The 113,620-nt window shown below is 41.1% G+C and overlaps 2 protein-coding genes across 3 annotated transcripts; one reads left to right on the forward strand and one right to left on the reverse strand.

Annotated features, from left to right (window-relative positions):
• The first annotated feature begins 10,713 nt into the window (after positions 1–10,713).
• vopp1b (VOPP1 WW domain binding protein b) lies at positions 10,714–61,847 on the forward strand. Of its 2 annotated transcripts, XM_072679388.1 has the most exons (5): positions 10,714–10,979; positions 31,487–31,545; positions 51,883–51,960; positions 54,245–54,378; positions 59,368–61,847. In XM_072679388.1, the coding sequence occupies exons 1-5, from the start codon at positions 10,929–10,931 to the stop codon at positions 59,553–59,555; spliced, it is 510 nt and encodes a 169-aa protein (XP_072535489.1). In that variant the 5' UTR covers positions 10,714–10,928; the 3' UTR covers positions 59,556–61,847. The 2 variants fall into 2 exon arrangements, with proteins under 2 accessions (XP_072535489.1, XP_072535490.1); XM_072679389.1 differs by lacking the exons at positions 10,714–10,979; positions 31,487–31,545 and adding an exon at positions 49,521–49,566.
• Positions 61,848–67,038: 5,191 nt separating this feature from the next.
• lancl2 (LanC lantibiotic synthetase component C-like 2 (bacterial)) lies at positions 67,039–104,022 on the reverse strand. Its single transcript, XM_072679387.1, has 8 exons — positions 103,904–104,022; positions 102,300–102,507; positions 100,581–100,728; positions 92,122–92,268; positions 80,790–80,972; positions 76,059–76,235; positions 72,184–72,256; positions 67,039–68,134 (listed from the first exon to the last, which is right to left on the reverse strand). The coding sequence occupies exons 1-8, from the start codon at positions 103,962–103,964 to the stop codon at positions 68,058–68,060; spliced, it is 1,074 nt and encodes a 357-aa protein (XP_072535488.1). The 5' UTR covers positions 103,965–104,022; the 3' UTR covers positions 67,039–68,057.
• Between the last annotated feature and the right edge of the window lie 9,598 nt (positions 104,023–113,620).

The following is a 113,620-nucleotide window of genomic DNA, read 5'->3' on the forward strand; positions in this document are numbered from 1 at the left end:
GGGGGCTAACTGTAGGTATTGTTGCCCGTTTGGTCTATAACGAATAAGGGAATCTAAATGCAGACAGACTCAGAAGACCAACTGAGTGTCCCTCCCTGGATCTGACATTTGGAGAGATTGGAGATTATTGAAGCTAGTCTGGGAACACTGGAAACATTTACATAGCGTCAAACCAAATCTCCAAAATAGCAACTTTACAGGAGAAAAGATACAGCATATCTGCCTATTCAGCCCACAGTTTAACTAGCTTTCACTAGGTTTCAGTCTGGACTGCTTTTTGTATGAGGCACAAAACAGAAGCTAATCAGAACAGAGGTCATTTGCATATCTTAAAGCCTTAAAGCCACAGTAAAAAAAAAGAAGAAGGTTTGAAAAATGGGAATTACAATTGTTTTTGTGCATGAATTCATGTAAATGACAGAAGTAATCTCAAAAAATCAATTTAAGACATTGTAGAATGGGACCCTTTCAAATGAGGGGAAGCACAAAAAGTTAAAATATAAAAAGTCTGAAATGAGCATGAATTTCAGAAATGCATTAAATTACTGAACACTGAATACTGAGTAAACCGTCTTAAGACTTATTTAAAAGGTTCTTAAATCAATGCTGAGAATAGACTTTTTGACCAGAGGTTTCAGTGTTGATTGAATAGCGTCCGGAGCTGTTCGTGGTGCTGAAATACAAGCACTCTTTTAAAGCCAATTTGATGGTCCATTGACTCCCCAGTGTAAATCTCGCACACCTGACACTTAAACAACACCACCAATTCAAAGATGTTCCAGTTAAAGGAAAGCTTGAGCTATACATACACTGTCAGTCCTCAAGGATTCACTCAAATTCAGTTCAATGCAGCACACAATATCTGCTGTTTGTGGGCTTGTCCCTTTTCCGCGGAGGGAGAACTGAGATTGGATTTCCATTTCCACTAATAGGATATTTAGTCACAACTCAAGCAGCACAAGCAGCAGAGCTTCAGCTTCTGAGTAATGCACTGCAATATCCTGCCTTCGCTGCAGAGATTTGCACACTCAGCGTAAATACGAAACGAGTTCTGTATTGGCCATCACCTCACCTCTACAGGCAAAAGAGTTATGAGACTGAGATTTCAAATTCCAATTGATAATTGTGTTTGTAGTTATTGAGGAGATCATCTCGAACCGTGTATTGCATTGCTAAAATAAAGGTACCAAACCAGAGGGTTCTTTGGAGAAATGCCATGCAAGTGTGGTTCCAATCCCTGGTCCTGGAGCATCACCACCCCACTCTTTTGAGTTAAAGTGGATGTATTAGGACAGAGAAAACACTGAAATGTGCAGCCCAGGGAGTGGGGGGGTAGCTATCTCCCATACCGTGTATCTCCAGGAGAAGGAAAAACCTTCATTACTTTCAATGCAGGTCTTTTTATTTCTCTTGGTACATTCATCATTAAATGTTCACACAATGTGAGGAACAACTGTCAGTATGTCAAAAAAAGTGAAAAATAGCAAAAGATACAAAGTTAAATATAAGGTCCTATAGATAATCCACACTTCCCTTCTTTATTACTGTATTCATCATGTAAGTGTCTGTAATTCAGTATCATTTTGAAGCATGTGAACACCTCAAAGTGAGAACTAGCCAAGCTACAGCTTCCGCACAGTGTGGGTAGTTTTAACACTGTTATAACCCCCCCCCCCCCAAATAAACAATAAGACCAGTCACAATATCCCCAACTCCCCAACTCATCCTTCAAAGTATTGGATGGAGCACCATCCATCATTTCAAAGAACACAGATTCACTGCTCCACGGATCAATGCTGGGGGACTTTATACCCTTTTAGCCCACGCCTGGCATTAGGTTCATGTTTATCTGCTCCAGAGAGTCCTCTTCTATTCACAGTACTTTTCTACAGGGACTAGACAAACTGTCAGTAATGGGTGCAACTTAAAGTAGCTGAATGCATTCATTAGAAGGGGTGTCAATAAGTGTATGCATACTGTGTATTTCAGCACTTTTTATTAATTTACATGCCTTTGACTTAGACCTATGACTTTACCTTGAATGCAGCAGATACAAGCTAAAAGATGGGGACACACACAGCAGCTCACTGCAGCTGTCCTTCACTAGTTCAGCAGTATTGAGTTTTACATGGTCATTATCTGAATTTCCACATGTGGTCTGACTGCTGTTATGTAAGGCCTTTCTCTTTCTCATGTGCTTTCCAGGTCAGTGCTTCAATAGCCATTCGAATCACTGTCCAGAGCTCCATGGAAATGGTGCATTTTATTTGACATTTTACACCCCTGTTGTAACCAGATGAGCGTGTTCTCCTATTCAAACACTTCTGTGAATCCTTAAGAAGTGTCTGGGTGAAAGTGCCCTGAGCAAAAGAGATGAGGAGAAGAACTTGAGAAGCCCAGCTCAACAAAATATACTGTACTGAAATAACTGGGCTTAGCGATGCAGAGGTCCCTAGGTTGGTAAAATCATTCCAATTTTTTTCCATTCATTTTTTTCCAGAACCTGGGGTGAAAAACCTTTGAATTGTCATTCTATGGAGTCTGAATTATAGAGATGATGGGTTTCATTACACATTTTAATTAAAATACAGGTATGGCTTAAATCGTGATATTGATGGCTAGACCATTGTAATTCTGTAGCTCTAAGGGAATCCTATGGGTGTTCAGTAAAGTAAGATCATTGTTTTCCTTTCCAGTATTTTGGATCGTTTTTCATGATTTATTGACTATTTTATCAGTGTCATAGTTTTGATTGAGTCAAGCCATGACTCTTTAGTGAATCCACACAGTTTTACAGTGTGGATGTGTACTGTAGGCTTAATGCATGCATTTTAATGGACTTACATCATAGGCATCTGACTTTTCCTTACTTCTGCTTCAAATAAAAGATTGAAGCAATTTAATCAATTATTAAAGTTTCAAAATGTACCAACCATTCCTCAGCCCAGTCGGTCCATATATGGAAATTAAGCAAAAATCACCCATGGAATTGATTGTTTTTATGATATGGCAAAAACCAATGGATTTACTCAAATCAACAGCCTAAATACAGCCTATTGAAGTATAATGACTGTTTCACTGGGTTGTTCAAACTGTTCATTTCCCAGTACTTAACAAAAACCATCTGAATCAGCTTTCTGAGATGTCTGAATTATAAAGGACAGATCATGGCTTTCATTTTACCATTCATCAGTAACACCACTGCTGCTAAAATGGTGACACTGGTGGGTGGACCATTGTAATTCTAAAGTCTATGGAGTTTTAATGTGTCAATTCTACATAAACTGCTTTACTGAGATCTCCACAAACTGAACTGTGTAATTTACTGCACTGTCAGGTGAAACAAAAATGCATCATGAGATCTGACTCCAACAGAGCAGGATCTGTCTTGTCCAAAATAAAACCACTTCTCTGAAGGGCGACAGCTTGAAGCTGTTAATAATGCAGTAAACATTAAAGTTAATTGCGTTCTTCAAATGGATCTGTACCAGTTCAAGTGAAGGCCACAATTTTTTTACTGTACAAGAGCTAAGCTGACAGATGAATCTTTGAACTGATATATAAAGATGCCCCACCTCTGATGTGATTTCAACCCATCAAGAGTTCTTAATGTGCTGCATGTGTTTCAGTTTCTCAGTCTTTAAAAGAACAACATCCAGCCAGGAACCAAAAAACCCTCTCCTTGGTCCTCAATCTAGTACCGGTCTTAACCCTAACCTTGACCTTCACTCAAACCTAAGCCTATCCCTCACCCTGGTCCTAACCTTAGTATTAAGCTTCACCCAAAACTCAAACCTAACCCCTTACCCTGGTCCTAAACATAGCCATCATCCTATCCCTAACCTTCATTTCTGTCCAAAGTCTAAAGCAAACCCTCTCCTTGGTCCTCAACTTAGTACTGGTCTTAACCCTAATCTTAACCTTCAGTCAAAACCTAAACCTAATCCTTACCCTGGTCCTAAACATAGCCTTCATCCTATCCCTAACCTTAATTTCCATCCATAGTCTAAAGCAAACCCTCTCCTTGGTCCTCAACCTAGTACTGGTCTTAACCCTAACCTTGACCTTCACTCAAAACCTAAACCCATCCCTCACCCTGGTCCTAACCTTAATATTAACTTACTCCCAAACCTAACCCTTACCCTGATGCTAAACATAGCCTTCATCCTATACCTAACCTTAATTTCCATCCAAAGTCTAAAGCAAACCCTGTACATTGGTCCTAAACATAGTACTGGTGCTAACCATAGCCCTAGCCTTAATCTAGCCTCTATCAACTCTAAACTAAAGGTAACATCTTATCCTGGCCCTAACCCTAACATTAACCTTTACTTAAAACCTAAACCAAACACTAGCACTGGTCCTAACTCTACACCAGGCGAGTAGAGTTAACTAGAAAAACTAGACCTAACATTCACCATGGTCTTAAACCTACTACTGGTCCTAACCTTAACCCTAACATTCACCCAAAAACTAAACCTAACCCTCATCCTAGTTCTAAACTTAGTACTGGTCTTAATCCTAACCCTAAACATGACATTGTTAATAACTAACATGTTGAGTTAGATCATCTACAGGGAGCTAAAATGTACTGTTCAAATGAGGCCATATGTGCACACTCTCTCAGCATGAGTGAATGTTCTTCCTGCATGAGTGACTGTACTAAACAGACGCAGAGACCCAGCCTTACTTACCAGCCACAGTGTGTCCCTGTGGGCAATGTCACAGCATCCTTACCACACATGACATGTTTTCTACATAATGGAAGACTATCTGTCCAGTTAGACAGACCTTTGGCATCGGACAGTCCTCTGTATCTGTCCACCTCTGCATGTGTGTGTGTGTAGAATAAATATTACATCACATTGTGGCAATTATACTCATATTGACTGCCAGTGTTCCTTCCTGTACTGAAAAAAATGATGTTTCTTTACTGAGAATTAAACCAGTCTTAGTACTAATAAAGGTTCCTAAATAATTATTGGCTTGGATGTAGGGTTCTGTGATGAAGATTTAACTGATACAGAACAGTTACATATGTGGATCATCTTTACATAGCAATTGACACAAGGCCTTTTATCACTGTGACACGGCTAAAGAGATTACATACACTATACGTCCAAATGTTTGTGGACACCCCTTCTAATGAATGAATTCAGCCACTTTTAGTTGTACCTATTGCTGACATATGCACACACACCACCTGTGTAGTCCATGTAGAGATGTATTACCAATGGAATAGGACTTACTGAAGCAGATAAACCTATTTATGCCTAATGCCAGGCGGGAACTGGAGGGGTATAAAACCGCCCTAGCACTGATGTTGGGGATGAGGTGGGGTGGCGATCTTCCAACATCTTGACCTCACTAATACTCTTGTCTCTAAATACAATCAGATCCTCACAGCAATGCTCTAATATCTAGTAGAACGCCTTCTTGTCTGGACAGTAGAGACAGGATAAACTCTTTTTTCATGCCCTTGATTTCAGAAGAAACAATAAATGAGGAGGTGTCCCAATACTTTAAAGATAATGTATCCATCTAAATATGAGTTTAATAACTAGAAATAATACTAGAAATAGGTACAAACTCCAACCTTTTGTGGCACCTTTATTAAGAGTGTAATTACTGCTTTCAGAAGTCTTCAATTGGCTGAATGAGCTGTGCTAGATTTGGTCTGGAGTTGAAACTTGCAGGAAGGTAACATACTGGCCCCTTCACCTTAAAGGTTGCTTTTCTCTACCAGGTCCAGATTATACTGAATTTAGACCAGAGAGTCACCATTGAAGAGAAACAATGCAGTCCAAGGCTGGGCTTCACTCCTCCAGCAATTCAGCACTTAAGCCTTAATGGATCCATGAAGTGCTGCACTACAGCTCTAGAAGATTTGACAATGTGGATGAATCAACCTCGATCGCCCCCACATGCGTTCTCAGAATAATATTAGCACAATTGTATCACAGTATGACTACTGTACGTCAAATAGTATTCGATTCCACTAGTAAGCAGCTTGTGATTACCAGAAGGCCTCTATTGTACAGCCTATTTACTGGGACCATTTCCGCAATGAAAGTATAATTTTATGATCTCACCTTTACACCTTATATAATGTATTATGTATGTATTATGGTCCAATACAACCCCAGCATCTATCTATCTATCTATCTATCTATCTATCTATCTATCATGGTCAAAACATACTGTGTATTAAAGGCACTGAACATTTATATTTTTAAAATCAGGAAACAGTGGTTCTGGTAGAAGTGGCACAAAAAAGCAGTGATTTCACATCACTATGTTCTTTAAAGCATCTCTAAAGCTCTCCTCAGGGGAGTCTAGTATTAGTTATAGTGATCATCCAACATCCTGGTTTGGTAAATCAGTGCTTAATGATGGTAAATCAGGTGAGCTGGTGATAAAATTGAACAAATTTATTAGCTGGGCGTCCAGGAGAAATTTGGAACCAAGATTTAAACTCTGATTTTAACCTTTTGGAGGTTCTCGAAACTGTGGAAGAACGTACAATGATTTTTTTTTAGAAGAAAAAGGTTCCTTGAAGGTTCCTCAAAGCATCTTTAAAGAGATTCCTCCACAGTTTCAAATGAAAGAACCCCTAAACGTTCCTCAAGGAACAGTGTAGCTCACAAGATCTCAACTATGTTCTTTAAGATGAGAAATTCTTGTTTACCTGCATCTGTTCTAATGTGATCTGGAGTTTTAACAAGTATGAACATTGTTTTTGATGAGAAAAACGTTTGTAAATAATGTGATTCTTAGGTACCTAAAACCTTGACTGACTGAACTACTAAACTTGTCTTGTCTAACTTATTTTGGCTCTTCGTAATTTCTATGAACTGATGACGTTCTTCATTTGCTATTATATTTATGAATCTAATCTTTTGAACCATTCATTTCATGGGTTTACGAGCGTAATAAATTCTGCAGTTAAATTTATCGTAAGTAACAGATTAAGCACACTTATTTATTTCCTACCAAATCTCATTTATTATATTTCTCATATCACTCTGGAGGAGTGCATTCCATGTGGCAATATGCTGGAATTATTAAGCACTGTCCCAGGCTCTGCAGAGAGCAGAAATTTTTATGGAATCAAATTGAAGTTTATCAGCTCATAAACCACAAACATTCTTCATGTGACATTGCATCTGATATAATCAAGCTTCGCTACAGACTTCTGAAATGACTTGTCCTCTGTTTTCCAGTGGAAGTGCAGGCAGTGAGGGGAGGCGCAGTGTTATTTTGAGACTCTGACACTGTTGGAAGCCTCTTTTTTGGCTGCCAGTATGTTTTAGGGTGATATTCATAACTCAAGTAGAATTGCAGGTGATATTTACCCTAAATGACTTTAGACATTTGACAAATATCACCTGAAGAGAAGATACAAACTTAAAAATAAAGGTGTTACTAAGGGTTCCTTGGGGAATACCATAGGAGGAACACTTTTAGCCCCTTAAAGAGCTGTGTTTGTAAGAGATATGTGAGTAAAAGTGCAAGTATTTGTCTGACTGTACAGTGAAATGTGTCCTCTGCATTTGATCCATCCATGGCAGTGAACACACACACACTAGTGCACTAGGGGCAGCAGAGATGTATAGTAAAGTACTAAACTACTTCACTACTGTACTTAAGTACTAAAATACTGTATCTGTATCTACTGGAGTGTCATTGTTTTCTCCTACTTCCACTTTTACTTCACTACATATTTAGATGAGTTTAATATTTTTACTCCGTTACATTGTTTATGTGCTGCATCGTTACTCTCTACAATTATAAAAACGTCATTTCAAACCCACATGATCACCAGGCCAGAGTGCTAGATGGCTCTGATGTCATCGGGTTTGATGAAGCCGCCTCAACATTGTGCAAAACAGGCGATCGAGCCGTGAGCGAGCATGCTGCCGTTCTTCCTCTCACTCCGCTGCTGCAGTGAGGACACTAACGCTAGAGCTCTGTTAGTTTATTTTCAGATGGAAGAAGAAGAACCACCAGAAAAAAACACCTCCATCTTCACCTCCTGCAAATACTCAAATGTGTCTGAATAGCCTGAGATCTTTCAGCTGTAGCTGAGTTTACAGAGAGTGAAGCTCAGGGTTTAAGCTGCTCTCCTCACTGGTTTTACAGATGTAACTGTTGTATGCGGCGGGTTGAGTCAGTTCTGGGGGAGTTTGTTTAGAGAGTTAACTGAAGACTCATGTTCATGAACTCTGTCTCGTACAGTCCTGTCCTTCTACTACAGCCTAAGGAATTCTGACAGTCCTTAAGTCCCAGCGTTAACAATGATATTCAGACTTTTGACTGCTTTCCCTAATAACTACAGAACACAATACTTTCACTTTCACTTTAAATTTTAGAATAAACTACTTGCAATACTCAAGTAAATTTTTTTTTCATAATATTTTAGTACTTCCACTTAAGTATGGAGCTTAAAGAACACTTCTACTTCTACTCAAGTCACTTTTTAATTTACTCAAGTCTGGGTCTCTAGTCTTTTATACATGTCTGAGGGGCAGTGAGCACACACACACACACCTGGAGCAGTGGCCAGCCAACTCCAGTGCCTTGGAACTCTAGGTGCCTTGGACTGAGGGAGGAGACAGCTTTCACCCCCCTCCCACCCCCAATTCTTACCTGCCGGTAGGATTGAAAGAGGTGACCTTCCGATCTCAAGCCCACTTCTCTAACCATCAGGCCACGACTGCCCTCGAGTGAAGAACCTTATAAAGATTTAAAGAAACGTCTCTTTACTAAACATGGTTCTTCTGTGGCAAGTTTCTTCAATGGCATGGCTCAAAGAACCCTTTATAGCTGCTTTATTTTTAGGAGTGTATGCATATACAGTATGCAATTACTCTGGAGTTAAGTATACCCAGTGTTTTGTAGAGAAGCACAATCCGGAGGAAGACTTTAATTCAAATCTAAAGACACTTCAGCCAGTACCAGAGCAGCAGAGGGAGATTTAATGTGACAGGCCTCAGACCCTCCATCAGGTTGGATCACTTCATGCTCAGGAGGCAGATGCAGAAGCAGGTTTCACAGCCAGTCTGCCACACAGGGTGTGGACATTCAGCTGTAACCATGTAAAACAGGACTGATTGGATTTTCTCAGCCTGCCTTTATAAAAGATGATGGCAGCAAAAGCTGGTGCAGAGCAGAGAGGAGCTTCCAGGTTCACACTCAGCAAATGATCAACAAATTTACCAAATGATCCTCGCTTGTTTGGCCGTGTTGCTGAAGCATTATTATTATTATATTATTATTATTATTACATTTACATTTACATTTACGGCATTTAGCAGACGCTCTTATCCAGAGTGACTTACAAAGTGCTTTGCTATTTACTCAAGAAAAACTTTAGCTAGTTAGAATAGACTAATAATTCAAAGGATACCTCTAAGCTTTAGACATTTTTATTATTATTAATAAAAATTATTATTATTATTATTATTATTATTATATCAACAACATAGAATATATGTTTATCCTTCAGAAAAGTCATAAAATCCACCTGGCATAAAATCCTTATATGTGGTATCCTTTTTATTTAGATTATTATTATTATTAATAATAATAATAATAATAATAATTATTATTATTATTATTATTATTATTATTATTATTAGAGAGCCGGGTTATCGAACAGGGTTGTGGGTTCGATTCCCAGGCTTGGCAAAGCTGCCACTGTTGGGCCCTTGAGCAAGGCCCTTTACCCTTTCTGCTCCTCAGGCGCTGGAGTTGGCTGCCCACCGCTCTGGGTGTGTGTGTGTGTGTGTGTACTACAGTGACAAATACGTGCACCTTTACCTTTTAATAATAATAATAATTAAAAAACGTGGCAGGGTGGTATGTAACAGGGTGGTACATTCTTAAATTGATGCAAGTCTTTCTGTGGCCTAGGAACATTATCTATATGATCTATATCTATGTCTTTATCTATATAATGTACAAATTGATTTATTTTTCTCAACTATTTTGCATGATGTGATGGTTGGCTTAGTTTTTTTGGTACTTTATGCATCTTCATCAAACATTGGCAGGAGTGGCAGCCTTTAGGTAGAATGACTCACCAGATGCATCCATTAATGGCTTGAATATTAAAACACACACACTGTGCACACAATAGGAGCAAGTAGACCTAAAATACAGCAAGATGCCATTCATTTGTCCTCATATAAATACAGGCTTAGGAGCCCTTATTTGGGCATGACGCCGACCACAAAATGACGCAGAAGCTCAGAGGTTTATTCCAGCAGTCTCCTTCCAGCAGACCCTCATTTACTCTGATCAGAGGGGGCGGCGAGGCGACTTTCGCTCTCAGATATTCAGCACGGATTGCGTGGCTTATTATGTGTGGTGATTTCTACTAATATTCTTTAAGTAAAACAAATAATAGAAAGTAATGTACAGGGTTAACGTCCATTAAGCGCTGCCACTGTGTTTTTTCTTCTCCACGGCGCTGAGAACTACGGCGTACTTCTGATAAAAACGCCAGGGATATCCCGCATGCGTTATTTCATTTCCCACCCGTATTCCAGTCCAAATCCCGCCTTGTTACGCAGGGATTGGCTGGGAGGATTCCGCATTCTGCGCTATGATTGGTTAAAAGCTGCAACGGACACGCGCTCGATCCAATCCTCGAACTACTCGCGAGAAAACCCCTACTAGCCAATCTGAGCGCAGGAGGCGGGACCTGTATGAAAACGGGTGGGGGAAAAACACCCAACGCTATTAGCATTGACAGTACAGGCTAAGCTACGGATACGGGAATGCTACAGTAAGCGCTGCCGCTTTGTGTACAGCAAAGAGAGGGAGCATGTAGTGAAAGAATGGGCGTGAAATTTGCCATGAAACCGTCTTCGTGACAGAGATTTCACGACGTTGTGCCAAAAGCAGAAAAGAAGCGAGTTAAGATGAAGAGCCATCGAGTGGGTGTTATCCTAACGTTATGGGCGCTCGTAGAGGTGAGTCGCCTGTCAGCGGTTCTCAGTCATTTCAGGGATGTCTTGCGCTGCACAATTGCACAGTGTACTTTTTAAAATGTCATTAATTTTTTAAATGGTCTAAATACCGCATATGTCCGTAGCTATAACCTCTAGTGTTGTTTAAATGTACAGTGTGTCGCAATTAGGAATAAGCCTTTGTCTTTCTGCCCGCTCACTCTACCACCACAACAACAACAGCGTGCCACTACAACTAGAGTTACGACTACTGCTGCCGTTTACCTAGCTACAGGACTGGAGCTCATGTCTTCATGACATTGCAGTCGGTTACGTTTTGTTGTGTAGATTTCTGTCAGTTTCAGATGTGATCAGAACTTAAAGACTAACTTTATCACTGTTTGCTGAGAAGCCAGGTGACTGTACTGTAGGGGACGGGTGCTGTATTAGGGCTTGTAATAGGAGCAGTAGATGATGGGCATGCTGTTTTACCCTCATGTTTTATCAGATTTTCTATTTTAGATTTTTTTTTTTTACTTTAGTTGCAGTGATATTGAGCAAAAGAAAACAGCTGGAAAATCGAATCGAAAAAAGGCTCTAAATAAGGGATCACCAAACCTGCTTTCTTTTAGAGCTTGAACCCAAACTCAACACACGTCACTTAGCTAATCAAGGAGGTCTGGGAAAACATGTACGGATGCTCGAAGTACAATTCCTGAAGATCTGCCTTCCTGTAGGTGTTGTTTAAAGCCCAAACCCAACACACCTTATTCGTCTGAAGGCAGTAATTAGACGGATCAGGTGGGGTTGAGTCGGGTTGAGTCGGCAAGAAGGAGATCCAGGTCCAGGAGCAGGTCACTGATCAAAAGGATATTCAGGGAAAACGTACGGATGCTTGAAGTACAATTCCTGGAGATCTGCCTTCCTGTAGGTGTTGTTTAAAGCCCAAACCCAACACACCTTATTCGTCTGAAGGCAGTAATTAGACGGATCAGGTGGGGTTAATTCGGGTTGAGATCTCCAGGAGCAGGTCACTGATCAAAAGGATATTCAGGGAAAACATGGACGGATGCTCAAAATACAATTCCTGGAGATCTGCCTTCCTATAGGTTTCATTTAAAGCCTAAATCCAACACAGCTCATTCAGCTAATCAGGGACGGCTGAAGGCAGTAATTAGACGGATCAGGTGGGGTTGATTCGGGTTGAGTCAGCAAGGAGGAGATCTCCAGGAGCAGGTCATTGATCAAAGGGTTATTTAGGGAAATCATGGCTGAATGCTCGAAGTACACTTCCTGGAGATCTGCCTTCCTGTAGGTTTCATTTAAGCCCAAACTCAACACAGCTCATTCAGCTAATCAAGAGCGTCTGAAGGCAGTAATTAGACAGATCTGATGGGGTTGATTCGGGTTGAGATCTCCAGGAGCAGGTCACTGATCAAAAGGATATTCAAAGAAAAATAGACGGATGCTTGAAGTGTAATTCTTGGAAATCTGCTGTCCTGTAGGATTCATTTAGAGCCTAAATCCAACACAGCTCATTCAGCTAATGGGACTTTTAAAGGCAGTAATTAGAAGGATCTGATGGGGTTGATTGAGGTTAAGTTCCCAGGGAGGTAGGAGCAGGTCACTGATCAAAAGGATGACGTTTGGATATTGCGCCAGTTATGGTTCTTTTGTTCTCTTTTTCTTTTTTCATAACTTTTCTTTGTTTTATTTAATCACTTCTTCTGTACAGTCTTTCTAATATTCTAATACTATAAGATTACATATAAGATCCTAATGTACAGCAGTTAAACGGCATGTATCCTCTGCATCAAACCCATCCGTAACCGTGAACACACACACTCACACTAGTGAGTGGTGGGCAGCCACGTCAGCCAATTGAGGGTTTGATGCCTTGCTTGGCAAAATTCTGGTCCCAAGCCCGGTTCTCTAACGTTAAGGCTGCGGCTGCCTACCAGGTATACAGTAGACGATACAACAGAAAAGATTGCACGTAATTACAGACTGTACACAGAGAACATCAATTAATTAACTACACTTAATTATCATTTAATTTTTTAGTTTGGTAAAGAATGCTGGGGTATTCAACTGGTACATGAAATGGATGAACTTGCCCAGAAGATGAGTACCAACCAGTGCATGTAGAGAACATGGACAGCGCAAAGTCCCTCAAAAGTGAAGCATCTACAGGCCTAGCACCTCTGCTGGCTGGTTGCAGTATGATGTGTGGCTCCGCCCATCCTCGTATGTTTCAATGACAAAATAGCCCATTTCCCTTCTCATTTTCCTCCTCTAAACTGTCTTTCCATCATAATTCCAACAGTTGTTTTTTCCCTATCCTAGTATTAGCACATTTATTGACATTTATATTGGCAGTCATAAGGGACAAAACCTATGGGACTGTAAGCTCAATGAAGGTGGTCTGAGACAAGCTTGGTCTGGGAGAAGGGGCCGGGTCTACCAAACGAGTAGGCGAGTCTGTCTCCACCTCTGGTCTCTACTGCATAGACTCTGTTGCAAATTTGGCAATATGACGGACAATTTTGGCTTCATTTCTATAGAATGGAAGGGACTGGAACCACTGTGTCCATGTTTTCTACAGTGGTTGGTACCAATGCACCGGTTTGGCAGTATTTTGGTTTCTAACCCAACATAATTGAAGAACCACTGAATGTTAACAGTGTTACAGGCTGTCTGTGCAGAACATGGTCATTGTAATCAATTATTCAGTGGTATTAGAAGCTAGCCCAGCTGGTCATTATATGGTAATTATGTCACCATCTGAGAAATGTGTGGGATAGATAGACTGTGTAATGCTCATATTTTATACTTTGTTGCTAAATTTGGATTACAATGGCATTGTTTATTGTAATAATTCTGCAGATGACAATTGTTTATCTCAGTTTACATTATCATCCAAGCTCCAAAGCCCAGTCCAGTGCATCACTGTACTGGTGTTTTAGTTGAGCGTGTCTTTATTTCTTGAGGTCTCCTTCTCCTGCTAATGTAGTTCATTGAGCTCTGCGTTTCCTTTGCTGTGTTTCAGTCCGCCTGACTAAACATTCTCCAATGGGGAGAGAAGAAGCTCTGCACAACAGTGAAATGAAATATAGGTTATTGAATAAGGCTAGATGCTGGCTGGATGTCTCATCAGAGAAGTGGAGGCACAATGCAATAGCCTACATTAGGATACAATAAGAGGTGAAACACTGGGTAAATAGAAATAGCACCATAGCAAAGCAATGCATGTTACATTTTAGCTTACGGTCTACTATTTCATTGCTGTGTCATGCTGAGTTTTTTCTTAGCTTTTAGGCTCCTCCTACGTCTGTTATGTGTTTTTTTTATTTTATTAAAAAGAAATATAACGGATTTTTATAATCACTTGCATTAAGACTAAAATAAAAATCGGGTAATTGCTGTGACCACTCTCCATGGGATACGATTCTTACACTAGAGACTTGTGCTAGCTTAGCTCCAGGAGAACTGACATGCTCTCGAAGGTATGTGCTCTCTTTATCACCTCATTTGACTAAGCAGGTGTCATCACAGCCCTTATTAGCCCACCGGCCTGCCACTCCTGGAAGCCACTGTAGCCATGTGGGTTGAATATCTGCATTCCATTTGCTTGGATTCACTTCATGGTTTCATGATTTTTTCATAGCCTTCACACATGCCCTGGAGCAGCGAGCAGAAAGGCATAAGCTGGAAGCACAATGAGTAGGACAAAGAAACAAATATATTTAAGAAATCTTCATGAATAAAGAATGCAAGTGCATGAATAAGTAAATCAGTTCACCTGCAGAGGCCCAGCCTTCATTTACTTTCCCCGGCTTCACATCAGAGAAGCTCCCAGGCAGGCAAAAGCAAACACAAAGGCAGCATGCGCCTAGTTATTGTAGCTATTGGGCTGAATGTAAAAGCCCATTCAGAATGATTTCTGAGATTTTTTCGAAGAGGTGAGAATTACAAGTAAACTCAACTGATGATGTTCTACTCAATCTACATCAGTAAGTGCTGAAAAGGAAATCTTTGACACACAGCTTAGTTCTGATCATTTACTAAATAAATTTCATATCTGCTGTAAGAGCTGTGGAAACATCAAGCTTTATTGTTATAATAGAGATAACAGACAGAGATAACTGTGATTTATTGTGGTAGATGATCTGCTGCCAACCCGGAAAGTGTCTTTACAGTGATGTGTATATGTGAGTTGTATGTGTCTTGTTATGACATTATAGTAATCTAATGAAGAGGACTATGTCCCAATTGCCAGTGTAGCATCTTTCTCTATGACAGACTGGGGTTCGATTCCCCAGCTTGGCAAGTCCACCACACTACACCATTAAGGGCTCATTTATACTCCCTTTACATATAAAAATGAATACATCCATTTCAAGCAATGAAACCGTCACTGCACTGTATGATACATTTTCACACCTGACCAAATGGACCATACATGCGGATCAAGCAGACCTGGGGCCAGAAAAATGTCTACTGTGAAAATGCCCTAACAGTCCTGACGAGGACGCACAGCCTCTCTTCCAAAAGTTATACCTTAAATTTCTTAGGATACTATGCATCCTATTCGTTGTGCCCTTTACTTTGGCACACATTTTAAGTTGTACATCCACTAGAAGGCAGTTCATAACTTGTCCTGAATTCACAAGTCCGCTCCCAGGACCGATTTTGGGCTCATTTGGAGGAGTGGCTTATTAGCACTGGTTTGCTTTCATACAATTCCATATGAACCGTGGATTGATTGTGCATTTTCGAATGTCACACATTTTGCAGAATATAAGGACCAATGTGTATCTGTTTATTGATTTAAATGATTTCCCTTGGATACAATCTGTGCTTTTCTGCAGGCAGGGCATTTCACAGTGCAGGAACACCTGCAAATGAGCCATTCTTGTAGGAGAAGGCTTTTAGCCATGCAAGCCATATGTCAAAGCAGTCATGTGAAAAAATTAACCAATCTTGCAACCCCACATGTGGCGCCAGGAGCGGATAGCTTTCACACCTTCGATGAACTGCACCACAGTTTGATAGAAGCGAACCCCAGAGCTCCGATTTTAGGAGGACCAAAGATCGGTGCTCTGGACCCACTCCTGGCCTCGAGAACAGCTTTCACACGTCACCAAATGTACAATACTTGCAGAGCCAGCGGACCTGGGGCAGGAAAAATGGTCTAGTGTGAAAACGCCCTAACAATCCTGACAAGGTTACACAGCCCCTTCAAATAGTTACGCCTTTCTTCTTTGCATGTCCATATGTTTCAGTTGATCTACTGGCTGCAGTGCCCCCATGAGTTCCAGTGGTATTGCTCTGTTCAGAATCCGTAAGTGCTCAGGAAACACGCACCAAGAAGGACAAAATTAGCGCAGAGTACGGACAGAAGGCTCTGTCCATATCCATATTTAACGATGAGCTTAAATAAGCCTTAAGTGCTCTTGGGCAAGACTCCTAATACTACATTCTCGTGCCTGTGTAATGACCCAGATGTAAGTTGCTCTGAATAAGAGCATCAGCCAAATGCCATAAGTATAAATAAACGTCGGGGACGGACTGTTATTGAATTAAACAGAAATCAGTCGAGGTTTGTTAAAGTACAGGTACCAGGTGGCCAAGTTGACTCTGACTTTTCTTTCTGCTAGGTTGAGAAAACACACTTGCCATCGATTATGAAATCAGCCAGGAGCAGCCATAAAGCAGCCCTGAGGTTGATTTCTTATTGGGCATGTCTTGTAGCATTGATACAGGGATTTGCTCAGCCTGATCTGTGAATCTATATTTACCAAAGACAAAGGCATTAGCCTAATGCCTCAGGTTAATGCTCTGTTAACTCCATTTCTGCCTTCCCAGATTACCTCACTGCCACTCTCTGAACAGCAGCCAGCGTTTAACAAGGGCTCACATTCACTCTTAAAAAAGAAAGGTGCTACAAATGTTTTTTTTTAGCGATGCCATAAAAAAGCCACTTTTGGTACCATAAAGAGTCATGTTTGTAAAGAAAAATGTTACATTTATTATATAGTTAATATAGATTTATTATTATATATAGAACATTTATTAATCTTTTTTTTTCCACACATGGTTCCTTATGGACCCAATGGTATCACTCAAAGACCCAATGTTATCACCCTGTAACACCTTTATTAGAAGTGTTAAACAAAGGACACTATGCCTTGCAATGACACACACTCCAGGCTTTTGTTTGGATTAGCATGTTCCACTAATAGTGATAACAATAGATTCAGGAGACCAAATCGGACTGCTGTTATCTACACTCACATTGCCCTGCAGTTGGTCAATAAAGGGCCATGTCAGGCAAGTGTTTATGAGTAGTAGTAGTAGTGTAATAGCATTTGTAGTAGGGATACACAATGATTTTGGAATCATACAATTAATTGTTTAAAAATTGGACAGATGTTTAGATTTGGTCAGTATTTTAAATTGACATTCGTTGATGTATTAAACCCCAGACGACTAGTTTTCTACATTTCATCATTATTAGATATCCAGGTCTACATGAAAATTGATTGGATATAGTTTGTAGAGGCATAACAACATTTTCAGAATGTGATTTCCAATTCTGAAGTCACGATTAGAGTTTTTAGGGGGTTGAATATTAAAAATGTAATCTTATTATATTCAGCAGTCTGATGAGCTACCACTATGGCCTGAGGGGGGTTGTGAGTTTGAATCCAAACCCATGCCGCTTGGCCTTCAGCGTCCGGTATCCACGAGAGCACGGCAAATTGTGGGTGTGTAGATGGTCGCTTCACTCTTGAAGCAATGTTGGCCGGCTCAGGCGTTCCAGCAGAGCTGGGAACCCGGTGCTTCCCTCCGAGCCTGGTGGCTGCCTGCTGAGGCCGTATTGGCAGCAGTTTGAAAAGAGGTGGCTGTTGGCTTTGCATGTATCAGAGGAGACAAGTCCTTACCGTCCGAGTTGGGAGCATTGGTAGCGTTAGGGGACGCTATGGATGGGTGGGTTAATTGGCAGTACCAAAAAAGGGGAAAAATTCGACAAACAAAAATGAAAATTAAAAAAGAAAATCTAATTTCATGATATACTGTGTAGACAGATTTGCCTGAGATTATTTTATTTTTATTTATATGTTAGTAGTTTTTTATGCAAATGATGTTTATCTTTCATATCATCTATCATATTTGATGGAGGTAGAGCTGGGCAATATGACAATATTTTAGCGTATCGTAAGCACATGTAGGATACTGTTAGTGCTTAATAAGCACTGATCAGCTGCAGGTTTCATTACATAACGGTGTGTAACAGTGTAATTACACTGGTTTAATTAGATGAAGATCAGCAGATGTTGAGTATAAATCACTGTATTCATTACGGGAGAGGATCTGAACAGCAGTTTATAAGAATCTGTCACTGCTGATTTTTTTAGTCTGTGATTTACATGTATTGTCATAAATATTGTGTATCATGAAAAAAGTCATTAAATATCATGATTTATGACAGTATTTATACCATATCTCCCAGCCCTAGATGGAGGTGGAGTTTACAGTGGTGTAAAAGGAGTGTTTTGTGACTGGTGCTGTGAGACAGAATCAACCGTATTCATCGTTTGACCCCTCTGTGCTGCACCTCTGAATACGGCACCTGTCACACAGCAGTTGTTTGGTTCAGTCAGCCATTAAATGAGATGATAATCAGTAGACTTTAGAGGGTGCACCCCTCCACTCCAGTTGTGTAATAATCAGATTACCATGTGAGTTGTATTCCTCAATGCTTCTCTGCTTTGATGAATAATTAAAGTTCTCAAATTGAAACCTGCACCTCTGACTGATCTGATAAAATTCAATTTACTCCCAGCGTGATGAAGCAGACTGATTTAGACTGCCTGTGTCAGCTACTTCAGTCAAAATATGTGAAAATAATGCAACTCACAGAAAGAAAGGTCTGTCAAAGCCCACCAAATCCCCACTATAGCCTCTTATACATGAAGGTGCTACAAAGGGTGCTTTGAGGGATGCCCTAGAAGGACCATTTTTGGTTAGACAGGCCCAATGTGCAAATAGATGGTGCCATGAGCACCATGAGTATTACTAGTCAAGGTTATATATATCATAAGGGACACATAACTCAACTGAATAAATTCACACAGTTTGGCTTAATCCCATTAACTTTCTGTAGTATTTAAGGGAGGTTAACTTAATTAATTCAGTATGCAGTGCAGGTTTTACAGTGTACCAAACTGTCACAGTACGGGGGTCACAGCTCGAATACATGGTACATGCTGTTAGGGTAAATATGGTAATTTCTCTGTTATTTTGCATGGTTTTGTGGGAACTGTAGTCCTGTGTGAACACCCACCCCTCCCTTCCTCCTCCTTTTCGCTACCCTGTAGAGAGAGAGACTCAGATGCTGTTTATTCTTTTTCTTTATTCTTTATCTCTCAATGTTCTCATCTCTGGATTTGACACCACTGATAATTAATGGGTATTTCACAGAAATTCTGACTTTAACATCTTATTTCTCAAGAAATCATGGTGGATTGGATGAGGGCGAGGATGTAAAAACACATACTAATGTTTACACTTCACACTACAGGCTGCATTAACTACCTCAAGGCGGCGCTATAAAGTGCTAGATTTAACAAACTCTAACTTACATGACTCTCTTCAATTTAAATGAAAATAAGCCTGAGATAATCTTATATTTTTGGTATTTTCTCCCCTGTTGTACCATACTCCATGAGGTCCAAACCATGGAATCGTGAGGTTTGTGTACCCTTACACCCCTTGGAACCAAAAGTGGTTCTTTAATGTCATTGCTTTTTAGGGACCCCTTTAACACCTCTATTTTTAAGAGTGTAAACCCATTTGTCCACGCTAGCTTCACCTTAGTCGTGTGTGCACAAAATCCATCTCACTGAATTTCCTTGTGCTATGAAATATGGCCAGCCTTCATGTTAAATGCCACACTTTGACTGCTGTTTGTGCTAAGTAGGGTCTATGTTATGTGTCCAGCTCTTTGTCTTTGAGCTAAAGTACTCATGGCTTTGGGCAAAGCACAGTGACGCTGTGGACAAACGGTGCTAATCTGTGGAGAAATGTTTTTTGAAGGGTTAGCGACGACTCCTTCAGTCATCAGCTGCTGCTGCTGCTGCCGGGCAGGGTGAAATTGCCCTCTTTGGTCTGCTTGTGTTCACTAATGGAATCAACACTTGGACTGCTGGATAGATCGATTTCCTTGTTGTGCAGTGATGGGGGGGTTGTTGCGGACTAAAAAAAAAGAAACTGTGGTGAATAAATTCCCTGGATCGTATCTACTCATCTGCAGAAATCTCCTTGGAGTATTTGAATGAGGAGCGTTCCCTAATGCTGGATGATGCGTAACTTCAGTCAGCTCACTGCCTTCAGCTTCCACAACAGGAGAGTAGGAGAACATTCGAAGAGGTTCACAAAAACCTAGGGAATGCTGAATTTATAGCTTCGTTTTTTTCCGGACGCCTGACAGCTATCTGAGAGTAATATAGATCTTGGTTGGGGCCACTGCTCAGCTCTACAAGGATGAGAGATTGAGAAATGGCTGGGTATGTTTTATGAATGTGCCACTCTCCTTTCATTTATCTTTACCCATTGGAACCACAATTGAGGATTGCTGCAGCTGACGGGATGTGGGTATGATGGCTGTAAAATCAACCCTGCACCACAAGTCAAAATAATGTGCGGTAGTAGTGTCCCCCAGCTAGTATTCCCAGCTGATACTGTGGACAGATACAGGTTGGCCAGAGGTAGAGAGATATAAAATATTGCCCTGGCTTAGGCCACCAAACAAATGTATCTTGTGACCAAAATTCTTAATTTTGGTCAGAAGAGAAACATAATACAGTGAATAGTCTCTTTATGATAATTATAATTGATTATAGACTTAATTATTATATCTTTTTTATAATGTCTCTGCTTGGAAGAGAGCACTGGCTAGTTACATTGGCTAGCAGACGCCCGTTGGTTTGATGGTGTTGACGGTTTGGGTGGTTTGGGCGATGGCTTGTTCACATAGCAAGGTAATTTATGACATATGAGCTTGTTTAACTCATATGAGCTTGTTTAACTCACTACTTCCAAAAAGAGAAAATAACCTGCATGAAATAAGTGCTGTCACACGCTGGGATTACTCTTTTTGGTGGATTCTTGGAAGGATTTCCAAGCTAAAGGAATGCAGAATATTTTTCCAATGTTCAGACTTGGTCAGCCTTCCCTGAAATGAATTTCCATATTGAAGTCTGTTATCCAACCATCACTACAGCCTCTACAGATGCAAAGTAGCAGGCAAAGTGCACGAAGCATCAAAGACAGGATACAATTAGAACATTTGCAATTCCTTGCATGCATTAGGCTTTTCAGAGTCTCTTTGGTGTAGTGGAGCAAAGAGCTAGCCTATTAGTTTTCCTGGCATTCGTCCCTTTCGCTGGTTGTGATGTTGGTCTAGCGTTGTTTCTTTTCCAGATACATGGCAACCCAGTGAGTGGACTTGGCTCTGTCCTGCTGGTTTTCGCTGAACCTCCTCTGCCAGAAACTTTCTGCTGTCGTTGCCTGTTGTTGATCATTCTGCCTGTGACCAACATGGTGACAAAACACTCATTGTATGGGTGCCTTGTTCATTCAGCCTGTTTACCCCAGTGAGGAACGCCTGTACTCTGGATGAATGTTGGTGTTGAATCTGACACTATTGTGTCCTTATCAGTTAGTCAGAGTAGAAAGCTCTACAGTAGAAGAGTATTAAACAAGCAGCTTATTTGCCTTTGCAAAACAACACAACACAACTGTTTAAGACACGGCACATGGACAGGTAATCCAGAAGGGGATTCTGAGCATTTTTTTTTTAAATGTACTCTTTTACATTTACGTGTGAGACATGTAGTTGACAATCTTATTCAGATTTGCTGTTTTTAGAAAATGTCTCTAGCTAGTACTCAATTTCAGAATTCCCTTAGTATCTCTGACTCAAACAAAGCCTTATGTAAAATGTATAGATTCTTAATTAAACCAACAATTAAACAATCTCTGTACTAATGAAAAAGTGGGAATAAGGTCCCTTAGGTACTCCTACTGCTGACGTCTGGACACAAATTATGAAGAAAACATGACAACCAACACCAACACCAATAACCTCTATCTTATACAGTATAAGGTCATTCACAGAGGACACTACACAGGGCAGATGTTATGTGGGAAATGGGAATAGTAGACTCTCAAGTCTGTATTCAATGCTCATTAAATACTCATTATATATACAATTCTATACAAGCCTTATGGTATTGCACACCCATCAAACACCTCTGGCTGCTTGTTATAAATCAATGAACTCCACTGTTAAATCAACCCACCTCCCTATCCCCATCACACTGTCTGCTAGGTGACGACCGCAGTTCACCTTAACGTGGAAGAAAGTAGAACACTTTTAATAGCTATAACCAAAAAAGTTTTTCTACTGAACTGGAAACCTTGGGAAAGCTTACTTGTAGAAAACTGGAAATTGGAAGAATTTTCAGCATCTATTAAAACTAATCTCACAATTGCAAGAAAATATGGTCAACAACCTTTTTTTAGAACCACTTTGACCCCACCACTTTAAAAAGATCAACAGAATATCCAAACAACAGCAACACAAGCATACCTATCCCACATATCTGGTGCCTCTACACAAATATTCCTGGTCATACCTATTAACATGCCCGCACACACACACACACACACATATATATATATAAGGCAGGTATTACAATTCTTTTATTATATGAAATTCTAATAATTGATGTCTTCCCATTGCTCGGTGACTCCAGGTATGAAAAATGATTACTATTACTAATAATAAATATTAATTGGTCCTCTGGCGGTGGCACTGATGGGTAAAAAGATCATGTTACTCTTAAATTTACCTTCACAATTCTGGCATTTAACAGATACTCTTATCATAGAGGGACCGAGAAAGGTCTTTGCTGTTCTCAGAAAATATCCCTAGCTAGCGTGAATGGGCTAGAATCCAAAAGATGCCTCAAGCTTAGATACTGCCAAATACGAAAGTCAGTATGGATACTTTCAATCCATAATTTATCTGTATATCTATCTATTATCAACGTATACTACACTTTGTCTGATTGTCATAAAAATCTAAGAACATGTGTAAAGAACATCTTAAGCCTTTAATAAGTGCAGGAATAGTGCTGAGTTTGATCATCTTAAAAGAGATTGACTCTTCAGCCGGCATTTGAAGACAGCAAGCAACTCTGCCGTTCGAACACCCAGGGGGATGTTTGTTCCACTACCTCAGTGCCAGGACAGATACGAGTCTAAATGCTTGTTTTTTCATACATCTTGGTGTATGATGGGTCAAGCCAAGCTGTACTTGCAGCTCAAAAGGCTCTTGGTACAGATCAGGTTTTGACCATTGCCGTCAGCTACAGGAGGCTGGTCCATTTTTGTCTTTGTATATCAGCGCCAGGGTTTTGAATCTGATGCAGGCCACACTATGTAGTTGCTGATTTACAAGAGTTAAGAGTGACTGTGAACTTTTCCTAACCCCATTCCTGTTGTAGTCTCATTAGACGGCAGTAATAACCTTTTACGCTGTTGACAGAGTATCTGTATTATAGGAGGGAGTATCAGGTTGCTTCTGGCACTGTGGCGAAGCTGCAAACCGCATTGCACAAAGGTCCCCATAACCTTTAACTTATTCACACCTTTTCTTTCTGTTCTTCTTAAAACCCCAGTTACAAATGACAGAATCCACACCAGTTCCTTCTTGTGCTAACAGGTGTGTTTTTTCTAGACCCTCTATTGTTTTGAAATTTTGCATATTCTCAAGAGTGATCCTGCTGATCCATCACCAAGTCTCTCTTCGTTCCTCATGAAAAGCTCACCACAACATTCCCAGAACATATCTCCAAATAACCGGATCTGAAATTGATCCTGTTGTTGATATACAGTGAAAGCCAGACGGACACGTAGGGTTGCTATGGGGTGGAACATTTCCGATAAATATCCAGTAAATTACGGCAACGCTATCTTTCCATGGTAACTTTAGCTCTGGAACTTCAGAAATACTCCAAAATGTTAACGTTCCATGGAAATTATGGGAATTTGGGGAAATTAGGGGAATGTATTCCAATTAGTAGGAAATATTAGACAATTTAAATGAAATATATCATACTATTGAGACTTATTGTGATGGTGGAATGAACAGTGCATGCAGGAGGTGTGGTCTCAATAGCCCTGCAGTGTGTAATGCGCCATTTGCCTGGGATTGAGGAGCAGCTTTGCTATTCAGCTGTTTTGGTATCATATCTAATTATTTTAGCCAAGATTATGCTTCAGTACATTTTTACCAACTATATGTAAGTTTCTCACATTTAGCTTAGAATATTCCCATTTTGTTCCCATTAATTCCCATAATTTCCCATTAATTCCCATAATTTCCCATTAATTCCCATGGTAAACTTTGGAAATTCACAAAATATTGCAACCCTACTGACAAGCCATTCTTTGATTCTAACAAGTGAGAACAACAGACTCAATCAAACAAACATTCCAGTCCTCAGTTGCACATTGGTACATCATCTTCATCCATAAATTATTTCTGGCAATGAAGCAGAAGGCACGATTCCCTCCTACTCCTTGATAACAGAGAAAAGAGCTGCTTTTCTACGGTAAGCTTTTCACTGTGCTGTTTCACTGCAGTGAGGAGATATCGTCAGAGGCATGCAGAGTAATCTAAATGCGCTGACTTTTAACTCAAGGACATCAGCAGACCTTTAAAGTTCCCAGCATGGAAAATGATAGCATCTTTGCAGACTGCTTAGAGTGGCTTTCTAAATTTTGCATAGAATACAGCTTGCTTGCTTTCAGTAGTCTCTGATGGATCCGTATGCGAGTGTTTCCACCTTGCTTTACTAGGAACATAGGTTAGTTAATATTAGAAGATAAAAAGATGCCTTTTTTAAGTTTATTCTCCTCTTTCAGCTGATTGCAGCTGATTGTACACTGTTAAAAGTATAAGATCCTTGAGGAACATTTGGGGTTTCTTCAGTATTAAACTGTGGAGGAACCTTTTAATGTGCTTTGAGGAATCTTCAAGGAACCTTTTTCTTCTAAAAACCTTTTCTTAAAGCTTCACTAAAGCACGTTAAGCACATTCTTCTACAGTTTCAAATTGAAGAACCTCCCAACATTCATCAAGGATCTTATACCTTTAACAGTGTATGGTTAACACTTTAGTCAAAGCTAAAATTACAGAGCATTTTTACCTCAAATCTGACTTTGAAGAAACCTTTCTGTAGAAACCACTGGACAATTTCTGCAGCAAACAGCCTCTGGTTTGCTGTAGTTCGTCAGCAGTCATCTTGCTGGTCTTCTACTTAACCTTCCACAAAGCATTAGAAATACCCACAGGCAGGATGCAGAAATGACACCATGGTCAACATTTCTGGCCCTGTAGTTGTGTTTAATGGGGCATAAATGTTGCCATTTGTGCATGAAAACAGTAAAGCACTATGTATTAATAAGGGGTGTAAGGGTATGCGCAATTCTACTGAACTGTCAACTGGGATTGGCTTGTAGATGAAGCGTCCATGTGGTGGATCAGGATTGCTGAACATAATGCAGAACCAAACTCTCATGGCCTCAGTAAATCTATTGGCAGAGCTGACTAGCTGATGGATCCACATGAGTAGAATCTAGGGAACCCAGACAGGAAAGGGCATTTTATTACATTCAGCTGGGAGCCTCTCTTCTCTTTTCCAAAATGAATGTGTTTTTTTATTTGTTAAATTTTTGGGGAGCAATCAGCCATAACATTAAAATCAACACTGATGATCTGGGTCCAGTGGCTCCTGTCTGTCGAGGGGTGGATCTACATATTAGGCAGTAAGTGAACAGTCAGTTCTTGACGGTGATGAAGGTGCTGAAGCAGGAAAAATGGACAAGCGTAAGAATCTGAGACACTTTGACCAGAACCAAACTGTGATGTTCTAGATAGACGACTGGGTCAGAACATCTCCAGAACAACAACTAACAAGTGTGAGTTCCACCCAGAATCCCTAAGCTTTAAGGCGGTTAGCAAGATGTTACATGGTATTTGCATGGTATTGTGGGAATTGTAGTGGATTTAGAAGTATTGTTATGGTAATGGTAGTGTAGTTGTCTCTCTCTAAGCTTATCTAGCTTGGCTACAGCTCCACCGAGTATCAGACAACCCAGTGCAGATGCTGATTACTAACGATTGGTGTTGGGAGTAATGAAATGGCGAAATGAGCCCAGTTCTGCTATGTTTAGACCCTTATCTGGCTGTCTAGACTTAGATAAGTTAGCTAGCAGACTAAACATCATAGCACTGTGTTCCAATTAACTGAGCTCGAATCCCACACATTTAGAGGATAATGCCTCATATCTAGGAGCACAAAGTTGATTGAATGGTCTTAGAAGTGTTTGGGACTGTCATTTAGTAGACTGGTTCATTCAGGTTGGCTTGCTCTGCATTTACTCAGCATGTAACCACAGCACCCCCAACCTGTGGCTGTCTTGAATTGGGGAATGAGCTTTTTTGGTCATGCACTGGATAGACACAGAACGGAAATATTACAGATCAGATGCGTTGTGATTTAGAAAAACATTTAATTACTTTATTTAAATAAATACAAAAGAACATGGTATGACTGTGAATCATGGTGCACGGTACGTCTGTGTACCATTACACCCCTAGTATTAATATACTTTAATCTCAACACAATAATGAAGTCCTATTCATAAAGTCCCTAATGGCAGCGACACTCTCTCCTTACCACTTTGATAACTGAATTTAATCTACAAGTTAATAAGATATTGCATATTAATAGACAGCACTTAGAAATGAGCTGAACATCTTAAAATCAGACCCAGTAAAAGAAAAAAAGCATCCAGACATATAGGGCGTTATAACCACTGACAAAACCTTTTTAATTGACTTTTTCATTTTTCTTTAAAATCATGACAGAGCAGCAAAATAATCTCTCCTTTAATGCAATGCAGCTTATGCATCTGTCGTGTGAAACAAAGCTAGTGATGGCTACACAAAGCCGAACCCACCTTTACAAGCTTATAAGGTTGCATTCTTGCTGCGGTTACATTTTGGCTGTCGAGTGTGGGTGCTCCAGTACTGCAGGGGGCGCTATGACATTTTATGATCATTTTCATGACTATTAAAAAAGGGCTGCATGCTGTAACACACTACCTCCTTAGCCCCAGCCAGTCACAGGGATGCATTGTCATTTGATGTGGGGAGTTCGCAACGCTGCCATGTTTGTGACATCTGCCTTGTTCGTTTGCTTCACAATTACGGCATTTTATTTGCCGAAGCCAGACGAACCTCGTCTCTGCAACAAATGTATAAGGGCTTCACTCACTCACACTCACTCACTCAAGGGCTCTGTATACTTCTTGCGGAGACTCGAAGCCCTCTCTTATTAGTATTTAAATAGCTTTCAGTGTTTCACATCAGTGACACTGTTTGTCCTTGGTGATCTGACTGGCTGTGCCTCGTTTCAATACATTTTGTGGTCTGAAATCCTCAAGAAAGTAAAATTCTTCTTAGCTGCAGTTGCAGTGTTGGCCATGATGATCTGTCCAGGCAGATAAAAATGTGCCTGATGTTTGTAGACACCCCTTCCTATGAATGTGTTTAGTTGCATGCATTGCTGAAACATCTACAGATGCAGCTTGTTGTCTAGTACCTGTACAGAAGAATCGCCTGTAGACTAGGACTCTCTGGAGCAGATAAACATGAACTTTTGGCACCATGCCTAATGCCAGGTGTGGGATAGAGGGCTGTATGGGCCCCCCAGCATTGAGCTGTGGAGAAGTGGAGCTGTGTTCTCTGGAATGATGGTCTATTCAGTACTTTTGGGATGAGTTGGGGAGTTGGGAATGAGGTGGGTTAGTAATCATCCAACATCCTGACCTCCGGTTGATGAATGCCATCATACCATGTAACAGTAGTCCAGTGGTTTAGTATCCTTGATTATAGAAGAAGCAATGTTCAGGCATCCCAATACATTTGTCCATATAGTGTATTGTGTATTAGGGAAAGTGTGTGCGTTCATTATTTGTTGATGACCTGATCTTAACCTCACAGCAGACCTGGTGATGTGGTTTTTATTAATTGAGCCCGCTGTCTTACTCCAAGAGCATTCCCGGTTTAAAATTGCTGATGGTAAAGCAAATCAATTTGTCTAACATTGAGAAATTGACATTAATATGACGTTAATCTCCAAGATTATTGCTTGTTATCACTCAGTCTTCTCCTTTGACCTCTGACCCTGTACAATAGACAGTAGTAATGTTTACGTGTGCTGAAGCTACAGGATGCACTGTGAACTACTAGAGCTTTAACACTTAAGCCATTATCCAGTCAAAGCAGCTGACACTGCCGCTTTGCCCAGGTGGTTGTGATAAACATCAGAACGATGGATCTGTTTAGGACTGTCAGCTTCAGTTTTTATCCTCACTGAGCCAGAGGGTCACTGACCTGGCCTGGTCGCTGATCTTGAGGGATTGGCTCACTGATCCACACAAACATGTTTTCCCTCAGTTGGTCTCTGCTTTTGCAGTTTGAACTTTGTTATTTTATCTGATGAAATTGCAGATTAACATGGCTTTGCAACAGATAAGGCAGAAAAAATCTGCTTCATCAGTGAATCCTAAAATATTCTATTTTATAAACGATTCTGCAAGTAACCTCGGTTATTCTACATCTTATAGGATACAGCAGAGGATGCTGGAATTGAACGTGACAGGACTTCAACTGAAATCATCTTTATGAGGAAATTCTTTCAGGACCAGGGTTGGGGACTTCTGATCTAGAAGTTACACAAATCATTGGCTGGCTCTTAATTCCCATTTCTTCAGCCTCATCTAATAGCTTTATCTTGGCTATTTTGAGAAGAAACACATTTTTTTTGGACACTGTTATATTGGCTTCAGGGGCTTTTCTTTTTTCTACCTACGTCACTTTCCCCACCTTTATTATTAGATTTGTTCGTTTTATTTTTTTTTTATGATATTTAGAAACATTTTAGAAACCACAGAAACGCCTACCTATTGTTGTGTAGGCCCCCTTCATTTTGCTAAAACAGCACTGACCAGTCTAGGCATTAGCATTAACTTTTTAGCATTTTTGTGCTACAGTAGCTCTTCTGTAGGCTCAAATGGGCTATTTGCCTTTGCTCCCCACATGCATCAGTGAGCCTTAGGCACCCATGATTCTGTCACTGGTTCTCTGGTTGTCTTCTGGTCATATTTCTTTCTGTTTTATAAAAATAAAGCCAAAACTGTCCACCATGTTCTGCACTGTCCAAATTTGTAATCAGAGTCTGCACAGTAGAGAGCAGAGGGGGAGCCAGAGTCACCTACGCCTGCCCTCTTCTCCCAGACCAAGCTTGTCTCAGACCGCCTTCACTGAGCTTACAGTGCAGAAGCAGAGTGATTTTTTGCCCTTGATTCCCAGTTTGTCCAGTTAGTGTGATGTTTCAGTAAGTTCCACTACAACTCAGCTACTGCATGTAATGAACAGAAAGGATGCGATGCAGGTCCTGCAGACGGTCCCTTCTAGCCAAGGCTGTCAGTCACAAGTGTAACTGTAACATATGGGGAAGGACCTGTGGTTGCTTCACTTTTGAGAGATGATGCGCTGTCCATGTTTTCTCCAGTCATTGGTAGGTACTGACCACTGCATACTAGGAACACCCCACAAGACCCTCCTAATTTGTTGTGGAGATGTTCTGACCCACTAGTCTAGCCAGCACAATTTGACCCTTGTCAACGTGGCTCAGATTCTTACGCTTGCCCATTTTCCCTTTTTTATATACCACCTTCAAGACCTGTCTGTTCACTTGCTCCACCTCTTGATCCACCTCTTGACAGATGCCAGTGTAACCAGAGAATCTTATGACTTTACATCAGTGTTGGAAGGTTGTCTTATTGTTGTGTATGTATATATATGTAACAGTATATCAAGCCATTGCATTGGCTAAAAGAACGACCCTTCTGGCTATCATCTGGCAGTCCCTGTTTTGTTTTCTTTCTCTAAGTCTGTCTCTGTTTCTGTGCTGCTAGTTTCCATAAAAAGAAGGTGGCGAATGAAAATGTATCCAAACACTAGCCCACACTTTCAGCCTACCATTTCAGACTCTGATTGCGGTGAACAAGTCTCTGAACGGATGCTCGATCGCTCTTTGTGGGAGTTTGTCTTGCTGTCATGCTGTCTGTGAAGTGCTTGCTTGTGGCCCATTAAGGATTTCCTCTCGGCACCATGAGCTCAGAGGCTAGACTAGATTCTCACGAGTGTCTCCCAAAGTGATGGACTCTGACAGATGGTTGGACTCCACAGACATGGACATTACTGTACATGCCCAATTCCACTGCTGTCAGAATTAAAGCGCAGGATCCTTCATTGAGAGCCGGTCACGCAGTGACTTTATTTGTGTGTAGGCGTTGAGTTCGGATATGTCAAACTTTTGAGTTGCTTGGTTGGTAGTCTGGCCAGTGTCCAAGCTGCTATTTTTGATCATCATTCTTTATTTAAGCTCAGGTTTACACTGAGGGGGGCTGCAGTGTAATAAAATCACTTGAAAAGGGTTTGGTGGAGCCTGTTATTCACAGTTGAATTTTTTATTAGCATGAAGTCTGAAAAGGACAGTACAAAATGATGTATTTCTTGGCTTAGGGAAACAAAGCACATGCAGCTTGAATTTTAGCTTAAATATTAGCTGTAAAATTCACTGCTAAGGTTCTGTCTTAAAGTGAATCATTTGAAATGTGGGATTGTACAGCGACAGACTTTCAGACATTCTCTTGCCAAAAAAATAATTTTGGGATTTGCTGTTTATTTCATGTTGACATTTGCTTTTTACAGACTGCACTGTTCCACCCTCATGTCCCCTGCTCTCATTTTTTAAGGCCAAAAGGTCACCCTAATGTAAACATTGTTAAAATGTCAAGTACAATTTGTTCCTTACAGTTTAAACAGTGCTGCTAGTAAATGTGCAAACCTATTACAGCTTTCTGTATTTCTGCTTAAATATTGTGAATTGTGAATCACATTTGCATGCCCTAAACCTAGATAAAGAGACACAAAAATATAGTTTTTACATTTATTAATTAAGCAAAATGATTCAGCATTGTATATCTTTGTTGAATCTGTAAAACTTTGAATCTTGTAAGACTTTTTTGGTAGTGTGTACAGTGGCCAAGCTGCTGTTTTCATCATCGTTAATTTACGTAGCTTGGGTTTGCATTGAGGAGTTGAGAAAATCACTTGAGAGAGTTTGGTAGAGTCTGTTAATCACAGTTTAATCTTTGGTTAGCAAAAAGCCCAGAATAGAATCCTATAGGATAGGTCTTATTTCTTGTTTAATAAGCCTTGATTTTCAGCCTGAGGTTTATCTTGTTAAAACACTAAACATTGCTAAATTCACTGAATGATGCTCTGTTTAGGCTAAATCCTTTTTTTCTCATTCCAGTGTATAGAGGCTAAGAAGTACTGCTGGTATTTTCAAGAAGGATACCCCACGTACTTCATGTAAGTACATTCTGGTTTTGCATCTTATAGACACGGTTCTCTGGATCACGTAAAGATAATGCGTTTATTCTTTTACTCATTTCAGCTTCCACATGTGCTTTAGCCCAACTAGCCCCTGTAAGTGCTGTACAGTCACTTACAGTATTGGTTTAGTGTTTCCTAGAATTGGCAGAACATACAACACTGGCTTCACAGAGACAGCCCACATCCCCTTGATTTAATCCTGCATATCTGTCCTCACTGGCTGCTACCTCGGGTGTCTTGAGTTTGGTCATTAACACAGGAGCATATCCACAAATAAGAGGAGCTCGTCTAGGTAATGAGATAATACCAGATCTCCCTGGCAACAAGTGGCAGACCTGGCCCTGCTCCAGCTTAGGCTCGAGCTGCCCTGGAAGCATAAAGCTTAGGCTGACATCTGATATTAGTAATCAAAAAAGTGTGGTTATGCACTGTAAAGCCCAAAAATCCAATAATAATTTCTGGGGTCTGAAAGTGTGAAAGCTCTTGTGAAAATGCTCCTATTTTGGATTCCTTTTTAATTTAATATGAAGTGTTTTATTAAAAACATATTTTACCATCTTAACAATTGGAGTGAGAAGTAGAAAGTCTTTGAAAATGTAGATTTTTTTTAATTGTATATATATTTTTTAATTTTAACATGAATATTTTCGTAGTATTTGGTGCAAAACTTTGGTTCTACAACATTGTTAATTTCCAAAATTAAGTGCAAAAATCATATTTTAATGTGCCCTCAGACTTTTGGACCTCACTGTACATTACTAAACACTTGACCAGTTTGGTTTTACATTGTACATTGTTTTTAAATCCTATAATGTTCAGTTAGTTTCTATTAAAACACAACAAAAACAAAGAATAGAGGTTAATGATGGGACCTACCCCTTTTAGCAAGCCATTTGAGCCTGTGAGCAACACTAGTCAATTTTAATAGCCCTCCTTCATTACTCAATCACTCATTTCCAGAAGAAGCACTTTATAAACAAACCCAGAAGGTTTCTGTAATTAAATTGAATAATATAGATACAGAGATACATAACATTAGCACCACCTGCCTAATATTGAGTAGGCTCCCATTGTGCCACCACGATAGGTCTGACCACTGGATCCGTGGATGCCACAAAATCACAAGCCTACTTGAGTTTTAGTGTTTTAGACATAGAAACCACTTTTAGAGCACATGCCATGACAAAAATAAAGAAATACCTGCTTTTTAAATGATTTTGATGTAGTGTGTAAACTAGGGTGACCAAATATCCTTATTTTTGGGGACCTAAAAATGTGGAATTTCAAAAAAGCTGGAATTACTTGCATGAACCACTTTTCTGCTGCATACAGTTACCACACCAGTTTGCGCATTGACAACATCCAGTCCTGCAGTAACCACCAAGACGTAGCCTAGGTTACTGGCTGTTTCTATGGACTACTAGGAAACATATGGCAGGAGTTTAAATCTGGCAGGCAGTGAGAAAAGCGCACTAAGCAGAGCTCTTTATTTTTGATGATTCAACACTCTGCTCATGTCTCTCTCACAGTCCATTTCCAGCCCTCCCCCTCTGAAAGATTAAACATTTGCATTACGGGGACGAAAAACACTGCTTAAAACCTTTCTGAGATGATGAGAGGTGACCCTGGCCATGTCTGGCATCAGACCATAAATGATTTTACTGTGCAGCTCTACATGCCTGTATTCAAATCTGATATAGACCCAGCGCTGCAGTGGGGGGATGAAAGGGATTACTGATTTTACTCTCATGGACAGGTGCGTGTGTCGAATCATTGCCGCTGGGTTCAAGTCACAGCACCAATTCACAGCCCTATTTATCAACTCCCCGGGTGTGTCTTCTCAGAGCATCAGCTCATCACTTTTTGCTGTGCATTAGCGGAGTGTTGTATGCTGCACAATGGAAGTCCCCTGCCCCAATCACATGCGGCAGGTGGACTGTTTTCAGCTCACTGTTTACATTACGTCTATATTGACTTTACTCATTTTATGAGGTCAATGGCTGTAATGCACATTACAGTTACAATAATGGACATAGAACATTACAATTATGGACAGGCGTAGTTCTTCGATTGCATTTCATCACCAAATTGAAGTCTCAATTTTTACTAGTTTTCACTTTTTGATATAATTTGAATCTGGTAGTTTTTACGTCATGTTTAACGGTCATGATGTAAAGACCAATAGAAATTCTACAAAATTACTTGGAATAAAATCTTTGACTTCCATTTAGGGCTGAGCGATATGATAAAACACTATACCACCATGTTTTAAGACTTTTTAACAATACACAATGAAGAAACACACAATTCATGTAATTACAGACAAAAGACCTCACAAATCAAAGACTAAACACATCAGTAGTGACAAATTCTTAAAAACTACTATTCAGATCCTCCCCCATACTGAATAGAGTGGTTTTTATTTAAAATGTGCTGCAGTTCATCTAATTAAACCAGTCTAATTACTCTGTTATAATAATGAAACCTGCAGCTGATCAGTGTTTATTAAGCACTAATAGTATCCTCAATATGCTTAGAAAAGCATGTATCACTCTAACAATTATTACAATACAATAAAATATTGTAATATTGCCCAGCTCAAAGTGTTTTTAAGTCTAAAAAAACAAGGTTTTTGCGAGACAGTGGCGATATACTTTTGCCTAAGTTGATATTGTTATCCAGATGATTTGGGTAAAATTTGGATTTGCATTTTTTTTTATCTTAAAATATCAAAAATATATTAAGTTAAAATTCAAAACCTCTATATTCAGAACTCCACATCTATACACTCCACATCTATACACAAATTGTTATATTATTATTATATATTGTACTTGTCACTTTCTGGATGAATTTTCAGATGAGAAATGTGGATATTGTCTGTTTTATTATTCTCAATTCTAGGTTTGGAGAGACAGTTACAGATCTACATAACTGTATCCCTACTGTTAATTAAGTATAGTAATTAGTTGAGGCTTAAACACATAGGCGTCCAGCCAATATCAGCAGAATACACAATACCTCAGTATCACATCATATTTAAGTTTGTGTCAGTGAAGTTAATCAATACTAATACTTTGTCTTAAAATTATACCAAAATGTTTAAAATGTTAAAATTATAACCTTACACTAAACACAGGATTGTAACTGTTAACCAGGTATATTATATATTCAGTTTTTAATCTAAAGCACTCAGCAAATGACATTTTCTGCAGTTTCAACCTAACATTATTGATCAATTCACAGCAGAGAGGTGTTGTAAAGCAAACAAGTCTAACAAACTAACATTACATATAACTTTACAAATAAAAAGACACTGGCAGATTCAGAGCACAGGATCACTGGCCATGGATTGTAAATAGAAGTACATTTGCATAGTTAAGAGTTTGACTCCTGACTGTACATGAAACTTGAGTTAGTAAGCTGTTCGACTCAGTACTTATCTGTCAGCTTTGTTGAAATTTGTAAATCAACATTTCTGTATGTATGAGTGACTTTATGTTTACGAAGTTCACATTCTGTACAGAGAGCACTGTAATTACTTTAAATGCATAGTGTAAAATGTATTCATGTATGTGTTATGTTTAATTTTGTAATATCAGCAAACAAATATAAAGTGTGCTTTAGCACATTTAGCAAATTAGCAAAGAAATTAGCAAAGAAAAGTCATATTTAAGTGATTTTCTGTGGATAATTTGTTTGGTTATTATTATTATTATTATTATTATTATTATTATTGTTGCACCTTGATAACCTGATTTTGCTTCTTCTTTTTTTTCTTATATTTCTGCCGTTTCTTTGCCGCCTTACTAGTCCCGTAGTTTTCGAGATAAAGGCCTCTTTAACACCTTTAAGGTGGAACTTACATTAACATAGCACTGATATTAAGGTGGCACAGAATTTAAGGTAAATAACACACAACACACAAACTTACCACATCCCACACCATAAACACACCTCATCCCACACACAAAAGCCCTAATTGTTTAAAATTCTGTTTGATTTCTCACCAGAACCAGTTCAGAAAAAGTATGTCCACATAATTTGCTGTTTTTATTCTAGTAGTTGTATTTTACAATAGCATCCACCATCAGCAACACTAGAGAAACCACCACAGAAACTAGCAACAACCCAGCAGGCAGTGGGAACCTTCAGGAAATTCACTTTTCTATGATGATGATGATGATGATGATTATTATCATTATTATTATTATTATTATTATTATTATTATTACCATGAATTCAACAGGGGTTTCCAAACCATTGCATACACATACACATTTATTTCCAACTTTATACACACCCAGCACTAAAATACTATTGAAGTTAGTGCATATAGGCCTTGCATTTTCAGGGCCGCTTTCTTGTTCAGTTCAGTTACTCTCTCAGCCCCATGCAAAACTGCTCTTCTGACATCAGTGAGAGCACACTGTCCTTTGCCTTATCTTAACTGTCAAGGCAGGCAGGCTGTCCGCGTGGTGATGCAAGCCTGTCCCAGCATGAGTTATTAGAGGCTGAGGGAAATGAAGTGCCATTCTAGGCACTCGATCTGGTCCACAGAGTCTGTTTCTGCAGGCATATGTTAGTGCGGGAGTCTTTCTTCTGCTACTCCTCCTCAACTATGAGCTCTCACCTTCAGCTCATACAGAGATCGACTCTCTGTTTAGACAGAAAACAAAGCAAAAAAGTCTAATCTGCACTGAAGATTTGCACTCTACACAACAGACTGCAGGGCTTTGTGGCTTTAGATGGATATATAAGGCGAGCGCAGTCTTAAAGCAAGCAGAGGAGGAAAGTCAAGTGATGTGAGACCCCTAACACTTGCTGCATTGAATGAGTGTGAAGCAGTGCTGCCAAGGACATTTAATTATTCTTCATTATACCATCAAAGTCCTACTGAAAATATCCTAAAATCTCCAATATTTGAGAACTGATTCAGTCTTCTAAGTGCTTGCGTCCGCTAATAGAAGGAATTCTTCTACTACCGTCTATTCACTGCAGTTCAGAACCTGGTAGTGGGTGTTTTTGGACAAAGTCCTAGGCTTAACTGTAGGAGTGTGTTTCTTCAGGCAGAGATCCTTTACACCTGACTGAGCCAACACGTGCCGTAAATATCAGAATCTCCAGTTCCTGTGCTCTTTAAACAAAAAGGCAGCTATTTTCCTTAAAAGCATGGCAGTAAATGGAGTCTTCAATTAGACACGTTCTACGGAAAGGTTATCATCAATGGATAATTATCCACTTCAGTCTCCTCAATGAAAGCGCTGATCCTCCAGAAAAGTGCTGCTGTAGCGCTTACATAGGAAGACATTAAGATATTTTTGATCCTTATAAGAATTCATCGTTTTACATGGAAAAGTGGGTTGAAGGAGGCTTTAAATCACTTATCTGAGAAGTAAATGCAGACATTCAGATCTGTTTCAACACTCTTATAATCACAGATTAAACAGTCCACTGTTAGCTTTATGGAAGTCTGTCAGGCAGCTTCTCCAGTAGTTTTTGTGTTCTGGTATATGCAGTACCAGGGTAGTCACGGTACCATCATTTTGATTTCTACACCAAGTGTAGTGTCACAATTCTCAATACCGGACCACACTACAGCAAAATGTTGAACCCTCATCATTGTCTGGACACCAAATGAGAATTAGACAAATATTAGAAAAATATACATTTGTACGGGTTAATGACTGTTCCAATACAAACAAAATACAGACGAGTCAGACGAGCACTTGCTTAATTAATTAATCAGAAGCAATGATAGTCTGCATTGATAGGCCAAACTGCAGTATTAAAACGTAATGAACGTTCAATACTTTGTCAAACTTATACTTTCTTTTGTCTGTGAATAATATATAACAGACTAAATGAAATATTTCATTTCTGAAAAACCATTTGACAATGAATACAAAAAGGTTTCAAAAAGAATATTGTCTGATGTATAAATCAAAATAGTTGTATTCCTCTTATAGTGGAGGTATAAATCATTATATCTTTGACATTTCTTGTAGTGTAAAGCCCACTCCCAACATTGTATTAAAAGGAATATTCCTAAAATAGGTAAATGAATGTCTTCAAATATAAATAAATATAAGTACAGAAATCAGAGTGTGTTTTTCTGTCAGTGAAGTTGTTCATATGTTGGTTAAAAGAATAAAGAAAAAAAGTTTTATCAATGATTATTACACTAAGGCAGTGGTTCTACACTATATGTCCACATGTTTGTGAACACCTCTTCTAGTTACACCCATTGCTGACACAGATGTGCAAATGCACACACACAGCTTGTCTGGTTCTTGTATAGAAGTATTGACAATAGATTAGGACTCTTACCACACACATCATGCCTAATGCCAGAGGGGTTTAAAGCCCCTCAGCATTTAGCTGTGGAGCAGTGGAAGAACTGTGTTCTCTGGAATGATGGATCATGCTCCGTTCAATACTTTTGGGATGAGCTGGGGATGAGGTGGGGTGGTGAACATCCAACATCCTGACCTCACTAATGCTCTTGTCATTGAATGCAATCAAATCCTCACAGCAATGCTCCTCCAAGTAGTAGAAAGGCTTCTTCTTTGGACAGTAGAGACAGTTACTCCAACAAAATCAGGATAAACTCCTTATTAATTATTAACCCTTTATTTTGGAAGAAACAATGAATGAGCAGGAATGAGCAGGTGTCCCTATATTTTTGTCCATATAGTGTATTATTTGGTCGATTTTTCAATATAGCACCACAAAGGGATCTACTCAGAGAATCCTTTTCAAGACTATACTGGACCCTTTTCCCTTTGTCCGTGTTTGGTTCCTGACTTCTCTGCGAACTCCAACAACTGTATGGATGTGTTCAGTTCCACCAGCAGACCACCTGATTTACTTTAATGAGGGACTGATTAGACAAACGAGGTGTTGAATAGGATCTGTGAATATTGGCATTTCTCCAGGAGAGTTAGGCTACCACACTCACACATAGAATCACCTACTATTGCTTAGTTCTTTATTTGTGTTCACTCTTTTTAAATGAATGCTTCCTCTCCAGATAAGTAGCAGCACACTTGCTTTTCTCAGACTGGTTTACAGTGCTGCATATGCCTCTAACAGCAGGAGCACACTCTGAGTTGAGTGAGATAGTTGGAGGGCTGAGATAACAGAATATCCATCTCATTCTCTGCCACACCACTCCAGGGAGCAAATGCCAGAGAGAGCTGCATATGCTTCACACTAACATGAGTGACATCCTATCTGCTGCAGACCAAGCAGCCAACTGAGAACCATCATCAGATCATTGTCTCTGCAATAAAGGCTTAAACAAGCATCTCCGGTGATCGTTCCTTCATTTTCTTAATGGATTATCTCAGTGGCCTTCCTAGTCCTAAAGACACAATCAGTGTTAATGGGAAAACACAATTATGCAAATTATTCTTCACTTGCTGCTGTAACTTTTACTTGTGGGTGTTTTGTGTTCAGCGTTGGATCATTTGTATGATCATTTGCATTTTAGAAAGAATGGATTGTGTAGCTGGATAGTGTCAGTGAAAGCACCTAGCTAAAAGCTGAGGATAATTTGTAGATGAAAACCGAGAATAAAATAAAGGCATTTGATTAAAGCTTTGGTTGTTGCCATGATTTTAATTGGAGATTATTTTGCACAAATGATCATATGGCCGGTTGTACTGCATTTGGATTCAGTAAAGCTTTTAAAGTCTTAAAGTCTTAAAGTCTAATCACACTGTATATTGCATGTGACATTGCATATCACTTTATATAGGTACATTTAAGTACTGTATATAAAGTGTACGCATTAGAGGCATACAGCCTGCGCACAGTTTTTATTGGGTGCAGCGGCCACAGTCTAGTAAAGGTGTTTTTCCATAAGTTAGACTCCACAGGATCTCACAGTTCTGACATCTTGACACTTCCTGAAGGCCCAGTAGCGTTTCACGGGAATGTTCCTGCAGAGCAAGAATTTCCACCAACAGCTCTGACAAGTGCATTTGGTCAATGCTGCCTACTGTGAACTGTGAACTGAGTTAAATACAAGGGGCAGAATGCTTTGACTTCCGTGTGCAGTGTCCTATGTACTGTTTTTATTTTCCTCCATATTTAAAAGTGTAGAATTTGTGCACAACTATTTTGTTCAGTGTGGTTAAAGTTCACAATCCTAGAGAAATTTCATACATTTTCGTTTTACCATGTAAAAATCACAGGCCTTTTATACATAGTTTCTAAATTCAGTCATGTCACTCCACTGCAGCGTTCTCTTCACTGGCTTCCTGAAGCTGCTTCCCGCATCAGATTTAAAACCCTGATGCTGGCCTACAAAGCCCAGAAAGGACCGGCCCCTCCGTACTTGATGGCAATGGTCAAAAGCCGATCCGCACCAAAAGCCCTTCGAGCTTCAAGTATGGCTCAGCTCGACCCGCCATCCCTCAAAATCCACAGAAGACAAGTGTCCAGGCTTTTTTCTGTCCTAGCACCAAAGTGGTGGAACGAGCTTCCCCTGGGTGTCAAGAACGGCAGAGTCGCTCGCTGTCTTCAAACGCAGACCCACCTCTTTCGAGTACGAAATTTTCATACATTTTCGTTTTACCATGTAAAAATCACAGGCCTTTTATACATAGCTCCAACATTTCGAGGCACCAGAATGTTTGGAAGATAGGGCTTCATGGCATTGGTGAGTACTGAGGTAGTGTGTTCACATGCTTTATTAGTGGAGGTATAAAAGAGCGTTCAGTCGCTAGTCTTGATTCTAGGCTAAATTTACTGTATTTTAACATGAGGATCAGAGTTGTGCCAGTCAAGAAAATCTATATAAAGCTATAAAGCTGTGAAATAATAATAATAAATAAGAGAGAAAACAGTAAGATGCATTAGTTACACTGTTGCATATTGTCACTGTTATGCAAAAACCTTGTATTTTCATTTGTTCGTTTTCAGTTTTTTACATTGTGTCAAACGTTTGGGATGAATGGACCAATAGAAACGCTGCAGAATGAACTGGAATTAAAATATTTAAGAAGGCTTTTATTATCCTTCTCCTGTGAAGTCGCTATTTTTTTGGAGTTTACCGTTTTAATTTGACAGCAGCTACACAGTTCAGGTTTTTTTACACAGGCTTATATTTGTATGTGCTGGCATACGTTTGAATAATAAACCAGAGAAATATGTACATATACAGTAATGCTAATGAAATGTGCTCAGTGATGTATCAGCCTTGCCTGTGGAGAGAGGCAAGAAGGATGGAGGAGCTGAAAATGTGTCAGAATTACGTTTCTCAGCTACGAAGGTGTGACCCAAAACAGACAGGCAGCCGTTACAGTGCTGCGCTGTCACTCAGGCTCTTTCCTCCCATGAGAGTTCCCCATAATCAGACTCCAGTCCATTCGACTTGTTTCCAGGTGCTTCCAGATATTATTGCTGATGACCTGAGCTGAGTGTTTTTCCCCCTTTGTTTTTAAGGAAAAGACAATAGCAAAGTTATACAATAGTAAATAAAATGGATGAATCTGTAGTTTAGTGTCACTCTCTGAAAACAGGGAGGCTGCCTGTCTTTGCCTGTTTTGGGTCACATCTTCGTAGTTGAGGAACAAAATTCTGACACATTTTGAGCTCCTTCGTCTTCTTGCCTCTCTCCACAGACAAGGGTGATGCATCACTGAGCACATGCCATTAGCATTACTGTATATGTACATTTTCTGATCATTAAAAAGAAAATTTAAATTCCATCTTACTTGTGGGTTTAGCGGCGTGCTGAGTTTTATTAAAAGGAAGTGCAAGACAACCTGGATGAACCTGTCTACCTGAAACAGCCTGAAACCAGCCAAAAACACTCCTGAGAACATTTACTCCATTTGGTGCTCTCAGATATGAGGCTTTTGAGTCTCAGTTAACATGGTCTATGCGGTGGTGTTTAGCCTGCTAGCTAACTTGACTAAGGGTCGACAGTCCAAACACGGCAGTTTCATTTTGTTATTCTGTAACTCCCAAATCCTACTGCATGTGCTCAGACAGCTTACTCTGCTCGACTGGGATCTATGTGTGATATTTCTTTGTGTGTCTGCTAGGGAACCATGTGCATACTCACTCGTTTACCCAGAGCGTAGTATAGTTTCAATCATTTTCTTGCCAAATTTGAAACTAAATTTCTATTAATTTGCTGACTTTAACGAATTGGACAGACAAACAGCTGTCGACGCCTCATTTTAGGTTAAAATGTTTTTTACACTGCATTGACGGGACCTAACTTATCAGGCCCCTGCAACTTATTCAGAATGCAGCGGCACATGTCGTCTTCAACGTTCCTAAATTCAGCCATGTCTCTCCACTGCTGCGTTCTCTTCACTGGCTTCCTGTAGCTGCTGCCCACAACAGATTCAAAACCCTGATGCTGGCCTACAAAGCCCAGAAAGGACCAGCCAGCCCCTCCGTACTTGATGGCAATGGTCAAAAGCTGATCCACACCAAAAGTCCTTCGAGCTTCAAGTACGCCTCGGCTCGACCCGCCATCCCTCAAAATCCACGGAAGACAAGCGTCCAGGCTTTTTTCTTTCCTGCACCAAAGTGGTGGAGCAAGCTTTCCCTGGGTGTCCGAACAGCAGAGTCGCTTGCTGTCTTCAAACGCAGACTGAAGACCCACCTCTTCTAAAAGTACTTTGGTGAATAGCTGAGTACTATGGTCACCTTATTGACTTATGTTTAGTAATGTCTAAATTTAGAGGTATCTTTGAATTATTAGTCTATTCTAACTAGCTGGGGTTTTTCTTCGGTAAATAGCAAAGCACTTTTGTAAGTCGCTCTGGATAACAGCGTCTGCTAAATGCCTTAAATGTAAATGTGACATAATGCCACTTCCATCTCAGCCAGTTTTTAGACCTCACTACCTGTCTGTGTGTATGTGTGTATTGCTTGAGACATATTTTACTTAAATGTCTTTTTTGAATGCTAGCAGAGAAGAAGTCTCTCCAGAATGCAGACAACATCCAGACGCATGATACATTTTAATGTCAGCAGTGGGTTGAGATTTATACCTCATAATTATAGTAGCTAGTAATTTATAACAAATTATGAGATTAAATTTAGAGATGAAGCCGTGACATGATTAGTATTGTGACCTGACATGAGATCAGCTACATGATCAACTACAATAAATTGAGGTCTGATGGTCATGAGATGTTGACGGAGATGTTGCACCTCTGCTGTCTGGACAGACTGAGCATTTGGATACAAGGCAGATATAAAGTCTGAAGGTCTGGAGGTTTTAAGGAGGCTGTGTAAAAAGGCATGTTGCATTGAGGTTGATTGAGCTTTGTGATGTTCTGTTTGTAGCCTATTTTGGGTTTTGTTGCTATGATGGAGTTCCACTTGGACAAAGTGGCACTCCAGTGTTTGCATGCTGTTTGCTCTCCTAATGGCAATAATAATGCCCCCCCCCCTCTACCCACCCTCAGGCTTTGCCTCTTAAATGGCCCATTAAGTATGCTAATATTGTCAAGTATTACTAATGGATCTGTGTTTTTGTTCCTGGAGATCTCTATTTTTATAAGAAACTGTTTCTGCGCAGGCTGTTCGACGTTCAGCGTGTTCTGAGATGACCATTACATTACACTAAAGTGTGACCATTACAGATGCAGATTTCACATATTAAGACCTGCGCTCTGCGCTTGTTTTGGGGGGAGATAAATCGTTGTTCTTGCGATGCTGCTGTCTGGGCTGAAATTAGGATTTCTTTCCCTCGTTTTTCTCCCTTCGTGTCCCACTTTGATTACTGTGTCACAGTCATTAGCAAGCTGCTGTTGAGGTAAAGCTTCTTTGCAGAATGGCCTTTGATATTGCTTCCCTGTCGTTTTGTCAGACTGAAGAGCCGCCTGAGCAGCAATGACTTGCTGTTGCTTAATCCTGGCTTTATCCTTGAGCTTCCGCTCGCCCGCTCAACGCTGTCACTACGCTGAATACAGAATCACGAAATGTTCATTAATTAAATATGAAATCACGGCACAGCCGAGACTGTGAAAGCAGCAGATGCATGTTTTGTTTTTCGGGTCTCATCCCTTCATGCAGTCTGTCAGCTTAATGTGGAACTATTAACCATCTAAACAGTCGCAGACATGTTCAGCATAGATTTGAGTGTTTATAATGTTCTTTATAGCATTTTTTTATTATTATAATTTCTTTATTATAATTTACCGTTGCGGCATTTAGCCGATGCTCTTATCCAGAGCAGCTTACATTTAAATCATGATACACAGGTAGGCAACAGTCTTGTCCAAGGACTCATATTAGTGTAGGGTGATGTGTTTGCCTGACATGGGTATCGAACCATAGTCTGTCAAGAAGGGTACAATACCATACTCCAGGGAAGGCGGTGTTGTTTGTTATCCACTAGGCTACACCAACCTCGATCACCAATCTCCACCCCCAACAAACCCACAGCGACTCATGTCCATGCGTTATTTCATGCATGTCAAAAATGCCACGTGAACATTACCTTGAAGGGCATGGATGTGACAGCTGTGACATCAACAGGGACCGAACTGTAACCTCCTGATGAAAAGCTTAGACAGCTGCACCACTCAGGACCACCCCTATAATTCAATGTGCTCTATTTGTTGTGATTCTAAATTATTTACTTAATTATTTATACAAACTTGAATGAGACAGGGCTCCAAGTGGCTCAGCGGTCTAATGCGCTACCACTATGGCCCGGGGGTTGTGAGTTCAAATCCTGAGCCATGCTGCTTTGCCATCAGCGGCCGGAGTCAGAGAGAGCAAAGTTGCCTGTTGCTCTTTCCGAGGGGGTAGATGGTGCTTTCTTCCCTCAGCACTATGTACTACGTAAGAGTGGGTTAATTGTCAGTACCATATTGGGGAAAAGGGGAAAAATAATCAAACAAATAAATATTATATTATATTATGTATAATATATATAATATATATTATATTATAAAATGTTATAATTAATAAAAAAAAATAGCCATTATATCACCACCATTATCCATTTTTTCACCCCTATTAGAATATATTTAGGCCTCTGCTGGAAACTCTGTAGTGTTCCAGCATAGAGAGGTAGGGGAGGAGGAGGAGGAGGATAAGAGATGAGGAGGTGAAGGTGATGTATGTTCTTCAGGGCTGCAGTCAGTCAGCTGTAGCTGGCCTTTTAAAGCCGAGCTGTTTTATCATGTGCGAGTGAAGTGAGCTGGGACCCTGTGCTAAAGTTCATCCCAACCAGCACAATAGATCTGTACTGTCTCTTGCTTTCATCATGAGCAGTGGCGGTGTATCAGATTCAAGGGTAATATATCTGTACTGTAATCTGTAAGAAGAGACAAGAGCACTCGGTGCAGGAAGACAGATGCTCAAACATACAGGTGACTTTGGTGTTGTGTGAAGGAAATTGTAGATGATTCAAAGTAATGTGTAAATAATTCAAATGAATCCAAGTAAATCTGTTCAAAAGGTAAGTGCATCAGACAGGCCTTTATTCTGTCCATCTATCCAGATAGCTATTGAAACTGGCAGGTGAAAATACTGCATGTACGGCCTTCTGACCATGTGAAACAGACGATGAGATCAGAGAGTAAAAGACTGTGGTGAGTTTGGCTGTTTATGATGGACAACAAATGTAACTAAAGGTCTTTATGATGCTGGACCTTCATCTGTTGCCTATAGATGTTAATGGTGGTGTACACCAAATTGATCTCTCTCTGGAATCAATTTTAAATATCTGATATTCTTTCTAATTTGTAGATTATTAAAAAAATATATATAGCATTATTTCACATATTTTAAATGTATTTTTACTTGTTTATCTACTGAAAGTGTCTTATTGCAGTGGCAGATAATTTTGCTAGTTTGAAGCTGCAATAAGTTGCATTATCTGTTATTTATTAAATTATGCAAATTATCTGCCAAAGGAATAAGACATTATAGGCGATAAAATAAATTAGAAAAAATGAATTAATCTTATATTATTTCTATAATTGTCTTAAAATAAGCCATCATTGATTTCAACTACATTTAAAAGGATTACGTTTGCTGACATTCCTTTTTGCAGTGCACTCATTATATACTAAATCAAACAGGGGATACACTATATGTCCAAATGTTTGTGGACACCCTTTCTAACGAATGCATGGAATTGGGTGGGGTGGTGATCATCCAACATCCTGACCTCGCTAACATTCTTGTTGCTGAATGCAATCAAATCCTAACAGCAGTGCTCCTAAATCTAGTAGAAAGTGTTCCCTGAACAGCAGAGATAGAGCAGAGACAGTTATTTCAAATTAAGACTTTAAATTAAAAACTCTTTTTAATACCCTTGATTTTGGAAGAATCAGTGAATAAGCAGATGTCCCAATACTTTTGTCCCTATATTGTAGCATGCATACAAGAAGCCTGGCCTGGTGAACAATGCAGTACTGTAGAGGCAAAATATGGCCTGGCCATTCTGTCTTACTGAGGATTCTAGATGTTGTTCTCCTATTGCAGCATTTGGGGACTCTTATTATTGATACAGCTCAGCATTAATGATATTTAATAATCCTGACCTGATATTCAACCAATCACTTAAGTTATGTCTTAAAAAAGAAGCTGAAGTGTTTTACAGTCTAAGCTTTGCAACCAAGCTCCTACAGTGGAGTATTATTTAAACGCATTGTGCAGTCTGGCAAGCTGGTCATGCGTATCTGACTGATTCCTGAATAGAAAGCTGCTGCACGGTGAGCTGAATGTGGACCTGAAGGGTGTCTATTTGTCTCCCTGACCTGTGGCAACTGCTTGACCTTTACGTCACAGATGGACGCTCACTGCTCTAGCTGTCACGGACCAGGTGACCGGTCACCAGCATTCATGCCAAGAGGCCTTGACAAGGCCAGAGTGTCTCTGTCACTCCTGAATGCCAGTAGAATTACAGGGTGTTATTTGCGAGCTTTGTGGGCAGCTCTGAAGCTAATCTGGCCAGCTATCTGGGCAGGCTGCAGAATTGGATATTTTTTACACATGTAGTACTGCAGGTGCAGGAAGGCTTACTGTTCCTGTGATGTTGCCACAAGTCAGAGTCTGCCTTCCTTCCTTTCATTAGGGCTGAGGAATCTTTCAATGCAATGCATTTTTAGTTCCATCTCTTTTTAATACTTAATCTGATTAAAGATTCAGGAAAGTCAATCACGCATGTCAGCAGTTGTTTTCCCCAGAGCTGTGGTGCTTATTGGACACCTTGTCCCTTACCTTGAACCATGTATCTCCCTTTACTGTGGCCCATAACTCTATTATTTAAGACCACCTATAGATAATCTGTGTCTGTGTGTAATCTATATATGTATCACTGTACAGATATCAGGATCGCTGTGTAATAGGTTGTATCTTCAAACCTACAGTGGCATCTGTGAAGGTTTGGGACAAATGGGCAAGCAAAAGAATATGAGCCACTCTGACTAGGGCCAAACTGTGGTGGTTAGACCTTAGAACTGGGTCAGAACATCTCCAAAACTTCAGGCAGGTAGGATGTTTCTGGTATGCAGTGATCAGTACCTACCAAAAATAGACCAAGAAAGGGCAACTGGTGAAGCCTCATTGATGCTTATGGAGGCCACACCTTACAACTTTTACAGGGCTTAAAGGATCTGCTGCTAACGTCTTGGTGCCAGATACCCCAGGACGCCTTCAGAGGTCTTGTGGAGTCCTTGCCTTGAATGGTCAGATCTGTTGTGGTGGCACAAGGGGGACCTACTCAGCATTAGGCAGGTGGCACTAATGTTAAGGCTGATCGCTGAAGTATTCATTTATTTAATTTCCAGTAAAAACGAGTGTTACATTATTTGTTTTTCAGGAGATTTAGGACTAGATGTAAAACTGTCCGCTTGCATAAAGGAATGGTCAAATGAAAATATCTGAAAAATGAAAAATACTCCAAAATAATGTTTACCACACAGGTTCACCTGTTGTCCTTTCTTGCACCACTTCTGGTAGGTTCTGATGCTCTGCCCTAGTCGTCTAGCCATCACAAATGGCTCTTGTCAAAGTGTCTCCAATCCTAATGCTCACCCATTTTTCCTGCTTTAAACACATCATCAGGCACTGTGATGGCTAATCCAGAACCTTCCAATACCACTTCTGAAATCGTCTGTTAAACACACACTAGATGCAAAATGACAGCATATGTAGAAATAATAACTATAGTATATCACTCACACATCACCCACATTCTGTGTACTTTTCTGTTTAATATATTATTTAATATATTTATGTTTTGTTTCCGATTGAGTAAATAAATGTACACTGTACTGTATGTCTGTGAACTTTGTGATCTGGTATTTCAGCTACATACATATTTTTAAAGATAATTTAAAGATAAACTTTAGAATAAATCACAGTTGTGTAAAATTGGTTTCTTGCAGCTACAGCCAGCTACAGATAACATTTATCAGAGGATTAGTGTAAAATGAGCACCATATCTGCACATTGTACACATGCTGTTTTGTAACAGAGCAGGTCCACATGCATTTGAATCCTATGGGCTTTTTTTCTGTTGTCCTGGTAACCATCAGCTGGCCTTTCCTCTCTACTGGCCTGGAAAGAATCCTGTCCCTTTCACTTGGTCAGGGTCACTGGTGTGCTGTCCAGGCTGTGAAGCCTCAATCGCTCAGACAGGCCTCTCTCCATAAGGGGAGTGAAGTGTCCCCATGCTCTTTAAACGTGATCAAAAGAACCTGCTCGTTCCTGGGTCTGGGGCACTTGCTGAGTCAGTGGCGGCCTTGTTATCCTTCCTGATCAGACGCACAAACCAGCTGGGCACACTCCGAAATGAGAAACACTGAATTATTTATCTTGCGTGGCATCCTTTATCAGGTCCTTTATGCCAGGTAGTGCCGGCATGCAAGAGAAGCTCCTGTGTTTATAATTGATGGCTCAGCGACAGAGGAAACTGTAGCCCCTCCATTCGCACCTCAGCTCGCCTGGAGCAGGCTGTAGATGAGCGATTTTACACGCAGGCCATGGCAAGACTCCAGATGCCATGTCACTGCTGAAATATGAGATTGTGAACGGTTGGGATTCGCATTAGAGACTCTGATCAAACTTCATTCAATACCCATTCCATCTGACTGATAGGTCAGTCAACATGCTGTAAATAAATCCCACAATACACTCGTAATTTCTAGTAAACACAGTAGACCACTACATCAGCTGTGTATAAAATTGTGGTACGCTGTATCAATCTGAAATCCACACAGTTCAAAAATATACATACAGGGTCAAAAATATATAAACACCCACTTAGATTATTAATCCAGTGCTTCTGAAAGTTAAAAAATGTCTTTTAACTTTCCAAGTACAAGGCCTCTTAACTTCCTGTAGGGGCAGTGGTGGCTCAGCGGTTAGAGCTCCGGGCTATTGAAGACAGTGTTGTGGGTTTGATATCCGGGCTCAGCAAGCTGCCACTGTTGGGCCCTTGAGCAAGGCCCTTCACCCTCTCTGCCCCCCGGGTGCTGCAGCAATGGCTGCCCACTGCTCCGGGCATGTATGTTCACTGTCCACTGTGTGTGTTTCACTGGTGTGTATGTGTGTGTTCACTGCACGAATGGGATAAATGCGGAAGCCAAATTCCATCTGTGCCCGTCACAAATGGTCAATGTGGTTGTTTAATGTTTATTGTGATCATGATTGACTACAGCTGGTAGCTGTTCTGTGCTCACATAAAGAGGGTTTGTTGGACAGCACTCACTGGATTGACCAACACACAAAACAGTAGGAAGGTCCACAGAGCTCATCAGCATGCTGGTCTCCATTTCTGTCCAGTGTGTAGGACTAGCGTGGTGGAACAAACTTCTTTGTGTGTCTAAACAGCAGTCATTTGCTGTCTTCAAACACTGACTGAAGACCCGTCTCTTTCAAGAGCATTTACTGATTTTTTTTTTTTTTTTTTTATGTTCAGGTGCAGGATAATCAAAAACTCTGTCGCTCTAAATTAGCAATTTTACAGCAGATGGAAAATTCTTCTTCATTTGAAATGTAAGTCTGTATAAATGTTATTTTGGAGCATTTCTATTGGTCCATTCATCATGGAATTTTGACCCAATTCTAAAGAACACCTGTCAAATTCTCATTATTTGAAAAAGTGAAAAGCAGCAAAGATGGAGATACACAGTCTTAGCATAATTGCAATGATATGTACGTAGCTGTTGAGTATTGTGCATATAGGTGTGTGTGGCTGTTGAGTATTGTGCATATAGGTGTGTGTGGCTGTTGAGTATTGTGCATATAGGTGTGTGTGGCTGTTGAGTATTGTGCATATAGGTGTGTGTGGCTGTTGAGTATTGTGCATATAGGTGTGTGTGGCTGTTGAGTATTGTGCATATAGGTGTGTGTGGCTGTTGAGTATTGTGCATATAGGTGTGTGTGGCTGTTGAGTATTGTGCATATAGGTGTGTGTGGCTGTTGAGTATTGTGCATATAGGTGTGTGTGGCTGTTGAGTATTGTGTTGGTATCCATACTGACCTTTGTATTTGACGATATCTAAGACTGACATGGACAGTGAAGGGCGTTTGCTAAATGCCATTAATTTAACTACATGTCAGGTCAGTGCATCACTTGTTTACATCTGGCTATTTAGTTTCAGTGCAGAAAAGTAGTAACTACTGACCAGCATTGATCACAGCCACCCTACTTTAACAAGGAAAAACTGCATCGACTTTAGAAGTAATAGCAATAATAGCTTCCCTGGATCATTTTTTTGGATATTTACTAAGAATTAACCAGGCAAACCTGCAAAAAGTAATGAATGGCAGCAGGAAGAACATGTGGTGTGCATGTGTCTCATTAAGAGGGCAACAGTAGGCCCATGGCTAGAAGATTAAACTTATAACGTGGGCACTGGTGTTCCACTCGAAGTGCACCTGAGTACCAGAAAGTATCTCTTCTCATATTCATAACCCTCTGCCTGGGTTGCTCTCAGTTTTAGGGCATTGCCATGGATACCCATGGCAAAGCACTTTGTCATTCTGTGCCTCAGGGGATAGCAAAGAGCACTGGCCTCTCACGACAGGTCCTAATTGGATAGCCTTTGGGTTTGGGAAGGATAACTGAGCTGTGTATGCTATGCCTCCAAAAATATATGTTCTAACAAGCCAGTACATCGTTAGACCCAACATAAAGCATCCCTAGACCTTGCATAAAGATGTCCTGTTTGGAGCAGTCATTATTAAGGTTCTGCTGTTTCTAATTTCTTCTCCTGTGCTCGTGCACATGATGTATTTTCAACCTAAGGATAGAACCCACACTTTGGGCACACCTTCTCCACTGCTTTTAATGAGCTATAAGTGGGAAAATAATTGCCATCAATAGCTGGGATTTATAAGGGTGAAGAACTGCTTGTGTTCATTTCCCATAGGATGTTGAATATTGGCATTAGTATTAGTGATATTAGGATTGCTTACATTCACTCTCAATCAGAGATTTATAGTAATAAAGTAGAACTACTAAAATACTGTATCTGTATCTACTGGAGTGTTATTGTTTTCGGTACGCTGTTTATGTGCTGCATCGTTACTCTCTACAATTATAAAAACGGTATGAATCATTTCAAACCCACATGATCACCAAGCCAGAGTGCTAGATGGCTCTGTCACTGGGTTTGATGAAGCCGCCTCAACATTAGGCAGAATAAGCAATCGAGCCGTGAGCGAGTATGCTGTCATTCTACCTCTCACTCCGCTGCTGCAGTGAGGACACTAACGCTAGAGCTCTGTTAGTTTATCTCCAGATGAAGAAGAACCACCAGAACCTCCAGCTTCACCTCCTTCAAATACTTGTATGTGTCTGAATGGCTTGAGATCTTTCAGCTGTAGTTTACAGAGAGTGAAGCTCAGGGTTTAAGCTGCTCTCCTCACTGGTTTTACAGATGTAACTCTTGTATGTGGCGGGTTGAGTCCGTTCTGTTCAGCCATTCTCTCTTTTGGGCGAGTTTGTTTAGAGAGTTAACTGAAGACTCATGTTCATGAACTCTGTCTTCTACAGTCCTGTCCTTCTACTACAGCCAGAGGAACTGTGACAGTCTGAAATAATATAAACACTGATATTCAGACTTTTGACTGCTTTCTGTAATAACTACAGAACGCAATACTTTTACTTTTACTTTCAGTACTTAAGTAGCACAGTTTAGAATGAACTACCTGCAATACTTTAGTACTTCCACTTAAGTATGGAGCTTAAAGAACACTTCTGCTTCTACTTAAGGCACTTTTTTGTTCGAGCATTTGTCCTTTTACTCAAGACTGTGTCTCTAGTACTTTATACATGTCTGCTCTCAATCTCCTTTGTGTGGACAGATGCCGTTCATACGAGGACTGCTGTGGGACTCGCTGCTGTGTCCGAGCCCTCTCCATTCAGAGGCTCTGGTATTTCTGGTAAGGACTCTCGATTACCTTCCAATCTCACACATTCCAGGTATTTGTTCCAAACCCATGTGCCAACATCTAATTTAGTTAAATAGCCTAAGCTACTTGGCTCTGGGTAACAGGCCAGAAGCTTAACACAGAGCTTGGAATTGATGTATCTACACTCTACCTGCAGAAAAACCTCTTTTTCATGTTCCAGTAGATCAATACTCTTGCATTATTGTCCAACAGTGTGTGTGTGGATCAGATGAGAGATGAGATTCAAAGCTATTAAATCCCCTTCCTCTGAATTCCCCATTGTTGAACAGTCTGTCCACTTCATAAAAGGTTAAACACACCAAAGGACATGGGCTAGTATGGCTGCCTTTATTAAGGAGTCAGAATGATGAGAGGAGAGTCATTCTGACTCCTTACTGGTAGATATTGGATTCTATTTTTTCCTTGTACGATCTGGACATTTAAGCTTCTTTAAGAAAATATCAGACAACACAACAGCAATGAAAGGTTAAACGCTTCTTATATCCAACTGCATCATAAGGCTGCCGGATAAAACTTTAATATTACAATAAATACACATAACATTAATATAAAAAAAAATGTTTTCCATCAGTGTTTTCCATCACATCTCCAAATATCTCCTCATGGGAGTCTATTTGTTATTTATAGTTCTCATCCAACACCTGGTTTGGTAAATCAGTGCCTAATGATGGTAAATCAGGTGAGCTGCTGGTGATGGAATTGAACACGTCCACGCTGTGCTGGCCAGGAGAAACCTGTTCTTCAGACTAGCTCACAAGATCTCCACTGCTTTCTTGTTCATAAGAAATGCTTGTTCCTTTTTCTGTATTTATTTTCACCTGCATCTGGTGTTCTGTAATATCGTACACCCAATCATCCATATATACCCATGTAAAATGTCCAAATATTTCTGGACACCCTTTGTAATGGACGCATTCAGCTATTTTAAGTCTTGTCTAGTTCCCGTAGAGAAGTACTGCCAGTAGAATGGGACACTCTGGTGCTCAAAAACATGAACCTATTGGCATCATGCCTAATGCCAGGCGTGGGCTAGAGGGGTATAAAGCCCCCCAGCACTGAGCTGTGGAGCAGTGGAACTGTGCTTTCAGGAGAGATGGTGCTGGAATGTTGGTGGTAATCATCCAACATACTGACCTCAACGCTCTTGTTGCTAGATCTAGTAAAAAGCATTCCCTGCAGAGACAGTAGAGACAGTTACTCCAACAAAAGCAGGATTTGTAATACCCTGATTGATTTCAGAAGAAAGAGTAAATGAGCAGGTGTCCCAATACTTTTGTCTATATAGTATTACATAGACCAAAAGTAACGAATATAAAGAAGTGCTACAGCAGAGATGGCACCACTAAACATAATGCATAAGACTACTGCTGCTAAAAGCTGAAATATATATCTCTGCTATATTGATTATGAGCCTTGGGTATAAATAGGCAGTTTTGCTGCAGTAACACCCTCCAGTCCTCCGGGAACACTACATCATGGAACATTGCTGTGAGCATCTGACTGCATTTAGCTGCAGGAGCATTAGTAAGGTCAGGTACTGAGGTTAGATGATTAGTTCTGGTTCACAAACACCACTCCAACACATCCCAGATGTATTGGCTGGAGCTCCATAAATCCAGAGAGCCCCTTTTCACTGCTTTACAGCCTTGGGAGTTTTATACCCCTCTATAGAGATCTTAGGCTAATATGCAGCTTTTCCAGAGCACTGCTCTCTATTGGCAGTGCTTTACCTATGGAGATTATACAGGCTTTGTGTGTTTCCTATAGGAACACCTGTGTCATTGATGTGTTCGATTTAAATGATCTGAATTCACTGATTATAAGAGGTGTCTTGATACATTTGGACATGTAGTCTAGCAGCATAAATGTGGAACAGCTATGTTGTGTCAGCTAGAGGGCTCCATCTGTTTGATTAAAGCTCTGGTAGTACTTATTTTTAATGCACAAAAAAACCCACTAAACTGACTCAAGATTTGAGTACTCTCACTGGATGGCCTTGAACAAGGCCGGCTTCTTTAACAATGACTTCAAATTGAAGTCTGGAAAAAAAAAAAGAAAGAAAAAGTCACATGGGGAGCAGTGCGCTTCTGGGTTATTGCAGAAGCTTCAGATTTAATTACACCCTCACAGCGAATGGGAGCTTTGGCAAGGATAGTAGATAATGCAAAACGATAACCGTAATAAAAGATGCCCTCACTTTCCATTTTTTTTTTTTTGCCTTTACTTCCTTAAACATCTGCCCTCTCTTCAACAGGCTGCTGCTGATGATGGGTGTGCTCTTTTGCTGCGGAGCCGGCTTTTTCATTCGCCGACGCATGTATCCGTCTCCTCTCAGTGAAGAGCCTGCCTTTAATGTGTCTTTCACCAGACAGCCTGTGAGCACACCAGGTGAGATGTTCGTCTTGGTTGCACCCTCATATGCTACTAATATTGATTTCGCCTTTTAGGTTTTGGCTTGATCATATATACTCATAAGGGACTCACATAGGTGGAACGTGGGCTTTGAGTAGGTTTGTACATGCGTTGAAACTGGGACCCAGTTGGGATTCCCAAATGGGCTAATTATTACTGTCCACCTTAATCTCACATGGGTCCCATCTAGGTCCCCATGTGCAGTGTACAACCCAGATGGGGCCCATGTTTAACCCCTCCTGGCCGCATCACTGACCCTGGTGAGGATACCCATGCAGGCCCCACAAGGGCATGTTATCTGGGATGCTTTCTGAGCATCTTATGGAGTTAAACTGTGTTTTAGGAACACTGACCGACTGCACAGAGCACAATCACACTGTTTCTTTGGTGAACTGATACTGTAATTTAGTACTGTATTGTAGCTTAGTTTTACACTGCACTGCGTTGTCTGTACACCAATTAGCCATAACATTAGTACCACTGACAGGTGAAGTTAAAAACATGAATTATCTTCATCTACAGTGGGATTCGTCAAGGGATGGATATATTAGGCAGCGAGTAAACTGTCAGTTCTTGAAGGCAATGTGGTAAAAGCAGGGAAAATAGGCAAGCATTAGATTCTGAGGACCACATTTTGATGACTAGACTACTGGGTCAGAGTATCTCCAAAATCAGGCAGGTCTTGTGGGGATTTCTCTGATATGCAGTAGTCAGTGTCTATAAAAGTGTTTTAAGAAAGGACAACCAGTGAACCGGCAAAAGGGTGATGGGCACCTAAGGCTTATTGATGCTCGAGGAGACTCCACCTCACAACGTACAGGACCTAAAGGATCTGCTGCGAAAGTCTTGGTGTCAGATTCCCTGAGAAGTCTTGTGGAGTCCATACCTTAAACTGTGGCTGCCTTTGACTTGCTATAGTCAGTCTGTATACCAACAAAGTCCACCTATATAGTAGTTTTTTTTTTAAATGCTCCATAACAGAATCTTTTTACATTGACAAGTTAAGGCTTCTTTTTCTTTTACTGTAATATGGCCATTTGGGTAATGCACATTTTTTGCACAGCAGCAACAACATAGTGGCCTGTACCTCTCAACACAAGATCACTGATTTCCTCGGTCAGCTAAGCTCCTTACTATTATCATCTTGTTATTTTCCAGCCCAGCTCGAGGTAGAGTTGGACAAGGTTAAACATCTCAGACATTGCGGCAGAGATTAATTATTAGTTTTGTACCCTGAGGTCCAGAAAGCTACAGGCTAGCTAGAGGCTTGAGATGTTTCCATCCTTACCTCAGCCACATCCTGCTACCATTATCCTTCCTCTTTCCGTTCTCCATCTCTCCCTCTTTTTATTCATGCAGGGAAAAAGCAGATAAAGAATCTCAGATAAAGCTTATGTAACTGTAAACAGATATGGCACCAGCATGTGGCCACCACCAGCTTCCTACAGCCCTGAATGGATAAAGCAGGTAATCTGAGCAGGGGTGGAAAAAGTACAGGGTACAGTTTGTACTTGTGGAAATATGAGTTGTCAAACTCATACTCAATTAAAAGAGACTAAATGGAAACAGTGCCAAACATACAGTATACTCATATAATATAATATAATATTAAAGTTCATGCTCACTGTGTATATAATAGAAAAAAGATTTGTGTGGACCCAAACTATTAAAGTACTTTGTAATTAGAAGGTCTAAATGAAAATGTTTCTCTTAGAAATGATAACTAATGATTACTACACTTACAGTAATACTTCACTAAAGTAAAAATGATCTCTAAATAATAGTTTAGTCTTAAAATAATGTGATTGCTTAAGTATTGAGTGATTTTACTGAGCAGACTGGCTGCACACTGCTATATGTTAGCTTTGGCTTTTTCACTTCTGTACCTGTTTATTAGGAGAGCTCTATAATGACCTTATTTTAGTGGGCCAGACTCTCTGGTGTTCATTACTGGAAAAATATCTCCAAGTGAAAGTGCTAAATTTATACTGTGCAGTGACATTTCCACAGGCTTGTCAGGTTTAAAAATAGATCCTTTTGTTTTCACACAAATTCAGGCACAAACCTTTAAGATTTATCTCTCATTATCATTTTTAACTGATTAAATGCATCAGGAAATCGTTTTTTAATCAAATTTGATAATTATGAATTTTTAGAAACATAAAATAAAAGAAAATATAATAAGTGATATAAACAAAAACGCTAGACTTTTTAAAAATTATTTTATTGTATATTATTGTTTTTGTAAGAAGAATGTTTTGTGTCAAAAAATTAGTTCAATGTATTTTATGATGCAAAAAAGTATGCAGTTGAATTGCCCCTTTAAATTAATGCATCTGATTGATGCACTGATGCATTTATACCCCTGTAATTTTAATATAATCATCAGTTTTGTTAAAGTAAAGTGAAAAAATTTGGCATCACACATTTATTTTAATGCAGTGTTGTAACTTATATTTATATAATATAACAATAATAATATATAGTATTCGTAGATTTACCAACTAAATACAAACCTGAAATTCTGTATCACGTAATGCTTAGGAAAGTAGCTGTACTGTACAGTAAGTCATGTACTGAACATACAGAAGCAGAGGGATCAGAACAGGCTCCAGTCTGACATACTTTTATTATTCTAGCCATTTTCCATATAGTTCACATAGTCCATATAGAGACAAAAGTAGGTCACCGTCTTTTCATGGCTTTTAAAATGTCACTGTCAGAACAGAGGAGAATTAAATGGACTCTGCCATTATCTCAGTCACTCATGTGGAAAATTGAATTGAAGGTTTTAATAATGTAGCGAGATGCCTAATTTCAGTCCTTGGGTCGGACTGTGGAAGCTTTGTTCTGCGGGGAACGTGAAACATGAAAAGACCTCAGTGCTTCTTTTTCACTAATCATGAAGTACGTTTACATTCATTCAGGACAGATCAGCCAATTACCAGACGCAGACCTCTTTTAGGGTGCATTCAGGGTCAGTGTTTAGCGTTTCTATGGAGCAAACAGCTGCAATTACATGCACTCATTCAGCGAGTACTCTTCAGCTAACAGAGGAGCAGTCAGAAATAAACAGAACAACATGAAATACTTTACACACTGTTTATTTGTAATGACACTATTAGCAGACTTAAACCACATAATCCTGCTTTTCGTTCCTGGCCTACGTGGTTCGTTTGGCAGTGGAGCACTGATGAGATTTGTGCTTAGTGACACCCTGTGGCTGTTCCCCAGCACCCTGCTTTCCACCAATCAGTGCGAGTGCTCTGTTAGCTGTGCCTTACCTGATGGAGAGCTAATAATACAGATGAAAACTGCCAAATGAAAATATGTGGCCCACTTGAAATGCAATAAACTAGGCACTAAGGCATAAGAGTACAGTCATACAAAAACAAGTGATTTCATTCACAGGCAATGTTCAAGTGTTTGGATCACACAGTCTGTTCAGGCTTTTGTTCTTTGTTTGTTTGAGGGCAGGTTTTCCTGTATGTTTGTAAACAGGATGAGCAAACTAGATATTGCATTTATTCTCTTATATGAAGCGCTATGTCTATGTCCTGATAGCCTCTGTACTTGACATTTAACAGAAGATCTTGCAAAAAATCTGGGATTAAAACAACCAATTTTGGGTTATTTTTAAAACCCATATAAACAGAACCAATTGCTGGGTTATATGGTTAACAAAGGTTATGGTTATATGGTTAACAAACTGGGTTACCAATAGTTACCAAAATATATGGGATGATGGCACTCTAGCATCCTCAATGGCCCTGAAGCAGTGGATTCTGACAGGCATATCAGCTTGCTTCTTGCTTCAGCATTTTGAACCCCATTCATTGTTTAATCATTCATTCACTGTTGCACAAAAATGAGGTCATTTCCACAACCCATATAAACAGAACACATTGCTGGGTTATAGTAGTTACCCAACTGCATGGCTAATTGGACCCAGCACTTGCTATTATATTTTTATATCTCTTTTGCGTTGTATTTTAACATGTGTATATATATATATATATATATATATATATATATATATATATATATATATATATATATAAATGTTCCTTTATTTAAATTGACAAACTGTTCAGTTAACATTATATATTTATCTTTATGAACAGTTTGCTCCTTTTCAGCTGCCACTGATATTCTGTCATAATTTTTATATCCCGAAGAGATAAGAAAGCCAATAAGACCAAGTCAGAAAATATCCATTGACAGCCATACAACACACGAAACCTATTTCAACACTTGATCCAGAATAATGTCCAGAATAATGCAATAAACATTAAGAAATAAGTAGTGATATAAAGTCTAGCATAAACAGGTTTCCTTAACTAGCTAGATTGGATAACTACAATCCAGAAAAGCAAATACAGTTTCTAAAACTTTTATTAAGCAGTAAAATGTCTTTTTGTTTTTATTCTAGAGTTTTTTTCCCCCAATTCCTGTTAGTGGTGACTCTTCAGTGCTGCTGCCTGAATAAAAAAAAGTTTAGTGATCCAGTTATTAATCCCAAAGTAGACATAATTGGATAGTGATTTACCAGATTTTGTGGGGTGCCACAGGGTTCTATTTTAGGGAGCCTATTACAATGATGTAACTTTTAACAGTAATAAAATATGGGCTTAAATACATGGTTTAATAGGTTAACCGAATCTGTTCTGACCAGTTTTTTCAGATGCTGTTAGGTACTTCTTGACCTCTTCAGGTACGTTAAGCTAATGCCAAACTAATTAACCCATTGGCTGGGTTGTTAATACCCAGCAAAATGACCCAACCGGCTCAATTGAGAAGAAAACATTTTTAGAGTGTAAGAATGCTTAATAGGTTATTTTTATGTAATAGCATTTTACTGTACTTCATTAGCCTAATGACTTGTGCATAATTCCACCCTAAAGTCATGTTCTAGTGCTTTTCACACTACAAAACTTCTAAACCTCTTTCCTTTCTCTCCGACAGTCTCTCAGCAGCCTGGTATTCAAGGCTATGGGGACCCTGGCGGTGCCATGACGATGCCCTTAGCCCCTGCTTACCCTGGCCAGCCCAGTACAGCCCACATGATGAGCTCCTACCCACCACCACCGTCCTACTGCAACCATCCTCCACCCTCCTACGACCAGGTCTTCAATACCACAGAGAAAAAGTAGGGCCAGGCCTGCACAATGGCAAGGTGCGCCACACCAGATCACTGGTCTGAGCCGGGACGATACCACTCCGCCCAACAGCTCCAGCGCCCCTGATGGCCCTCAAGTAGTGGATTCTGAGATTTTTTTTTCCCCCACAATTTGTATGCTTCTTTTAGGATACCAGCATTTCCCCTTTCATTGTTTAGCCTTATACAGGTGAATTATGGTCATGGCCCTATATATATATATATTGTAAAGAATTTGAACATTTTTAAAAGGAAGGACTTGGCATGTGATCAAGTCAAAGTAAGATTTAGTATTTTCACTGGAGGATGGGGTATAGTGTAGAAAACCTGATAGAACCTGATAGAAGCCAACTGATCGTTTGCACCAAACAAAACCGTAACGGCAGCACATTTATTCTCGTCACATCTGCAATTATGTAATTCGACAGAAGAAAGAAATGACCGAGTTGACTTTAAAGCACACATCCCTGTCCCTAAATTCCACTTCAGTGACCAGACAACTTGGTGGCCTGGAAACAGACTTGTCTTTGAATAGAGAAATCAGACTCTTTACTTGGATCACTCTCAGTATGCCACCATCGCTTCACTGAGAGTGTGTTCTCAAACTCCATCAGCAGCATAAGGAGGACCCATGTGCTAAAACCAAGCACCGGCTTTCCTATAGAACAACACATGCTCCCAAGGCAACCGAGCAGGTGCTATGGAAACCAAGCTGTGGGTCTTTTTAATGAAATCAACGACAAATTACATCTCCACTCTCAGCCCACCCACCCACCTTCCAGCTCTCTGAAGCCATGCGATTAAACATCTCTGTTACCAACCAGGGTGTCCGGGTTTTGAAAGCACAGTTTTGTAAGCACAATCAAGTTCTGCTCTGAACATTGGAGATGTTGAAGTTGTAGGAGGATAAGGAGGATGAGGATGCCATTGCCTAGAGCACAGGTCCAGCGTGAACCCATGTAAACCTGCAACCACCCTGCATGCATTCATATCGTTGCAACAGTCAACTAGTCTGGACTAAAGCCACCATACTAAGTTTTTTCGGGTTTAGTTATTGAACGATTTCCACAAGACAAGCTTATTAAAACAAAAACAAACAAAACGAGCACAATGAGGCAGACTGGTGGTGCTTTGTTCATTGTTCCCATCACAACAACAAGCAGTGGAATTAATCCCAGTATGTTCAGGTCTTAACACACCCAGCAGCTTTGAGTTTTGAGACTTCCCTGTGAGAGAAAGTGGTCGTTCATTTAAAAGCACACTCCTTTTAATGGTTTTGGAGGAGAATTAGAAGAAGCTTGGTTTACTGAAACACCTGAATAAAATAAAAACGCTTTACCAACTTTGGACAAGTTGGAAGAAAAGTAGAAGCAGAAGCCCTGGCTAGAACCACAGTTAAAATTGCATTCAATTACTGGGCTCTTGTCACAATAACATGTCATCTTTCTTTGACAGAAAGATAGGATAAGGAGGCATGCCGGGCAAGAGGACGCTTGGAGTTTGGCAGATACTGCAAGCAGGTTTAATATTAACATTTCAGTCTAATGACGCCGGGCCCTAGACTCCCAATTTCACACTTCTATTTAAGTAAAGTAAATGGAACCCTAAATTAACCCTTAGCAGCACATATGAAGTGTTTCTTCACTGTTTTGGAGGGGTTTTAAGGGGAAGGGGGTGTTTAAAGTGTTAGTGTAGGTGGTTTCTAGTTGTTTATTGATGAGTAGCACATCTTTTAACATTAAAACGTTTCAGACAGTACATCGCGTGCTGGTTATTGCCTGTATTGCTTATGTAAATGTGCATTTTATTGCTTTTCTATGCAAACGAAAGACAGGGTTACATTTTGCTATCAAGTACAATTTGTTAAGGAGTGATGAGTTGGTTGGTTTGTTGTAATTTCAGTATCAGTGGATCGGACTTGGCTGGGCAGACGTGCGAGTAACATGAGGAAGTGCTACCATGGAAAATCAAGTGAGGCTGAGGCTTGTCATTGAAAATGACAGCGAGGTTGACTCGGTTCTCCTTCTTATGTCTAAAATGACTGGCAAGATGTGACAGTTTTAATGTATCCATTAAAACTATGTTAGTAACTATGACAATGTAACACACTGTCAAAGAGGACACCGGTTCATCTTGAATATAGTAATAAAACTCCCCCACTTTCTCTTATTAAGACGACACCATGTTTGTTTTATGACCTCTGTTTTTATCTGCTGTGATACAGAAGAAGAAAGACATGGATTTCCACTAAAGCATTTAAAAAGTTCATATCCAACATTTTTATTATTATTTATATTTTATTTACGACCTCCTGAAGTCCACTTTTTACATTCAAGCAAATTTATTTTACAAAATATCTGATATAATTGAAATAATGTTTTACCACAACCACTTTCCAACCTGTTTGTTACTGTGCCTGTCATTCTGATTGGCTGTCCTGTATTGTGCCTCATTCGGAAAAAAAAACACTCCTAAGCACTATGCAGTATGAATGGGCAGAGCTAAACTGTGGTTGGCTAAATAGGCATTTAACATTTATGGCATTTAGCGGACACTCTTATCCAGAGCGACTTACAAGGTTACTCGTATTACAGAGGTGGGCCAATGTAGGGTAAGGGTCCTGCCCAAGGACTCTTATTGGTGTAGCACACCCAGACTGGGAATCGAACCCTGGCCTCCCACATGGTGTAATAGCTTCTAGTGGTTTTATCTGTTGCGCCACACCAACCACAGAGCTATGTTAATGAATTGGTTTTTGTAACATCAGAGAAACACTGACTTTAAGCAAAGCTCTTTTCACAGCTTAGTTTCCACCTATGGACTTGCATGTCTGTACACCAATCAGCTATAATATTGCCTAATATTAGTAGTAGGTCCCCCTCGTGCCTACACAACGGATCATTCGACACATGGACACCACAAGACCTCTGAAGGTGTCCTGTGGTATCTGGCACAGTCCTGTAAGTCAAGCTGACAATGAGCCCTAGGGTCCCATAAACCTGTCGCTGGTTTACCGGTTGTGCTTTCTTGGAACAGTTTTGGTAAGTACCAACCCCTGCATAGCACGCAGGATCACCTCGAGACCTGCTGGCTGTTTTGGAGACCCAGTCGTCTATCCCAGTGTTTTTTCAACCCTGGATCTGGAGGCACCCTGCCCTGCACATTTTAGTGGACACACTGCTTTTACACACCACCTGCAATTCTGCAAAGGCTTGTTAATGAGCTGATCACTTGAATCAGCCCTAAAATGTGCAGGGCAGGGATCCTCCAGGACCAGGGTTAAGAAACACTGGTCTTTCATCCACAATCCAGCTCTTGTCAAAGAGCTGCCTTATATACCCACCCCTTGACAGATGCCACTGTAAATAAAGACAGTCAATGTTTTTCACTTCGTCTGTCAGTGGTGCTGAGACTTCTCACTTTAGTTACCGTACATTAAACATTTGGGCACCAACTGAGTCACAGTCACCTTTACTCGTGTAGTTGATCATAATTTACCCCACAGTATTAACATGGCAATAGGGCTAATTAAATGTACTGCATGGCCATTAGGCTAATTGGATCCATCTGCTGTACCCATCTTCCGAATTATGCGGCAGAGGATAACGCTAGGTCAGCTCTGGATGTTTGTGAATATCCTTGGAAACTTCACTTGGATCTGGGCTACGTTTGACAAACTTCATCAGAGGAATACTGAAAATTACTAACAGTACAAACAGGGCTTTTACAAGGATTCGTTTCTATGGTCATGCTGGTCTGAGTCCATATACGATCTATAGAGGAGCTTTACCCAATAGAGGAGCTTTAAATGGTTCTTTGCAATGCAATAGAAGACCATGACCATGCAGCATCATTCACCAATAACTAAGAATTTTATAACATTTGCTCATGAAAGAAAGTCCCGACAAAAAGTCTGTGTCAGATTCATGATGTTCTCACCTCTGCTCTTATAGTAATAATTCCCACTGTCCTCACAAACTGAACAAATCCCCAATAAGAAGCACTGGAGAACATCAGAAGGTTTGTGAAAATCTTTTTCTTAAGAACTGTTGGTAAATGGTGCTGTGGGCAGTGGTGGTTCAGCGGTTAGAGCGCCGGGCTATTGATAACAGGGTTGTGGGTTCAATTCCCGGGCTCGGCAAGCTGCCACTGTTGGGCCCTTGAGCAAGGCCCTTTACCCTCTGTGCTCCCCGGGCGCTGGAGTTGGCTGCCCACCGCTCTGGGTGTGTGTGTGTACTCACTGCCCCTAACACATGTGTGTGTGTGAGTGTCTGTTCACTACCAGATGGGTTAAATGCGGAGGACACATTTCGCTGTACACTGTACAGTGACAAATACATGCACCTTTACCTTTACCTTTTTTTTTTAAATAAAACCCCAGGTTTGTAAAAAGAGATGCAAGTTTGAAAACCCTTCACTTACAGCAAGGGTTCTTCTCGCTGACCCATGGAGTTTATGGAACCAGAAGTGGTTCTTCTTTCAGACTGCCAGACCAAATCCAAGTATTGGCATATCTACATGTATCCAGATTGATTTCTGATTGGGGAAAATGGATTTCCAGATTGTCAGATCTATCAAAAATTGTCTCAACTTTGAGTGGAAGTCAATGTTACAATCAGATTAGCATCAGTCTGGACGCTCAAATCGGATTTCAAAGTTTCTCTTGCATCACCCATAACTAGTGACAGTGTATTACGCTGCTGCCCAATGAAAACAATGTATCTCTCCATGTATCTCTCCTGCTCTGTAGCCTGGGTAGATCATTCTGGATAAATGGACCAATAGAAATGTTCTAAATTACTCAGAACAAACTCTTATTTCACATGGACTTCCATTCAAAGTTAAGACCATTTTTGCCTTTTCCTGTAAAGTCACCATTTTTGGAGATACATGTTTTTCATTGGACAGCGACGAAGCAATGAAACAATAAAGGCCACATTATTCTTCACACAGAAGCGTCCTCATCCCTTTCAATCAATGAGAATATTTCACATCTTAAAATATACAAATCCAAAACATACAAAACACCTTTATGAAAGTTGTAAATGGAAAAATAAGGACTGTAATAATGAAACTGTTTATTTCTACATCACTATATCTGTTCTGCAGAGCTGGACTTAAGGAGCCTCTGAAAAACAAATCCAGTATTTGCCTCCTGCATTAAAACAGGAATGGTTTGTGGAATGGTTTCCCTGTTGTAAAGCTTTTGCTGGTTTCCTGCAGTTATGTTGCACTCCAGGCTTCAGTTAGTTATCTTGTGCTTTCCTCGTGTTTCACCCAGGCTAACAATCTCAGATGAGTCATTTTACTGAGCACATAACTCAAAGCCTCTTCGTCTCCAGAACTCCCCACATAACTCAAGGCAGTGGCAGGTTTAATGCTTTAGCGATAGGTGGGCGTAATTAAGACTTTACATAACTGCCACACCATCCAGAGGCACACTGACCTCCATCCCAGTAAATAACATAAATGATGTCCTATTATCCCCGACTGCACTTTCAGAAGGGGAGTTACATAAGCCAGTCCATACGATGGCTATTTCTTGTAAGACAATTCAGGAGACGAGATACATTCAGACTGCCCGAGAGTGCACATACACCATTGGCTGTGCTCTACAGTGAGCTTTTGATTTGGACCACAGTATGAAGTCAGGCTCTAGGCAGTACTTCTTGTACAACTGTGGAATAAAGGCATGAATGGCTCATTAACACATGGATACGGTGAGCAAATTCCTGTCTATTTTAGTTCAGAAAAAGTCTCATACACCAGAACTTTCCACAGAACTTCAACAGACATGGGGATTTTTGACTGCTGTCACAGAACATCTGGCAAGAAGGTTTCCTACAGTTCCTGCAGAGCAAGCATGTTCTGCAGAGCACGTTCTTCCTAAAAATAAATCAGTAGATATGACATAAATAAAGATGAGCTTCTAAGACCAACAAATACATATTTTCCACCCTCAGGTTATGTTTGCTGTCTTATAGAAGTTAGATAATAAAAGAATAATAATAAATAAATAAATAAATAACATACCTGATCTTCCTAAACTCTATTAGCTTGACGCTGAAAGAGGTTTCCTCGTTTCGATGCTGAGAAACATGATCGCGACTGGGTGACATGATTCAGAAGGCCTCTATAGAAAATGACCCACTTCTTCAGCTATAATACATCACTAAATGTCAGCCTGTATCTCCAGTTTTTTACTTTCACATTTTACTTTTCCACATCATTGAAACACAGCCGCTGTCTTTAACACTGAGAGAACGGTGTAAGACGACCGCATCAGTAAATATCCTCCAGATTTACTCCAATCTTTGCATTAATTGACATGAAAAGGACATCTCTGTCCTCTCCTGTAATCGTGGACCCAAACAATATGCTTTAAATGGTGCTGAGGGCCCTAGATTACTCCGCGTCACAAAATAAACACAATGTCATTTGTCTCTTGACCCATAAACAAATAAAAAACAAAAATAAATAAACATCTGCAAAAAGGTTTCTATTTAGAGGTTTTCTTGATTTTTATTTGTTAAATTTCCAAAAGGAAACCCCTTAAACCCATAAATCATATTATTATTATTATTATTATAGTTATTCATCTCAGATTTATTATTCACTCTTTAAAAAAAGTGCTACAAAGGTTCTTCGAGTTTTGCCACAAATAAAACAAACACACCTTTGGTTCCATTAAGACCTATGCTTCTTTACCAATTTACAGGTTCTTTACACTCTAACTACACACACACACACACACACACACACACACACACACACACACACACACACAGTTCTTCATGGAACCCAAAGTGGATCTTCTGTGGCATGAAGCACCTTCATGTTTAAGAATAATTACCTCCTTAATAACGGACTGTTAAGAGTGTTCAGTAAAAACCGTACTGGCTGAACAGTCTAAGAGCTTAAACATGACCATCAAGTGCATTAAAGAGAGATGGTTCTGCTTCTGTTGAAGTAACTGTCTCTAGGCTTTCTACTCGATTCTGGAGCTTTGCTGCGAGAACTAGAGTATTAGTGAGGTCAGGATGTTGGATGATGATCATCCCACCTCATCCCCATCTCATCCCAAAAGTACTGAATGGAGCACCACCCATATTCCAGGGAACACAGCAGTTCCACAGCTCCACAGCCCAATACTGGGGAGATTTATAACCCTCTAGCCCATACCTGGCATTAGTCATGATGCCAATAGGGTCATGTTTATCTGCTCCCGAGAGTCCTAATCTATCTGCAACACTTTCTTTACAGGGACTAGACAAGCTGTAAAAAGGGTATATGAATGCATTCATTTAAAGGGGTGTCCACAAACATTTGCACATACAGTGCATGTAAATACAGCCCGCTGTGTGATGTTAATAGTTTATAGGCATTTTACTGTTTTTCAAATGCACACACCTGTTTAAGGTAGAATGAGGAGGAAGGGGGGGGGTAGTAATGCTTAAAATCACTTTTTGTCTACAGGGTTTTAATTAGATCAAAAGATCAATTATTTTATTAATTTCACATAATTTCTGCTTGCACTGCATTGGAGTCTACGGGACCCCAAACAAGAAGACCAATCTCAACATGAAAGAGCTAAAGAAATGAGCTTATTCGGTCATTTGACAGCTATTATTCAGATGTGCCAGCGGTGTTATTGTATTTGTTGGAATTTCCAAGTGATGGATTTTAATTCCAGTCAAATTAGGTCCAGTTCAAAGAAGCCCAATTTATTGCAACATTCATAACAACGTCGTCCGCCTGAGGGAACAATGTTTACTGGAAAAGCTGTGTTCAGTTTTCTCATAGTCTCTCATAAAGACACGTCCAGACATCAAACGCACCAGCACACACACACACACACACACACACACACACACACACACACACACACACACACACACACACACACACACACACACACACACACACACACACACACACACACACACCACTTTGGGTGCTAAAGTGATGTTACACATGTTAATAGTAGAGCCACAGGCGTACACTGGCACGTTTCAGCCATCCCCATGCAAAGACACCAACAAAGACAGGGGCTTGAACACTTGAAAAAGCCCTTCCACACTGACGGCACGGACAAAGACGAACACAGGGGCGATCGAGGCACTGCTATAGTAACACAAGCATGCAGAGGCAAGAAAACATCATCATCCCTTCTGAGAATAAAAAATATATACATAAAGAACGAGAACCAATGAATATCTGTACACAAATGATCCACTGAAATAAGAGCATCCTTACGTCCTTTCATACGTTAAAAAAAAGGAGCACAGCAAGGGCGAAGACTTCAGAGATACAGAGACTTGAACTAAAGGCGGCGTGTTTTAAGTTATAGGCTGAAGGTCGGGAGAGTTTCACTCTTTTCTTTTTTTGTTTTTTTGCGTCTGTGTCCGTGTTCTGGGGCGGTGGAGCTTTCACCATTCACCATCTCAGGACTCTTCAAATAAAGGGGAGTAAAAGTCAGTGCTGCCAGAGGCCCAGGTCAAAGTTCAAAAGCAGGAAAGCAGGAGGCTTGAGGCTGGGCCAGGTCTGAGAGGAAGTGTATCGCTCCAGCCATACCTGAGAGAAAGGAGAGAGAGAGAGAGAGAGAGAGAGAGAGAGAGAGAGAGAGAGAGAGAGAGAGAGAGAGAGAGAGACACCCTTTGGTTTTAGCCGGATTACTGTAGAAAAATGGACAACGCAACTTCTCACAAAAGTGAAGCAACCACAGGTCTAGCGCCTCTGCTGGCTGGTTACTGTATGATGTGTAGCTCCACCCATCACCATATGCTTCAATAACAGAACAGCTCATTTTTCATCTCATTTATCTCCTATAAAAGGTCTTTCCATCTCCAGTGTCTAATTTTAGCTGTTAATATTGGCAATAATCTGCTCTATTGTACGAAGTTGCACTCAGGAATGAAGTGATTGACAGCCTTGGCTAGAGGCCATCTGCAGGACCTGCATCATACCCTTTCTGTTCATTACATGAAGTAGCTGAGTGGGAGTGGAACTTGAGCTGCACTTTTACTGCTGAAACATCACACTTACTGAACAAACTGGGAATCCATTGGGGAAAAAATTGTGCTGTAAGCTCAATGAAGGCGGTCTGAGATACACTTGGTAGAAGGGGGCAGGTCTACCAAATAAGTAGGCGAGTCTGACCCCGCCTCTCGTCTTTCTTGCTCAGACTCTGGTTACAAATTTGACAACATGGCGGACCACGGTGTCCATGTTTTCACACTATGATCCTGAGGAGCCCCCGCCTTGCGCAAGTCAGTTGTTGCCAGCTCTAGCAGACCCATTTCAATTCAGGAAGAACCTGTTAACTGATCGATCCATGTTCTGCTCCTATAGGCATTATTTCTGCACTGCTGAATCAGCATTCACATCACAGTAACGTACAACTTAAAGCAAAGGCAAATTCTGCTGCTGAAGTCAATTGTGTTCACTCTGAGGGCTCATTTAACTAACCTCACTTCAGCTAGACAGTTTGTTAAACTATCTGGTGATTCTCAAAAAAGTTAGGATCAGGGTTAGGACCAGGTTTAGGTTTAGGGCAAATAAGTAAAGTAGGTTCTCATAAAGTATGAAAAAGTAAATGCAATATATTTACAGTGGCATGCAAAACTTTCTGAAAAAACTGCTTGTAGGACTAACAGATGTGACATTCAGGGAGATTTAGCAGGCTCTGGAGTGGTGGTGCACTGTTCTACTGTGCAGAAACACTGGCACAAATATGACCTCAATTAAAAAAAGAACTGTGAACTAAAGGAGATAGAAGGAAACATCATTATAAAATGTTGTCCACAATAAGCAAAAAGTATGTTTGGAGAAAAAGGGTGCAAATTTTACAAAAATGACCTCTGCACCTGTTAAGCGCAAGAGTGGATTGATCATGCTTTGGGTTTGGCTGCAACCTGTGGCAAGGGGGATATTTCACTGGTTGAGGGACAAATGAATTCAATAAAATATGAGCAAATATTAGCAAATATGACCCAAGAATCTCACAGAAAGACTTGATATGGCAACTAAAAGTTTTAACAAGCTGTAATCCTTAGGCTTCACGTTCAATGTTTAACTAAGGAACCTGCTGTAATACTGACTGTGTAGAAGTAGTAAATGTCAAGTCATTTTTCAGAGCTTTGAGCATTTGGGTTTTGTAATGTATGGTATACAGTAGTATTGAATACTGTCACTTTAAGAGAACGTCGACCCACAAGGTGTTTTGGGTACTGCTGTACTAACTGCATATACACACACATGGAGTTCGGAGTAAAAGAGACTTGCACGGTGAATTTACTATACGTAGTCATGTCCTTATTTTATGGTCACATAAGACAAGGTACGGACATTACATGGCGTCAGGTTTAGGCTGGACTTACCGGTTAAACCCTGTAAGCGGTTCCTCACTGAGCTAATGTGATCGGCACCACCTTGGACACAGTGCCATTTTCCCCATCAGTAAATTATACTACTGACGAACAACTCTCTCTAAAAATATGGGTTTAAACTTACGGTTGAGAAGAGCACATTTGCAGGTGGAGAAGGGATAGGCCAATTAGCTATTTAGCTGGATCTCTCCAGAACCAAGAATGGGAAGCATGGCCCAAACACATATTCCACAAGTATACTCATACAAGAGTTTAGCTCTACAGCTGTTAGACATACACACAGCTGGAAATTAGATTGAAGAAGCTGTCATACTGAATGGTCAGGTAGCTGTGAATGAGCACAGAGAGAGTGTTCTTTCTGGGTCTGTGCAAGTGTGTGCATGCGAGTGTGTGTGCGCGCGAGTGTGTGCACAAGTATGTGTATGTGTGGACTAAGGCTCAGTCCTACCACTAGCCTCTCTGAATCTGGTGAAAGGAACGCATCCACCAATCGGGGGGCCATTGCCACTCTGATTCTTGTGCAGGAAAGAATGTTACTATGGCAACAATAAGGTAAGGCAGCAGATGAATGGCTTCGGATGCCAACTCCTTGATCATGGCAGCAAGTTTGGGGCCAGGCTGGCAGCCGGCCCAGAGCACACACACAGTACTCTGGGCCAGCTGCAGGTGTAATGCTACTTTATGGAAGACTAGATTATTAACATCATCCTGCAATCACAATGGACTTTTAGACCCTGGTCTTTCTAAGCAAGATTCTGTACATCATTTAAACTAGCAATATGTGAGAACTGGTATTTTTGGAGAATTGATATCCCCCACACTTTTACACAACTGCAGTAAATGCAAATCGCTCTTTGTAACTCCCCCTCAAGAAAAGCTGTACACAAGCTAAGAGATACAGAATAGCATCTAAAGTAAAAGAAGCATGTGGACTGAGGCGGTAGTGTAGTAGTAAGAGGATTTTACACAAATATGACTTGTGTGATGCAGCTTATGTGAGAGTTCTCACCAAGTTTGCCTGGCTTGGCAATGACAGAGACGCCATTCTCCCCATTACAGTCAGTGGAGCATCAGAATGCCTTAAGGCTCAAGCTGCATTTTGAGCTTTGCCGCAAGGGGCACCACAGCAACACCCAAGTTCTCTTGTACCACTGGTGTCTTTTTTTCCAGTCAACTGTCACTGCGGACTTACTGATACTGATTTTGATTTGTCCTCTAACGCCCCCCAGAGCATGTGTGGAGTTCGTACAGCAGCAACATTCGTTTGCCATTTGATTTGCATACTTGCTTCAAATAGGTTTCTGACCTTATGGGGAGAATGACATCTCAGTATGCATCATTTCGGGCCGGATTGCTGCTACTGCACTGCTGTACTTACCAGAACAGTATAACACTGATTAACCGAGTGATTTTTGTGTAAAATCCTGTAATATTACTGTGTCACCTCTATAGTCAGTATGCTTCTTTACCTTCAGAGGCTGGTTCTGTATCTCAGCTTCATGTCCAGAAAGTTTTCCCACATTTATAGCTGTCCATATGGGGGTCAGTGTAAAAGTGAATTCCACTTCTGTTGGGGGAGCCCAAAAGCAGAAATACCAATTCTCACATAATGCTGCTTTAAGAAGGGGGACAACGACATTCAGCAACCTGGTAAAGTGAGTCAGGAGTAGGAATAACGACTGAATTCTATGCCATTTAAGAATAAAGGAAATAATAAAAACTGCACACGCTCCTTCTGTACTGACCAACACTCTGGGTATTTAATGACTCTATAAAGGCTGATTAACTTTGCTTCCCCCACCTCTATTCTTAATCACTCTGCCTTCACTGCTCGGTATACAAACATTCTTCACTACTTCACTCCACTCTGGCCTTCAATACACAAAGCAAGGCTTTTGTTACCACTGAAAGCTCAACATGCAAACGGACAACAATCAGACAACGGAAGGCAAAGGACATCTTTGCATGTCATTATTTTCTCCCAGGTAACGAGAGAGTCAGATACAGAAAGGAGGTCAGGGTCCTTTACGGATAAAATATGGGTGCGATGTTCACCGCTCATCTTATTGTTTGGATGCAATGTTGAAGACAATTGACCGGTGAAAGACTTGCTAGTTTCGGTAATTATGGTAATGTTTACACTGACTCACTTTTCTGAAGAAGGAAGGTCAGAAGATAATTTGAGCGCTGTGTGTGTGGTGTGTGTGTGTGTGTGTGTGTGTGTGTGTGTGTTACCTTCAAAGAGCGAGTACGGTCGGTCTGGAATTCGGCAGCCGTGTGTTCCGTAGTCGAGACACCACTCAGCAAACTACAACACACACACAGCAAGTGATCAGAACAACATGCACGTGAAGGTTCACCAAAAGTGCTAGATGACGGTGGGTGGTGTGAAACTGTAATGAAGTCCTATTCCTGAGGTCACCTAGGGGTGTAGGAGAGGTCTGATGCCTGACCCAAGCCTGACAGGGCACAACAAAATATCAGCTGGGTTGGTTTAGGAAATGAACATTCCATGTCCAACATCAGACCGTAATAATATCATCATTAGAATCAGTCATTATGTGTGAGGGTCTCATGTTTTAACATCAACCTGTAAAGACTACAACAGGCCTGAATTCCTGCCTAACGAATGAAAGTGTTTCCACAACATTTTCTATGAACTACTTTCTTTTACCATGGTGTTTAATCTGCCGGTATGTTTTATGAATCCGGCCCAGAAAATGATACATATAATCATAAATACCCTTTTGGAACATTTGCACACACACACACACACACACACACACACACACACACACACACACACACACACACAATTTATTACACTGTAATTTATTAAACCCCTTCATACAGAATCAATCAAAGCTAAACAGACTCTTACACAGTTTAATACACATGCCCTGAAAACACAATCACAGGCTGTGGTAAACTGATGGTGTGCAGGGTGAGATCCAGAAGTAAAATGATTGGTTGTGGATGATGCCTGTTTACAAGTGGACAAATGTATCTTTGTGGTTTATAGCAAAATAAAAAAGGGGACATTTGAAGTCATGCACTCTAGATGCAGTAACCTTTAAAGCTTTTCTCCCACAGGGGACAAAGACACTTAGCTCTGGTCCCTTGGGCAACAATCTGCCCCTTTTTTTTTTTTTTTTTTTAAAGTTACACACTAATGGCTTGGCTTGTTGGGCTCAGGTATGGCCAAATGTGTTTTGCTAACACAAACACACACACAAACAAACACACACACACAAACACAAACACACATCATGCAATTCAATCTGACTCCCAAAGAGTATATCAGAGTATAGCAGTCTCACAAACAACAGTGGGTTGACCTCTCTACCTCTCTGTATGAACTGTGAAACACCACCTTACTGCCAAACATAAAACCCTAGATGACCCACAAGGTCTTCTCACCTCACGGTTAAATTTTTTTTAAAAAATGAAGCTAATTGTTTTTACAGCACAATTCTTCACAAACACACAACCAGCTTTTCATTCAGCATTCACTGCATCCGTCACGGCCCAGGTGAGAGCTGAGTCTGGGGTATCATTCGGGCTGGAAAATAACTCCAGCTGTAAAAGGTTACTGCAATGATGCAGGAGCAGCGGAGCCCATTATGCTTTCATTACTTGGCAGTTTGGGCAGACTGCAGTAATTATCGCAGCTCTAATAGAGAAGGGTCCCGCGCTAGTGGCGAACACAGAGCAACAGTCTACCCCATGTGCCTAGCTGTCCCTCGGCAGGAAAAGAAGGTCAGTCTGAAGGCTGGATCTGCCCTTTACTTCAGAAAACTTTGGGTTACAGTTAAAGCTATAATAGCAGTAAAATGTTATGGCGAGGTTGTTATAGAACAAGCTCCAAGTGCTGTTTAGCAGAGAGGAAAATACCAAAAATAATCACCCTGCATAACATGGTTACCTGTGCTGAGAAAACCTAAAATATTAAGGTGAAATACAACAGAAGGGTATAACAGCATTATACTGGCAGTATACTTATATAACATTGAGGTAATATTAATCAATTTTTAACATAAGTTAAACGGAAAGCTAACCTTCACACTGTGTTGACATTATGCTCCGAAGTGAAATTCTTATTTCATATACTTCATAGACACAATTTGTTTACAGATAGACACAAAACTGTAAAATAGACACAATCTAATTTACAGTTGGCATTTTGGAGATTTTGATCAGAAAGCATATATTGCCTGGGGGTGTAACAAAACAGGTTTCAGGTTCAACTGGATTGAAAACCAGGGATTTGGGTTGCCTTTCAATATTTTGTGAGTTATGAAGTATTTGAGTACATATAACCCCGCCCTCTTTGCTCTAATTAAGATATATAAATAAGATATATCAGTAATATCAGTATCGGATATATATATTTTGCTCAATACTGTATGAAAATCGTCACAGCCGTGGTCATCAAAACTTGCATTATAAAGTTGCAGAGTGGTCAATTCCATGATTTTAAATATCTAAAATATATAATAATATAAGAGGTTTAAATAAAATTCTTCACAAATGCACAACACCTACAAACCAATAAAAACAGAGATGTGTAAAACTGAGGTCTATTACAGCAGTAGAGTAGAATAGTGTAGCAATAGAAATGTGAAAAGCAATGAAAAAAGCCTAGCTGTTGGTGCTTGGCTCTTAGGGGAAAGGCATTAGCTCGAAGGGCTGAATGGAAAGCAGCGCTGTGTGAAGCTGTGCAGCATTGCTGAGAGGCTGGGGAGGGCATGACTGATCCTACAGTAGCGTTTCCTGCCAGCATGCTGAGTGGCTGAAGAGCCAGTCAACATGAAGCCATGGTGCTTAGCGCTCTGCTGCAGCCCCCTGCAGGGGAGGGGCTTTAGTAACATGCCACACCCCCTGACCTCAGTGGTGAGTGGGGCAATATGATGCAATGAATATTGCACAATAACAGGTTTTATTTGGACTTAATTTCAACAAGCAGTTAGAGGATGTGCATGCATTAGCCTCCTCCTCGGTTCTGAATGTGCCGTTTAGAGCTGGTTTAGAGCCAGAGAAAGGAGGGTGGTAGAACAGAGCGTTTGATGGGATGGGAGGAATGTTAAATCTTCCCATATTCCAGATACAATGCAATACAATATCTTTGTCATGTGAATAACTACAACCAGACAGGGTGGTTTTGGTGGCGTGGACAACAACTTCTGACATATTAACTAAAAACACCTTAAATAGTGACGCAGTTCTGCTATTCTGTTGAAATCTACACAATGTAACTGCGGCACTATTTAAGGTGGAACGGGAAGTTTGAGGAAGAGGAAAGCTTGGAGCCTCGCTGTAAACGTGACACAGCAACCACAAACCGCAAACTTCCCATTCCACCTTAAATAGTGACGCAGTTCTGCTATTCTGTTGAAATCTACACAATGTAACGGCTGCACTATTTAAGGTGGAATTGGTAGTCTGTTTTGGCTGCTAACTGGTAACGTCACTGCACTTGTCAGTTCAAATAAAGCTGTGCTCTGTTTTGCTCACTGAAATAATGCCACAAACTAACTCTGTCTGGGGTAGTTTTGAAAAAAATTTAAGTTTGTCTGCATCAGGTGAAGATCAGGTCTGTTAACAGCACTTAGAGGAAGCCTGGAGGAAGCGGATTAGAAGCCACTAAAAACGCCTATCTGGGTCCAAAATCCTAAATCTCTGGATTGAAACGGGACAGCCCTACTTAAATAAATGACTTGTAAGGAAGTTTAGGTGGAGATGCAAACAACTCAATCACCTAATTTAAAGACCATTAGGAACTTGGGGGACTGTGTTGAAAATGTGTAAAGAATAAAAAAAAGGCAAAAGGAAGTATATGGACAGCAGGTGAGAATGTTAATAAAACTAAATAAAAACAAAAAAGTTACTATCCACTAAATAGTGACCGGCACTCTTAAGCTTTGTTCAGAGTGTAGGTAAACCAATCTACTGCCAAAATCCAAGTGCATGTAGTGTAGATCAGATAGAGATATATATATATATATATGCAACTTAATTCCTGTTACTGTGGAGTTCTTCCTTTATCTGCAATCAGATTCATTTTATACTGTTAAAAGCAGCATTAGTTAAGTGCTGCTGCAGTTACATACCTTGCAGGCTCTGTACAGGTATTTCTGCTCCTGCGTGAGTTTGTAGAGGGACAGGAAGGCGTAGCCGTTGCCAGCCGTCCCGTGACAGATTCCGTAGCCCTTCCTCAGTAATCCTCTCTGCCAAATCACCTCCCCACACTCCACTGCGTCCCTCAGGTACTTCTCATCCTTAAACACCTGACAACACACACACGAAAACACAAGGTTACAATTCAAACCACTGACTGTAGAAAACATGAACACTGTGGTTCCACTCACTTCCTGTCTGCCATGTTGTCAAATTTGTAACCAGAGTCTGCACAGTACAGAGCAGAGGCAGAGCCAGACTAGCCTACTTATTTGGTAGACCCGCCCCCTTCTCCCAGATCAAGAGCGTCTCAGACCACCTTCACTGAGCTTACAGCGCAGAAGCAGAGGTCTATTTCTCCCCTGGATTCCCAGTGTGTCTAGTAAGTGTGACCTTTAAACAGTAAAAGTGCAGCTAATGGAAGTTCCACTACAACTCCGCTACTGGATGCAATGAACAGAAAGGGCGAGATGCAGACCCTGCAGATGGTCTTTTTCAGGTCAGCTTCTGTGGATTGGAATTGGAGTGAGGTGCTTTTGGTAAATTCAGCAAACTTGCTGGCTGCGTGGAAGCATTTTAACATTGTCTGCAAATGGCCATTCTTGGGTCATTCTGACTGTGTTCTGCTGAACTGTCAAGAGAGAGTAAATCTGCAATTTCAGTTTAAATTCATCACTTGAACTCAAAACACCTCAAACAGTCCGCAGAGTACGAGAAAGACGGTGGTGGCAGCATCAGCATCAGCAAAAAGGAAGACGTTCCTCCTCCCAGTTCCAGCACACCCCCTCCATTTGTGGCTGTTATTGGTGTATAATGACTGTGTGTATAGGCCTAATAGACATATACATATAAAATAGTATTTTTATTTGGAGCAGATCAAAATATAGTTTCACCAATGTATTATTTTCAGTCATTTTGACATACTGTATTTTTACTTTTACTTGGGGGCAAATCATTTTAAGCTATCTTTTGCTTTGTTGGTTTGTCTGCTGGAAATTTATGAACAACTGGGTTCTGTTATATATACATACACACACACACACACACACACACTTTAACTGGGTTATTGTAAAGGTTGATTAAAGAGGTTAAAGAAGTCTAAAGAGGCTAGAAGAAGCTGCCACCATATTGAGGGACTGTAATGTCTCATTTTAATGAGACATCACACACTAGCCTCAGAAGCTGCATCTATCCCTGTTTATATCAGAACAGTTATAGTTTGACTTATTTATTTATTAGCTTATTTATTTATTTATTTATTTAGTTACATACTTATTTATTTATTAGCAGTTTTTTTTGGGAGCGGTTTTGTTTGTTTGTTTTGAAGCACGACCATTCCCAAGGTTTCTTCCTTCCAATGAAAAACATCACAGTCTTTCACTTGGTTTGACAGGGAGGGGAGGCTGGGGAAGCTGGGGAGGCATTTCTTAGATGAACTGGAACAGTATAGTTAGAGTATACAGAGATCAGTGCTTACCTGAGAAATCTCTCTGCACTGTGCATTGCTAGTGGTTTAATATTGCTAACAGCAGCACAGCACTCGGTAGGCAGATTTGCCTGCAGTGCTTGTGAGTGGCAGCTCTTTTAAAAAAAATAAATTATATATATATACATATAAAAAAAGAGCTCTGACTCAATGTGCAAATCAAAGGCTGGTAGGTATTTTCAGTAGCTTGTGATTGCAGAGGCTGCAAAACTAATGCTACAAGTTGGAGGCACAGAAGAAAGTGCTCCAACAGGAATCCACCCGAGGGCAGACTCTGAAGCTTAAACGCATATTAGCCACTTCTCATGCTCCTTCGGAAGGAAGGGACGTGAATGCAAGAGTGACGGCTGAAAGGCACCCTGTCATTTATCGTAGTGGCAGAGTTAAACACGTAAGAGAGGAAATGCAGTTTCCAAATATAACACATGCTCAATTTCTCCCACCAGCCCTCAGGCACAGTCTTCTTCAGAGAGAGAGCGCGAGAGAGAGTGCGTGAGAGAGAGAGAGAGAGAGAGAGCGGGCAAATGAACCATCTGTCCATATCCAAGTGCGAAGGAGTGATGACAAGAAAAGCGAAGAAGGCTTTTCACTGGAGCAGAGAAACGTTAACCGCAATAAAAACGCCATTACAATCCAAACTGTTTAACGCAGCAGAAAAGGGAGGTGGAAGCGGTCAGTGACAAACCACCAACTGCTGGACTAATGTGTACATTCTCTAGGAGACAGCAGAAGCAGTAACGCATGGCTCTCCTTACAGCTCGTAAGATGACTGCAATTTTCAGGTTCTGACTGCGTAGGGTCATTTTTTTGGCTGAGGGGTCGCCTCTTTCCCCCCATTCTGTCAATATCACACCGATATTCAGACTGGAGATCCCTTATCCTATACAGGAGGTTGTAGGTCCATCCACTAGATGTCAGTGTGGGCTGCTTAGTTGAGAGGGAGTGAGAATGCGAGAGAGACAGACCTACATAAAGGGAGTGAGACAGTGAGACAGAGACAGAGATGGAGAGAGAAGGAAAAGAAAGAGAGAGAGAGAGAGAGAGAGAGAGAGAGAGAGAGAGAAAGGGAAAAGAAAGAGAGAGAGAGAGAGAGAGAGAAAAGGAAAAGAAAGAGAGAGAGAGCGAGAGAGAGAGAGAAAAGGAAAAGAAAGAGAGAGAGAGCGAGAGAGAGAGAGAAAAGGAAAAGAAAGAGAGAGAGAGCGAGAGAGAGAGAAAAGGAAAAGAAAGAAAGAGAGAGCGAGAGAGAGAGAAAAGGAAAAGAAAGAAAGAGAGAGAGAGAGAGAGAGAGAAAAGGAAAAGAAAGAGAGAGAGAGAGAGAAAAGGAAAAGAAAGAGAGAGAGAGAGAGAGAGAGAGAAAAGGAAAAGAAAGAGAGAGAGAGAGAAAAGGAAAAGAAAGAGAGAGAGAGAAAAGGAAAAGAAAGAAAGAGAGAGAGAGAGAGAAAGAGAGAGAGAGAGAGAGAGACCGAAAAAGTATGAGAAAGACAGACTATAGACAGACATAGAGGCATAACTACATAGTGAGACCAAGAAGGAGTGAGACAGACAGACAGACAGAGAGAGAGAGACAGAGAGACAGACAGAAACCGATAAAAGCTGAACTACAGACAGAAGGAGAGGAAAAGACAAAAAGAAAGAGTGTGACACACGGCCAGATTCAGAACTAAATACAGAGACTGATGGGGAGAGAGAGACAGAAAGAGAAATAGACAAAGACACAGGGCGGGACAGAGAAAGAAACACTGAGAAAGAGTACGGCAGAAAGACAGACTACAGACAGAAGCAGGACTACACAGAGACACAGTGAGAGACGGCATAAGAGACAGAGAACGAGTGTGAGACGGAGACACCGAGGCAATAGAGAGGCAGTGAGGGTGAGGGAGAGATGGTATGACCTTGTTGTATGCAGTGCAGGTCTAATAGTCCAGCTGTGGACTTTATTACATTACAGTCCGAATCCGCTCGGCTCTCGGGCCGCTAATCAATCTTCATAATCAGATCTCAGTGTTCATCAATCATTCTGATTAGCTTCCTGCGCTCGCCGCTCATATTCATCATGGAGATGTATTGCAGAACCAGAGCTGCCACGTTCTCTTACAGACGCAGCTCCAGTCAGAGATCACTAGAAACTGAAACACACACATTTACATTTAAAGCATTTGGCAGACGCTCTTTTCCAGAGCGACTAACTAAAGTGCTTCACTGTTTACTCAGATTTAACTTAAGGATTTAACGAGAGGTACAGGCTAGGATCCAAAAGATACCCAAAGCTGGATGCTGCCAAATACACAAGTCAAGACAAGGCAAGACAACTATATTCACCATTAGTGCTGCACACATATGGAATTAGGCCGCCGCCTTTAACCCATTCGTGCACACATACAAACACACATACACACCAGGGATCAAAAAACACACAGTGGACAGTGAGCACCTGCCTGGAGTGGGGGGCAGCCATTGCTGTGGCCCACGGGGAGCCTTGCTCAAGGGCCCAACAGTGGCAGCTTCCCGAGCCCAGGTATCGAACCCACAACCTGGTCATCAATAGCCCGGAGCTCTAACCACCGATTCACCACTGCGTGGGTACCTAGATACACAATACTCAACATACACTACACTTCACCCAAGCCCTCTAGGAAGAGGTGGGTCTTAAGTTGCCGTCTGAAGACAGCAGGGGGAAGTTCGTTCCACCACTCAGGTGCCAGGACAGAAACAAGCCAGAATGATTGTCTTCCGTGGATCTTAAAGGATGGTGGGTCAAGCCGTGCCGTACACGAAGCTTAAAAGGGCTCTAGCTGATGGTCAAAACTTGATCTGTACAATCAACTACGGAGGGGCTAGTCCATTCTGGGCTTTGGGTTGGCTTCAGGGTTTTGAATCTGATGCCGGCAGGGAATGCAGCAGAGGCGTTACATGGCTGAACTTGGGGATATTGAAGACAACCTGTGCCATGATGCTCTGGATCAACTGCAAGGGCCTGATTGTCATTTCAGGACTTGACTACTGCAACTCCTCTCTGGCTGGTTTTCCTAGAAGTACAAACAGACTGAACAAGCACCTTGATGGTGCCTCTGGAGAGGAAAGGGTTGTGTCATTCACAACTACATCAAAGCTTTGTGCTTCCGCAGATGTAGTGACCACTGGAGTTCAGGACTATACAGGGTCTCTGCTTGCCACTTACCTTATTGGCCATGATGAGCATGTGCACCACGCCTGGCGCTCCGTGACACCAGTGCACCAGCCTGTCCGTCTCGTTGCTGAGAGATGATGGGTAGTTGCCTGAGCGGAACTTTTTGTGCCGTACATAATCTACACAGGGTCGAACCAATTCAGCCAGAATCTCAGGATTCACCTTAGCGGAGGACTGCAGAGAGACACAGAAACAGAATAAAAAAATACTCAGATGAGCCATAACATTAGCATCACACCCTGGTGGTCCTGACCACTGCAGAACAGGATGACAGGAGGCTAAAAAGTATGCAGAGAATCAGACAGACTACATCTGTAATGATAGAACTACAGAGTGCTCATATGTGGTAAGTGGATAAAGCTGATCAAATGAAAAGTCTAGAGTATAGAAACAAGGAGGTGGTGTTAATGTTCTGGCTGATCAGTGTATAACTTGCGAAGGAGGGAAAACAAACAAACAAAAAAAAAGCTCTGCGCCACGTTGAACATAAAACCTTCCAGAAGTAAGCAAATGACCAACTGGAAAATGTTGGCAAGCTAAGCTTCTAATCAGCTACATTCATTCATATCCTCTGCAGATTAACATAAAAGGTGTTAGTAAGTTGTTGGGCCAACACAAATCGCCAGAACAGCTGCAATGCTGTAAATGCACTATACAGACAGAAGTATTGGGACACTTGCTCATTCATAGTTTCTTCGAAAATCAAGGGTATAAAGAGTTTATCCTGCTTTTTTTGGAGTAACTGTCTCTACTGTCCAGCAAAGGTTTTCTACTAGATTTTGGAGTACTGCTGGGAGGATTCCACTGCATTCAGTGACTAGAGCGTTAGTCAGGTCAGGATGTTGGATGATCACCACCCTACCTCATCCCCAACTCCCCCACTCATCCCAAAAATATAGAATGGAGCCCCAGCCATTATTCCAGAGAACACAGTTCCATTGCTCCACAGCTCAATGCTGAGGGGGAGGTTTAATACCCCACTACCCCACGCCTGGCATTAGGCATAGTGCCAATAGGTTTATGTTTATCTGCTCCTAGAGTCCTGTTCTACTAGCAAGATGTCTCTACTGGGAACAGGCAAGCTGTGTGTGTATATATTTGCACATCTGTGTCAGCAATAGGTGTAAATTAAAGTAGCTGAATGCATCATTAGAAGCGGTGTCCACAAACATCTTGACAGTGCATATTCTATAAGTGTCTGTAACTGTGCTGCTGAGGTCATTCAATATTCTTCTATAAAATATTCTCTCAGCTGGAGTTGATGATGGAGAGCGCTATCCAACACATCAGTCACATCACATTCAGTCAGGAGACCTGTTGACTCTGAAGGTCATAGCATATGACATTTTCATTCTCAAGCTCTTGTGAAGGTCTCCCATTAAAAAGTTTCATCATTTAAAGATAAAGATTTAAGAGGATCAGTGGGAGTAACCCTGCAGTCAATTTCCCCTCTAAGTGAACCCAAACCATGCCAGAAAATGTCCCCAAAACCATAAACACAGCCAATGGACACCTTTGCTGTGAGCCATCAGACCTGCACCATTCCTATAGGTGGTTTTACACCACTGGACTCTCCAAAGGTCATTCAATCATGATCAACCACATAATCTTCTGGTGGGTTCTCAGTACTGGAATTTCTGCCTCTGCATTAAAATGGTTTACATGCACTTAGCAGGTAACATGGAGGGGTCCACATCAGCCCCATGCAGAATCTTTAGTGGTATCCCACAAGGCTTAGTACGAGGCTTTCTTCTATTTTTACTTACATTTAGTACATTACATTACTTGCATTTGTTTTCTTGATGCAGTAAGATCCTTATGCTTATTATTTCTTTCTCACCCTCTGATTTTGGCATGTCATCATGGATAGGCACTTTTAGAAGTGGCTCTGGACTAGAGCATCTGCTAAAGGCCATAAATGTACTATTATATTCTTATTTGAGCAGTTTTGGACAAACAAAACTTTGGAGTTGTTCATACAAATACAGTCTAATAACTGGGCTGCCATCCGTGCCCCTATTACCATCTTTAAGATAAGATTCAACTTTCAACTTTTTAAAAAAGCCAATGAAATGCATTTAGCATCCAACCAGAAGAGCAAAATCTTTGATGTGTCTTTAATGATTTTAGGTAAAGATCAGACATTGGCATCACATTTAAGGTCAACATTATAACTGCACTTGGTGAAAAATGCATTCTGACTTGATTAAGATGCACAGTTTGGACTTGGAGAGACTTACAGGGGGTACTTTTAACTTGATTATTTCTTCCTACCTCTGCAATCCATCCCTTGGGCCAGCTTGTATACCTTTAAACAACCCATCCAATGGGCCAGCATCACTAATAGCTCAAAAGCAACTACGTATACAAGTAGGCATGTTCATTTAAACAAGAAGAAAACTCACAGTTTAATCTCTCAGATATGTAACAGATATCCTGACATTGATTTCCCCCCCCCCCCTTTCCTCTCAATCCAGTTCCATCCAGCTTCCATCAGCACCTCCGGTCTGAGAGAAGAAAGACTAGAACAAGATGAGAATGCATTCAACAGTCTCCTGAGTCACAAACACCACCACAGCTGCCACAGTTTTCATATGTAGCTTTCCACTGCTGCTGCTGCTTTCCAGGTAGAAAGAATCACAGAACATATTAAAAAAATAACAAAAAAATTAAAATAGCATCCAGGTTTGGTTCTGGTATCTTGCTGAAAGCTCCCACTGAGCTAGATGTGGCACTGCTGTTAGCAGCCGGAGGTGTGAGGAGAGCGGGGAGTGTTTCTTGCAGAGTTGATTCTCACTGGGCTGCCAGGACTTTCTCAGCACCGAAAACTTGTCAATTTGCATGGAAATTGCTAGAACTGCCACATGTCCCTCTGCAAATCCACTGGTCTGATGTGGCCATGTTTCACAGCACAGAAAAAAAGCCAGCCAATCAGAACTACGGTCAATTACATACAGAACCACTGAAACATTTGTGAAGCTTTTAAAATGATATCCTGCATTTCTGCACAAATTTGACCTGTGATTAAATATTCTTCACTAATCCTGCTTTCAGCAACTGGTGTGACCGCACTGCACATCATACAGACCACACAGCAGAAAAAACCCCGGACCTGCCTGATGTTTTGGAGATGCTCTGACCCAGTCGTTGGTCCATCACTAGATCCTTATCAAAGTGGCCCAGATCCGTACACTTGCCCATTTGTCCTGCTTTTAACACATCATTACTTTCATTTATATGGCCATACATTTAAGGCATTTACCAGACGCTCTCATCCAGAGCGACTTACAAAAGTGCTTTGCTATTTACCCAAGAATAACCTCAGCTAGAAGGAGTGACCAGCGAGTTCTCAAAGGAGATCTCAAAGGCAAGATCGTTTTTTAAGTCCAGCAGTTCCCGGGATGTACAGCAGCTCCGTCTTGCTGGGGTTAAGTTTGAGGTGGTGAGCCGCCATCCAAGAAGAGACGTCAGCGAGGCACTTTCAAGACCTGACCGTTCACTTGCTGCCTAACATATCCCACCCCTTGATTGATTGATATTGTAGATGAAGATAATCAATGCTTTTTACTTCACCAGTCAGTGGTGCTAATGTTATGGCCAGCATATACCTTCCAAATATTTATCAGTACCCACAGCACTAGGTTTCAGAGTAGGTAATGCTACTGCTGCAGCTGTAGAACTCTTAGTCCCTGAACAGCTGCTTTTAATGCTGCTACAGTACTGTTCAGTGCTGCATCTGCTGCAGCTACGGCCGTTCGCCCTGGCTTCACTACTGCTGGTTTAGACAGTATGGTCAGCTTCTCTGTCACTTTCCTGGTGCGGGAGCTTCTCTCAAAACGTGGCCATTTGGGTTTCAGCTGAATAATGAAGAGGCTAAATCCAGCAAAAGTGTAATACCAGCACAAGTATACACACACACACACACACACACACACACACACACACACACACACACACACACACAGTCCCATTATAAAGACAGCACAGCGCATTATTATGATCAGTGGTCCATGTCCTTCTGCGTCACCATGACGCACAGCTCCATCGCCTTAGCAACCGCAAGTGAGCCACACCCAATCAGTTTGCATGGTCTCTTTGAGGTGTGTGTACGAGTCCATTCTGCCGCCTTCCGCCACTTCAGAAGCCGTTTTATGGGCAGCGGGACCTACTCCAGGCATAACAGTTTAGACCCTTATCAATAATTCAGCTCCAGGTTTGGATGCAATCCAGTTCGTTGTTGAGGGTGTTGTTCCCGAATAACTGGCGTGGTCAGGGAAGCTAAATGTAGGCTGCTGAGTATTGATACCGGCCAACATTTCACCAGTGTTAGAAAAAGCTAAAGCAGCTGAAATTGTGGGCGAGGGAAGCTTATTGATTAGTAGATGCTGGGCTGTGGAAGCTGAGGGGGAGGGGGAGAGAAAAGGGAAATATTGGAATGGGAATATTTCACACACACACACACACACACACACACACACACACACACACACACACACACACACACACACAGTGGCCAAGCTACACTACATGTCCAAATGTTTGTGGACACCCCTTTTAATAAAACGCATTTGCAAACCAGTGTCAAGGGGTGCAACTTGTAGCTCAATGCACACACACAGCACAATGATGATGATTGATGCTCCATCCAACACATTTGGGATGAGTTGGGAAGTTCAGGTTGAGGTGGGGTGGTCACTCAGTGCTCTTGTTGCTGAATACAATCAGATCCTTACAGCAATGCTCCAAAATCTAGTAGAAAACCTTATATTCTGGACAGTAGAGACAGTTACTCTTTTTTAATACCATTGATTTTAGAAGAATTATTGAATGAACAGGTGTCTAAATACTTGTCCATAGTTATATATTAGAGCTGTCAAGAAATCTTCACATTGTTCACACACACGCACACACGCACACGCATACCCCCTCCCTCCACTACAAAAGCACACCTCTTTCACACACTGCGTAATCACCTTATTAGGTTTTCACCTTCTCCCACAACACACACACACACAAACACCAACACACAATCATTAGATCATCTTCCTGCCAATTAAGGGCCCCAGCCAGCCTGCTGTCACGCTCCCTCTGCTTACAAATGAGGTAGATAATAAACCCTCTCCCCCAAATACAGAGATCGATCTTGACATTTTGATTTTCAGCTGACACCAATCCTTTCGCTTCATCACATGCAGAGTTTGAGCTCCTCTTCTGTACGGCACTGATTTTCAGCACCGCCTGCGCTGTGTTTCAGCACTGTAACAAGAACACTGCAATTTTCCCCAGAGTCTTACCAGATAGTGTTGCGGTTTCTAGCTGAAGAGATAGTAGCCTGATTAGCTAGCTTATAGCCTAGCAGCCACTCACTTTCCTGGATTTGGCTTCTTCAGACAATGGCACAGGAAAAGGGTGGTCATGAGGCCTGGTTTGCATAGCAAATACGTATCATGATACCGGGGGTTACGATATAATTTATTGTGATATATGGAAACACTGTAAGCAAGTCAAATTTTTAGGAAAACCTAGTTTAAAATCATGAGCATAAATCAGAGTAAAGTTTATTTTCTATGCATTCAGAACAGCAGGACTCTGAAGGCATGTCGATAGTGTACAACACCGCTGTCTAAAGGTCAGGGTATAAGCACAACACCAAATGAAAAACTGTCTGCCAACAATCTCTGACTCAAACATCAATACTGTGTTCCTGAGAATCGATACAATATTACACAACTTAATACTGCGATACTTTGATGTATTTATATTTTCTTACAATCCAGTAGGTAAAGGTGCACGTATTTGTCACTGTATAGTGTACACTGCACAGCAAAATGTGTCCTCCGCATTTAACCCATCTGTGGTAGTGAACACACTCTCACACACACACTCACACACACACTCACACACACACTCACACACACACTCACACACACACTCACACACACACTCACACACTCACACACTCACACACTCACACACTCACACAGCGGTGGGAGCCAACTCCAGCACCCAGGGAGCAGAGAGGGTAAAGGGCCTTGCTCAAGGGCCCAACAGTGGCAGCTTGCCAAGCCCGGGAATTGAACCCATAACTATTAACGATGGCCCGGCGCTCTAACCGCTGAGCCACCACTGCCCATGCCCATACTGAACGTGCATTCCCAAAACTAGACTAGCAGACACTAGCGGTCTTATGTTCCAGCACATTTTCCCGAGGAGGCTGATGCATTTGACGGAGTCGCAAAAGCCGTTTACTGGTTAAATGACGGTCACTAGTGGGCTGGGATTATGTAAATTCTGGGGGTGTAAGTAAAATCAGTCAAGATGGTTACGTAACAGTCTTGGAGTTTAGCATCTGGCACATTTTACAGCTCTGCTTTAGTTATGCTGGATTTCCTTTTAAAAGAAGACTCTGAATTTGAGGTTCATGGATTGTCACTTCCAATTTTCATTATTCAACCAGCCCAAGCGACCTACAGTTTTCACCATGATTAATATAATATATTATGATTATGATCAGAGGGGTTAAACAGTTTAGATGGTTTGGTAACTTTTATCAATCATTTATAAATAGTTCTGATCAGAGGAGGATGGGTCAGGTCCCCCTTGTCTTGGTTCCTCCCAAGGTTTCTTCCTCCAGCTCTGAGGGAGTTTTTCCTTGCCACTGTCGCCGTTGGGGCTCACTGGGGGTCTTGGATCCTTCATGTCTTTTTATGTAATTTCGTAATTTCTAAAACGTGTGTATTTCTTAGGCTAGATTTGTTCCAGGATTGGATCAGATTTTTCCTCCGATCTCCAATCTGCCATTTTCTGCTGATCTAGGCCCAATACCGATACTCACTCGCACTGAATTGACACCTCTTTTCCTCTTGAGTCTCAGTCAGCCCAAATGTGGCCATACATTACACAGCAGGAGCCCCACTGTGAAAAGCTCCATTAAGCCAAACCACATCCCAAAGCACCAAGGGTAAAGCTTAGAATGGCCCGCCACACACCAGAGGTCAGAGTGTTCCACTTGTGTTGGTGTGATCATTGCAGAACAGACCATTTCACACACTCCACACACATACATACATACGCACACACACACACACACACACACACACACACACACACACACACACGCCCCAAGAGGGGCGGATAAGAGATAAACTTTTAAACGCTTTTAAAAACAGGCTGAAAAAGGCTGGAGAACATGCTCCTGGTTGAGGAAACTGCCTGTACAGCACTGGAAGCTTCCATGGAAATCCATTAGTGGAGTGAGGGATTAAAGCTCAGTGGTAGAAGTAAGCATTGAGGATAATGCAAAAATGCGAGGGAATCCATGTACATGAACAGACTGAGGCAACTTACAACTTTTTAAAAGATTGTACACAACTTCCACACGGTTTCAGCTGCTCTCCACACAGGCCATAACAGCCAGACAGTGCAACAACCCAGCTGAGATCATAAAACTATCCGCAAAGCTACAGAAAATCAGCAACCCAGCCTGCTAACACCAATGACTGTACAAAACATGGACAGCGCAACAGCTCTCAAACATGAAGCAACAACAGGTCCAGCATCTCAGCCGGCTGGTTGAAGTATGATGTGTAGCTCAGTCCATCCCCATATGTTTAAATGAGAAACCAGCCCTTTTCCATCTCATTTACCTCCTCTATCCATCTCCAACTTCTATCTTCAGTGACTAATTCCAGAGGTTAGTTTTCCCAGTGCTGATATTGGCACAGTTTTCATTTCCCCCCAGAAATCATATTTTTAACCCATATTCTGCTCTATCACAAGAAGGCAGGGTTACACTTAGCAGGGAACCCTGCAGGGATTGCCTGTCCTGGCTGAAAGACACCATCTGCAGGTCCTGCACTGCACCCTTTTTGTTCATGACCTGGAATTGCTAAAAGGGGACAGGTCAACCAAATGAGCAGGCTTCTACTCTGGTCTCCACTGCACAGATTCTGGTTGCAAATTTGTCAACATCGTAGACTATGTTCTATTGAATTTCTAAGGAAACGGTGATTGATTAACACTTACTGTCTCCTGACTGAGCTGGTGTTGACGTATTGTGGTTTTACTGGCATCTGAACGCACAATCACTGATGATCATGATCTCTCAATCACAAAATGCATCCAGAACTGATGGTAGGCTGACCAAAGAAGGGAGAGAAGCAGACTGAAGAAAGCCTCGGATGGAGGACAGGGAAGCATTTAAAAAAGGCTAAACAGCTAATAGCTAACACTAGTCCGACCAGAGAGGAGAGAAGGGTCAACAGGAGGACATGAGAGAAAAAGCTAGCGTTCTTCAGCTAGCTAATCGTACACAATTGTGCAACATAGTGACTGACTTTGCGTCTGAGGAGGCCCATGCTGGTCATCATCCGCCTAGTTTTGGGAGCATTGCAAGGGGATAGAGGAATCCTAGTGAGAGGGTGGGTTAATTGTAGGGGTGGGCAATACAGTGATATTTCATATTATTGTGATACATTTTGTTAGCATGGTACGCAATTTGCTTTTCTAAGCTTTTCAAGGATATCATCAGTGCCTCAAGAACACTAATTAAGAATCAGTAATTAGTCATTTTTATTGGATGAAGTGCCACAGATTCTGAATAATATTCATAATAATAATAATCAGTCTGGGAGAGTATTTGAACAGTAGTTTTTTAAGAATCTACCACTACTGTTGCATTTTGTCTATGATCACGTGTGTCATGATTATTATTGCGTCTCATAAAGAGCTCTTTAAATATTCTGATACCTCATTTTTACCATATCGCCCAGCCCTAGTTAACTGGCTCAGCTAAACTAGGGAGAAAACTGCCAAAATGAATTTTAAAAACATATTAGCAAGCACAGCCTTCGCAGTTATTCGTATGGTGTCCCAAACCGCACATAAGCACACTAAACAGTGTGGGTTTAAAACCGAGCAAACACTCATCAGAAGTGTTACTAGGTAGGTAGGTAGGGTACAATGTGTGGTTTGAGACCAACCACACCAATGGTACAATATGACCACTGACAACTGTGGTTCCAATAGCTCACGTTACAGCACTCTCTCCTGTGTATATTACTGTTAAATTATATCAGTGTCAATATTATACTATTGGTATGTTTGGCCCCTTAAAATTGATATTGGCCATGATTGATCACGTCAATATGAGAACGCATAGAGAGGGAGACTCCTGACACAGTTAATCAGTTAACCAGTTAATTAGCAGGACCCAAGTGACCTCATCTCTAATAATGTTCTTGCTCAGGGCAAATGCTGCATTTTGTGAGATGGAGCAACATATTTGGGTAAACAGAAAAGCCCTCATTGGGACACTCTGGGCTGCTGGCCAACAGCATGAGGCTCGGCGGTCTCTTATGAAATCTGGAGTTCGATATCTTAAAAGTTCTCCATAAATTATTCACCAGCTCTCTGGATTCTCCAATCAATCTGAAAGACAACTTGGGGGAAAGTTCACCCGACTCCCACTCCCAAGAAAGAGAGAGTAGGGGAACAAATATATAATCATGTAAGCCTGGAGGTTAACACCTAAATCTGTCTATTTTTTCATAGACTTGCTCAGTGGGGAATAACAAGAGTATAGTTTCTCAATCCAGAGCCGATGAACTCCCAGACGGTCCATAGTTTTGCTCAATTCCTGCCACAAACACATCTGAACGACAAGGAATACCTGCTGGAGCTGTGCTGGGAGCTCAGATGGCGCGCAGTGTGGCCCAGTTGCATTACACAACACCACCACAGCACAGCGCAGCACAATGCAAACAACACCTCTCCTGAAAGCCGTTGTGTGTGCAATGCGCCCTCAAACAGCTACTTCAGCAGCGCTGTTATCAGAAGAAAGAGAGAAGAGCGAGATCTAAAAGCTGCTCTACAATTTGCACAGCAGTATGTACGCACATACAATTGTAGCACTGGCAGGATTTCAGGCATAAATAATAATTATGAAAGCATACCTGTGAGGAAAAACTTACATTATGCATCACACCAGGTCTGTGTGTTGTTAGTGCTGTACTTCCCATACATTACAATTAGTGCTAGACACCAACATCACACCAACAGAACTGGTATAAAGACCACTCACCAATCAGCCTATAGCATATAGGAGCACTTAGTATTTCTATAATTGCAGGCTGTAGTCCATCTGTTGCTCTACATCCTTAGCCTCTTTTCACCCCGTTCTTCAATGGTCAGGAGCCCACAGGACTGACCACTACAGAGCAGGTACTATATATGGACAGAGGGTCTTTGCAGCTCTGACACAGTGGTGGTGGCGAGTGTGTTAGTGTGTGTTACCCAGGGTCACTGCAGTGCAGAGAACAACCCACCACCCAAGGATTTTTTGTTACTGTGCCTTTAAGATAGGTGTGTGTAAATGATTTCTGGTATAATCAACCATGATGTTTTGTATATTATAATAATAATAATAATAATAATAATAATAACAACAATATATACTTCAGTGGTTAACCTGCTTTTGGACGAATATATGGATTTTGGTAAATGCAATTTTTTGTGACTTTATAAAAAGAATTGATTCAAAATTGGTTGTTTTTACAACTTTTTCAATGTTTACACACTTAACAAACTCATATTTAGCAACTCGAGTACAAGAGGTTAAATAATTGTGTTCGGGTTTGTGTTTGGTGTGAGCGAAAATTCCTGAAGCATAAAATAAAAAAACAACACTTCACATTTAGGACTTTTATTTTGTATGATATGTTTATATTTGGTCAGAAGGTTTTTAAAAAAAATGAATTTCAGGTTAAAAGGGCCTTAAATAGTTAATATTTTTTTATTTTTCACAATACTTTTGAATGTTTAGGACAAGAAATCCCTTCCTTAATTCCGAGTATATCAGGGTTTCCCCTCCCCTACGCTACACTGGAATATTACTAGCTCCCTCTCGTCCTGCTGCATCCATTACAGGCTCCACTGTTTTTCTTCAATTTCCGCAATCAATTGCTGACTGAGGCTCGGACCACCAGAAGAGCAGCCTCTCGTTACCAGTCATCAATTTGAGTCAATTAAATGCTCTGTTCAAGCCTGAGACAGACACAGACACTCTCTTACTTCATTATAAAAGTAGGCCATGCCTGAATATGAAAGGCTAAGTGATACTCAAATTTTACCTTAGAGGGTCTTTGCGTGTGTATGAGTGCAAGTATCTCTTGTTCGTAATCAGCTACTAATTAAGAGCTGGGTAAAAGGGGACAAGTGAAGCTAGTCTGATGATTTAATTAATCGCAGAGCACCGGTGCCAGACAAAAGTGAGAGCCCAGTGAGTCTAAATCTGGCACCAGCGAGCCACAAGCCTGTTCCTCACCTGCATCAGCATGTAGTAGATGCCAGCCAGGCCATGAGCTGCTCCTACGTACTGCTTCTTATGCCACTCGTAAAGCAGCGGACAGCGCTCGGTCTTCTTCTCTTCTTTCGACAGGTTCTTCCCGGACTCCAAAATAGCCGTCACCACCTGTAAAAACATAGAAAAAATAAAATAAATTAAAGCTTTAGATAGGTCAGGCAGTTGATTGTAGAAAAATACTGGGGATTTAACTTTAACATTTTGTCCTAGCCATGGAAAAAAGGAAAAAAAGGGAAGGGAAAAAAAATAAAATAAATAAAAATAAATAAATAAACAAATAAATAAATAAATATATATGTGCATTCAGCTACTTTAACAAACACAGCTTGTCCAGTCCCTGTAGAGACGTACTGCCAATAGAATAAGACTCTCTGGAGCAGATAAACATGAGCCTTTGGGCTCCATGCCTGATGTCAGACGTGTTCTCTGGAAAAATGGTTGTTGCTCCAGCCAATACTTTTGGGACGAGTTGAGGTGTTGAGGGGTGGGAATTTCCCCACTGCGGGACTAATAAAGGACTCTCTTATCTTTATAAGTTAATATATGCATCGTTGAGCATTACGACAACTCCCATTCCTGTCGTTTCAACCAGCCCTCTTTGACTAAAGCTCTTGTTACTGAATGCAGTCAAATCCTCACAGCAATGCTCCAGAATTTAGCAGAAAACCTTCACTGGTAGGTAGAGACAGCTACTCCAACAAAAGCAGGATCACCTCAATGTGGACGCAGAGCTGCAGTGGAAACATGCAGACTAAGCAGCTGTCACATGAACAGGGTGTGGAGAAAGGAGTTATAGAGCCATAAAGGCAATGCAGCCACACACACTCACACTCTGGTGTGTGAGTGGAGAGCAGAGTTACATTAGTGGGAGGTGTGGGAGTTCCTATAGACTTCTATAAAAAAAAAAAAAAAAAAAAAAAAAAAAAAAAAGTATAAATAGTTTAAAAATGAGAACTCTTTAAGGAAAAGTCGGCCAGGAGATGTAAAAAAAAAAATTGATGAGGGGAACTGGCTTAGTTCGATTTTATTGATGCTACTTTGCACATGCTTGGTTTTAAGTGTTAATGGGAAAAGGTTATGGGAGTTTTATTTAGCAGAAAAAATTATAAAAACACAGAATTTTGTCTTCATTTGTTAGTTAGCAAACATAAACAACCTCAAGCTAAATTAAAAAAAGCTAATAGCTGGGCCCTTAGTGGTCCAGCGGACTAAGGCGCGGCCACTATGATCAGAGGATCATTGGTACGTACGGGTTGGGGAATTTTTGGTCCAAAAAACACGATTGCTACACAAAAATTATTTGGTAACTGAGCAATTCATAATTGATTATTACAATAATCCACAGATTATTTGACTATTAAAATTAATTTGTTGCCGTCCTACTTTCACAATTGCACAAATGAATTTTATGTCAAACATTATGTCAAAAAAGACAAACATGTAAAAAATAAAGAGGCTTCAAGTACAAGTACAATAAGTGCAAGATGTTAAAACTGTAAAGATTCAACACACAGGACCGAGGAATATTTAATTTATCAGCAAATAATGTACCAGCTGCCAATATGCACCCCTATTAAAAAAAAAAAAAAAAAAAAAAAAAGATGCTGGGGTCATCATTTCACAACTATTAGCATTTTATTAGTGAAGCTAATGACCAGGAACAGAGAATGGCTGGCATAAGCATTTATCTTTCAAAGCAAGACTTTTCTGCCATCATATTTAACCTCTGGGTGCGAAGCTAAAGCAGGTGGTCCTACAGACAGGTTTTCATTGGGTCAGCATTTATCTGACCAGCGCTACGCTATAGTTACAGGTCTCCACTGAGTCTCAGCTACAGTAAGCTTGTGTGCCGCCTTCTAGTTTATGCACGGATGATGAAATGAAACATGACATCCTTCCACAACACAGCTGTCTGCCAGGAACCGAGCTGGCGACAGTGAGGTGCAGTGCAGCACTGAAGAATTAACCCATAAAACAGCTTTGTCATCCAGGAAGCACTGCGCTGCTGATCTGCAGAGTACAGAGGCAAGCAGGAGAGGGAGAGAGGGGAGGGGAGAGGGAGCACAGGGCAGATAATAAAAAAGGGAAATACTAGAGGAAAGACCTGATTTAAAAGAAAGCCTTTTAAACGATTTCTCCTTATTTTTAACAGTGCACTGGAAGGAAGCAGAGATCTACCAATCCAACTTCTTGGGTCTCAACATTGATGCTGAAAGCTGGAAACTGTAACAGTACACACTAAATTAAACACTGGAAGGAAGGGAAATCTAGATATATGAAAGAATTGCAGTATTATGTTTTGTAGTACTGTAATACTTCTGAAAACTGTTGTTTTTTTTTTTTGGGGGGGGGGGGGTGAACAGTTTACATGTAAGGATTGGTGGCAGAAGGTGGTTCAGTTTTCAGACCTCACTGTTCTGACTAAGGTGAGGAGGTGTGTTTTTATGCTAGGACAGTTCTCCTAAAATGTATTTTAAAATAAATAAATAAAACTCACAACATACACTAAATGGACAAAAGTATTGGGACATCTGCTTATTTATTGTTTCTTCTGAATCCAATGGTTTAAAACAAACAAATAAATAAATAATAATTTTTAAAAAATCTTGCTTTTGTTGGAGTAACTGTCTAATGTAAAGGCTTTCTACTAGATTTTGGGGCATTGCTGTGAAAAATCGATTGCTACACAAGAATTAACTGAGCAATTCGTATTTGATCATTACAAAAATCCACAGATTATTTGACTATTAAAATTCATTTGTTGCCGCCCTACTTTTACAATTGCACAAATGAATTTACATTATGTCAAAAAGAGAAACGTAAAAAAAGTTAAAGTACAATAAGTGCAAGATGTAGAACTGTTTTTGAACTGATTTAAAAATAAATAAATAAATAATAATAAAAAATATTTAATTCTAGCTTTTGTTGGAGTAACTGTCTACTGTCCAGGAAAGGCTTTCTACTACATTTTGGGGCATTGCTGTAGGGGTTTCATTGCAAGCAGCAACAAGAGCGTTAGTGAGGTCAGGATGTTGGATGATCCCCACCCCACCTCATCTTTAACGCCTGACTCATCACAAAAGTATTGGATGCTCTCAGCTCAATGCATAAAGTATGTGAACTTGAGCTTCTGACTAAAAGCCATGGAGATGAGACTAAACAGACCACCATGTTAACAGTATCAGTAAATCACAGAGAAAAGAAAAAGGATGAAACACACATGAAAGAGGCCAATCCACTGCCAAGCGAAGCCGACTGCCTGCACTTCCCTTCAGCTAAACTCCCAGAAAGATTTATTTTCTTGTCCTGGCATTCTCTCATGCTCTCACTTCATTAATATTCATGATGATATTCAGAATACAAGCATTATTATAGATTGGCGAGGATTTACAAACGAGAGGAAAGGCTACTCAAGGATGCTGGAACAAGCCATGTCAAGTGTGTATAAGTTATCCAAGCTGGCCATGGCCCTGGTGTAGGTTACCTGTCACAGATCTGCTCCAACATCAGTTATTTTACTAGTACACATTTTATGGTATAGACTAAGCTACAATCACAACTCTGAACATTTTAACAGTAAAATCAGCTTCTAATTTCCCAATGGCCTGAATTAGGTTAGAATAAATGACCAATTTAATCACAATTAAATCAAGGGCATATGCACCTGCTCCTGCTCCTCCAGTTCTTTAAAAAAAAATGGACCCAGCATCTGATGAGGAGCTTTTTTGGTGTTGCTTAAATGAAGTCAGGCCAAATACAGACTTCATTACTTCAGTCTATGAAAAAGACGTTCTTAGAACATTTCTTCAGTTAAACAAGCTTGGACACATATATATATATATATATATATATATATATATAAATAAACCTAAGCAGAAGAACTGAAGAACATGCTGATCCAAAAGCTTGTCAACATTTCTTTTCAGTTTCAATTTCTTTGGTGATGGAAAAAGGTTTCGTCTCGTAACACTAAAAAATACAGGCAAAAGCAGACTTCTTGCTCTCATTTAAATACATATATAAGAAACAGCAAAGCTAGCTTATAAAGAAGCCAATATAAAAAGGCTGCAGGGAATTCCATCAGCAGATGAATATGAAGACACTCCTAGATTCCACTAAACGCTGGGGTGGGCGAAGGGTCTACGTTAAGAAGCTAAAAAGAAATGAAATGCAGAAGGAATAAGCTTTTATTGCCTTTTCTAAAACGGCGGAATTCACATTTCATAAATATTAATAAGCAGAATTTAGTGGTGGTGGTGGTGGTGGTGGTAGTGGTGGTGGTGGGGGCGGTTACAGAAAGCTGCAGTGCTTTAGGAACAAGAACAGATAAGACAGATGCTTTCTGGACAGTTTGGAAGCATGGTGGAGGGAAGGAGTGCAACAGTGTTGAGCTGCCTTGCTATCTTGGGTCTGGACAGCCTGCAGTCTCTAAGGGGCCAACGAGGCTCAACTTGAAATCAACGAGATCCACGTTAATCGACTTACTGTTCAATACATGGACCTTTATTTTTGCTGATTATGTTTACTTAGCGAGGAGAGACCATTAATATGAATGAGAGGGTACGAGGACTGTTTAAAAACAGTGGTTTTGTTTGATTTATTATGTATTTATTAACAGTTATTTACTTTTTTTTAAGTATCTGAAGTAATGCCATCATTATATAAGTGACATAAAATGTATTTATCGCAATAATTTCTGGCATGCATCTTCCCAAAGGACACTGTTATTGCACCAGGCCTAATAAGATCTACAGAAGAAAGTCAGTGTATGTCTGTGTGAGAAACTTGTAAAAGGTTGTGTGTAAAGGCTCAGTTATACTGCCTTTCTGTACAAAAATGAAGACGTCCGTTTCATGATTCAAACGCCACTGCTCATACACCTCTATGCGTCCTTTACGTTGGCATGGATATTAAGCAACACATCCACTATAGAGGGCAGTTCTGCGTCAAAGGGTTCTGACAACAAACATGACAGAGGGTAGAGATATCAATAATGTACTTACTGCAATAAAAAAGTAGTAAAACAAAAGTTCAACCTGCCCCCAAGGTTTCCAGTGGTATTGTATTATTTGGTCCGCATCCGTGTGCTTTCAGAGAATGTCCACAAATACGGACAAAATGAACACAGAGTACAAACAGAAGGCTCCGAAAAATATCAGTATTTTAACACCTAAACAGGGCTTCCGTGTCTGTGTTACCTTCTGGCTCTCTCCTTTTAATGAGGCTGTTATAGTCAGACCTGCCGGAGTCGTCAGACACACTCTGATACTGCTCAACATTCTCTGCTCTCCATAAAATTCCTCGCAGAACTAACTCTCTCTTTTTACGTTCTCCGAGTAAATGGCCACCCAGCCCGACCTGCTGGAAGATTGCCCACTGAGGTCAGACCAGCTGCCACCTACCAGTCCGACCAGCAGGCCCCGCCCCCACCATCACCACTACCACCCATGCCAGACCAGCGGCACACCCTCCTACCATTGCTACCTGTCTAATGACTGTCAAAACCTAATTGGACTCTTAACTATCTGCCACTATTAATATCACCACTATTAATTATCTACACCATTATTATGATTATGATCAGAGCAGTTCAACAGTACAGCTGGTTTGGTAATTTTTATCATTAATGTTTAAATAGTTCTCATCAGAGGAGGATGGGTCGGGTCCCCCTTGTGAGTCTTGGTTCCTCCCAAGGTTTCGTCCTCCAGCTCTGAGGGAGTTTTTTCTTGCCACTGTCACCGTTGGCTGCTCACTGGGGGTGTCTGATCCTTCATGTCTTACGTTATTTCTTTTTTGTCTCGGTCTTTTACTAATAACCAATTATGCCAATTATAAAAAGCTATACAAATAAATTTGACTTGACTTAAGGTGACTTGACTTTACTTGTTACATAACAGCAACCCAACTGACAACAGAGACCCCATTCACACCTGGACACTGCATGCGTCTTGAGCATCAGGACTAGATGTGGATATAAAGGCCAAGCCACTTTAAAATGCAAATATGAACACACCCAAAACCCATTTAAACCAGGTACAAATCCCATTACTCAAACCACCTCTGGTTTGTAGGTCTGAGACGCTTGAGCTTCGTTTTAACAGTGTTTATGCATCTGTCTCTCCAAGAATCATTCGACAAGCAAAACACCAGTAATAACTGCCACGCAATGAGCAATATTTGCATGTGCTGTCTCACACAGCAATAGGATTTCAGTCTGACTAACCAGAGACGAGTTTAACTACCCAGTGTAAACACTAGTGTCTAAATTCTTCTCAAATCAGGTACTAGTAAACAGCCTCAGAGAAATCCTGACCCCAGTTCCACCGAAATGCAGCTAATGATCTGAAGTAGGATGTTCAAGTAGAGCTGGGCAATATGACAATATTTTATCGTATTGTAATACACAATATGCTTTTTTAAGAATGTTGAGGATATGATCAGTGCTTTAATAACACTGATCAGCTACAGGTTTCATTAGAAACAGGGTAATTAGTCTAGTTTAACTGAATTAAGTGCAGCAATATTTCAATAAAATCACTGGGCTAAATATGGGAGTGTGTTCAGATGGTAGTTTTGATGCGTTTTGTCTGCAATCACATCTATCCTGATGAATATTGTGTATCATGAAAATATCTTTAAAGTATACAGTATTTGTACCATATCGCCCACCTCTACGTCCAAACAAACCAAAAATGCACAAGCAGTTCTGTAAAAAGAACAGAAGGCCAAAAATAACCCAGCTAGACACTGATGATGTTTGAAGCTATTTCTAGCTTTCTAGTAAAGAAGGTTCTACAGCACACACACTCTCACTGTTGCGGTCGTTTCTTCCTGTGGGGTAGTAGAGTGCTTGAGCAGTAGCCCACTTTGAGATGCTCAACTTAGATGTGCGCGCTCTGACTACCAGCACGGAGCCTGAGTGTTTAAACCACTTATTCAATAAAGACGTGGTGCAGTAAATGTGCTGTTCATTAAAAAGAGTGGGCGTATTTATTAGGACTCAGATGAAGGTCAGATCACATTCTCACAAATGCTTGTGCTGCATGCAGAAGTCCAAAGGCTTCCTACAGTGTTCAGTTTCCATCTCTGTCTCTGAGGCTCACTAGGGGCATCCTGTCTTAGTTGTTTCTCCAGGCTCTGAGAGGGCGTTGGCTCGCTTACAGCACACTGCTGGCCTGTTCACTCTGGACACTGTACTAAAATTAGCTCCTGGGCTACAGACAGAATAAAGCAAGAAAAAGATAGAGATATATATGAAATATAAAAGAATATGTATATGTATATAGCCCAATGCTGACCGCTATACGATTACAAAAGCACCTATCTATCTATATATCTCTATCTATATCTATACACGATTACAAAAGCAAAATTGTAGTTCTAGATATTTTAAGTCCTAAACTGGCTGACACACATACAATGGTGTTACGTTACATGCATATAATGTTGTTTTAGGTCTCATTACATTACTTTGAGACTATGCGGGTATGAGTGGGTGTGTCTCAGGTTCTCTTGTTGGGGCACAACGCAGAGTAAAATGCAGCAATCAGAAATTCATGTCTCCAGATTTTCTCCTGAGGTTTATTATCTGCTTTATTCATCATGAACACATCCCAGAACTCACCTATAGCTTACTATCTGAATCTGCCTCCTAGTGCTTGTAATATAGTTCGTGATCACTAGCTATATAACAGGGAGAGCCAGTCAGGCTAAAAAACAGCCTCTATAGCCTGCTATAACTGTGTTAAAGAATGACGGCACGACAGAGAAGAGAGGGAGAAGAAACAGGATGAGAATGAGAAAAGGGGAAAGTAGAGTAAGAGGTTATTATATTTATACAGTACAAATAATACAGAGAGGTGATGGTTACTTAAAAGAAACTTAATCTTGCTGAACATGATTTAGTAAAAACCCAAATCCTCTAGAGTTGTGCCCCACTCTCCAGCACGCACACACCCCCCCAACCCCTCAGTGTTATGATCTGTCTGCTCATGTGCACCGAAGACACGAAAGCCTATTGCAGCAGTCCCCACAACAATCCCTGAAGACCCTCGGGCCATTTTCATTCTATTCCAGCACCCGGCTGAGCCAGGTATGCCACACAATACTGCGCTCCATTAAAGGGCTCGGCGGGAGAACTGGAACAGAAAAAGAAACGCAGAGTCTCTGGGGAACGTTGGGAATTGAGTGGAAGTTACTTTAATGTCTGCTATTTGGTTCAGCGCAACACAAAGAACACACCACACAACACCCACACACACACGTAACCACACAACCCTGCAAAAAAAAGGCTCGAAATGAAGTTTTATGAGAATTCAGTTCCACTGAAGTTACCATGATGTGACACTTAAGCAAGGGTGAAAGAAAGCAGGCTGGCCCTGAACAAAGTGGGAATGGGCAGCAGATGGGCTGCTGGTTACCTTGGAGATGGTGCTCTCATCTACTGTGTCTGGGCCGATCTCTTTGTTGATGTAGAGCAGGGCGTACAGGTATCCCGCCCGTCCATACAGCAGCTCATCTGGGACGTCGGAGTCTGGACTGATGACCGAGCGCTGGAGCTGCAGCAGCCTGAAAGAGAGTGAGAGGGGCGGACCATCAGAGAACAGGCTGAACCTCATGTACTGAGACTGGTGTGTTAGAAAAGGGGAAAACCATGAAGGTTCACAGAGCAAGGGGTCCTCAGAACTGACTGAGAAACTCTGGTGATCACTAGTAAGAAAAGGTAGCAAGATAGGAGCTCCGGTCCTTCTTCAGAACAGACGAGGGGGGGAGGGTTGGGGGGGGGGGGGGGCAACGAGGATAAGGCTGTTCTTAAGCAGATGGGCTTCCCAGCAAGAAAGCAGTGAAAACTGCCAAGAAGTAAGCATCACATTCAGAGGAGAGCGAGAGAGGCATAGAATATACACAAGAGAGCAAAAGGGAAAAGAACAGGGGAGAGAGAGAGAGAGAGAGAGAGAGAGAGAGAGAGAGAGAGAGAGAGAGAGAGAGAGAGCGCAAGTGCGCAAAAGAGAGACAGCTCCCCAATCTCAATCCCTACTTACTGATTAATGTGGAGTGCTCGTCACAGAAGGGACTGTCCCAAATAAATTAGTGTGGAGGGGGAGGGGGCTCTAAATCCCCCTCAACGGTGAGTGAGCACCAAGCACCCTAAACCACGACACTGAACGGAGGGAAACCGTCTGAAATCACTGCCAGTAAAACATTATATTAGTTATTCTATAATGTTTGACGTTTTAGTCTTCCTCAGTGTCTTTAAACAAAGTCATAGCATTAATTTCATCGTTTTGACCACAACACACACACCTGAATTACAACACACACAGTTTCAGATAATCACTGTGCTGAGAAGACCAAAAGGCTGCAGGTGGAAAACAAGTTAGTCTAGCCTACATTCATCCGTCCATGCCTTCTTCTGCCTGAAAGCAAAGAGGGCGTCCCAAAGTTTACCCCTGAATTTATGCCCTCCCCCTTAATTGGACGTTCCCCTCAGAGCAGAGTGTGACTTTGTATGGAGTGCGGAGCCTTGGTGAGGAGGGAACGGGTGGCAAAGGCCGGAAGAGTAAGAGAGAGAGACAGAGAGAGAGAGAGAGAGAGAGAGAGAGAGAGAGAGAGAGGTTAGATCTCAGTGGCTGAGTAAGATTAGAGTTTACAGAATGTGTAATCAGCCTCATGCTGAGAGCTGCAGAGTTACAGTGCCGCGCTGCCAGAGGAGGAACAGAGCACAGCACGCAGTCCTGCTGAATAAAGCGCCACCTCCCAGCACACACACACACACACACACACACACACACACACACACACACACACACACACACACACACACACACACACACACACACACGTGAGAGATGGTTGACACAATGCTGAATCTTGGTCTTATTGGGGCTCTGACTCAGAGGCGGGCTAATATGAACAGACCACAAAAGGCTTCTCAATGTCAACACAGATATCAAAGAACATCCAGCCCCTCAGATCCCCCAGCGCTCTGTCTCGGAGATGTTTATTAACTGTCTGCATGCAGCGACGCTCCTCAGACTGTAAACATCACTCCAGACTGAGCAACATTTCAGCAGCAGAAAAAGAACAGAGAGGTGTGAACTAGAGGGGGAGAGACGTGAGAGAGGAAGAGAGCGTCATACTTGGTGATGCATTCTTTGGAGTCGGCCTGGTTGTTCAGCCGGTGGTGGACGACTGCGCCCACGGCTAGTGGCCCAGCATCCCCGCAGAGGAATGTGACGCGCCGGCCGTTCAGATTCCGCAGAGTGCGCTTGACGTAATCGAGGGAGCGCTGCAAATGAGACGCCTCCTGGCTCACGCGGTGCAGCTGCAGGTACAGCAAGGCAATACCTGCAACACACAGACCCCCAATTTAATACACATGGACTCACTCTTCAGCCCCTCACTGTAAGTTCTTATATGTAAATAGCAATATATAACTTCTTTTAATAGGGTGTATATTACACAGTGCAATAGTATCTGTAGTATTTCTTTGTTATCCATGTAAACTGTGAGGGACAAGCACCACTTTTTTTTTTACATGACTGGACAATAAAATTAAGCTGATTTGGACATGAGCCACAACCAGGGATAACTGTGAACATTTTCAGCCAAACAATGAAAATGTAGCTACAGCAGGATAAAAATGATGTTTTTGAAAGTCTGAAAGTTCAATAAATACACTATTATAGATTAAATACATATGAAAGACAATCCAGCACTACACATCACTTCAGTGGAAATAAGAATTATAAACAGTGGTTAGAAAGATACTCTTGCCATCCCACTGTCCCTCTTCTGCAGCAGCAACTAATCATAGGCAAGTAACTCGGACCTCTGCTGACAGCAATATATATTTATTATTATGGTTCAATTTACTAACAAATACATTTCAAAAAATAAAATAAAACTGGGATGATTACTATACACATAATTACTATTGGTACCTTTAAAGAAAGCAGGAAAAAAAGCAAAAGAGAAGAGAAGGATGAAGAGAAGGAAAAAAGAAAAGAAGAAAGAAAGAAAGGAAAGGGAAAACGGAGGAGAGGGAGTGAGAGAAGTAAAAGAAGGTAAAAAGGAAAAAAATAGGAAAGGAAAGAATATGAGATGAAAAATGAGAAATTGGGAGAAAGAGAAAACACAGAGAGACACTGCTCTGGGTGTGTGTGTGCTCACTGCCCCTAGTTCACTAGTGTGTGTGTGTGTGTGTGTGTGTTCACTACCGCAGATGGGTAAAACGCAGAGGACACATTTCGCTGTACAGTGTACAGTGAGAAATACTTGCACCTTACCTTTACCTTACGCCTCAAACACAAGCTGAAAGCCCAGTTTAAGACCCTTTGAAGTTTTGGACGGACAAGAAATAAACAAATAAATACAGAATTAGGCTTTCATCATCACTGTGAGGTGGAATCCAAATGGTTGTGCGATTTATCGGAGTAATGGAGGCTGGGATCTGCAGCGAGAGAACACCAATCAACAGAAGTCGCAATTCTTTACCCAGTTTTTGGTTTCGCACAGCTAACAGAGCTGAGGAACGCTACGCTGGCTGCACTATAGAATTTTACACAAGATAAATACTGTAGTATGCTAATCAGAATGCCTTAAACGGCAAAACTACAGCTTATTACTAGAGTCATTCAAACCATTTTCAGAGACTATGAGGATCAGTGTAGTGTAATGAAATGGTTGGTATATGTCAATACTCATAAGCAGGTAGTGAGACTACCAGAGGGACTACCCTCACCTGTCCAGCCTGTGTAGGTGGAGAAGTCGTGGGGGTCCGCAGTCTTCAGCCCTTCCTCCATCTGCTGTAGAAGATCTTTAATCTTATTCTGTACTTTCTTCTGAAACGCCTCACTGATCTGTTCAGGAGAATGAAAAAGACAACGTTAAACATCTTTTTGGGGCAGGAATATCTCATTTTATTTGACATCCTGTGTTCTGTTGAGAGTTTTAGAGAGTCTGACCAATTAACACAGTGTGATGGTTGCACACAGCAGTAGAACAGTGGGTAAAAGTGAAAATTAGAAGACCCAGCAATGAGGCCTGTGGAACCTCATACTAACTTTGAGAAGAGTAACAGGATGGGTCTCTGCAGCTGTATGAACTCATAATGATGAAATTTAAAGACTTAAGATAAGAAGGTAATATTCTGACCTGCTGATAAAATGAACCAGTAGTGACAGATTTTAAAAACAGCTATCCAAATACTCTCTCATACCTAAAACAGAGATGTAGAAATCAATCGGCTATGTTTCGGGTGATTTTCAGCCAAAATATGCGATTAGCAATTGGCCAATAAGTTTGTAATTTAGCCGATCAGACTCCAGTGTCAGCTTGCCAAGTCAGCACTCAGTATCAGTAAAGCTAGTGTCTCTACTGCCGTTATAAACCTGTTAGCTGTAGGAAAATGGAAATATAAAAGGTATGTTGTCTTTGTTTTTTAGTGAAATACATCTTTTTAGCCTCATCTCCATTCACCCGCCATTCATGAAGGACTCACTTGCAGGCTACTCCTGGTGTTTTCCAGTCATTTGGTAACACAACAGGGAAATGAAGTGGCCAAGCTCTCCATAAACCGGCTCTGGCTGTACTCGTCAGTCTGGCCGTTTTTACCGTATGCCACTCAAACTTACACATTTGTAGAACGTGGAAAATGAACATGCCTTATGTGCCAACTTCACTCTTAAATTCCCTGAGAATTTCACTCAGTCCAGTACAGTGAGTATCAGAGCACAGCAGCAGCACTACACAAAACAGCAACCAGTGCAGAGGACATTTAACCACAACCAAAAAGTACAGCAGCAGCAGTCAGAAAGCTTTAGTTTTGTTTTGCTTTACTAATAAAAAACCTTATTTATTATTAGTAATTAATCTTATTTTTCCTTTTTTTTTTATCTATAATTTTATGCATGTATAACCTCAGCCACACTGTAAACGAGGGTCACCCTGATCGTATTCAGAGTTGAAATAAAGGTTGAATTGAATTGATACAAGACAACAAGACAACCATATTGACCATTTGTGACGAACACAGATGAAATTTGCAGTGAACACACACATACACAGACACACACAGACACACACAGACACACACAGACACACACAGACACACACAGACACACAGACCGAACAGTGAATATACAAGCGTGGAGCGGTGGGCAGTCTTTGCTGCAGCACCCGGGGAGCAGAGAGGGTGAAGGGCCTTGCTCAAGGGCCCAACAGTGGCAGCTATCGAACCCGGAGCTATAACCGCTGAGCCACCACTGCCCCCATCTTAATACCTCAATAATCTACTGTTACTATCTCCTTACATGCTAAATAAATGCTACATTTCTGCATGGTTTCCCCAAATTTCTAAATGTTTACGTATCGGCCTCGACAGACGAATGCGAAAAACATCAGACCTCAGCATCTGTCCTGAATTCACATATCAGCGCATCTCTAGTACACAGCAGCATGAGGCAGCTCTGGGTACGGGCTGTTAGATCTCACACAAAGGAAGTCTTTGGCTGCGGATAAAGAACAGAACAGAGGCTTTTGATCAGAGTGTGTCGTCATTGAGGGACATTCAGTATCAGGGCATCTCGATCCCTCTCTGTGCTTCTTTCTTCATTTCAATCACACACACACACACACACACACACACACACACACACACACACACACACACACACACACACACACACACAACTGATACTGCCAGGTACCGCATCTCAGGCACTGGGAGTGAGCGAGAGTGAGAGTGTGAGAATGAGAGGGAGAGAGAGGGCGGTGGACTGACTTCACTGGCAGTTCTATCTGCAGGAGCACTGCGTCTGTGAGCTGAATGCTAATGAGAGATGAGAGACTCTCCTGACCTGGGAATCAAAACACTCACCTACAGCAGACTGCACCGAGACAGCTCCACCCAGCCCACCTTAGCAGCAGCCGTACAGCCTGAGCAGAAAGCTGCACTGCAACATGCCTGGATTTCAGATGATAATTCACAATATGAGGTGCAGGCTAGTGCACCACTATAAAAGTCAGCATGGTCCAATACGGACAATAGGTAATACGCTATATAGACAAAAGTATTGGGACACCTGCTAATTCACTGTTTCTTCTGAAATCAAATGTATTAAGGAGAGCTGATCCTGCTTTTGTTGAAGTAACTGTCTCTACTGTCCAGGGACGAGCATTAGTTAGTGAGGTCAGGTTGCTGGATGATCACCAACCCACCTCATTCCCAACTCCCAAACCTATACCAAATATATATCTAGCTATATCTCTATATATCTATATATATTTAGCTAAATATATAGCTATATCTATATATCTAGCTAAATATATAACTTTATGTCCCTCTAACCCACACCTGGCATTAGATATGATGCCAATAGATTCATGTTCATCTGCTCCAGAGGGTCCCATCAGGACATTTCCAAAACACATCTAAAGCCAGTCCAATAATTTATGTAACAAATCCCTTATCTCCCTTATTACAACCCTGCACTAATTTCAACTGAACATCACTAATTCTGCTCTCTTTAATTAAGAAATGTGTGAAGAACCTTTTAAAGCCTTAATGAATCTAGGGCTTCTTTGTCTAATAAGCTACTGCAGAATCAGAACATCCCGTCAGAACATCCCGTCTTGCAAAAAAAGTCCTTCAACACACTCCTAAAAAAATGTAAAAATAAATAAAAAGGTCTTATGTATGGTTCTTTGAGCAATACCGTAAATCCGAAACAGATTTAAAGACCTCTGCCATAGAACAACCCGTTTTGGTTCCCTGAAATTAATTATTACATTTCGTGTTCTTTAAACAGACACAATATGCTCAACATTGCAATGCTGACAAAGTATGCAATCATACTGCCCACACCTAGCGAGGACAAGATACACAGCATGTCCATATGGCACACATCAGAGTCAACAGGGTCTAACGTTATGCGCACCGACAGGGAAGGTCTGTTTCTTCTGCATCACACGCATTGCCTTGCCAGCTGAGAGGCGGAGCACAGACCGAGCGGGCAGGACACGAGGCACTGGCTGGGGACTGTGGCCTCACTTCTCGGGTCAGGTGAACAAACACTCATTAGAGTGAAAATGAGCAGGGGGAGTTTTATATAGTGTCCAGCAAAGTCTCACAGTGACTTGTACTGCTCTGTGCTATGCTACAACAAAGTCAGATACACCCAAGACAATTTCCAGGACATTTCCCAGGACTTCCTTGCATGACAACAAAAATACAATGAGCATATTTAAAACCTTCCAGTATAAACAGGTTTTATACACATGGCTACTGTACATTAAATATTTCCTGAAAATCCTTCTGGTGTTCAATTAATAAGGCATCAGTGGCTACAATTTACAATCTCAGCATCCCAATAGCATAGCATCTCCAGGACCTCAGTAATATTTCCAGGATATTTTACAGTTTTTCATATTCCAGGACTGGAAAAAGGTTTTCCAGGAGGCATGGGAACCCTGCTTTGGTTTTCCAGATGATTATTGAGATACTGCAACTTCTTCTGAATTTGGATTCGCATTCTTTGACCAAGTCAAAGTTCCCTACATAGATCATAACTAGGCCCAACACAACCGTCAAATTTTACCTTCGAAGTAATTGGCAATTGCCAATCACCTCCATGATGGAAATGCACAATTGCAATTTCTGCAACAGCTGTGGTCTTGCGCAAAGTAGTGGGGACTTGGACCACAGCTGCCACCATGCTGGCATTAGGCAATGATATCAGATACCCCTGGTGCACTTTATGGACTAATTCACTGTCAGTTTTATCCTGTGTGACTTACTGTCTCAGAGAAGTATTTCTACTTAGGTCTTCTGAGGTCAGGATGTTGGACGATCACCAACCCACCTCTTCCAAAATGTACTGGATGGCACACCATAAGTCCAGAGAACACAGCTCCACAGCTCAATGCTGGGAGGCTTTAAATCCTGCATTGTGGGCTAGACAGGTACCACGCATAGTGCCAATAGGTTCAGGTTTATAGTTGTAACTTAAAGTAGCTGAATGCATTTATTCTGAAGGAGTGTCCACAAACATCTGGACATATAGTGTATACTGGTATTCAGTCCATCCTTTGAACCTAAAACCAAATCAATCAATCAATCTGTGAAGAGAAATAACTGGAACACACAGAACCCTGAAGGTTGTATCATTTAAATGAACACTGTAAGCTGTACTGGGTGATGCACAACAGTTCAAGGACATCACGTTTGGGTGTATTTCTTCACATTATGAAATTTCTTACATTTTGAACACTAAAAATGAAAGCGCTCAGTGCAACCGCAAACTCTGTTGGCTACAGAATAATTTATTCCACGGTTTCTGAGCCCTCGTTGACTCAGATACGCTGCAATCCAGTAATTGCATGTTTTTCGAGCTACGCCGATTGTGATTGAGAGTCTCCTACACTGTGGCACACAACCTCCTCCCGGTTTGCTCACAGGCCTGTAACAAAGCCTTCTGCCGCCTGCTCGGGGAGCGAATGTTTAAAGGAGATAAACTCCCTCAGCAGTTTGCATAACAAAAGGATCGCAAGCGTTGTTCAGCAAGAATGCGTCCCACGAGCCTCGATGTGCTGCAGTGGAACGAACGCAGAGCCTGGTGAAGTGTATCAGGATAGATTCTGACACGACCGTAGACCAACGTTAATGCAGATCATGGAGAATTGGTCAAATGCACATTTTTGGAGATGCTGCCATGGAAGGACCAGGGACCATGTTCGTAAAAGAAATGTGTGAAGAACCTTTTAAAGCCTTAATGAATCTAGGGCTTCTTTGTCTAATAAGCTACTGCAGAATCAGAACATCCCGTCAGAACATCCCGTCTTGCAAAAAAAGTCCTTCAACACACTCCTAAAAAAATGTAAAAATAAATAAAAAGGTCTTATGTATGGTTCTTTGAGCAATACCGTAAATCCGAAACAGATTTAAAGACCTCTGCCATAGAACAACCCGTTTTGGTTCCCTGAAAGAACCAAACTCTGCATTCCACCTGAAATAGCGCTGCAGTTCCATTGAGTCCATTTCTACAGCAGAGCGATTGGCCCGGGGGTCACAAGTTTGAATCCTGAGCCATGCTGCTTTGCCATCAGTGGCCAGAGCCCAAGAGAGCACAACTGGCTATGCTCTATTCTCTGGGTGGGTAGATGGCGCCATCTTCCCTTATCACTCTTAAGCGATGTTGGGTGGCACAGGCGTCTGTCAGCTGGTGCGGCGGAGCTGGGGACCCGGTGCTTTCCTCAGATCAACAGCAGAGCGAACTGCTGCCTTATTTAAGGTGGAACGGAAAGTTCGGGGGAGAGGAAAACTTGGTGCAGAGCCACGCTGTAAATGAGAGAGCAGCAGGTAAAGAGTGTGTTAGGTGGTCTATTTTCTGCCGTTTTTGTCCGCACTGCCAAAGACCACCCAGTTTGTTGCAGTTCTGAAACGACACAGATGTATTACCCCATTAGATCCAGTTGGGGAGATCTAACATTCCTCCCATCCCGTCTTTACTCCTGAATTCCGCCTGCTGAGATACCCGACCATGGTGGAAATGCTCTGTTCTAGCAGCGAGAGAACCACGCTGAATGGCGCTGGTTTACGATGCTAATGCTGACACACACCAAGTGATCTGACTGCAGAGCTGTAAAGGAACTGGGAGCTATATGGTCAGGTGGGTCAGTCAAACTGGACTGTAAGATCTTAAACACTATAGCGTTTAAAACAGCTGCTCCAAACTAAGAAAATCAAATTAGAATTAAGTCTGATTGCAGAAACTGCTACTAAACACAGTGATTTTACTATCGGCAGATAGTCAACATTAAGAAGATCGGCTCGGGCAGTAAAAACCCTTGATCAGGACATCCCTATAAATAAATATACATAAATTTACACAATAAACCCAAACATTTTTCAACACTGCAGCTCCAGAGCTCTGAAACAGCGGTGCAATCGAAAAAAATCCATCACAATCTGTTCTGTAGAAAATTCATCACAATCTGTTCTGTAGAAAATTCAATCTAGTTTCTGGGGTGGATGTGGTGCTGTTTGATCAATACCACAGCTGGAGCTGAAAGCAAAGCACAAAAGCTCTCCGCTGTCCTTAATTCACCTTACTTCACTGACCACTGGTCAAGCCAAGGCTCCTTTGCAACATACTGATTTAGGATCAGCTTAGGATCTGAAGGCCTCTGTGTCAGCGGTCCTTCTGTAATATGCTGAGCTCCTCACATGAAGCACTTGCTTTGAGGTTTGGGTTTACTGCTTCGAGTGTGTGTTTGTGATATGGCCTCTTTTTTGAGCGAATAAAATTCCTAATCTGTTTTCTAATGTGAAGACGCTCCAAATTCAGATGCAGATTTATTAATACAGCAGTGCCAGGCAGCAGTGGATGCCAGACTTGGGCTGGTTGGTGCTGGTGGAGCAGCATAGAGCTCGAGTCCTCTAGTTTCCTTAAAGGGTTTCGATTTCTGCTAAATTAATTCAGTCATCATGTGATTCTATTTGGGCTTTTTAGAGTTAATGTTTCTACATTTTAAATAAAATATTTGCTAATTATTCCTTGGCCCAGTATGAACTGTGAGGCAGACCATAAATATGGTTGTATGGCAGTCAGTCTAACAAGCCTAAGCTTTTCTACTTCAACTAGGCTTCAATATAAAGCTTCTCCAGGAGTACCAGAGAGAGGGCTGACCTTTAATTTCCTGGCCCTGCATAGGACATACATGTTAAGTGACAGTATGACCTTTCCTCCTTCTGCAACAAACACAGCCCCCACTACCATGACCATAACCAGGAGAAAGGTAATCTAGACTCTAGGCTCCTTCTCTTGACTGGCTGTATGAGGATCCTGACAATGGCTTCAGGTGGATGATATAGTCACAGCACTTTTCTAGGCCACAAAGAGTGTTAGTTTTGCCTGCACTCATGCACATCAGCAGTTGGAGGGACCTGGGTTTCTGCATGGATTACTAATAAAAAGTGGTTCTGATGATCTAAATCACAATTTAACAAACTAACTACACTAATAACACATTGTGTTACATCCACAGTGCAGGCTAGAAAAAGTAAGTGAATTAGTAATTAGCTTTAAAGTAACCTTAAGAGCTAACTGGCACAAGCTGTTTCAATAAAGGAGAGGAGATCAGAAGGGCAGGTATCACAGGGAAATTAAATTAAATGGCATTAAATAAAGGCACACAAAGCCTGGTTACTGAGTAGTGTGATGCATGAAGCTGGAAAGAGCATTGCTAAAGACCTGGGTGAACATAAATGCATGGTTAGACAAACTGCAGGACCTTTGCTACTCTCTCTATGAGTGGACGTGGGGAAGAAAAAATGTTCTATGGACAGATTAGACACAAGTAGAACTTCTCAGCACAAATGCATAATCTATAAAATCCCTGTTTAACTGCAACAGACTCTGGAAAAGCAGACTCTGGGGTAGTGGTGCACTGTTCTACTGTGCAGCAGCACCAGGTGAAACCCTTTCCTACATCCTCATCCAGAATCCAGCATTAGACATTTTCAAAGGAACATCTAAACAAGCCTGGTGCATTTTGGAAACAATTCGGGTGAACTGATGAAGCTCAAATACAGCTTTTTGGCAGCAACAAACAAAGGTAAAAAAAAGGGGGCAGGCTTTAATGACCAGAACACCTCTCCAACTGTTAAGCCTGGGGCTGGAACGATCATGGTTCGGACTCGTGTTACAGGCAGTGGAATTTCTCTTGTGGAAAGAAAATGGATTCAATTACATACCAGCAAATTCTGGAAGCAAACATCACACTTTCTGTAAAGAAAGAAAATAGCTAAAAATAAGGATGGCTTCAATAGCAGCATCCTGATCCTGAGCCTAAACATACCTCCAACTCCACAATCTAACCAAGTTGGTCATATTGGTTGACTAGTTTGGAAAGATACTGGTGGACCAGCATAGTTTGGCTGGTTGACTAATTTGGGCATGCTAGTCGACCAGCTTAGTTATACTGGTTGACCAGCTTGGAAATTCTGGTCGGCCAGTTTGGCCAGGCTGGGCATACATTAATGCTGCTAGACCAGCTGAAGCATCAAACTAAAAACACACCCTATGAGGGTCAAAAGCTAAATCGGTCAAGCTGAAGGTTTTGCCTGAACATCTTAAACTTGACCTTAAAAGAGCAGTGCATGCAAAGCAGCCCGAGAACACAGGCTGTGAAACTTGCCAAAGAGGTGTTACCAAGCCCTGACCATGCACGGTGCCCAAACTATGCACACAAGGCTTATTTATCTACTGAAAGGCCGAGTTTAATATGAAACGTTTCACAGATGTCATGCCATGCAAAGTTCTGGAGAAGATCCGAGTGGCGTGTAGGTGCAACAGCAGGTAGACAAGCTTACTGCACACGTTTGTGCTACAGCCAAGAGCCCAGCTAAGAGCTCGTCTGCTACCATAATTAAAAGGGAGGCACAGGCGTCTGTACTAGCTGCCTTTTACACAGACCTGCATAAAGACAGAGAACAGTGACTCTAAATGAGTGAACCCTGTAGGCCCAACAGGCAGACATTTGCTTGCCAGCTAGGAAAGTAGACTGTGGGCGGTCCTAAGGTGTTAAAAGTGTATTGCAGGGGAATTGTGTAGCTAGCATGTAACTCAGTGCAGTGTACTTGTGCTCCAACTAGGTCACTAGTGCTGTTTATACAATCTCAGACCCACAGCTATTAGCAAAGACAAATTCCCCCCACTACCCTGGTCTGATGGGATTTGATTGCATTCAGCAACAAGAGTGTTAGTAAAGTCAGGGTGTTGGATGATCACCACCTCACCACATCCCAACTCAACGTAAAAGAAGTCAATGGAGCACCATCATTCCAAAGAACCCAATTCCACAGCTCCACAGCTCAATGCTGGGGGCTTTATACCCCTCCAGCCCACACCTGGCATTAGGCATGGTGCCAATAGGCTCATGTTTATCTGCTTACATAGACTTATGTGCATTTGCACATCTGTGCCAGCAATAGATGCAACTTAAAGTAGCTGATTGCATTCATTTGAAGGGGTGTCCACAAACATTTGGACATAGTGTATTTGAGGTTGACAGACATTGAACCTCATTAAACTGCCTTGGCCACCCAATAACCATTAAGCACACCTTTCCCTGCTGGTCAAACTGGTTGACCAGCGTAGATATTGACCAGTTTTCATTTGCATTTGATGAAGCAAATCAAGCTGGTCTTATATTATGACCATCTTGACCAAACTGGCCAACCAGTATCATATCATGGTATGTTGAATATTCAGTGGAATTGACATACTGAACAAACTTATTAACCAGTGTATCCAGCATGGCCATGCTGGTTGACCAGACCACGCTGGTCTGCTATTATGACCATCTTGACCAAACTGGCCAACCAGTATGAGCAGCCTGACCAGCATGACTAAGCTGGTCTATCAGCATGACCGATTTGTCCAAGCTGGTCATCAAA

Source organism: Salminus brasiliensis, chromosome 5, assembly GCF_030463535.1.
Source record: "Salminus brasiliensis chromosome 5, fSalBra1.hap2, whole genome shotgun sequence".
Lineage (NCBI taxonomy): Eukaryota > Metazoa > Chordata > Actinopteri > Characiformes > Bryconidae > Salminus > Salminus brasiliensis.

Bases quoted from the DNA above. Each gene is read 5' to 3' on its own strand.
- vopp1b (XM_072679388.1), top strand. From the start codon at position 10,929: ATGAAGAGCCATCGAGTGGGTGTTATCCTAACGTTATGGGCGCTCGTA. The intron at 10,980-31,486 runs GTGAGTCGCCTG...TTCTCATTCCAG, and splicing joins CGTTATGGGCGCTCGTAGAG to TGTATAGAGGCTAAGAAGTA. The intron at 51,961-54,244 runs GTAAGGACTCTC...TCTCTTCAACAG, and splicing joins CAGAGGCTCTGGTATTTCTG to GCTGCTGCTGATGATGGGTG.
- lancl2 (XM_072679387.1), bottom strand. From the start codon at position 103,964: ATGGAGGAAGGGCTGAAGACTGCGGACCCCCACGACTTCTCCACCTAC. The intron at 100,729-102,299 runs GTATGACGCTCT...ACTCTCTTTCAG, and splicing joins TCCAAAGAATGCATCACCAA to GCTGCTGCAGCTCCAGCGCT. The intron at 76,236-80,789 runs GTAAGTGGCAAG...GTGTGTTGTCAG, and splicing joins TGCTCATCATGGCCAATAAG to GTGTTTAAGGATGAGAAGTA.